The sequence below is a fragment of the Punica granatum genome, chromosome 2, assembly GCF_007655135.1.
Source record: "Punica granatum isolate Tunisia-2019 chromosome 2, ASM765513v2, whole genome shotgun sequence".
Classification (NCBI taxonomy): domain Eukaryota; kingdom Viridiplantae; phylum Streptophyta; class Magnoliopsida; order Myrtales; family Lythraceae; genus Punica; species Punica granatum.
In genome coordinates this window covers 23,028,531-23,172,709 of record NC_045128.1, presented here as the reverse complement: position 1 = coordinate 23,172,709, position 144,179 = coordinate 23,028,531, and the positions used below count along the sequence as shown (strand labels likewise).

Below are 144,179 nucleotides of genomic sequence, written 5' to 3'. Positions count from 1 at the left end.
ATTTATTTAATTGCAATTTCTTCCCTTTTTTCGTTAAGATTTCGGCCGATTTGGAGAAAATCACGGTTTTCCGCGATTTGGGGGTAGTTCCGGGCCGGCGAGATCGCGGGCAGCCGGCGAGCGCTGCCCGGCCCTGCCCGATTTTTTTTTCTTCTTTATTATTTATTATTTATTATTATTATTATTATTATTTATTATTTTATTTTTTTTAGAAAAGGTAATAAATTGAAAAAAAAAGACGATTTTGCCCCCCCGGAGCCGATGGACCGAAATTGGGTGCTGACAGCAGGTGTAGCTCCCAACCCGGAGCTAAAAGTACACGATTTGATGCTCTTCCACCCGAAGAGATGGAACATTCCACAACTCACGAACCTCTTCGATCAAGAAACAGTGGAAAACATACTCAAGATGCACCTACAACAAGAAGACTATGAAGACTCAGCACTCTAGACTCCAAACACATCAGGGAAGCATTCTATCAAATCCTTCTACCTCATAGACCAGAAGAATAGATTCCTTAATCATAATGGAATAGTGTGGAAAGCCATATGGAATCTAAAAATCCATGAACGCTTCAAACTCCATCTTTGAAGAATTGCTAGTAAAAGTCTCCCCTAGTTTAGCGAAGAAAACACCCCGTGTCCTCTTTGCCAAACCAGCTCCGATAAATTAGAACACCTCTACGGTAATTGTATCTTTTATCGTATTGCCTGAAGGGAATCACCTTGGGATATACACTCTAACTTCATCCCATGTTCCAGTCCAAAGGACCTAATTAATTTTATTGCTTGTCCTCTACACAGTTTCTTAGCAAGTAGCTCTGATAAGGCCATGTTTTCTCTATATGCAGCTATCACTTGATACCAACTATGGAACTCACGTAATGAAATCTTGCATGCAGGAAAAACAGCAGATCTCCATGAAACGATCAAAAGAATTAATAGTTTTTTTTTCCTGGGAGCATAATAGGGGCGGACGCAACAAGGTTCTACAAGAGGAAAGCTCACATATGCGGTCACTACAACTTAAAGCATCACAAGAGCTTACAGGACCCTACTGGACAATCATCACCACAGATGCATCCTGAAATATCAACAGATCATGCTTGGCGGGAATACTTCAACAGCTAAACAGCCCACCTACATTATCATGGTTCCAAGTGTCGCAAGAGGATAAACCACTTCAGGCAAAAGGCCGAGCAGCCCTCCTTGCCCTAAACATAGCGGCATAAAGAGGAAAGAAGAAGATCTGGCTACACTACGATGCATTGCTACTTGTAAATGCCATTTTGCACCCACATAATTCTCCGTGGAAAATTAGGAGCATAGTTTCGGATATTCTATAACTCTAAAACTCTTTTTGGACTGGTTATGTTCATGGATTCCTAGAACGGATAACTCTCTAGCCCATGACTTAGGCCAATATGGCTCATTGTCAAATTTTTACTCTCTATGCACTTTCGAGGGATATCCCGATGTAAGTCTAGGAATCAACGTAAATGCAACCACCAATTAATAAAGTACCTTATTCAGCAAAAAAAAATCTATCGTGATTCTATCTATTTTAAAAATTCTTCAATCCTTTTTCCATTTTCTTTTTTATATAAAAGATATTATGAGAGATGTTATTTTTACAATTTCAAAAGATCGTCCATTAAAAGTTATTTTTCCTCTCAACAAGCGCGTTTATAGTATTCAAACTTTTATTTTTCTATTTAAGGCTATTGAAGTTGCCTACCACTCAATCAATAATTGTTGATTGTTTTTCTTTTCTTTTCATTTTTTGGTGATAGCATTTTGCCTTTAAAAAAAGAAGAAGAAAGAGCTTCGCATTTTTTTTCTAGTGACTCGTTGAATTTTGTATCACACAGCCTGATTTAAATTATAATAATGATGTTTGAAAAAAAATTACTAAATGACCCAAAAAGTATAATAACAATGTTAGAAAAGATTACTAAATTAGATTGAAAATACTAATTTTTTTCTGATTACAAGAGAGGTCTCGCTCCTAGTACATTATTTTGCTATGTGGGGGCTGCTGTGGAATCGGTGATGCATGTGCTATGGGACTGTAGTGTTGTGGAGAATACATGGAAACAACTTGTCCCAAACAACCTGCAACATTTCTTCTTTTCTAATAACAGGGAGCAGTGGCTGATCAGAAGTTTGTTCTGCTCACATCTAGAACCGAAAGGTATGTCTTGCGCTCTTCTTTTTGGTATGAGTTGTTGGTTGTTATGGAAGTGACAGAATAAGGCAACTTTCGATCCTCAATTTTCCCCGACCATATGAATGTGCCAGCTTCATCTTTAAGATACCTAGTAGTTTCGGTAAGCTAGAATCGGATATTGCTTTAAAGCAGCCGAATTTCATGCGAGAATGGAGGAACATAGGGTGGAGGAAACCATTTCACGAATGGTTCAAATTGAACACTAATGGTGCCTCAAAGGGTAACCTGGGGAAGGCAAGTGCCGGTGGCCTTATTCTGGATGAATGTGGATGATAGCTTGGTGGTTTCACTCAGAACATTGGCATCACCACATCCATAGCTGTTGAACTGTGAGCGGTAAAGACGGGTCTCAAGTTGGCATGGATGTTAGGGGTTCGAAAGTTGATGCTCAAGGTAGACTTGGAAGTAGTGTGTCAATTTTTACATTCTAACCGAGACCAATTGCGAGGTCATGAAGCTTTAATTAGATAGATATGGGATTTGATTCGTCGAGATTGGGCGATAGTGCCTTATGTGTTTAGGGAGGGAAAAAACTATGTCGATTGCCAAGCAAACTATGCGCTTTCACTTCCATTGGGAGTTCATAGATTGAATAGTTGGACCTAAGCATGATTTCCTCTTGTTTGGGGATGATTTTTGGGCCTCCATACCCCATCGTTACACTATTTAGACTATCCGTTTTTAATGCAACTAGGTTTCAAGCCCCTCATTCACCCAAAATAAATAAATAAATAAATAATCCTAATAATTAATAAAAGGGTACAGATAATCCTACTGAATATCAAACTTGACACCTCTTGATTATCAAGTGAGAGATTGTGTCTCTGCATTAAACCCCTTTTATACTATTATTAATTGTATACATACAAATGAGAGAGAAAACACTTGAAGGCAAGAAAATTAGTAAATTTGCATTTGGTTTCGAAGTAAAGTTATTGCTCACCTCTACTCCACTTCAAGAAAACAAAGAAAAAAAGTTGGGAGACTTTATAATTAAAAAATTGATTATAATAATTGTCAAAAAAGTATGTAAGAGAATTTATTATAAAATTAGAGAAAAAAGGTAAAAAAAAATATAATGAATAGTTTGAAGAATTTAATATTAAAAAATTGATTGTAAAAAAAAAGTTGGTGAGAAAATTTATTATTAAATTAGATAAAAAGATAGAAAAAAAGTGATGATCATATTAAATTGAGGAAAGAGTAGAGTAAAGTGAAGTGGAATGAAATAAAGTTGTAATTTGAAAACCAAACAAAGCCAATGCAACAGTTGTAACAATACATACAATTTGACATAATTAATTCTTTTTAATTATATAGTAAGTCTTATCACTTCATTCACTTCTTACTCACTTCTTTTGTGAAGGGTGTAGATGAAATATTAAAAGAGAATGTAATACCCTTTAATGGGCACCTAAAAAGGTGGATAATATTCCTTTTTCGCTAATACTCATAACAAAATTAAATGTCATCTTGAATCAGGGAAAAAATGACGCATACTATGGCCACCGCAATACATACATACATATATATATATATATATATTAACTGTTTGATATATATATACATATATATATATATATATATATATATACACTAGGTACGTTGTCCGAGCACGCACAGAGTACCTCCCTGCTTACATGCACGTAGCGGTGCTGGAATAACTGCATATCGGCATATTTACATTATAATATTTTGATATATCAAACTTGAAATCTCCTATATTAACAAAATAAAGTACAAAGACTATTTAGAATAAAAATAACTAAATTAATGATAAAAATAATGTATATTAACAGTAAAAGAAAGTTTCTCTTAAGATTGAAATATATTAATATACGTAAATGTAACGGTTACCTTATTAAAAAAGAAAAGGAGTAGCTGTTATAATCTCAATGAGTTGCAGAAGGCGAGAAGAAAAATTTTTGTTGAAACATAAAATTGGGGGAAAAAAGAGAGTGCTGAGGCAAAGGAACTGACACATTATACAGTTTTTGTAGTTTTCTATTTTTATTAAAAAGGTATTGAGGCGCTCCAGAAAAAATGGCAATGCAAACAAATTTTCCTTTTTCTTTTTCTTGAATTAAATAAAATAATGTTTTTATTTAAATTACTTAATAAAACACAATACATATATGAACAAAATATCTTTATTTTTATTTTATTCTAAAAACTAAGATATAATGTATAATTGAATAATTATTAAAATAACATAATAATAAAATTATAAAAATTCAAGTATGAAAATCTTTCGTACTCTCATACTCTCCCTTGCACTGCTTAAAAAGATGTAACTTTATAGTATTTTGATTAACATATATACTAGAAAGTTACTCATGCATCGCACGACCTGTAAATCAAATATATATAAATAGGTATATATATATATATATGTTTGGATCATGCAAGGATTCTTTATAAGTATACACTTATTTAAGCCAGTTTTCAATATATATATATATATGAATAAGAAAGTAACATGGATGAAAGCGCGAGATATAGGTTTTTTCTAAATTTTTTTTAAACTTTTAGCAGGAAGATACAATGAGAATTATATTTATAATAAGGTTAGACTTTGAAATATAGATAGGTAGTTCTCGCACGTGGAATTATCTTTTTCTTTTTGTTTTTTTTTCTGGATGGCACGTGAAATTATCTAAAATAATAATATAAGATATATATATATATATATTATCTCTCTCCTCACTTCTCTCTCCCCACCCTCTATCATTTCGCATCAACATTTTTTGAGTTTATTATCAGTTTAGTCATTGAAAGATTCATTTGTCAATAATTTCAGTCCTTGAAATATTTTTACCACCAAAATAGTCCTTGAGTTTTGTTTCCGTCTATCAAAATGGTCCAACCATTATACGATGTGACGAAAATCTGACATAGACTAGCATCGTTATTGAAATAACTAATATAATTAAAATGACAATAAAAGGGATAAAGGACCTCCGACAACCTCACAGGAAGGAGAGGTCGTTGGCACCGGAGGCCCAACCCGAGTTCCCTCTTGCTGTCTCTTTTTCCTTGAAGGAGAAGGAACAGTAAAGTGGAGCTTGCATGGGGACTCCCTCTTCGGCAACCTCCCCCATTGGAGAGGTTGCCGCCTCCCCCACTAAAGAGGATGCGAGAGATCCTACGGCCTCCATCTATCTTTTTGGTGAGGAAGGTCTCTAGTGAAGGCCCCCACACGACTTGCCCCCCTTGATCCTTCACCCTTACAAGGAGGAGTAGACTGGTGAACTTGTGTGGAGGTTCCCCCGCCTACAACCTCCACCACCAAGAGGTCAAGGGAGGCCCCTGAAGCCTCCAGTGACCTTGCTAGTAGGGGAGGTCGCTGTCACGAAAATATGTATCACAGTTCCCTATTTTCGTAATCACTTTTTTGTTATGTAAGTTTCTTGATATTTTTTAATATCGAAATCGTCTAAAATGACATCATATAATTTTGACTACTCTAACTATGCAGTAACGACATTAGTCTATCCGGGCGTTCATGTCATATTTTTGTCAGTTCTTCAACAGTTGGACTACTTTGATATACGGAGGCGAAATTTAGGGACTATTCTTGTGACGAAAATCATTTAAGGACTAAATTTGAATAAGATAAATCTTTCTGCAGTGATTAAATTAATAGTAAACTCCCATATTTTTCTCCCCCATTCTTCTCTCTCCAACCTCACCCTTACCTTATGGTCTAATATGTTTTGACAACACCGTTATTTATCTATATATAGGAAAAGGTATTATTTTAAAAAATTAAGAAATATTTATACTTGAAGGAGAAAATCTTGAATGATCGATATTTACAATGACGTAGTGCAAACAAATGAATAAAATTCTTGAACTTAGCTAAAATAATGCCATATTACATGAATAAGTAATATTCGTTTGATTTATTGAGTAGTTACAATTCTACTTACATTTTTTTGTCACAAAGGAGGCTGAAGAGTCTAGTACAATGAAATAAAAATCCTAATAGAGAATAAAATGATAAAAATAGTCTTGCTGAATATCAAATTTGAAATTTTTTTGATAATTTTATTGTATAATAAGGTACAGCTCTGATGTCATCAATAGCAAAAAAAGGGGGTGTTGAAGCACTATAATATCCATTCAGATATATTTATATCGACGGTCAGATGAAATCCCGTCGATCATTAAGCTGTGTACAAAAAGAAGTACAGAGAAAGTTGCTCTTGTTCTGCTAAGCAATACAAGTTTTGTTTAATCCAATATATTTCAGAAAGGATGGACACATTGGGTCCATGAAAGTGGAGTTCACTTACGCTTTCATCCTCCAATTTTTTAATTATCAATACTTAATTACATGAATTTTTAAAATCGAAAATTTGGTCCTAAATTTTCAAAAATCATAACAAAATGGTCCTTTTAGGGACCAAACTATTGACCAAAAAATGGCTAAAATGACCATTTTATTATGATTTTTAAAAATTCAAGGACCAAATTCTCGATTTTGAAAATTCATGTCGTCAAGTGCTAGCAATTGAAAAATTGGAGGACCAAAGTGTTAATAAACTCATGAAAATGCTCGCAGTATATTTCGATTTGATTTATATATGATATCGATCAAATTAGAAGTATAATAACATTTATTCTTTCTTATCACGCTCGTGGACATCCTTTTTAATTGAAGATCATAAAGAGAATAACAAATTTATATGATGAGATCAAAAGTAACACAGTGCGATATAATCCAGATTTTTCTGGCAAATATGAACTGCACTTAATTAGTTATATGAGACAAACAAATATGTTATGGGCTCAGTACACGACTTGCAGGAGAAATTAAGTTCTCTGTCGAGTGAGTATTGCCATATCCCCCACTCTCTCGTACTAGGGGTGATCCCCTGGGTTGAATTTTTTTTTATTCATCATAATAGTTTGTGTAATAATCAATAAAGTGAATAACTGAAATTAATAATAAAACTGCATATTTGTAAAATTTATGAACTCTTTATTAATAGTAAATAATCTATTCTTTTTTAAAATATGGTATCATGTTATCATATATGACATCATTTCCTTTTTATTGTTGGATTTTATTCAATAATTGTGGTCCAACATATATATTAATTGTTTTGTATTATGACTATCTTTGATGTTGGCCCGATTATGTGATTTACTATAATTTAAAGTGTTGGGCCTTAACAATATCCCGGTATAGTATGGGGTTTAATGTGCAGATACCATTAGGTAATTTCTGATTTGATAATGACAGATTTAAAAATTACAATAACCTTAGGCCCATTACTTGAGAGTTTATAATCCTCGGGTCACATGTTAAATAGACGTTCTTCTGAGGCCCATTACTTAGACTGAGATACTGCTCACATCATGACGTATAGACTTGGAATACCACATTACCCGTCTCTTGCTCATCTCTGGCTTCCACAATTAATCTAGGTACGCTTCTGATTACTCAATTGGTTCGGCAATATCGACATGTGTGATTTTGGTGTTTCTGGTAATTCAATAATCCAACATTTATTTCATAAAGTGTATTTTGAATATGTTGAATGGATTAATTCTTGAATATAATACTTATGGTTTTGCTCATAAAAGAGAGGTACGAATAAAATTGGAAAATAATATTAAGTAAAAGAAGACATGATGGACTTTAAAAAAATGAAAATGGTTGCATTTTATAAATTTATAAAAATAAATTTTAAACAAAATTAATTTTCATTGTTGACTTTTTTTCCATATGGATAAAGAGAGAAAATGTATTACTTGTAATTCAAAAAGTATGTATTTACTTAGTATAATTTCTTAAGAAATATGCATTATAGATGAAAAAAGTTTGTATCTGTGAATGAATATCTATAAAAAAAATTAATTATAAGATATATGCGTACCTCTTCATGAAAAGGTAAAATAAATAGAGAGAATAAAATAAAATACATGATCTCAAATTTTATAGTGATCGAGAAAAAATGAGAAGAACTTGTACACTATATGGGCATAAAATATGGCATTATATTTTTTAAGGAACAACTTGTCGACCATAATGATTGGTCATTTACCAGGTGGATCAATTAGGTTACATCACTATCTTGTCGAGTCAAGATTAAAAATATTATACAAAAGAAGAAAAATTAAAAAGAAAAAGAGAGCGAAAAGGTTTCGCATTCACAAACTAAAATTTGAAAAAAAATTATATCGTAATTTGTATATTTAATATCTCTAGTACTAATTTTTTCTAATTTTTCTAAATAAAAGTTGGGGTAAATATACTTTTTGAAAATAGTCCGACTATAACAATCGAATCACATGACATAACGCATTGACCGACGAGGTACCTTACTCGGATCAGATATGAAAACATTAAAAATCCGTAACCTTCCGACCTAACGATCAGATCATTTGGCGTAATGTGTCAACCGAATTACATTAACCTTATTTGGATTAAATCATGCAAATGATTTTCTTGTTTGGGCAATCTTCTTTCTGTCTACATCTATGCACCCACGTGCGTGCGTGTATAGCTAGCTTCTTCTTAGTCTGTTTGAAATATTATTTGTTCAGAATGAGGTTAATGCTCCAAGAAGGATCTTCTAATGGTCAATATTATGCATAATTAACTGGTAATAGTCTCGATGAGAAAGGTCGCGTACGGAATTTTAATCTTTTTGGTGAAGAACAAACAAGAACCATTCGTTCTTTTGTTTAAGGACTTTTATATTTTAAGGCCTGGTGAAGCTATATACGAATATATATATATATATATATATATATATATATGTGTGAGAAATTTCATTCAAAAGGAAACATTGTCACCTGTTACCACAAAATTACTTGATCTGCTCCTAGTCGTTTCCAGAGGGGTGGTCGTCCAAGTCTGTTTGGGAGCTAGGGTGGTCGAGTCCTGGTTTGCACTGAGTCTACCGTGTTGTCCAATGGGGAAGAAAAAAATTACGGAGTAATTTCGTGCTCGAATAATTTTTTTTTCTTGTTCCCAATTATAGTGTGATAGTTTTATCCTTCATCAATTGGCAAGTGAGTGACATGTGCCCCTTTTGACCGGACATTTAGCTGAATTTGATTAAATGGGCACCTTGCTTATTTTATGATAAGATCGATGGTACTTCACAAAAATTTGAAGATGAGAGGGCAAATTCAAACTCACCGCATAGGTCGGGGGTAAAGTGCGTTTAACTCAAATAGAAAAAATGGTTTATGATCGGATCATTTGGCGTAACATGTCGATGGAATCATGTGATACCTTGTTCGGCTTAGATTTGAAAATACTAAAACAATTGATCATTTGGCTTTAACACGTTGATCGAATTACGAGAAATTTTATTGAGGTTGGATATAAAATCACCGAAAATGCATAACGTGTCTATTTTATGATCGGATCTTTTAATATAACATATGGATCAAATTACGTAGTATATTTTCCGGATTGAATTTGAAAACGTAAAAAAAAAAAAGGGGAAATTTTAAAATATAAATGTTACAAAAATTACAAAAAAAGAAAAGTGGAGTGGGGGGCCGCAAGCGGAATAAACCCACCCACTTGCCCCCGGAAAGAGACGGACCCAAAATCATACCTTGTTTAATGTTAAACTATGTTATTTATGATATTAATGAAACCTTCACTACAAACAGCTTACAAGAGATAATCGCAAATAAAATGAAACTTCGGGTATCAACAGCTTGAAACATTAATGCATTTTTAGAATAGCACAGAGTTCGGATGTAAAATACAATATGGAATGAGCTTGTGGCTCGTGCTAGTAAATATTTCATGCACTGTGTCTTATCCCCACTATTTGATTAATTAATTTCTAGACAAAAATTTCTTAGGGAATAGGAGAATTTTGGAATTCAGCATCCTCTATATATAACAGCCATGTGGACGACCTAGGGGTTTCCCGCACGCGCTAATAAAGCGGGTATGAAAACAAACTTTGGAAATTTGACTGATTTAAAAAGAAAATTGGGGCTGACAAACATAAATAAGAATCCATCGATTTTTCTTTTTCTTTTTCTGTTTTTTCTTTCTTTTGAGAGAATCCATCGAAACCAGAGATTAGGGTTAGGGTTTCAGAATAATTGCTGTTGGATCCAATGGCATTTCTGTACTACAACTAATTTTGTATTATATATTCCATTTACAATTTACGGTAAACAACTAATTGCTGTTCACTGGGTATATATATATATATATAATAGAATCATATAATTAACGCGAGAAGCCTTGTATATTTTCAATTACTATATAAGTGGAAGAATACGGCTAATGGTGAACTGGATCCAATGCCATATATATACTTTTTTAATTAATCACGTATATTCCTATACAAGTTGCGAAAAATTATTTTGTTTATTTTAGCCCTGAATTCTTGATAACAAATGCATACTTCATGTGTGCACTGATTTGAAGTAGTCGCAATAAAATGGAAAGTACAATAAAATGTATTTTTATTGGTTTTGGCCTATGGAACGTACGGATGATAAGAAAAGGAAAATAAGAGGTCCATATTTCTTTTTCTGGATAAATTAAAGAGGTTCATATTTCACTCCTCTCATTTCTTTTACCTCTCCATTGTCTCAAGATCAAATCAAGCTCCTTTCCCCCCTCTCTAACCAATTCACCTCAAATTTTATGTTACATGGGAGGTTCATGATTCTAATATAAAAAAATAAAAAGTCTTATCACCAACTTAAGTTAATTCAAACGATTTAGTGCATATTTCGCTTAAGTAAGGTATCGGATTCGAGTCCTTATGAATATAGAAAATCCACGCTATAAGAGTTTTAACCCTTGGTGGTTTGACCCAGCTCAATTGGATTAGTTGGAGTTCAATTATACCAAGGTTTACACCAAAAAAAATAAAAAGCCTTATAAATCGGTAGTTCCACACTAATCTAAGTTATTAGGTGAGAAAGTATATCCACCGCAGTACATTCCATTTCTCCTCGTCCCAATTTTTGTAATTTATTATAGGAAATTAACATAAAAAAAAACTCTCTCAAAATTGGCATATAAACCTCAACTCAATGGAGGAAAAAGACAAGTTGGCAAAGTTTGGGTTCAATGTGACTTTGCCACTCAACAATTTAAAAATAAATCATTTTGATCAGTGATTGAAGTTTGAGTTTATAGCGTCGCTTAACCACTCAAGATTTTAAAAGCAAATCGCATTAACCACTTACATTAATGATAATGTTAATTCAAATTGAAAATTAGATACATGGCTCGTACTCCACATGCAATTATCGATGGGCCCGAGCTTCGGCATTATGAACTTCCAAGCAAAGACGATGATGTGAATACCATTGAGGTAGAGAACAACGACCAGGATTTGGGAGGATAATGAAAATGAGGTACTATCAATTGAGGAAGCGATTGAACTGATGAGTCGGGAGCTGGACAAGAAGTCTTCGATATCAACTACAGTATGGGATCCGGCTAAGGGGCATGGAAAATCTCACTAGCGAGAATCAAACTCAAAACCTCTTAATTTCATATACCCCACTATCACTAGCCCTTTCTCTTTTACTGGTCCGCCTCGAACCATTGTTTAGAGAATGTATGACTCTAAACCATTATACGAAGAATTGTCTCAAAACCAGCCCTTTCTCTTTTAGTTAAACAATAATCACAAGTACACAATCCTTAAATACACAATAGGGCAATTTTGGAGCCAAATCTTTTTTTTTTCCCGGTACGTATCCTGATATCCACAAATCCAATGGACTCCAAGTAATCCAATCGAGTCAGGTCGGCCCACTAAAAAGTAAAGCTCTCCCAATATTTACAGAGACCTTATTTAAGGGGAACAAGCGTCGAACGTTTGAATCAACCCATGTTAGTTGGACCATCACTTTGAGCTAACATTATTGCTAAGTATTAAATTATAAATCACGCATTCATGACAATATTAATCATATGCAACATGATAGGCTCACGAACCAGAACTGGGTAAGAAAGAAGGGTGGATGGTAGAACCAACAGAACTCACTCGATAAGATGACTCGCCACGAGTAAGAAAAGTCGGGTTGATTCGCCACGCTCAAGGAAGAACGATAAGAATCGGGGTTTTCGCCACTAAACAAGGGACTTGTTTAGATAAGAAAATAGAGGAAACGCTCTAGGCAATTTCATTCAAATATTCATCAAAGTCTGTCTTCTTCTCTTACAATAGGTGCATATTTATATATAAGGAAGACACCCTCTTGACTCTAGAATAGGAAACTGATATCTAATCTCCTCCAGATTACTTTCCTAAAATAGAATAAGGTAATAATATGAAATAGAAAACTTAAGATTACTGACTGAAGCTAACATAGGAAATAATATCTAATTAAGGGAAACTATATCATAGCAATATAAAAAACTTAATATCTAATTAAGCTAAATTCTTGTTCTGGAGTCTTCTAGAATGCGTGTCTGGTCCCGAAAATTCGAATACATGTTGGGCTGCAATCTGAAGCACATCATCCCCTCTCGGTTGGAAAAAGACTCGACCTCGAGTCTTCGTCGATGTTCTCTTGGTCTTGATTTGTGCGTTTCGCCGCTTCTTAACTTGCCACTTCAACAACATCTTTTCTTTGAGAACTCTTTCTAGAAATTCTTCATAAATTGACTGCTTTGTTTTTCCACGCCGGCCAACTCGTTGCCTGAACTGTTGCTTCCTTGGTGGAGTCATATATGCTTTGGCAAATTTTGCCTCGATTGGATGAAACACCATCGACGAATCTTTGATAGCAATTACTTCTCGAAGTTCCACTTGGCCTGGGTCTAAAAACAGTTTAGCTTGGACTTTCTCTTCAGAGTTTGAAATTAGTTCATCCCGAAGAATCTTGTTAATCACTAAATCCTTCTCGACCGGAACATTATTATCTTGTGACGCTTGAGCTGCTTCATTCTTGGACTCCACTTCTTCTTCTTTAAATTTGTCACCCTTCATAGAAGCTTCTTCAAGTTGTACTTTTTCCTCAACATCAACAATCGTCATAGGAAAAACATTTGTTTTTCCATGCTTAAGAGGATAGGTAGACTTCATGCAACCGTCTTCAGATTCATAGAGGCGTTCTTCGTATCCCAAAGGAAAGAATCTGACCTTTAAGAGTTGTTTTATGCGCCTCCACGTACATACCAAATTCATTCCATCTTGAAGACGATTATTTTCCAATTTCTCCCACCAAGTAGACGCTTTGCCCCTTAACCGATAAACAACTCTAAAAACTCGACTTCCATCATCGGGGATGCCGTAGTAGTCGAAGAATCGGTCCACATCCAAAATCCACGCCAAGTATTCCTCAGCGCTCATGCTTCCGTTGAAAGTCGGGATTCTCTTTGGGGGATAATCCTTCTGCACCCATTGGCGTCTTCTTATTTCATCGGAACTCACAAGGGCTTGGATAGCTCGCTCAAGCCGTGCTAAACTCTCTTCTGTTCGTTGGAATGTGGGGAGCAGGTCTTGGTCGAAGGTAAACCCTCTTGGAACTCGTTCTGGGTGGTCTTTAGCCATTATCTCCGCATATTTAGCAAATCCACTCAATCACACGTGTTTCACTCGGCCAACAAGGATAGAACCTTCGCTTTGATACCAAATGATAGGCTCACGAACCAGAACTGGGTAAGAAAGAAGGATGGATGGTAGAACCAACAGAACTCGCTCGATAAAATGACTCGCCACGAGTAAGAAAAGTTGGGTTGATTCGCCACGCTCAAGGAAGAACGGTAAGAATCGGGGGTTTTCGCCACTAAACAAGGGACTTGTTTAGATAAGAAAATAGAGGAAATGCTCTAGGTAATTTCATTTAAATATTCATCAAAGTCTGTCTTCTTCTCTTACAATAGGTGCATATTTATATAGAGGAAAGACACCCCCTTGACTCTAGAATAGGAAACTGATATCTAATCTCCTCCAGATTACTTTCCTAAAATAGAATAAGATAATAATATGAAATAGGAAACTTAAGATTACTGACTGAAGCTAACATATGAAATAATATCTAATTAAGGGAAACTATATCATAGCAATATAAGAAACTTAATATCTAATTAAGCTAAATTCTTGTTCTGGAGTCTTCTAGAATGCGTGTCTGGTCCAGAAAATTCGAATACATATTGGGTTGCAATCTGAAGCACATCACAATAGGTCAGTCGCTTCCTAGTTGCACTTAATACTTAGAGCATAATTCTCATAATTCTCAACAATATATATATATATATATAAAATTAGAGCATAATGTAAAGTTCCGTGCACACTTTGGTCTCCTATGGAATTAATTAGACTAGAGGGACCGCTATCGACAGCAGGTTCAATACTTTGAGTTAATTAGAGATATTATTTCAATAGTTAGCATTAAAAACTCAAGACATTAATTTCAAGTATTTAATGAGATTTATAATGACGCAGAGTCCAATTAACGGCAAAAAGTACAATCGCGTGAGTCCAAGTTCTAATTCCTCGCAGCCATCAATTGGGTGAGAGTCAGCATAGAAACAAAAGACTAAAAAAAAAATCCCTTTGATTATATAGTCAACAATCATTATTTTTTATGTCCATTGAGATTATTTAAGGAGAAAATAAACATAATAATTAAAATATAAAGACCCTTCAAAGACTTTATAGCCGCGTACACAGCTAAATTATTGCAGTTGCTACCACTGAAAAACTGGAAAAGATTCTCTCTTCTCAGAGTCAATATAATATTAAGTTAACCAACAACACTCGGTTCAAATAATTGGGTATTTATTCTTTTTAAAAAAAAATTTCGGATTCAAGTCTTGTAAATGGAGAAAATCCTTAATTGTAAGAGTTTTATTCTTTAGTGGACCGATCCAACTTGAGCTGGATTAGTCAGGACCTGTTAAGCTATCGGATACCATGATACACATCGAAAATAATAATATTAAGTTACTGCACAATAAATATATTTAATTCAATTGGCATGTTTTCTGTGTAATGACAAATTAATACTGGAAGATTGGCAATTTAATTTATCTCTCAAGATCCAATTTTGGTTTATTTAAAAAGCCGAACGAAGCAGGCAGTACAGACATGACTTCACTTATTGTCGTTTTTAGTGAAGCTTTGTAGAAGATGGGACTGTGATATAATGACTTAATGAGAGAATCTTAAATGACTTATACATCGCAATGATGTGTCAAGAAAAAATTAACAGTAATGACAATCCCTCACGTTATTAGTAACACCAATTTAGTCGTCGGCTCCAATATTGGTGCTTTCTCATGATTTCTGTACTTATAGAATTCGTGTATGTATAGACTGAGAGAGCTAATTATTTGAGTATAAACAAATCTGATTAGGAAAGTGCTATATTTATTCAATATTGAGTTTTCTACACAACATGAAATCAGGACGATTGCCCTAGCAAATCCCTTCTCACCATTTCTTACTATGAGCTATTAGTTCATTCTATCAAGCAAGACTTGGATATTATTCTTTAAATCGCAGCAATCATGTGATTGGATATTTTTTAGGTTTTAGGGTTTTAAAGAGAAAAGAAAAGAAAATGAAGGAAGCAAACTAACCCCGGCATGATGGCATAGTTTTCCATCATGGACAACCTTTACTGAGACATAATTAAATAGAAAATAATTATTATTAATTTTGGAATGAAGTGGATTTAGTGGGGTTTAGCTTCAAAGGCACAATCCCTGATTTTGAGGCACATCACCTGAGGCAGGGAATCCAATTTCCCCCCACTAGTTGCCTCATACCAAATCCCTATTTACCTTTCAGAAATAAATACTTTAATAGGGCAATATTCTAAATATTATGTACACCTCATTAGGCATCCAATTGATATATGACTTTTAATTAGTAAATTAGCCGCCAAGAGACAATATGCTAGTGAATTGAAATAATCCCCCTAACTTAACCGCATTTTACTGGTGAAGATTTTGACATGCTTGCCGTTAATGAGATGGAAACAAAGCCAAAGCAATGAAAGAGTAAAGTGGAAAAGCAAGATTTTTTGGTAACCGTCTATCATTAAAAAAAAACTGAAAAAAATTAAGGTTTTACACTCGCTTACTCCTGTATTTGGTAGGGGAGCATCTCCTCATGCTCAAATTAGAAATGAGCATTGACATATGTGAAAAAAAAAAGAGAGACTATTATCATGTCACACCATTATGAAAGTCCAAAAATCTTTCAATTTTGGAGGGGTCATGAAATTTCTAGTATATGTAACTCAATCAACTATGGAAGTCCAATGTTCTTTCAATTGTGTAAATAAAGAAATCATCTGCATAAATAGTCCTTCTAAACAATATTCCCCATTGTACTCAAATGTTCATAGTACAATAAAAATAAGTGAATGAATAAGAAGAATTCCATACCCCCAAAGAAAGTAAACAAACTCAAGCCTTGTGAAAATAATAAAATGGGATTTATTCCATACTTTTATATAGATCGTGGAAAGAATATGTTACAATACTTATTTACCGTTCTCAAATAGGGATAATTCATCATTATGTCATCTCAATTCAATCTCACTTATGCACACTAGTCTATTGTGTACTATTGATTATTTCAACAAATATATGCTGGATCCCATAAATTTTTTTAGTCCTCAATCTTTAAACTTTTTTTTCATTTCGGTCCTAAACCATTTTTTTTGCCGCTCTTGTCCTAATCTTTCACTTTTTGCCACTTTAGTCCAGCTATCAAAAAATTAATTTCCATCCAAAAACATTTTTAAAATAATATAATTTTCAAAATTAAAAAATAATATAAAATTTTTCTTTTAAAAAAAGAAGGGGATCAACGCAGTGAAAGGGTAGGGGTGGTGGGGGGCCTTCCTAGTGGCCACCCCTCAATCGGGGTTGCCCAGTTGTCCAAACCTCCTTCTGGACCTCCTTGGTCATTGGCAACCCCAACAAGGTGGTAGTGGCTGCCGGTATGGACCCCCACCTCCTGAATTTTACATATTTTGAAAAAAAAAAAAGCAAATCAAGGTTGAAGGGAGGGGGCGATGGGAGCCTCAGGGAGACCACCACCCCACAAATCGGCATCGTCGGCAACGACTAAGGTCTCCGGCGACCCCAATTGTAGGATTGATGGCCGTTGATGAGGCCATTGCCCCTAAACAATTTTAGGATTTTAGGATCCAATGTGATCTCGAGTTGGGAGGGGCAGAGGCTTTAGCGACGTCCACTACCCTAGAGGTCGCCGGCGACCTCGATTGGGGGTGGCTACCGGCAAGGCCCCCTGCTGCCCCCATACCTTTAAGTGTGCCAATCCATTTCCTCTTTTTTATTTTATTTTTGTAATTTTTTAGATTTTGAAAACAATATTATTTTAAAAAAATGTTTTGGAAAAAAATGAAAGTTTTGACAAAAAATTAAATGGTAGGACGAAAATGGCAAAATAATGAATGGTTGAGGACGAGAAAAAAAAAACAGATTTGACGGTAAAAGTTTAGGACCAAAAGGGTTTTTTTTTGCATAAACTTATTGCGATTCACTTTATTTGACACTTGAATGCTGCCCCTCATGAAACTTAAATGTGTAAATATATATATATATATGATTAAAAAGGAATTCATGAGTTTAAATACAAAGAATCAGAAATCTAAATAAAGATCCACAAGTAATCCCGTTATTAAGAACCCAATTTGAATTCTGTAATATCGAGAATCCAACCTGAAATTTGTGAATTCTATTGTTTCTTATACGAGAATGTGCGTCACTATATTATGTATATTTCCTCTCAATGTATTGGCAGTTACATAATACTTTTGGGAAGTGCTAAAATGTAAAAGGACTCATGACTTGGGCTAAAATGAGTCCAAAGACCTAGAAGGACCCGAACTTTGCTTTTTATAATAGAGGTAAAGGCCAATGGGCCCTTTTATTAAACATCAATATATTGCTTAATGAGGCATAGAGAAGCATATCAATAAAGGTCAAAAGAAATTAAATAATTAATTAATTAATGATTAGAAAAAGGGCAAATAAAGCTAAACGGCGCAGCAGCTCGCAGGCCCCAAAATTAAGGGTCGTGGCCTCGGGAAACTCTATCCTCCAATTGGAGGAATCTTTCCACGTTTTCTTCTGTGACCTTTCGCTTTCTAAAAGGTCTAAACACAGTCAAACAGAAAATTAGGTGAACTGTCCTCCATAAGGTTCCCCCCCACACCACTCGGTGACGTTATTTTTTTACAGTTTAATTTTCTGGAACCCCTTGAGATCAATACATGGAAAATGATTTCCATTTATTGGGACCTTCTTCGTTCCCGGAGGAATTGGGACGGTGCATGATACAATCATATATAGGAAAATAAAAGTACGGCATCTTTAAATCTGCACTATTGAAATTTTACTAGTGAAACGCGCCGCACTTTGTCACAGAAGATTATACAATTATCCGGAGTTCCTAAAGTCCCTTGTAAGGCTTGTTGGAAAATCCATTGTCGGACTAGACGTGTGGGCGGATCGACTCATCAAGTTCCCATTAAAATAGGATCCACACAGGGAGAACCACTTGCCATACGTTGGTTACTAGGGGCATCCCAAAAACGTCCGGGTCGAAATATTTTCATTATATACAATATCAACTCCTCGATGATGATAATAAAAAAGTAAGTTAGCTCGCTCATAATATATAAATAAATATCACTTGATATGTTACTCAATAATTAAATCTAAAACGATAGTTAGCAAAATTATAGAGAAATTAATATAACAAAAATATCACGTTATTTAGAAAATGTTGTTTGAGTTATTGTTTCAAATATCCTAATTTAGAAATTGGCAAAAAAAAATCCTAATTAATACGTTTACTAACGTGGTTGAATCTCTGAGAAATTAAATGTTACTAATTTATTGTTCAATATGAAATTCTCTCTATAAAAATTTAAAAAGTGGTATTGATTAAAAGTAACTTATTTGAAAATAAAACTAATTTAAAAAATGAAACAAATATCTCCTAAATTAGATTATATTTCGATATATTATATTATTAAAATCCCGCAACCTAATTTTTATTTTTAATATATATATATATATGTAGAAGACTTCCTTTTTTTTCAAATAAATTAAAAGGTATGCCTTTAATTCTATGAATGACATATGAAGCCTTAAGAGAGTTCATTTGGCACCTTCCCTTCGGGTTGCTTAAAAATTTGAAAATCGAAAAACCAAACCGAAACCAATTCGAAAAACCAAATATCCAAAAATATTGTTTGGTTACGGGCAATTTTTCTTGATGTTATGTGGATATGGTTTGGTTTTTGGTTTTTAAAGTTAAAAACCCAAAAAACCAAACCAAACCATATATGTATACAAATTATACTTTTCTTCCCATGGGCATTACAATCCCTATCTTGAAACAACTTTTTTTACGTGTGTATTGAGTTATGGGTGATTTATTTGGCTACTTCAAACTTGATTTATTTTGCTACCTTTTTTTGCTTATAAGGGAGTCTCGTTGGCCTAATATGATAAAATAAAAATCGTAATAGCTAATAGAAGTGTATGGGTAGCCGTAGTCCTACTGAGTATTGAATTTGGAATCTCCTAGTTACCAAGTGAGAGCGTGCACCATTGTATTACACCATTTTTGATTTATTTTGCTACTTTTCTTAATCATGAACTTTCTAGGTAAATAAGGTTAAATTTGGCATTATTTTACCATTTATTTTTTGTTGTTTGGGATACATCATTTATGATGTTTTGTGACTTTTTCGGTAAATAAATGAGTCTAGCTTTGGCCCAATATGAGAATTAATTTGCTCATGATATATGAGGATTAGTATGACCCAAAAGATTAATTGGTTTTTCGGTTAAACGAACCGAAAAAGTCGAATTTTATGGTTTAGTTTTATATTAAAAATTGTCGTTTGGATACAGATACGATTTTCAAGTTTCAAAAAACCAATTCTAATTTGGTTACGGTTTAAGCCAAAAACCACACCAAACCAAAACCGAGCACCCCTACTTAGCCTAATATATAGATAAATATATAGATGATTCAATATCAACAACTCAAAGTTTTCCAATTTTCACCATTGAAATTTCAAGACTAAAATTCCAACTAGGACTCATGCGTTCATTTGAAACATTTGCATCCCAAAATTTTCCTAAGAATCATCCCGGTCCCGTGCAAGCCATTGCCAGCGGTGACCCAGAAGTGTTAATGGCCTATGGTCAAATTTTAATATTTGACTTTAACTTATTTAGTAAATATAAAATTTTCACTAGGCTTAGTTTACTCATTTCTAATTCAAAAACTCAAGTTGATAGATTTTTGTACGCAGTTTCTTATAAACATATGAATTTCTAATCAATATTTCAATGTGGGACAACTTTCAACACCCCGTCCTCACGTGACAATGTACAGTTTTACGATTCACTTAAATGTGCCACGTGGACTTGAACTCTCTTAAGAATTGACCATGAGCCGGGTATTTTCTCCCATACTCAGATGGGGGGACAGACGAATCACAAGTTATACACTTGGACTTGAACTAAGATGAGGTGCATCATGTCTGCTCGAGATTCTGGACATGGTGTGGTGTGAGCACATACAAGTTCACGGAAGCATAATTCAATACCCCGTAACTAGGCTTACAAATATAAGCAATTGACCCCGTATTCAACCAAAAAGCTCAAGCTGCTGTTATGGTACTCAATCTTTAATAAATCAATGAATTTCTAATCAACATTTCAATTTGGGACAAGAACTTTCAGTAATAAAGTAATATGTAAAATTTATTTTCTTAACTTTTTTGAGAGGCAAATGTTTGTATCTTTTGGGTAGAGAAATGAGATGACAATCTAATTTACATTTTGTAATATATAAATGTTTCTAGCATTCTTTTCACTCTGAGCGCTTTTGCACTTAAAGAAAATCTACAAGCATATTATCAATTGTCCACCAATGTTCCCCAAAGTCATTCGCGAACTTATTATGTCCGTAAATCTGTAATTCTAAATGCAACAAGGTTGCACTCTTCTTTTATATATAAACAAATAGGAAAAGGAATGGAAGTCAAAATTCTCATGTTCCTCAATTTAGTGATATAAACATGAGCATCTAAAAACATCTGAGAGTACTCGAATAAAAATATAAAATAAATAAGATTCTTTCATGTGCTAGCGTTATTTCATTTACGACGTTGAAGAAATTTCTTATGACACAGAGACTGTACCAACCGAGATCAAAATATATTCACATTTGAAACCAATAATGAGTAGACACATTGTCACCTTCAATTTTAATCATATGTATTTAGTATTTTCAATCAAAGGCATATATGATGCATTTTTTTTAATAAAAAAGGTTAATTCTTAAAAGCACCAAAAAAGGTGAAAATGCATAAAAACAAAAGTAAATGAATGGATGCCGAATGATCATTTAAATTAATAAGCAAGCTAAAAATGACTTTAACTAAAAATACCGAGATGGCTAACAAGCAGGCTTAAGGCGCCAAAATAAATAATAAAAAGTTTAAAAAAGAGCTATTCGACGGTTTTTAGATTTTATATGAGGATGATTTTCAAGAAACTACTAAAACTCATCAACACAAAGAATTAAAGGTGATAATAATAAGTTGGTCTACTCTAAAAAGTTTCATACCTCCATCCCAAAAGTGCAACTAATTAGGATAGGAAGTGTAGAAAAAAAATCAGATATCTCGCATCGTCCTCGGCGATCCCACCAACTTGTTCATCTAACACGGATGTCTTTCTTCGACACCATCGAGCTTGAGCGGTTATAACAGATGGAGCTATATCACTTAAGCAGGGCGGGTGGACCACATATGGCATGGCTGTCCTCTTGGACAATCTCCATCTCAGCCCAGTCCAGGGTGGACCCGTTGCGAGCAGAAGGACTGGCCTGTCGGACTGGTTTGCTGCTTGTTTCGCAATATGGATGGGCCTCAAGTGGACAACTTTGTCATGGACTCCCGTAAACTCATCAAGGCTATCCAAATAAATGATCGTCCGTCCTTGACTTTGTTCGACATAGGGTAAAATATTTTTACGCTTGCTCTCAAGGTCTCCTCATGTCTCCTATAGTGTGTAAGAAAAAAAGTTATATTGTCTCACAGGTCTATGATACAAACCTTTGCTTTCCTCATGTACTGTTGGACCTGCATGCAGGCTCCGGTCGTATTACCTTCATACTCTGAATAAAACTTACCCCTACAGAGCAGAAAAAAAGAGGTTAACTTATTCCTTTTTGTTTTTCTTCTCTTTCTTTTAACACCATGTCTGCAATTTTTCACATGACCAACCCGAAAAAGGTTTAATCGGAAAAAAAATGATTGTAAAATATAAATTATATACATATATCTTATACTCTTTTTTTTTGTGGTATGTCATTTCCTGAATCTCGAATACGACATATCTCATTGAAACTTTTGATGATAACTTGAACCTTCTGATGAGAAACAAAAGATCACAAATGCATTTACATTTTCAGTGAACATGCATTCTATATATGTGTATGTGAGTATGTATTTCAATCAACTTTCTTTTTTGGATAAATATATTTTTTAATCAACTTGCAGCTACTTAATCTTAGTGGATCCTTAAAATCAATGAAATGAAATTGTTTCCAGACCAGGAACTGTAATTTGGAAGCAAACACATGCGCCCACTGCCCTATTCTTTCTACGGCCATTTGAAGACTCATATCTATATCTAAAATTCTAAAGCCATCCAAACTTCAATGGAACTGCAAGTGTGAGAGAGAATCACTTTAGTGGAAGTGATAAAGAAAAGCAAAGAAGGACATACACGGAAGTAGCATATCAAATCAGCAAGTGGAGGGGTGTGAGCGCGAGTTGATTAGGCCAAAATGGCAGTAGTCTATAGAAGGAAGAGTTACCGAAAAAATAGATAATTGCCATGAGTCAAGACTCAATTCATGGTAGAAAATGCCGGCCTGCATAGCATAGCCATAGAGCCTCGTGGAGCATAGCCCAATGAGATGCATCAGGAGATGGTAGCATTAGGCAGAGTGGGCCACCGGGGGATGACTGGCACTGGAAATGTAACGAAGCACAAGAGTGGGCGATCTTGCTGGAAATGAGGCAGACATTCATTAATTTGAGGATCGGCTGTATATAGGAGGAGGGAGAGGCCAGTGGCTCAAGGAGTAGAGGACTGTAGGGAGAAAGAAAGAGCGGGAAGGGATGGGTGCGCTAGCATGCTGAACAAGCGAATGAATGAGGAGCAAAGGATAGCAGTATTTTGTGTGTTTGTTCTTTGGGAGTTGGCTGTCATCATTTGCTTGAAAAGGGGCGTCGGTTAAAATGTGGTCGGATGTGGAAGGAATAAGGCGAAAAGTCAAGATTAGTTTTTGGATGAAGGAAATATAGGATTCACCTTGCATTTTCTTTTTCTTTTTTTCTTGTTTTTTATGTAGAGAGATCATAAAAGTCGAGAAACGCTAAAAGGAATTTCAAACTTTATCTGTTATTTAGATATAGATATACTTAAACAAGTATACAAAATAGAAGTAAACTATCAAATAGGAAGACCCATAAAAAATATTAGTTACAAAGAGACATCATTCGAAAAGGCATTTCATCCGCTTGCCGAAAATAAGGCATTTCAATTATAATAGTCAAGCTGCAAAAATAATTAAAAACAATCTAGACACATTGAATAAACAAAATAAACATTTTAAAATATGTCCACGTACATTGAAGGATAATATTAGAATTCTGAAAAATCAAGAAACTCTTTTATGAGGTTCACACTTTTATATATGTTATGAATTATAGATTATAGATAAGTTATATAATAATATCCAATTAAATATTTCATTGCCATATAATTATAAATTGACCATTTTAACTCTACTAACTATGGCCCTATTCAATGTAAAGTGGAGTCAATTTTACTATATATATATATATATATATGTATGGAATATATGGATATGGATGGTTGGATGTGGATAATAATTAACTAGTTCGCTTGTCCCGCACAACATTTATAAATTATATCCTTTAATTAATATTTTATACAATATATTTTACAAATTTACGAATTGATGATTTGTAGTAAATTCCTTCCATTGATTGACAAAACTATTTGGATAGTGACTTGTAGTTTAATCATATTTAATTTAGCATTATTATGATTTTAATTAATACTTGTAAATTCAATTTAAAATTTTATAGTAATTATAGATCACATGAAATAAATAATAATACATAATACTTTTAATACTTATTATGTATCAAATAGCCAATTGTCTGTAGAAAAACATTCATTGCTAAAATATATAATGAAAAATTACACATTCATACATAAAACTATGCAAGTAATGGAGAAATATTTCGAAATCGAACTTGAAAAATAATATGAAGCAGAAATGTTGAAATACAACATTATTAAAATCTAATGTCCTTAATTCTATTTTTAATCTATTTTTAGGCATTTGATTTTATTTTTCACTTTATTAATTTGCCTTTTGTTAATCTTTTCTTAAAATTTTCCATGAACTTTTTTGCATGAGGAATCTTTTATATATTAGGGTTAATTGCATAAAAAGTCACGAACTTTCATGTTTTTTCGAAATTTAGCATGAATTTTGTTTTCCTCATAAAAATACATGAACTTTTGATCGTTGCTCCAAATCTAGCTTCCTTCCATAAATCTTTCCATTTTGGTGACGTGGCATGGTAATAGTGAGGGACATGGCAAACAGAATCCTCTGTGGCAATTGACGAAGCTTTGCAATTGTGCCAAAAATCACGAACTTCGATGATTTTCCCAAATTCAGCATGAACTATGTTTTTTTTTTTTTTCAAATCTAGCATCCGTCCATTTGAGTGACCAATGTGGGTATGTATGGTTGTATTTGAATGGATGTATTCATTACATGAACTGGTTGGTTGAATGAATTAGGATATATGTTTTGTAATGGCGTCTGTATTTAGGAATGCATATGCAATCGATTGAATATTTTGCAATGAAAGAGTTGTTATTCAAGTCTCTTGTGCTTTGGTTTCGGAAAAATAGAGGGCAAAATGCAATTATTCTTCGAATTTGATAAAACTAATCTCATGAACACAAATCATAATTTGCAATAGACCTGATATTATATTGTCATTTTAATGGGAACAATGACAAATAATGATAATCACCACCCAAAAAAGAACGTGCCCTGTTTTTTAATAAAAAAACATAAGTAATCGTACTGAAAACGCACATCCAGTCCAACATGAAACAACTATTCCCAGAATAATAACCATAAACAAGAAAAATGGACCAGACTGAAACACTGAGTCATAATGCATGGTTCAAAATGGACACGCTAACTCGAATATAGACAATCCTTGAACTGGAAGATGTTTGGCTTCCTCTATGTAGCATGTCTTTTTTCCATTTAAGCGTAGGGCTTCTCCTTGGTGTTGAACTAGTGTAATACTATCGGGTGCCAAGCTGTTGGTGCTGCTGCTATTGAGGATGTGTTCCATACTATTAATGTTGATGCTAATTAGAAGCTGATGATGCCAGAGTTGCTAGTGCTGTTCTTGAGAATTGCCTTCCGATCTTGCCCATATAGCCCTCAGCTCCTCATTATCCATCTCCTTACATACCGCATTAAATAAGTTCAATAATTATTATATCAATCTTCAAATTAATGACACACAAGCTACAATGAAGTATTAATACTTTGGCCTCCAATTAATTGGGTGATGAGGATTCGCCCATCAACCTATACAGCCTTCAATTTAGATTGGGAAAGAAAAACAAAAACACAATAAAGCAGTAATGTTTTGACAACCTTTTTTTATGATTATAATTTTTTTTGTCTAATCTATCTACATCTATCCGAACTCCTCCAATGGGAACTTCACAATTGTGATAAAGAGCCTTCATATAAGCTGAAAGAGAGGAATTTAGAATTAAGGACATCGTGGGATGGTGATAAAAATGACATCAAGAACTACAAAAGGTTATTAGCAGAGGCAACGGTAATAAAAATGAAATAAAAAACTCTAAAAGGTTGTTGGCAATTGCAACTGTTCATAATGTAGAGAAGGCTCCATATATATTGACGCCAAAATCCAACATAGTTTTTTAAGTTCATATTTTGCATAAAATCTTCTCTTTAAAGTAGTGTATCATTATTATAACTCCAAATATATATATATATAATCAAATGTGAGCCAAACTGCTTGTGTTTCAGACAAATTTCTTTTCTTGGCGAAGATGAAAAGATATATGATTACTTATACCAAATATTGTTGGAAGGGAACAAAAGCCTTGATGGTCTCCCTAGGGCTTGGAAGTCTTCTTAAACCTAAGCAGCACCCTATCACTTGAATTATTTGATACTTTGGGAGCCTTAGTGCATGGGCTTCCCCTTGTCATGACCTGCATAGTCATACCAATTATGTATAATTTGCATATGCAACAACATTTCAAATTAACAGAACATAAAATACCATTTACTGTGCAAGTTCTGTTCCAATTTCCTTGCCTGAGCTAAGAGCTTGAGATGTCCCAACGTTCTTGTAGGTCCTTTTGTTATGCTCATATTCCTTGCTTATGGTGCACCTCATTGCCACATCCTTCTTAGACGCTACTATGTGAAGAATCAACTGCAGTATTGCTGGGTTCACCTATGTGGATATCTTTCTCACTCTAGTCGTTATTTTTTGACTACTTTAGTCTACCTAGTTGCCTCTTGATGGTTGAAGGCAATACAAGTTCATCATCCACCTTAAGTTCGCCCTGGTGGGTATCTCACTCTCTGTTGTTGATGCATGCTAGATTTGATACAAACAACATAGTTCATGCTAGATTTGGAAAAATCATCAACGTTCATGATTTTTGGGGCAATTTGTCAACTGCGACGGAGGATTCCATTTGTCACGTCTATTGATGCACGTCAAGTAATTAAAATTACTATTAACTGTTATGGATTTAAAAACAAAAAATTATTAGTCAAAGACTTTGTTTAAGGGGAACAAATGCCGAAACACTGAATCAACACACGTTTTTTGTCTTCTTTCATTCGTCTTCTCTTAATGCAATTTTTTTAGATCTCTTTCCGTAAATTGAAGTGCATTTGTGGATTTCATAAATGAACCAATCACTTATCAAACTCAACATTCAATGCTTAGTTTGGAAAGAAATGGAGGGAAATGAAAGGGCGGGGAAGGGAACTTGAATGAAATTTTGGAAATACTTTGTATACAAAGTTCCCCTCCCTTCCCTTTCCTTTCACTTCATTTCCTTCCATCCAAACAAGAGGAATTCATATTTTAATCGTATTTGCTCCTCGGCCATATTTTAACAGGACAACTCATATCTAACTTTCAATCTTTTTGTTCATATATATGTGATTCTCCACATTATTGCAGGTATTGATATTGCATATTCTTTTCCGAATGGAAATATACTTAGCAACATTGTAAATGATCTAATTGCTATGTCTCATAGTTTTATATGAAGGTGGTATATCAAGTTTGCAATTTGTAGTAAGACATTGTTGGCAAATACCTTTAACTTTTTAGTGGAAACAACTTGAGCTTCCTTATTCATTAAAAAAAAAATCTTGACCTTCCTTCCATAGGTTTTAGTTGACTTAATGAATAAAATGAACACTTCAACTCCGTTGCGCAGAGACCATCATTTTCTACCTGTACCACCTGCAACATCTGCACCTCCTCAACCGCCTCCGTACCGACAACAACTATTGTCGCAAATGTTGGGAATTGGTGTATGCCCTAGAGGCAATCTATCATCAGTTTTGTAATATGACATGTATTTCATTATAATACGAGACATTTCTATTATTGTGTAGATTGCGCTAAATATAATTTTACACAATAATGTCCTTGGAATAGTAGTTCAATAGGCATCAAGTGTGACTTGATTGTGAGATCCTATAATTACTGAACATTATTCCTAAATGTCACTAGTCAAAGTATTATCGTTAATTAGGACAACGATAATACGGTTAGATTAGTGTGGATGTTGATTGATGACCAAGTCTCACAGGTCATGGATATAGAGATATCAAGTCACACAACATGTATACATTAAGAGTAATGTGTATTGGATTGACCCGCCATGAGATTGCTACATGGGTTGTTACGTGACTATCATTAGCATATCTCATAGTGACTATAGTGTAATGGTCCTTTGACTTGAGGTCACCATGGATTTCTACATGTAATGTCATATACTTTGATACTGTCAAACGCCACCATAACAGGCTGGTTATAAAGACAGTTATTGGGTATATCACAGAGCATGGAGAGGAATGTGAGTGACCAAGATAGGATTTGTCCCTCCTACGAAACGGGAGCGATATCTCACGGCCACTTGGTGGTTAAGTCTAAAAGTGTATGCATACCCAAATGAGTCGATATAGCGATATCGAACTCATTTGTTCTGATAGACTTACCCGGTAAACCAAGAAAGAGTGATATTGAGCCATACAAGGATGTCATCGACCATGCCTTGGGCTCAATAGAGATATAGAGGACAAATGGATTATATTACACGGTAACGTAGGTCACAAGGTTCGTCGTCGAGAAATTGACTTTTCCAATTACTTGAGTAACAGTGATGCATTGCTAGATGCCGCTCACTGTTTGTAATATTGAAATAGAGATTTCGATATTACTGTTAAGGTAATTGGGAACCTACAGGGTCACACACTACGACTAAATTGACGAGATATCTTGAAACAAATAAAATCGTCTAATATAGATTATATGATTTATGGTGCGACCAATTAATCGGATATTTAATTAGATTAAATTTACCGATTAATTAGACTCGATTTATTAGATTAAATTAACCACATTGATACACGATGCATATGATGACACATGGCTTTTATTTGGATGGACATGTGTATGGACACATGTCACTTAGGAAAATTAATTCCCTTTTATCCCACACCGGCCGTGCATGTCCAAGGCTACCCCAAATTTGCTTATAAAATGGGGGAAGTCTTGGGTAGAAAAAGATAATATATATATGTGACAGTGTATGCATATATATGTGATATATAAGTATGCATAAGCATATACATATATACAAGTGTATACGTGTATAATTGTAGGGAAATTCAAGTTGAATTGTTCAACTTTAATTAATCCTACTAGTTTAATAAATTTCGGGTGTTGCATCGGTATTTCTTTCGAGTGTTGGTCGCTAGCACCGCCGATCTCGAAGACTCGTCGACAAAGTCGGTGTGGATACCGGAAGAGGCGTCACGCGTGGGACGCTCGATCGACAATTTTAAATATTCCAGGTACGCTTTTATTTACTCTTATTCTTCTAGTAGGTCTTGGAATTAGTTTCACGGGTAGGAAATCTTAAATTTCTGTTCCTTTTACGCTTCCGTTGGTCCCGTGAAACTAGCAATTGGTATCAGAGCCTAGCTAGTTAGAATCTGAGTAGATAATAGCATAAAATATGATTTTATGCTTGGTACTTGTGTGATTATGTTTGATATTTACAGTGCATGACTGTTAGACATGGACTAGGTCCTAGTTGTGTTAGTATAATAGTTATACGTGTGGACTATTATGTAATGGTCACATAATAGTGTATGGTGAGATCGATTAAATGTTAATAAAATTCCTTCACAGTGTAACGCTCGTCAAGACCAAGGTCGATGAGTGTGTAGATCTAGCCCTCGTAGGATGCCTTCATCTATCCTAGTAAGACGTGGTGTTTACAAGTGGTCGGACTTAACTGAGTAAGCCTAATAGGATTAGGAGTTCAGAGGCATGTAGTTGGGCATCGATCTACAAGATAGATTTGAATAAGGAGTTATTCACCCAACTAATCAAGAGTTGCATGTGATGCAATTGGGAAAGTGAGTTCCCTACCTAAATAGCTAGTTCTTGGTAAATCAGCCCCGCTGACTTAGAGCTTGGTGAGATATGGATCTTGAACTACTATGCGAATGATATTCTCTGAATCAATGTTGAGGGTCATTGATTTGATATAAATAGTGGGAGCAATATTTAATAAAGTCCTCATTGAATATTGTTGTGTCATAATACTTATTTTGCATATTTATGTGGTAGTTATCATGGCAGAGAGCACTTCTAGTACTTTCTGTTTGCGATCCGTCCTTGATAAGAACAAACTGTCAGGGAATAATTTCCTAGATTGGTATCGAAACTTGAGAATTGTTCTCACTCAAGATAAAAAGTTATATGTCTTAGAGCAACCTCTTCTTGCGCCACCACCTGACGATGCCCCCCAAACTGAGAAAGATGCTTATAGTAAGCATCATGATGATGCCGTAAACGTCAGATGTCTCATGTTAGTCACCATGGACTCGGAGCTTCAAAAGCAACACGAGAACATGAAGGCGTACGATATGATCGTGCATCTCAGGCAGCACTATCAAGAGCAGGCCCGACATGAGAGATTCGAGATCTCTAAAGCAATTTTTCAGGCAAGGTTGACTGAGGGTAGCCCGGTGGGTCTTCATGTACTCAAGATGATTGGGTACATCGAGACTCTGGGAAGACTGAGATTTCCTCTGGGTCAAGAGTTAGCCACAGATTTAGTCCTACAGTTGCTGCCCAACAGTTATAGTCAGTTCATTATGAGCTATAATATGAATGACTACAATAAACCATTGCCTGAATTGCTTAACATGTTGAGAACAACTGAGCATGATATCAGCAAGGGGATGTCCGTTCTAATGGTCCAGGGGACCAAAAGAAAGGGCAAGGGCAAAAGTAAAGGCAAGAAGGCTAAAGGTGCATCCAAGTTTGACTTGGGTGCGTTGAAGCCTAAAGCCAAGGTGGCGAAGGATGATTACTGCTTCCATTGTGGCAACACTGGACATTGAAAGCGGAATTGCAAGGTATACTTAGAGGAGTTGAAGAAGAAGAAGGGAAATGAGACTTCCACTTCAGGTATCCATGTTATAGAGATTAATGTATCTACTATTTCTACATCTTGGGTATTAGATACCGAGTGTGGTGCTCATATTTGTGGAAATATGCAGGACCTAAGGGACAGTAGATCGTTGGCAAAGGGCGAGGTGGACCTACGAGTTGGAAATGGAGCAAGAGTTGCTGCATTAACTGTAGGGACTTATCACCTAGTTTTGCCTACTGGGCTAGTATTAGATCTTAACAACTGTTATTATGTACCTGCTATTAGTAGAAATATAATATCTATTTCTTGTTTGGACAAGAAGGGATTTTGTTTCACTATCAAGAACAAGTGTTGCTCTATGTACATGAATGATGTATATTATGGCAGTGCACATTTAAGTAATGGTTTATATGTTCTTGATCTAGATACGCCCGTTTATAATGTTGAAACCAAACGGCTCAAATCTAATGATTCGAACCCGACTTACCTCTGGCATTGTCGTTTAGGTCACATTAGCAAGAGTCGCATCTCTAGACTCCATAAGGATGGATTACTGGACTCGTTTGATTTAGAATCGATCGAGACATGTGAACCTTGCTTAATTGGGAAAATGACTAAGGCCCCTTTTACCGGAAAGGGTGAGCGAGCTAGTGATCTTCTGGCTCTCATACATACCGATGTATGTGGACCAGTGAACAAGCTTGCTAGAGGTGTGTATCTCTACTTCATTACATTTACTGATGATTTCAGCAGATTTGGATATGTGTATTTGATGAAACACAAATCTGAATCTTTTGAAAAGTTCAAAGAATTTAAGAATGAAGTGAAGAATCAGTTGGGTAAGAGCATTAAAGTTTTTCGATCAGATCGAGGAGATGAATATTTAAGTTATGAGTTCGCTGACTATCTTAAACAGTGTGGGATTTTATCTCAACTGACTCCACCTGGAACACCACAGTGGAATGGTGTAGCTGAGAGGAGGAATCGAACTTTATTAGATATGGTTCGATCTTTGATGAGTCATGCAAACTTACCTGACTCCTGCTGGGGATATGCTCTACAGACAGCTGCTCTCATATTAAACAATGCTCCGTCGAAATCAGTTAAAAGATCACCATATGAGATGTGATATGGGAAGCGTCCCAAGATGTCTTTTCTAAAGATATGGGGTTGCGAAACTTATGTGAAGAGATTGTCTTCGGATAAGTTTGGCCCTAAATCGGACAAATGTTACTTTGTGGGGTCTCCTAAGGAAACTCGAGGATACTATTTCTATAATCCCATCGAGGGCAAAGTGTTTGTTGCTCGAACTGCGGTATTCCTTGAGAAAGAGTTTCTCTCCAAAGGAACTAGTGGGAGGAAATTAGAACTTGGGGAAGTTCTACCACAAAATGACATTGACCAATCGACGGGTGATGTTGCAGAACAAGTACCACAAGGTGTTGTGGCACAATCTTCTGCACAGGTGACATAGGAGCCTCGTAGATCTAGTAGGATACATCATGAGCCCGAGAGATATGGATTTCTCGTGACTCAAAATAATGACGTATTGCTCATAGATAATGATGAGCCTACAACCTATGCGGAAGCCATAATAGGCCCTGACTCTGAAAAATGGCTGGAGGCCATGAGATCTGAGATGGAGTCCATGTATACTAACCAAGTATGGACTTTGGTTGATCCACTTGAAGGGGCAAAACCCATTGGGTGTAAATGGGTCTTCAAGAAGAAGGCTGACATGGACGGTAATGTGATTACCTTTAAGGGCCGACTTATGGCAAAAGGTTTCAGACAAGTTCATAGTGTTGACTATGACGAAACCTTTTCCCCGGTGGCTATGCTTAAATCCATCAGGATCTTGCTTGCAATTGCAGCTTATTATGATTATGAGATCTGGCAAATGGATGTCAAAACTGCTGTCCTAAACGGGAAGCTCCTCGAGGATGTGTATATGACACAACCTGAGGGTTTTGTCGATCCACATAGTAGTGGAAAGGTTTGTAAGCTACAACGGTCTATTTATGGGCTGAAGCAAGCTTCTAGGAGCTGGAATCTTCGTTTTGATGATGCAATCAAAGAGTTTGGTTTCATTAAGAATGAAGATGAACCCTGTGTTTACAAGAAGGTTAGTGGGAGCATAGTGATCTTCCTGTTGTTATATGTAGACGACATAATTCTGATCGGGAATGACATTCCTTGCCTACAGTCTGTGAAGACTTGGTTGGGAAGGTGTTGCTCTATGAAGGACTTAGGCAAAGCTACCTACGTGCTAGGTATCAGGATCTATAGAGATAGATCCAGGAGACTGCTTGGCTTAAGTCAGAGTGTATACATAGATAAAGTGCTTCGGCGCTTTAGCATGTAGGATTCTAAGAAAGGGTCGCTGCCTATGTTACATGGCATAAGCCTTTCGAAGGCTCAGAGTTCTTCTACTCGAGAGGAGAGGGACCGCATGAATAGGATTCCATATGTGTCAGCTATTGGATCCATCATGTATGTTATGTTATGCACTCGATCAGATGTCTCGTATGCTTTGAGTATGACGAGTCGATACCAATCAGATCCAGGTGAGAGACACTGGATTGCAGTAAAAAACATCCTTAAGTACTTACGAAGGACTAATGAGATGTTTTTGGTATATGGAGGAGAAGAAGAGCTCGTTGTAAGAGGTTACACCAATGCTAGCTTCCAGACCGATAAGGACGACAGTAGATCGCAGTCAGGGTATGTGTTCTGCCTGAATGGAGGTGCTGTAAGTTGGAAGAGTTCCAAGCAGGAGACAGTAGCCGATTCTACCACAGAGGCCGAGTATATTGCTGCCTCTAATGCCGCAAAAGAGGCCGTTTGGATCAAGAAGTTCGTGACAGAACTTGCTGTGGTTCCTAGCATCGCAGACCCAATGGATCTCTATTGTGACAACAATGGAGCCATTGCGCAAGCTAAGTAACTCAGGTCTCACCAGCGATCCAAACATATACTCAGGCGCTTCCATCTTATTCGCGAGATCATCGACAGAGGAGATGTGAAGATATGCAGAATACCAACGGATGATAATCTCGCAGATCCACTTACGAAGCCTCATATGCAGCGCAAGCACGAGGCTCACACTAGATCTATAGGCATTAGAGAATTGCCGGATTGGCTCTAGTGCAAGTGGAAGATTGTTGGGAATTGGTGTATGCCCTAGAGGCAATCTATCATCAGTTTTGTAATATGACATGTATTTCATTATAATACGAGACATTTCTATTATTGTGTAGATTGCGCTAAATATGATTTTACACAATAATGTCCTTGGAATAGTAGTTCAATAGGCATCAAGTGTGACTTGATTGTGAGATCCTATAATTACTGAACATTATTGCTAAATGTCCCTAGTCAAAGTATTATCGTTAATTAGGACAACGATAATACGGTTAGATTAGTGTGGGTGTTGATTGATGACCAAGTCTCACAGGTCATGGATATAGAGATATGAAGTCACACAACATGTATACATTAAGAGTAATATGTATTGGACTGACCCGCCATGAGATTGCTACATGGGTTGTTACGTGACTGTCATTAGCATATCTCATAGTGACTATAGTGTAATGGTCCTTTGACTTGAGGTCACCATGGATTTCTACATGTAATGTCATATACTTTGATACTGTCAAACGCCACCATAACAGGCTGGTTATAAAGACAGTTATTGGGTATATCACAGAGCATGGAGAGGAATGTGAGTGACCAAGATAGGATTTGTCCCTCCTACGAAACATGAGCGATATCTCACGGCCACTTGGTGGTTAAGTCTAAAAGTGTATGCATACCCAAATGAGTCGATATAGCGATATCGAACTCATTTGTTCTGATAGACTTACGCGGTAAACCAAGAAAGAGTGATATTGAGCCATACAAGGATGTCATCGACCATGCCTTGGGCTCAATAGAGATATAGAGGACAAATGGATTATATTACACGGTAACGTAGGTCACAAGGTTCGTCGTCGAGAAATTGACTTTTCTAATTACTTGAGTAACAGTGATGCATTGCTAGATGCCGCTCATTGTTTGTAATATTGAAATAGAGATTTCGATATTATTGTTAACGTAATTGGGAACCTACAGGGTCACACACTACGACTAAATTGACGAGATATCTTGAAACAAATAAAATCGTCTAATAGAGATTATATGATTTATGTTGCGACCAATTAATCGGATATTTAATGAGATTAAATTTACCGATTAATTAGACTCGATTTATTAGATTAAATTAACCACATTGATACGCGATGCATATGATGACACATGGCTTTTATTTGGATGGACATGTGTATGGACACATGTCACTTGGGAAAATTAATTCCCTTTTATCCCACACCGGCCATGCATGTCCAAGGCTACCCCAAATTTGCTTATAAAATGGGGGAAGTCTTGGGTAGAAAAAGGTAATATATATATGTGACAGTGTATGCATATATATGTGATATATAAGTATGCATAAGCATATACATATATACAAGTGTGTAAGTGTATAATTGTAGGGAAATTCAAGTTGAATTGTTCAACTTTAATTAATCCTACTAGTTTAATAAATTTCGGGTGTTGCATCGGTGTTTCTTTCGAGTGTTGGTCGCTAGCATCGCTGATCTCGAAGACTCGTCGACAAAGTCGGTGTGGATACCGGAAGAGGTGTCACGCGTGGGACGCTCGATCGACAATTTTAAATATTTCAGGTACGCTTTTATTTACTCTTATTCTTCTAGTAGGTCTTGGAATTAGTTTCACGGGTAGGAAATCTTGAATTTTTGTTCCTTTTACGCTTCCGTTGGTCTCGTGAAACTAGCAGCAAAGCCACCTGATAGGGCATCGAAAATAGAACATTTATTATGTTACTGAAATTAGGTACGTAAGGGGTGCTTGTTCATATAATATGATTTTTGAACATTTATTGTGTTGTTGATGTTGGGAATTGGTGTATGCCCTAGAGGCAATCTGTCATCAGCTCTGTAATATGACATGTATTTTATTATAACATAAGGCATTTTTGTTTTTGTGTGGATTGCGCTTAATATTAATTTTACATAATAACGTCCTTGGAATAGTAAGTTCAATAGTCATTAAGTGTGACTTGATTGTGAAATCTTATAATTACTGAACACTATTCCTAAACGTCCCTGATCGGAGTATTATCATTAATTAGGACGACGATAATGCGGTTATACTAGTGTGGGTGTTGGATGATGATCAAGTCTCACAAGTCATGGATGTGGAGATATCAAGTCATGCAACAAGTATACATTAAGAGTAATGTGCACTGGACTTACCCACCATGAGACTGCTATATGGGTTGTTACGTGATTGTCATTAGCAGTTCCCATAGTGACTATGGCGCAATGGTCCTTTGACTTGAGGTCACCATGGATTCTTACATATAATGTCGTATACTTTGATACTGTCAAATGTCACCGTAACAGGCTGGTTATAAAGACAGTTATTGAGTATACCACAGAGCTCTTTCTGGTTTGGCTTCTGTGGCATTTGTCCTTTCCCCAGTTTTCAGTGAAGTTCCTAAATAAATAGGAATATTTGGCATTAGCTTTAACTTTAAACAAGCTCTCGATTCTGGAGAAGAATGTGAGTGACCAAGATATGATTTTTCCTTCCTACGTAACATGAGTGATATTTCACGGCCACTGGGTGAGTAGAGTCTAAAAGTGCATGCATACCCAAATGAGTCAATATAGGGATATCGAGCTCATTTGTTATGATAGATTTACCCGGTAAACCAAGAAAGAAAGATTGAGCCATACAAGGATGACATCGACCATGCATTGGGCTCAATAGAGATATAGAGGACAAATGAATTATACTACACGGTAACATAGGTCACAAGGTTCATCGAGAAGTTGACTTTCTGATTACTTGAGTAGCAGTGATGCATTGCTAGATGCCGCTCACTTTTTGTAATATTAAAATAGAGATTTTGATATTACTGTCAACGTAATCAGGAACCTACAGGGTCACACAAGACGACTAAATCGATAGGATATTTTGAAACAATAAAATCGTATAATAGAGATTAGATGATTTAAGGTGCGACCAATTAATTGCAAACTTAATGAGATTAAATTTACCAATTAATTAACGCGATTTATTAGATTTAATGGTTTGTCAAGTGGCAATGCTCTATGGAACCACTTTGAGCCAATTTTGTGAAAACCTATGGTCTAACACATGGTGGATGTGTACGAAGACACGTGAGCCAATAGTTTGATGTTACTTAGCCTTACACTTGGCCTTGTGAGACCTCAAAATTCAATTGTCCTACACCAGTTGGACATCCAAAATGCCCGTCCCGAAGCCTATATATATATGAAGATATATGGCAGTATGTAAAAAAATATATACATATGCATGTGTATGTGTATGTGTATGTTTATGCTTACATCCACGAGTATATATAAGATATACATGTATGTATATAAACGGACAGAATTGAGTTGACTTGTTCAACTCATTAAGTCCAATTAAGTCTAATAATTTTAGGTGTCGCACCGCTGTTTCCTTCGAGAGTTAGCCGCTAGTACCGCCGATCTCGAAGATCCGTCAACAAAGTCGGTGTGGATATTTGTAGAGGCGTCACACTTGGGGCACTCGGCCGACAATTTTAAAATTTCAGGTACGTTTTATCTACTCTTATTCTTCTAGTAGGTCTAGGGTTCTAGTTTCAAGGGTAGAAAATTTTGAATTTCTCCTTATCCTACCTTTCTGTAAACCCCGTGAAACTAATAATTGATATCAGAGCCTAACTAGTTAGAGTTTGAGTAGATAGAAGCATGAAATATGATTTTATGCTTGGTACTTGTGTGATTATGCTTGATATTTGCAGTGCATGACTGTTAGACATGGACTAGGTCCTAGTTATGTTAGTATGGACTATTATGTAATGGTTACATAATAGTGTATAGCGAGATCAATTAAATGTCGATAAAATCTCTCAGAAACATTAAGTCCACAACTTTTCACTAAAATATCGAACCTAAAATATATTGGTTATCAGGCAAAGATATGTATCACTGTACTATATCCTTTTAATATTCCTTCTCTCTTTATTTATTGGTAAAATAACAATGTGCAATACGAGATTTTAAAATTTTTCACAAGATAGCACATACCAAAATATTTTCACCATAATTTTTTTACACTACGTAGTCGTTTATTTTCCGTCAAAAAAATGGATGAAAAATTAATGTGGCATCTCGACCCGGCATATAAAAGTTCGTTGCCGAGATTTTGACCCTTTTAGAAGCCACAACACATAAATGTCTGTTATGGTGGCCTTTTTTATTTTTTTTTATTTTTTTGCTAGATTAAGCTCATATAAAAGATTTGAATTTAACGTGGACTCTATCAACTAGGACAAAAATACAAAGCAGGTAGTGATTTTATAATTCATGAAAATCGACAATGTCAAATAATTGATCAAAGATTCCTATATTAGGAAAGGCACACCTAACTTTGTCGTCGGAGCCTGCCTGCGACCTTTGTTGGGGTTGGGGGCATCGAGGGTGGGTGACGCCCCCGCCCCCCTTCCGCAGTCACCTTTTTCATTTTATATTGGGCAAATTACAAAAAAAATCTAAATTTTGTAAAATATCTCAATTTTGTCCTAAATTTTGTTTTGTAATAAAAAAACCATAAATTTTCTAAAATGTCTAAAAAATGACCTCCGTTATAACTTCCATCAATTTTTGCCTACGTGGACTGTTAAAGGGACCCACTAGCCTACGTGTGACCTACGTGGACTGTTAAAGGGACCCACCATCAGCAGCAAAAATTGACGGAAGTTATAAGGAGGTCATTTTTGAGACATTTTAAAAAACTTATGGTTTTTTTTGTTACAAAACAAAATTTAGGACAAAATTGAGATATTTTACAAAATTTGGATTTTTTTTGTAATTTACCCTTTTATATTTATTGAATTTACACGTGTACAACCACCATGTTTTGACATATATGTTGTGGCATTAAAAAATTCAAAATCTCTTGATATATGGTGAAAAATATATTTCAATATGTACTATCTCGTGAAAAATTTTAAAATCTCGTACCGTATGGTATTAGTTATTTTATTTATTTGTTTGTTTGTTTTTATTTATTTATTTTATTTTATTTTTGTTTTTGATGGTTCAGTCAATTTCTTACTACATTCCCAGTCTTCTTCAAACACTCTCGGAAGCACATTTGAGTCAAGACACACTATCTGCCCCCGACAAGACACCAAAAGGCGGGGGAAATGGCGGCAGCGGCGGCGAAAGCTTCGGGCTTGCTAGTCCAACGGCCAGTGACATTCGTGACCGGCAACGCCAAGAAGCTCGAAGAAGTTCGTGCAATTTTGGGCCAATCCATTCCCTTCCAGTCCCTCAAGCTTGATCGTAAGTAAATCCCATCTCTCTTTTGTGTTTCGTCTGCCTCTTCCGAATAATTCCATACTGAACGATCTGGCCATGGTTCTGACCAGTGCCCGAATTGCAAGGAGAGCCCGAGGAAATATCCAAGGAGAAGGCTCGCTTGGCCGCAATTCAGGTGCTTACTGTCTCTAAACTGGCTGCTGTAGATTGCTATGCTCTTCTTCTTGTGATCGTTTGGTTGCATTTTGATGAAAGTAAACCCTGAAAACTGGGGATGTCGGGACTCTGAGAGTGCCGCCTCAGTCTATGGATATATATTCAGAACGCATACTTCGGTGCAAACCTCAACTGCCATGTTCCTCTGAATTTCCAAAACCCTGTCGGTGATGCGTCTTTCAGAACCCAAATTTTCATTTGTCAATTGCTATGTTCTTCTTCTGCAGTCGCTCTGTTATTGCCTAGAAGAAGTGCAAGAGGTAATGAGGAATCTTCATTAAAGGGTTTTATCCCTATTGCTCTCACTGTGTCCATCCCTGAGTGGTCTTGCCCTGAGGTCATACTTAAGGGAGCTAGAGATCAAATTGAGTGCTTTGACGTTGTTGAGCACGAACTGTTTGACCAAAAGTCCCAGAGGTGCTATCTTTAGCAGAACTTATACTAAATCTTGCTTCTGTACTTCTTGGGGGTTCATATACTATATAACTCGTTGATTAATTTCACTTGACCCACAATCGTTTTCTTTTCCTTTTATATCTCGAGCTTAAACTCTGATAAGTGGAAGCTTGATGGTCAAAGTTAGATTCATTGTGTTGGACAAGCCTCTATTAACTCAGTGTCATTTTGATTGGTTCACATAAATAGTTGGTCAGATGTTGTCATTGCTTTGGGTTTGGCCCTCGAGATCTATGCAGTATAAATGAAGTAGATAAAAATGTTATGTGCACAGCACGAGTCCTGGAAGGGGCGCAACAAAGAGACTGTTGTTAAAATGTGGAGTAGCAGGACGTGCTTTGACCCCATGTATAACCCGAAATGGAATGTACAGAGTAACATGTAAGAACTTGTTAGAACTTAGCGAGTCAAGGAGGCTGGTCGGGCGCATCACCTCCTTGGCCCTGTTCCGGCTTCCCTTTTTGTTTCATGCTTCTGGACCTAATTCTCTATCCATCAATTAAATATCAGGAATCCGTTTCTGTTCAATCAATGTCATTTCTCCTTGTTGGCACATGGACCAGTTCCTATTTTAGCTTTGAAGTTCCTAACAGACTTGCTACTGCCAAAACCATCAACGTATGTGTTGTCAAACCAAGTTGCTAGGAATGAGTACTCATGTCGTGATATAGAATGCTTCCAAGTCATTAGGCAAATGTATATAAGTAGTTGTATTAGCTTGTGCAGTTGGTTTTTATTAGGATAGTTAATATACTCACTTGAATCTTATCTCATGCAATGCTAAATTGAATTTGGAAGGTGAATGGACCTGTTCTGGTGGAAGACACTTGCCTATGTTTCAATGCTTTAAAGGGTCTTCCTGGTATGTGGTATTTTTCTTTTCAATATGTGAAATTCCATTTTAGATGTTCATAATGAGTTGCGGCTGAATTCTTGCACTGCATAATACTGTTGCAGGGCCTTACATGTAAGTCTTCTTTCATCACCCATCTACTCTTAATGGCTATGCTGTGTTTGATTACACTTGCCATACAACTGAGAGAGATTGCTGGAGGGATGAGATATTGAGGATATTTAATATAGCAGCTGATTTGTAGATAAATCATCACATGCAGCTTTCTGACACAGGAAAAAGCAATTGCAACTATGGTTATCATATGTAATTTTACTTAAGAGAGATTAAAATTGGAAGAAAGTTCACTTTGGAAATGTTCATCCATTATTATTTTTAATGTGCTTTTGGTCGAGTTTGAGAATAAGACTGATTTGGGATTGAGCTCCTCTGCCTGCATGGATCAGGAAATGCAAGATAATGGCTAGCAGAACTTGCCATTTGCGCTAGATTGGCAGAGGCATGCTTCTCGTTACTGAATAAGCAGACAAGATTGTTATTACGTTACACTTCAAGTTTTGGTCACGGTGGCCTATCAACTTGGCACTAGAGAAAGGACAATGCACCACATGTACTTGGCTATGTTTTCGTGTAGGGAAAAATATTGCTGCTAATCTCCTGTGAGGAGCCAATATAGTTGGAGGTTTGGAGTTTATAACATCAACATAGAGGTAGAGAGAGAGAGAGAGAGAGGAGTGTGTGTGCGCCATGTGTAACACAGAGAGAGAGAGAGATGAGAGAGAAGTAGAGAGAGATTCTTAAGTTTGGGGGCATTGTCTTTTGTTTGTAGCTTCTTAATATTTTTCCACTAGTGAAAAAGGAGAACCAGGCAAGCAGTTAGTAATATTATAATTTTGGAAATGCGAGGAAAAACTACATGTTTCTAGCATAACAAGCTGCTCCAATCTAAATCATTTTTCATTTGATTGATTGACCTAATTGAGATTACCCATGCAGCAAGTGGTTCCTGCAGAAGATTGGACATGAAGGTTTGTATTGTTCTCTTTCCCTTTTAATGCATTCATTATATCTTTTTAATGTTCCTTCTGATTTACTTCTATATTATCTTGGATCAATCCTTTTCGTAGGTTTAAATAATCTTTTGATGGCATATGAGGATAAATCAGCTTATGCTCTATGTGCATTCTCCTTCGCACTAGGCCCTGACACCGAGCCCATAACTTTTCTTGGAAAGACTCTGGTATGTTACATTACTAGAAGAAATCAATTTTGTGTTTTTTGCTCTCCATTCTCATAAAACTCAATATGCTCAACTCGCATTTGAGATTTATGTTCGACTGTAGAAAAATTCATCAAATCAATAACTATAGGGGCGTCATTTGGCAGCAGGGACTTCATAGGATTTTGAAATTGAAATGGGGCTTGAGATGACTCAACACAATTGGTTTGGGACTATTTTGTTTGGCAATTACAACATTGAAAAGTTTGATACTGTGAGAAGAACCAAATTACATACCATCCAACAACTAAAATTTCTATTGAATGATAGTTTAGTTGCTTTAAATTGGGCATTTACTTGTTTGGATTAAGGGTTAAGGAAGGTCGTGGAGGATGGGTTATGTAGGGTTATCAACCAAATTTTTATTATAATCCTTCATAACTCACCCCTCCATAACCCTTCCTCTCTTGCGATCCAAACAAGTTATTTTGGAACATAAAAGTCAACTAACTCCCAACCTTAATGGGTGGTGGCCGTCTACGAAATTCTTTGCCCTTCCTACTTATTTGCTGACTCCTACTCTGGCCCGTCCCAAGCAAAATAGTTGCTGCATGCCGGGATCATTGTAATTATGGCCTATGATTACAAGTTAACAGGAAAATTCTAACTATGAGTTCAGATGAAAGCTTGAATTATGAGGGTCAGTGTAGTTTCATCTCAACTTGAAAATGAAAACGGCGTGCCTTGAGATTCAAGTTGTGTTTGCTTTTGCAGGGGAAGATAATTCCTCCAAGGGGACCTACTGATTTCGGATGGGACCCAATCTTCCAACCTGATGGCTATGAACAAACGTAAGTCTGTGTGACTTCCGTGGACTCCTCACTAGTTTTTGCTGTTGTTATTTTAGCATCTTAAGAGCGATGGCGTGTTTCTTGTTTCACCTTTGTGCTTTGGTTTATAGATATGCTGAGATGCCAAAGGAGGAGAAGAATAAGATTTCCCACCGTTACAAGGCCCTTGAGATGGTAAAGTCCCACTTTGCAGAAGCCGGTTACAATTTTCAGACCAACCGCTAAGGGCGAGAGAGTAGTGATTCCAAAATTATGAGTGCTAGAAGAACTCCGGATTTTCCTAATACTGCCAGACTGGGTATCGATGCGGGGCATTGGTTGCTAAGTTCAATTGGATTGAAACTATGGGGGAAATGATTGACGGATTTTGATAATATTTAGATAGAAGTACATGGAATAATGTATTTTGCCTTGTACTTTTTCCAGGTTAACTGATGTTGAAAAACTAAAAAGTTTGATACTTTCTTAGGATGATTGGAGTACGTACACCAAAATATTTTTGGTGTATGGAACCGCTCCTACAAATTTTATTGTAAAGGTAAATTTTGCGTCTTCTCCTGTAGTTTACTAAAATGTCGCGTGTATCCCTTGATTACCGATTTTCACGTAAGTTGGATCAATTATTGCAATTATTTGGTCGAGAAAGGACTTAATCAAATTAATCCCGACTCTATTAGGCCTAAGACTCTATTCTAAGTACGTGATTTATCCTCGAATCCCATGAATTAGAGTCAATTGTACGTGATTAATCGATTTAAGACTCCAATTAACCAATTAAAGCTCAAATCGGCATTTACTGCTCAAAAATGCAATTCGGCCAATGTCAAAGTTCCAATCACAGTCTCGGGCACGCCCATTGACACGCACAGATTCATCAGTTCATTTTCTTAAAGTCAAGAAAGCCAATTAATCCGTTTTGACATCCAATTACTCGTGGCCGAGACTAGCCAACATCACAGAACCAAATTTTCTTATTTTTAGGGTTTTAAGACCATTTGTTGACTAATTAGTCAATTTTGATAACAATTTCAAGTGGCCGAGACACAAACAAACCATTTTCATACAAATCAAGGCAAATGAACCAATTTTAAGCCAAGTCCCCTAAATGGCCGAGACTAAGAATGTGTTTGGTTCTTGAGTTGAGTTGAGTTGAATTTTAGTTTTAATTGATTTGTAATGATTGTATTGTTGAATTATAAGAAAAAGTATGAAAAGTAATGAATAGTTGAGAGAAAGTACATATTAAGTAATGATTGTATTGTTGAATTGTGAAAAAAGTAATAAATAGTTGAGAGAATTTAATATTAAAAATTGAATTGAATTGAATTTTTAAAACAATTAAAAAATTGAAAAAAAATTAATGATTGTATTGTTGAATTGAATAAGTGAAGTCGAGTTGAGTAGAGTTGAAAAATTTTAAAAAACCAAAGACACCCTAGTTCCAATTCAAGCAATTTTGCTTTCAATTAGTACCAACTGTAAAAGTGTGTTTGGATTCGCAATAATTTTCAATTCAACTCAATTCCACTTATCATCAATTCAACATCACAATCATTACTTTTTTTAAAAGGGGGAACCATTCAATTCAATTTTTAATAGGAAATTCTCTCAACTATTATTACTTTTTCACAATTCAACAACACAATTATTACTTAATCATTATTTTCTCTCAATTATTTATTATTTTTTCATACTTTTTCTCATAATTCAACAATACAATCATTACAAACCAATTAAAATCAAAACTCAACTCAACTCTCAATCCAAACACAAACTAATTCATCAATTATACCTCTCGGCCCTTTCTAAAACCTAACCTAAGCAAACAAATTCAAAGCCTAATCCCTGCAAATCTAACCCTAGCTAGGCTCATAAATATGAGATCTAACCACTTGGCCCATCATCAACCGCCATCATTCATCACATACACATTTATCAACAAGTATGTAAATGAACTTCAAAATAAGCCGAACCAAACTCTAACATTGCAATCTCTTTTCCTTTATCGGAAATGTCAGATGTCAAGAGAATTTGGCTTGTTTGGTTTGCCAATCACATTTTAAAATCACAACTTTAACCTAATTTTACCCACAACAAAACAAAATAACTCATACAAAGTCAAAGAGTGGACCTCATTTATATGACTTTTTTCCACAACAAAACAAAATAATTCATACAAAGTCAACTGGTGGGTCCTATTTGTACTACTCTTTTTCAAAATTAAAATCTGATTTCAAAATTTTACTATGAAATCAAATGCAACATGAGATAGAGAATGCTAAGAGAAGATTGAAGGATCATGATTATACACTTATATACATACATACATAGAGATGTGCATACATAGTTATCGAAATACCGAGCTTGCAACACTCGGGTTCCTCTACTTTGTCGAATCTCAACATCGAGGGCCATCTCCGGAGTGTTTCAACTGAAGCTCATCATTAATCATCATTAACCGACTCGAAAATTAAAAGGAAATGATAAATAAAGTGCTTGTTACACTATATATGTACATATTTGAGGTAGAAATGAAGAAATAAAGGGAAAATGGGTTCGCACTCGAGCTAACTTCAAGAGCGATCGCTGGTGTATCATCAAGTGAAATCTTACTACTTCGAATTGAATATAGGTATAATATATTGTGATTCGGAATTTTGGGTTGATTTCGGCAGAGTTTTGGCTTGAGAGTGCCAAAATCCTCTTTAAATCTAAAATGAACCCTCTATTTATAGAGGAAGTGGACTAGGGGGTCGGTTTGCAATTTCAAGAACTGTAGGGGTCAAATTAAAATGATTTTTGAATTTTCGAAGGTCTGAAACATGCCAGTTGTCCATTCAAATAAGAACGCATAGCTGGAGCCTTGGCGCGGATGGTATCCCCACCCGGGGCACTAGGCTCGGTTAGTACCTGCTCCTCCGTATAGTGGCGCGGGTATGTTCTGTGCTCGCCCTCCTTATTTTCCCCAAAAGATTAACTAAGTTCAACTAGTTCTATCTGAACTAGTTGATGTGTTTGATTTGATTTGGTCTGAAGCATAAGTGCACTTTCTAATTAATAATGTGTTTGATTTGATTTTCGTAATTGATATGATTCTGCGATGGGCGCCCTCTACCACTGAGCTAATAGCCCGTTGTGTGGGTATCATCTTCTCCTAGATAATTATTGATAGGAATAAGACCTCTTGAAATATTAAATAATATACTCTTACCCATATTGTCTATATTGTAATCATAAGAAAGCTTCTCTTCTCTGATTCTTGACTATCCCCGATGGTATTCTACATAAACATTTGAGTGTGAATGTGAGAGTGAGAATGTGGATTGCCATAATCCAACCAAATATACTATGAGCTCAGAGAATTTAAATTAATTTTCATGAAAATGCACATAAATTCTTGCATACCAAATGCCACCTAAAGTTGTTCTTTTGGTTTTGGAGTTGGAATCCAATCCTACTTCACTCCAGTCATATAGGACAATATAGGTAATAGTAGATGAAAAATTTACTATAGAAAAATAATTATAGTAATAGTTAAGAAAAAGTATACGTGAAAATTTATTATTAAATTGAAGAAAAAAGATAAAAAAATATGTATATATATGGATGTAAGAGTATATGAGAAATTTGTTATTAAAAAATTAGTGTAATAATAATTAGGAAAAAGTACGTGTGGAAATGTATTATTAAATGAGAGAAAAAAACAAAAAATAATGATTATTTTGCTTATTAAATGAGAAAAAAAGATAAAAAATAATTATTATATTGCTGAGTTGAGGATATTTATTATTAAAAAATTAATTGTAATAATTAATTAGAAAAAATATGTAAGAGAATTTATTATAAAATGAGAGAAAAAAGACAACAAATGACTAGTCGGAAGAATTTAATATTAAAAAATTAATTATAATAATGATTAAGAAAATAGATGTGAAATAAATTATTATTAAATCGAAAAAAAGATAAAAAAATAATAATTGTATTGTCGAATTGAGGAAATAATAATGATTGTATTATTGAATCAACGTGGAATGATTCAAGGGGTTCGGCACTTGTTCCCTAAAGTCTCGAGTTTGAGTCTTATGAATGAAAAAAATCTATACTGTGAGAATCTTATCCTTTAGCGAGTCGACTCGGTTAGACTGAGTTAATCGTGATCCATTGAATTTTTGGATAATAAAGTAGAGTAAAATAGAATATTATTTCAAAACTAAACAATGTATGAAATCACTTCAGTTTTGTTTTCGCCATCTAAACAATTATCCCAGGTCAATGACGTTCTCATCCTCCGCCGTAAGATGTGCATAATATCAACCTTGTGATCAAATCAACGGTTATGGAGGTCCCAAAGCACGTTTACCCGACTGTAGCCTATAGTTTTTCCCATAAGAACACTCTGCTCCTCTCCAGTTGTTCGTCTCCGGTCATTTCGCTTCCACATAGAGTCAGTCCCTCTCCTCTCTGTTGTCTTGTCTCTCTCTCGATCGATCGACCGGAGGAGGAGGAGGAGGAGGAGGAGGAGGAGGAGAAGGAGAAGATGCAGTACAAGAACCTCGGCCGATCGGGCTTGAAGGTGAGCCAGCTCTCCTATGGCGCCTGGGTGAGCTTCGGGAACCAGCTGGACGTGAAGGAGGCCAAGTCCCTACTTCAGTGCTGCCGCGACCACGGCGTCAACTTCTTCGACAACGCCGAGGTCTATGCCAACGGCCGTGCCGAGGAGATCATGGGCCAGGCTATCCGGGAGCTCGGCTGGAAGCGCTCCGACATCGTCGTCTCCACCAAGATCTTCTGGGGCGGCCCCGGTCCCAACGACAAGGGCCTCTCCCGCAAGCACATCGTCGAGGGTACCAAGGCCTCCCTCAAACGCCTCGACATGGAGTACGTGGACGTCATATACTGCCACAGGTGAGCCAGCCCATCCGAGGCATCGCATTGCATCCATTCGATTTGATTTGAGCAGGGTAGATTTGATCTTGCAATCGATTCATAAGACAGCCAGAATCCGGAAGAAACCAGCAGTAGTGTCTGTTGTTTCGAGGGACATGTGGGTGTGATTTGCTTCAGACTGTACCATGAAGGGCGAAATGTGAACTGTTCCTCTTCGATGCGTGTAATTTGCGCGTGGCAGAGAGACGTGGTAACGATGCTTAGATGGATGGGTTTGGCGGAAATGTGGAAACTAAACTACGGTTGATCTGACAAAATGTTTAACTGAAAAGATGATAAGGAGCCAGCTTTATATTGCTGGTCATTCAATGCGGGGGAACAAAAGCATCATGGATCAGAATCAGATCATTTCATGTAGCGTTTGACCCAGTTCCTTCACGTTGCTTTCTAGCAGATGTAAGCTGAAGTACGTAAACTTATTTGACGGTATAACTGAATAGGGGCAAATTGTGACAATATCCGATTGCATTTTGTCAAAAGACAAAGTTTAGAGGGCCAGATGGTTGTGATTTCGTAGTTTGTTGGGCTGCACAAATTGCCCTAGATAAGATGTTTGGGAAAAAGTCCAAGGTATTCCCTGATAACAGCTGCAGGGAAATGAAGAGCCGCATCCCCTTGAACTTTCTCTTTCTCTATTCTCTTTCTTGATATTAGGGAAGATGATAGGATCAATAATGAACGTGTTGGTGTATAAATGGGTTAGTCTGTTGCAGGCCTGACATTTCTACGCCAATTGAAGAGACCGTGAGGGCAATGAATTATTTGATCGACAAGGGGTGGGCATTCTATTGGGGAACTAGTGAGTGGTCTGCCCAACAGATCACTGAGGCATGGGGTGTTGCTCAGAGATTGGATTTGGTGGGGCCGATCGTCGAGCAGCCAGAATATAATCTTTTATCGAGGCATAAGGTGAGCATTTTTTTTTTTCGTCTATGAAGATGCATTTACCAGTTTGCTTGATTATAGGGATTTAGTTGTTCTGTGGAGATATGCAACCTAGAACCAGCCACTTTGGCCCTAATCCTTTTCAGCTTTTGTAACCTTTTAGAAGGTTTTGAGCTTTTGTGATTTTGGTTGGATTTATTTCTTTCATTTATGAGTGCATTGACCATGGAAGCCTTCAAAATTTTAACTGGTTAGATGTGCAGATGAATATATTTTTGTTAAATTTGTTAAATAAAATGGTATTTCTGCATCTTACTCGAATTGACTGAGATGTGCATGCAAATATGCTTCAGATCTGGGAATATTGTGGATCATATTATTCTTAACCCTTATAGGCTAGTGCCATATTTGTCAAATAAGATAGTTGCTTGCAAACCCAATTGGCAACGTGCGTTCCAGATTTTCCTTGCTACAATGATCAATAACTCGCATACCTGACATTTGAAAATTGATGAATATCACACAGAGTCCCAATCTAGATGCTGCTCACATCATCTTATCCTACTCGCCCCACAAACCAATTACTTAGTGCATGTGCAACAACTGGCCCCAATTGTTTAGACACTTTGCCCAAAAGAAAAGGGGTTTACTACCTCTCTGGCCCTGAAAAAAAGAATAGAATGACGATTCTTCTTTTCCTGGATTTGTTATCCCAGTTGGAACATTTTCTGGAATTATCTTTGACGACTCACCTGATTTGTTAAGCTGAAGGATAGTTTAGCTAATTAATGATTGCTTTTTTTTTTTTTGGCTGAGCAAGCAGATCATGATTGCTCTAAATGATCAGTAAATATAGTCAGTGGAGCACAGTGAAAATTCCTTCTGCATTGGAAATTTTAACTCGGGAGAAAAGTTATGTTGCTGATACAGGAAAAGTACTGGTAGTTTGAACGATCTAGTTTACTTTTTTAATTTAAAAACTACCATAAATACCTCAAATAACTCTTCACACATTTCGCAACTTTGAAAGTAGAAACTACCTCAGTCATTATTTTTTTAGTATGTCCTGCAGATAAAGTGGAATTTCCTCCAAAAATTTCAGCAGTTGTTTCTATTGGTAATCCAGATCTGGTTGTATTCTCATCTTGCTTAATCAACAATTTGCTGCCAGTGTGGAGATTAAGATTGAACGAGCTATTACAAGCTTGCCCTTCTTAGAAATAATTTAAACTCCTACCTGCATGTTCAGGTTGAGTCTGAATACCTCCCACTGTACAGCAACTATGGCTTGGGGCTAACCACATGGAGTCCACTTGCTTCTGGAGTGCTTACTGGAAAATACAACAAGGGAACCATACCACCTGACAGCCGCTTTGCACTGGAAAATTACAAGGTAAACTTCCTTGCATATGTGAATCCAAATGCTGCAAGTTTTGCATATCCGTTTCATCTCAGGCAATAAGAATCATCAGTCAAGCATTTAGTCCAAAAAGACTATAGCATCTTTTGTGAGATATTGTTTTTAACCATTCATTACCTTAATTAACTTCCCTGCTTCTGTACTTACTTTAGTTTGGCCTATGTTAATTATATTCGGGCATTGGTGCAAATCCTAATTCCTAGTGCCCTTGACTTGCTGGTTCTTTGCTAAATTATATTTAGGTTAGAACATGCATGCTACTTCCAAGCCACTATGATTAGAAACATTGCATACGGCTTAAGCAATAATTTTTTATATAGCACCAATTTTTTCCATATTAATTAAAGTATCTCAAGTAAAACTAATCTATATGCCATCGATATCCCATGAGTCCCATCTCATATGTTTTTATGGACCATAATCATCTCAGTTTAGATTCCTTTCATGCAAATCCACATTTAGATGCTCTGATATGACAAAATGTTCGTGGGTTGATTTTCTCATATAGCCCTGATAGAACTGTTTGCCATTTGTTGTATCCAATCATCTGCTGTTTAAACCCTCAAATGTCACAGTACGGGATGGTTACAAATTCATCAGTAATACTAGCCAATGCCTATGGCCCCACATAATACATATCGAGTTCAAGTTGCTAGTAATTGATTTCTTTATGTAAATTTATCACTTATGATGGAGAAATGTTCTTGTCTTGTTATTTCTTGTATTAAAATTGCCTGATATTATAGATTGGACTGTTGTTTTTGTGAAGAGGCACTTTTTTACCGTATCTGGCTACTTTTCTTCATCACAGTACCTACTGTTCTTTACTTGTTCTCTTGAATGTGAAATGTTGAGGAGTATTTGAAATTGATTCTTGGGATTCTTGGAATTACTGGATAATGAAGAAATATTGCCTCCTTTTAATCTCCTATCTGTGCTCTTCTTATCTATTGGGTTGTACATATAGTTGTGAATAAATAAATGTGAGAATTATGTAAACTTTAAACACTACACTTGTTGCTTCTGTGAATATTTTTCTTGTTGTATTGACTGAATGAATTAGAACAAATATGAAATATGTACACAAGCAAGCAAATAATTCCTAATTTATGGCTGTATTACATGAACTTCCAAACTTATATAGCTTGTTGTTTCTTTAGTTCCAGTTTCATTCCTAGAGAATATTATGTATGCTAACTACATTGAGCTTGGTCAGAATCTTGCTAACCGGTCGCTGGTCGATGACGTGCTGAGAAAAGTGAACGGACTGAAACCTATAGCTGATGAACTTGGTGTGCCACTGGCTCAACTTGCAATTGCATGGTGTGCTACAAATCCTAATGTCTCATCAGTTATTACTGGTGCAACGAAAGAATCCCAGGTCAGTTTTTTCACCCCCTGCTGGTTTACCCGTTACCAGAAGCAGAGTTTACCTTTATTTATCATCCATTGAACACTTCCAAATTTTCCTCATTGCCTATCACTACATTTGTTTACAAATACGTGTAGATTCCTTCATTGTTGATTAAGAAGATACTGCTAAATGCTTCATTTCTGACTCTCGACATTAAAAAGATTATGAAAGGAATTTCTTACATGAGTAAATGCTGTCTGGTTGAAAATACGTCACTCTCTTTCATTGCATAAAACAGAGGTAAATGGTGGTCTCTTTGTATGTGAAACATAGATTAAGAAGATATACAGAGTGGTGTGCTCTAGCATCTGTTTTACGATAATACAGTTTCTGGTTTCCGATTTCTTCTTGTTCTTCCATTCTAAATAGCAAAATAACTCAAGGTTCTAAAATAATTTCAGATCCAAGAAAACATGAAGGCAATTGATGTCATACCGTTGCTCACTCCTGCCGTGATGGAGAAGATCGAGGCTGTTGTCCAATCCAAACCGAAGCGCCCCGACTCCTTCAGGTAGGCACCAGAGATGCATCAGTCGCTGTGGTTCTTACCTGCATCGAGGAGTTCAAGAAATTTAGGAGTATTTGTTGTGTAGTGTCAATTTATGTCTTCATATCCATTTGGGCTGCTCTAGTTGTTGCTGAGTCTTACTGCTATGAACAGCTCTAGCTATTCTTGGGAGTTTGGTGTGTTTACTGCAAAAGACCTGGTTTAATTATACCCAGTCCATCTCGACTGTCAGATTCATAGGGTCCCTCGGCAGACCCCCAGAATCAAATGGTTGAGGTCCTCTTGGTATAACATGACCAGGTCTAAGGTCAGAAAATCTGGTGAAGGTGGAGATGGGTTATTGGTTACCTCTGGTTTGGTATTGGCAACGGCCATGAGCTCGTAATGAACTTGTCTTAGACAGGAGAAGTGTACTCATTTCGGCTTATTTCCGGGTTGGTTCGAGATTTGATTGCAGTTGTTCATTAGTCTAGTGCGCATGCCCTGGCATGGACTCGATCTTCTGTTGTCTGCTTTCTCGTCATCTTTTGCCCTCTGCATCATTAGATTATCTTAGGCAGAATGCTCTGGCATGGAATGTATCTTAATGATTCACGCATAGGGGACGCACCACAAACAAAATCTTGCGTTAAGGGCTGATTTCCCAAATTGAAATTTTGGGAAGGCATTTCGACCTGGAAACAGATCACGGACAAAGCAATCCCAACGTTAAGGCTGAGCGCTGTGCTGAGATTTCATTGATCTTGTACATATAACCAATCTCATCGTTTTCAAATTACAAGGATAATGGCTTTCCTCAACGCCCGAGGTACCAAGCAAACATTTCTGGTGGTCCTTTGATGATCTTCCTATCAATGTTCTTGACGCCTAAGAGTCGTCCTTGAACAGCATTACCAATGGAGAGCCAGATCATTCATATCAGTAGTATGTACTTCTCCATGGACTTTTTCTCGTTCCTAGCCATCCACACAAGATGGACATGAGCATGCGAAACCAGTTTCAGAAGAGTGACCTGTATGGCTTCATATCCCAGAAATCTCGTAACCCATTATCAGGTATTCATTAATCCTAGCAATCCACAGTGAATCATCTTTATTAATTGGTAGCCGGATAAACCGTAGATTGCATGCTAAGTTCCGGGTACTCGGGTCTTTCACGCCCAGCCCTCCTTCCTTGTTCGGGCATGCAGATCAGCTCCCAATTCACCTTGGTTCCCCTAGCATCATCACTTTTGCCCTTCAAGAGCATGACTTTACACTTTTGTTTTACAGCTTCTGACGCCTTCATGAGCAATATATACACCATAATAGAATGTATAAAAGATTGTATCACCAGAGTTGTCCAATATCCTTACCAAATTAACATTATTCCGACAATTTTTAGTTAGTATGGTACCCTTGGAAGGGTCGGAATGGCTCACTGCCGACCACTTTTAACTTCTACAGCGAGGTCACTATTAGTGCCAGTTATAGCGCTCTCACCCATAAATCTGAGTGACTAGTGATAGAGTCACATGACCACTCTTCGTGTTACGATACAGGAGAAATTGATGGAAAATTAATGAGTTCCCTACAATAATCTAGATTCAGGACTACATGTTCTTTTTTCATTTTAACAGTTCGAATTCAAATATTAGGATAAATTTTTAAGTGAGTGCAGTTTATGATTCGTCGTATATCGAATTTATCCCTTCAATGTTTTTAAAGGAATTATCTCCGTCCTTCACTTGGATGTCCAATCTATTTTCAAGGCAGGCCTCTCCTTCCCGCGCTTCTCTCTCCCTCTCTTTTCTCTCTCCATCTTCTTCTCAACTCTCAACAAAAACGTCACCAAATTCAACAAAATCTTTTTTTTTTTCCCACCTCTTTGTTTTATTTTCGGTGGATAGGGTAAAGGGAACTCTTCTTTCCTTCTTTCTTTTTTTTTTTCTTGATTTTATTTTTTCCCCTGATTTTCTCGTTCATCGAAAATAAAGAAAAACTAAATGCATCCTCGACCTCAGCAAACCTACGCAACTCCAAATTGCATATCAAAAGTAAAAAATCAAAGAGGTTTGTATTTCTCTTCCATTTCCTTTCCGTTCTTTTGCAATCTGTCTTGTCTTCTTCTTGGGGACAATAAATTTTTGTCTCTAAACATAATTAATGGGAAAATAAATTTATGATCAAGAAAAATTTGTCATCAAGATTTTCATTGATATGTTATCTGCTCTAATCTTCAGGTACCCCTAGATTGATTTTTATCAGCATTTTGGGGAATTGTTAACTTGAGAGTCCCCAAAGAACCAGACAATCTCCTCAGAATTCTTGGTTCCGAAATGGCTACGAGGGACAGACATTGAAGAGGTAACATCAGACAATGTTCATTTGCAGCATTAGGACAGGCGAGGTTTCATTGAGGCCGTGATGTGGAAAGCTCCTGAAACTTCCGAGAACCAAAGACCATTCAATGGGATCGGAGCCGATGCCTTCCCGAGCGATAAGTTATCCGCCGAGAAAAACTTGTATGACATATGCCTTCAGACGGGTGAGGAATTCTCCACCGAGTTCCTGAGGGACCGGATGGGACTAAGGCGTGTCAACGTGATGCCCAATGCCAACACCCAACAGCCGAGGAGCGCCGGGTTCAGCTCCACCAAGAACAACAATAACAACAATCCTTTCTATGAAGACCTCGCCCGCTTTCCTGGTCATCGGAGAGGCTACTCCGACTGTAGCTCAGAAGTTCTAGAATATGCCAATATTGCTGCACCAGATGTACCCAATTTTGATGCTGGTGACAGGGCACGCAATCTGGACGAGTTGAGTCGGTACCATGGAGGTGGATTCGATTATTTTGGGCAGGCTCTTGGCGTCCCTTATGACAATGGGAATGTTCGGATAGCGATTGCACCTCAAAACATGTCATCAGGCTCACCACATTCGTACAATGCCCATGGGTTAGCAATCTCGGACGCCCTCCTTCCGAGAAAGATGAAGTTCCTCTGTAGCTACGGCGGGAAAATATTGCCGAGGCCCAGTGACGGGAAGCTCCGGTACGTAGGCGGAGAGACCAGGATCATATCGATCAGGGCGTACATCACCTGGGAGGAGCTTGTGAGTAAGACTTCAGCAATCTGCCACCAGGCCCACACGATCAAGTATCAGCTCCCTGGCGAGGATCTCGATGCACTCATATCAGTTTCTTCTGACGAGGATCTGCATCACATGATTGAGGAGTATCAGGAGCTGGAGAAGGTTGGAGGGTCCCAAAAGTTACGGTTATTTCTCGTGCCTACCAATGAGACAGATAGCCCGACCTTGAGCTCACTAGAATCCCGGGTAGCAGAGAAGTCTGATGCTGATTATCAGTATGTCGTTGCTGTCAATGGGATTGCAGACCGCAGTCCAGGAAAGCAAACATTAGCAGCCCAGTCGAATCAAGTCGGGACTCTGTCAGGCTATAGCCCAAGCTTTCTAGAGGACTCCCCGACTTACAGACAAGCCCTAGACATCATGGATTTTAGTCCAAGCTACTCCAAGTTGATGGAAATGAGTTTCAACCCTTCAGCTCCAGTATTTAGTAACAATCCTCAATTGGTTAACAATATCGTGAATCAATCTCCTGACAGTAATCTCGGAGTCGAGGGGCAAATATTTGATGATCAAGTCTGCAATGATGGTGCTATTGAAGGCAACCTCCCAATTCTGAGAGACCCAATTCTGCCTAGCGATGTTGCTCGAGAACCTTCAACATTTGTGGATCTTGATGCACTGAAGAATCTTCTAGCTGAGGCCGAACTAGTGAATGGTGAGAGTCATCTTCACGAACAAAACCTGCAAAAGGATCTTTCGCATGCTTTCCAATATGTCGGAGGTGATGGAAGATCGGGCAATGTTTGTTCTCATCCTGAAGACGCGACTCATCAGCCTCTTAGCGGATCTAATGAGCTGTCGGATAATACTCATCACGAGAATCCTACCACAGCGGAGAACTACACTCGATTGCTGGAAATAGCAAGTTTCTCATCACGAGAGTGGCAGATGAAGTCGCAAGATTTATCTGCACATGCTGAAGCTCAAGATCAGACTACTTCAACAGCCCCTTCGTTATGTGATAATAATGCTGTTAATTTTGGCAACAAACTGGTGTTGAACTTCACAGGGACAAGCAATCCCGAGTCTAATATGATCGATGCTGTGTTAGTCGTTGAAGATGTAACTAACAACGTTACATCAACTGATACCACCGTAAGGTCGAGAGTAGTTGAACCATGTGTGGAGGACGAGTTAAGTGAGGAAGAATCGCTTTCCAGAGAATTCGAGGCAGAGAGCACCAATCAGGAAATCGACTCCGAGGTAAACTTATTTTGTTCCATACTATGAAAATTTGTTCATTCCAGTCAAATCAAGTTTCATTCTGTTCAGCTATGAAGCCAAACTTAAACGTTTGCACCCTTTTGCCAACTAAAGGATTCAAGAACTTATGGTGGAGACGGAGATGACCCCATAAGTGACGCTGCAATAGCTGAGATGGAAGCGGGCATCTACGGATTGCAGGTGAAGAAAAACTTTTCCACTCAGTATCTTTCTGAGAGGATCTCTGCGACTTGTACATAGCCTTAATGCCATGCATCAAGACTAGATAAATCTCTCTAATCAAAACTAATCACCTTATCGGGGATTTGATATTCAGATTATAAAGAATGCGGACCTTGAAGAGCTACAAGAGCTGGGATCCGGTACATTCGGCACTGTCTATCATGGAAAATGGAGGGGAACAGATGTTGCAATCAAAAGAATAAAGAAGAGCTGCTTCGTTGGTAAATCTTCTGAGCAGGAACGATTGGTTAGTCCGTACTCACTATAAAAGTTCATTATACTGTTACCGCTGATATAATTGGTCCATGGTTATTATCACTTTCTCGAACATCAACTGATCATTGAGACATGAATGGAATCACGAGTTCACGGTCCCAACCCATGTTCCAAGTCTTCGGCTGCATTTGCCGTTATAATTATTTGCATTAACCATAAAGCTAGTTCTCTATGAAATGGAAAAGTTATATATGATACAGTGAACCATGGCTCGATCTAATCTGATAACAACAATCTTGTGGAGTCACCTATATCTTCACATTTGGTCATGGCCAGGCCATATTATATTGTACGTCGATATCATCTATACATCTTTCTACACACACACACACACACACACACACATTGGAGTTAGAATTTAATCCGATTTGTTAGGAGCTAATCCTAATGACTTTGAGATATGATATTTTTGCAGACCAAAGACTTCTGGAGAGAGGCAAAAATCCTATCAAATCTTCATCACCCAAATGTTGTGGCATTCTATGGGATTGTTCCCGATGGTCCCGGGGGAACATTGTCAACGGTGACTGAATACATGGTGAATGGTTCGTTGAGACATAATCTACTGAGGAATAACAGGTAACTCGAAATATAATTCCCACTATCTGTTTTGCTTTAGATCCCGGTGAGGAAGAGCAAAGCATTGCTTGTAAAGTTGCCAAGTACATGTTAATTAAATATCTACTCAAGAGAAGAAGAAAAGATTGATAGAGTTATGATGATATGTTATCGTAGAGCGCTTGATCGCCGGAAAAAGCTCCTAGTTGCAATGGATGCGGCTTTCGGGATGGAGTATTTGCACCTGAAAAACATCGTTCACTTTGACTTGAAATGTGACAATTTGCTCGTCAATTTAAAGGATCCTCGCCGGCCTATTTGTAAGGTGCTTTTACTTCTTATTTATTTTAGACTTCGATGATCAACAATGGCATGCTCTTCTTTCATATGCGAGGCCATGTTTGCTTTTCATTTTCTGCCTATATGGAGAATAACAATCAACTAATACTTGGTGCGGAACAAATATCGATATGGCGATGAAGGTTGGTGATTTCGGATTGTCAAGAATCAAACAGAATACGCTCGTGTCCGGTGGTGTACGAGGTACCCTTCCTTGGATGGCACCTGAACTGTTAAATGGTTCCAACAATCGGGTCTCTGAGAAGGTTAGTCAATTATTAAGCTGATAGTTGCGTTGACAACAATCTCTTGTTGTTATCATAATTTTTTTTCGATATATTTTTTTTGTCATTATTATTGTTAAAAAGAAAAAAAGATGATTTTTGTCATTTGTTTTGATAGGTTGATGTTTTCTCATTTGGGATTGCTATGTGGGAGATGTTGACAGGAGAGGAGCCATATGCCAACATGCATTGTGGTGCTATTATAGGTATAATTAATAATCTTTCACACAATTATATGTTCGATCTATCGATATTTTTTATGCGATCAATCAATATCTAATATCATTGTTGTTGTTGTTATTATTATTATCTCTAAAATTTCTTGATATCACATCCCCTTAATTGAACCATCTTATCTTACAACAGTCCATATTAAGGAGATCTCGCTGTGTCTGTTTTCTTTTATTCGATATTCCACATGTCCTCTTAATACTATGAAAACGAAAAATATAATTTTTATTTAGTAAATAAGTTAAACTTTTATTAGACCATGATTTGGGGGGTGGGGTGTTTGGTTGAAGCCTGTTCTAATTATTTGTTTGTTGTATGATGGCAATGATCATTTCATATTTTTAGTAGACATCTCATAATAAACAATTTGAAAATCTCTCCGTACTCCAGTATATTTTACCTAAATTATGTAAAGTTATGAGAATGATATGAAATGTTATAAAAGTGGAACAATGTACGATTATATATTATAAAAATTAAAATAATAAAAAATTTAAGGTAGATATAATTTGTTAGTGTGATTTTTTTTTATGCAAGCATTTAGTTTGATTGAATATACTCATAGATATCTTCAAAATTTTTTATACATGATCATATATGAGAACTTTTTAATATATTAATATGGAGAAATCAAAATAAAGATTTATATGTTGTGATATTTTACCTAGTTTTTATATATATATATATATATATATATATATATATTCAGGCAGCATTTGTATTTTCATAATACAATATGATATAGGGATGTGGCTGTGATATTTCTGCACATTTTCCAGATACAGTGATTTCCAGTTCACGTTTATAAACCAGATACCTAAATATTCTTTTATTGGATGAATTTTACAAAATGTCCATCATATATATGTTTCTGCGGATCAAATACAAGACATATTTCATGTTTATTTTTCTTAGTCAATTATATTATTTCTCTTGAATGATTTTTTTTTTTTTGGGGGGGGACACATTTTGTAGGGGGAATTGTAAATAATACACTGAGGCCTCCTGTACCAGAGCGCTGTGATGCTGACTGGAGGAAACTGATGGAGGATTGCTGGGCACACGATCCCGCCGATAGACCCTCTTTCACTGAAGTTACGAATCGCTTGAGGCTTATGTCAAATGCACTCACTCCAAAACGCAACTTATTAGACCAGAAGATCAAGTAAATTACCGTAAAATTAATGTAATGATAATTGATCATCATTTTTCCTTTTTTCTTTTCCTTTTTGGTTTCTTCTTTAAAGCACAGAATGCCCGAAATATATGTGTAACATATAGAGGTGGTATGGGGGTTTGTTTAATATAATTAGATTAGGTTTGTACCATACGCTTGTTTTGAGTGCAATTGGAAAAAAAAAAAAAGTTACAAGAGGAAATAAATGCCGGTGATGATAGTTGCGCACTTAATACTAGTCTATTATCAGTGGCGATGCACAGGGATTTTATTCTATTCAAATTTATGCTAAAATATTTACGCGATGCATATTATAATTGAAGCTTTTTTTTTTGATAAAATCATATCTTGATAGCTTTAATAAAAGATAAAAAAAAATTATATTCAAATTATATTGTATATTTTAGGTGATAAAATTGATTGCAGGTCACATTATACAATCATATCTTGCTTGCGATTGCTTCGTATTCGGGATCGGTACTATTCTTGATTTCTTAATTTGTGCCAAGCCGTTTGCTCACGATTCAGATCACCATGATGATCCCAAGAAAATGGGAGATCCAAAAGAATTGCAGCCCAAGAACAAGGCAGACGACATATAATGATAAATCATCTCATGACAAAGAATATGCCCTGAAGCCACGTTCTCGATATTACCATCTGCGTCAATTCTTGGGGTTGAATCGGGGAAGATGGTGGTTTCAAATCTTGGGTACGGCAATCCGGAAGGACAAAACTTCAGCTTGAGTATTGCCAATATGTGGAGTGGTCGGAAGGGCAGAAGAACACAATCGGAGTGCGGGAGAAAGTACATTAGGATATGGTGAAGATAATGAACTACGAACAATTTCATCGGCAATGGAGGGTACTGTAAACTTATTCGAGTCCCTAAACCGGATGCTAGACTCTCCGCCTTGGTTGGAACATTATCTCCAGTCTGTTAATGGCTTATAGAGTTGGACATGCATGCAAACTGGCTCAACCACTTGCTTATATAGCTCGGAATGAAACCCAATCCCAATCCCGACCGACAAGGATTTGTCAGCAATTGTCTTCGAACTGCTGACCTCCGCATTAATTTCACACTGCTGGATGCTTACATACATAGACCACAAGAAACGCTGGAACTGCATGTCCTAATTATTTCATATAGAAACGAGAAGAATGTATGCATATATATATATATATATATGACTGGATATCAAAGTCACAATGAGACTACTTGCAGATGAGCAGAGCTAGCACGTATGCTGGTCGATGATGATAATGTATAATACATATAGAATGGTTGCAGATAACAGAAAATAGTTCGAATATATATTCTGATGCTGAATAGGAAGCGAACATGACATTAACCAATCAAAATAAGGAAAAAATGGGAAGGTGTCATGCAATATGAATCCCCTTGGCAGTGCGTTCGTTGTATTCTCCGCTGATTGGCAAAGAATAATATGGATATCTTCCATTCAACAGAGTAACTAAAACTTCCTTCTCTATTAATCCGGAAAAGGATAATTCCCTTTTTGTTTGTCAATCGTATCTAATGTTACAATAAACATTATGTAAGCAAACTGAAACTAGAAATGAATCCCAATGTCATCTACTTTCTCCCCAAACAATAAACGGAGATCCATAAACAGTACAAGATCAACATACACGGCGGAGGCAGTCCATCAAAATATCAGTGTGCTCAGGCATCCCGACTGAGATCCGGACATATCCCTTCAGTTCCTTCTTATCATAGTGACGTATCATTACACCCATCTTAGCAAGTTCCTCCTGCATCCCAATTTTCACTTAGTGTCAAAGTTTTGAACTTTCTTCTTTTAAAACATAATTTCAGGATAAGTACGAGGAACATAAACTGTACCTTCAACTTTTTAGCATCCATTCCTGATTTGACCCCACAAAGAATGAAATTCGAGTGGCTGGGGTATGGATTGAGAAATGGTACACCCTTCAGCAGCAGATAAAGCCTTTCTCGCTCTCGTACCAAAGCATCCTTTACTTTCTGGCAGATATGAATGAGAAGCGTGAGTATACCATCTCTAGTACCAACGAATAGTAATGACTGAAATTTTGCTTTAAATAGATTTTGTAGATAAAATTAATTGCAGATACTGAACAAACCTCTAAATATGCAGGATTCTGCAATGCTGCACAGGCTGATAGTTCAGCCGCGACGGACACATTATATGGCTGCTTCGCTCGCCATAGATACTCAATAATGCTCAAAGGAAATGCTCCATAACCCACGCGTAGTCCAGCTAGCCCTAGGTTGTTATCAATTCATCAGATTTGGACATCGTATTAGATCTGTTTGTTATCTTTGTAATACGTCAAGAATATATATATATATAAGTTCTAACAAATGGCTTAGCCTAGAATAAGTGAACTTGATTTGGCAAACTCAAAAGTGAATATTAAGGGAAAGTTAGCACAGAAAATATTCGAATTCCAACAAAAATGCATATTACGAAGGTTAGATTTCCAATCTTACCAGCTCTTTTGCTGAATGTACGGAGAACAATCAAATTCTCGTGCTTCTTAACCCATTTCATTCGAGATTCAATCTGTGAAAACTCAATATATGCTTCATCCAACACCACCAATACCGGGAGATCCAGGATTTTCAAGAGGTCTTCATCGTTAATTATGCTATAATGCAGAAGAATAAGATGAATAAAGCAACACCGTAACAAGCTCTGAACTCCAAATGGATTTGAAGAAGCCCTCTACCAAATGATGTACAGATGAAAGCATTCAAGAGCTCCTTACCTCCCATCAGGATTGTTTGGAGATGTTAGGAATATGCACTTGGGTTTCTCTTTCTCCACAACATCAGCAATCAGTTCCACGTTCAAGCTAAAATCTGATTTCCTTGGCACTGAAGATGGAAGCAGAATTGACAAGGGGTGCGACGATTTAACAGACTAATGGTAAAAACCAGCAAAGGTTTGCTTAAATATCAGACAAAAGACCGGCTGATCTTTTAGATTATCACCTTTGATTACATCTGCCGCATTTACTGCAGCATCAAATTCATACATTGTAAAGGTCGGAGGACAATCCACGATCTTATCACCAGGATCCAGTACACATCTGAAGGACATTTTGATTACAGTATGTCACTTGTTAAAGTAGCTTACGCTCGAGGGGACTGAGATATAAGAGCGGAAGCACAGGGGATCAAATCTAACCGCATAATTAGATCAATGAGCTCATCTGCACCACACCCTGCAAGAATGTGATCAGCTTCAAGACCAGAATCTTCAGAAAGAGCAGCACGTAATCTACGGCTCTCCGGATCAGGGTATATATAGGGAAACTTCATTGACCCCAGAGCCTCAAACACCTAAAAATTTCATAATTCCGAGTCTTTGACACGAAGCATGGGAGAATCTTTGAACTGTGAAAAAAATTATCCAAGAATTTGTAGGAGTTCAGTGGTAACACTGAGTCAATAGTTGCCCCAATTAAGGGAGTAACTTGCCTCTGGAGGAGGGCCATATGGGTTCTCATTTGCATCTAATTTGATAATATCCTCAGGCTTTCTTCCTAGACGAGTAGACAGAACCTGTCCAGAATAGTGCGAAATAAGCTCATCATACTTCCACTATGGTAAAGAGCAACACAGGGCTTTGCCGGTATTGATAGCAGACCATCATCAAACGCATCAATACAATCATTCAAGATTTTTCACTAAGTGATGGGACCTATAGCACAACACTCAATTTAATTATATCACAAGCTTGAAGCTTTACCCACAAATCTCTGTAGCTTAGGACATTTGGTATTAATATAACTAAAGTTGCTGAGAGTTAACCCAATATCAGGACCTGCTAAGCATTTAAAGCATTTCTAAGCTAGCATCAGTAACACTGACGAATATGACCCAATGAAAGAGCCAAGCAGCCTATATGTGGCACTATTGAGTTACAATACAGCAAGATTTAGGGTGCTCAACACTGGCTTATACCCGAGAAAGTCTGGCGTATAACACGTATACCACGTGGTATTGCATCACAGATTAGACTTTTGAGCCCAAACTTGAATACATCGCTTAAAACCCACAATAACCAAAATCACAGGACACGGTGAAGAAAAAACAGACCGTCAGTATGAGCTGAAAGAGCATAGTCTGAGGTTACCTCAAAAGGCAGAATGGGCTGATAAGGGGACAGTTTTCTTAAGTGGGGTCGAATGAACTTATCACCAGTCAGTCTCTGCTTCGACTCACTTGTGTGCTCCACGCCTACGGTTGAGGCCATTGGAAGAAACCTCCTTTGATTTGCCTCAATCGGCGAAATGGGTCTTTGAGTATGGTTAGACTTGACGGACCAGAGAGACGAAATGCTGCTGATTTGGGTCGCGCCCATAAGTCAAGTCTATCTGCACTGAAAATTGAAGTTAGTAAGAGACAAAAATCAGAAGCAGCTCAGAGAGTCGGAACTGTTGTGCACCCTTGAGTCTGAAGACGATGAAAGACTGAAAGTTCAGTGGAGGAGTCGAGACTGAGACAGACGGCCTGGCGGAAGTGAAGGAAGAAGGGAAAGCCCTAATCTATAACCTTGATCAGATCAGGGTCTCTGGCTGACTCTGGCTGCCGTGGCGCCGTCAGGTAATGGCGATTGGCGAGCGACGGCGGGCAGTCTGGTGACCGTGAGAAGAAGAACAAGAATACGACGACGGCTAGAGCGAGGTAAAAGGGCTACGACAATTTGAACAAGGAAGTGAGAAAATATGAAAGTGTTAAAATTTAAAAATTAAAAATGCAATTTGCCCCTCTAATTATGGAATGAATTTGAGTTGGCCTCAGACCATCCCCCCACCCCCAATCCGAAAATGAGTAAGTTTGTAACCATGAGATGAGGAAAATGAGATGTGCAATTTATAAAAGAAAAATTCTAACATGGGATACTAAATAATGTCTCATGGTGTGATATATACTTTTTTCACCCTTTAAGTATTAAAATTTACATTTTAACCCGTAATTTTTTTAATCTTGTTATAACATCATCGGGTCACACTTCAAAACAATCAAATATATTAGATTGATGATGTGTCGCAAGTAGACGCCGACACGTGTCACAATTACTAATCGACCCTTTAACTATTTCTACTCGAGCCACGACAAACCCGACCCGACTTTTTTGAACTGAACGATTTTTCAAGAAAATTGGTTTAACACAAAGTCGTTCATAATTAAATCGGCTCGGATTTATCTATCTGATTCGTAGACTCGGTTTAAATATTTAGTTATTCTTCTGAAACAGCATCGTCGGCCATGGCATCCATCATCACCGAAGAATAAACAGATGGACTTAGGTTTTCATTTGAAGAATTACAACCAATTGAAACAATATATAATCAAGTGAATCAAACAAATGAATTTAGTCAACTTATGATCAAGTTTCATGAATGATATATGTCCGACCATGCTCCTACGTGCTAAAGACGACCATTGGTGGTTGTCTTGTTGCGCAGTTGGATGAAGAGCGGAGTTGGACGAACACAACATAGTGAAACGCAAATTTATGAAACGGCAACGAGATTGTGGAAAAGAAATGAAATTTTTGCAATAAGGCTCAACATATTTTAAAGATGATGAATGTCGTTGACGATGGCAGCTTATGGTGAATGAACGGTTGTCTTTTCTTTTCAATTGTCCGAAAAAAAAAATCCGGGAAAAAAATAACTTCCCTAATTTAATTTCCTAAAAATATGGAATGTTAGTTTTTATGGGGATCACTATTCCTAAAATTATGGAATTAAAAAAATAAATTATATTTAGGAAAATAGGTTAAAGAATCTGAAAAAACACAATTCCTCTAACAACCATTTATCTCTAACCATACAATAACTCGATGTTATCCTATTAGTTATATTTGCTTAAATGGATTGCAGAATTGGCCAACACCAATATATAAATATACGAACTTATTGGTTTATCATCAATCCTCTTCACTGATACTTTTTTTTTCCTCCTAAAAAAAATTTATATTTCTAAGACTATTTATAACACAAATGAGCTTTGACAGACATGAATATTAGTTTGAGCCAATATAAAGAAACAAAATAAAAGTTAGTTTTTTTTCAAATATTTGTTTATATCATATGGTCGTCATCATTACAACATTCATCAACAATTGAGACTATAAACATTAATAGAATATGAAAGCCGCCCTTGGCAAGTCATTCAATCAACCAAAATTAGTATTGCTCGAAGTCTTTAACAATTACTCGTTGTTATTACTTTAGTTAGATATGCTTGAACGGATTATAGAATTGGTCTAGGCCAATATATAAATATACGAACTTCTTAGTTTTTCATTAGAGCCATCGTTACTGATGCTTTTATTTTTCCTCCTAAAGAAATTTATATCCCTAAGACTATTTATAGCACAAATGAGCTATGACGGACATTATAATTAGCTTGTGCCAATATAAATAAACAAACTAAAAATTAGCTATATTCCAAATATTTATTTCTATCAAATGGTCGTCATCATTGCTGCATTCATCAACAACTGAGACTATAATAAAAAGAGAATATGAAGGTCGGCGCCTCGGCAAGTCATTCAATCGACCAAAATCATTATTCCTCGAAGTCTTTAATAATTACTCATTGTTATCCCTTTAGTTAGATTTGCTTAAGCAAATTATAGAATTAGCTTAGGCTAATATATAAATATATGAACTTATTAGTTTTTTATCAGGGTCTTCTTCACTGATGCTTTTGTTTTCTCTCCTAAAAACAATTATATTCCTAAAACTATTTATCGTACAAATCAGCTCTAGCAGAAAATTAGCTTGAAATAATAATACAAAACAATTTTAGAATGAAAAATTAACTAAATTGATGAACGAAATATCCTTGAAAAATATCAACTTACCGGAAAAAATTGCAAAATATCCTCAATATCAGGAAATAACATAAGGAAATTATCGTCGCCAAAAAGAAAAATTGATTAGAGGTAGGGGAAAAAAATGAGAAAGATCAACATGGCCGGCCTCTGACGAACTCTCCGAGAATACTACAGGAAGTTTTGAGCCATGGTGCGGTTTGACGAAGTGAAGCAAAACATGTCGATAAGAATTGGCCATCATAATCGAAACTAATTTCCGGTTGCAACGGCGGGACATCCGGCAGGGGAATCTTTTCATATTGAAAGTGCGAAATTGATGAGAGAGTTGAAGTTTCAATTTCGGTGAACAAAATTTTCAACTAGGTACAAAAAAATGCGAAAAACGGTTGTTTGTGGAAACAATTTGATGATCGAAAAGGCCGAAACCTCCTTATCAATTGCCAGATGATGATCGAATGTGGTGATCGGAATTGAAAACGAAAGAATGAACCAATGAAAAATCAAAGAAACTGGTTTTAAAAAAAATAGAATGAACCAATGAAAAATCAAAGAAACTGGTTTAAAAAAAATAGAATGAACCAATGAAAAATCGAACAAACCGGTTGAATAAATAAGACCAAATCGAATTTGCAAAAAACCAGACTATTCATTCGGTATTAGTCTGATTAATTAGGGTCGGGTGTTGCCCATTATCCGACTACATTTTATCTCGCATGTGGACACTTGTGACGATTTGATTGGGCCATGTGTCAGACGAGTGAGGGATGACTACGAATTATTGTGGGTAGAAACCGCTAAATGAATAGTTGAAAGACTACAATTTGAGGGGCAAAATACGTAAATTATGAATGGCTAAGATTTCATGTTGGAATATCTAATTAATATAATTAGTGTCCAACTATAAGACATTATTTAATGTCCCATGCTAGAAGCACTATTTATAAAAAGGTCAACTGCAATAGTTTTTGTATTTTTTTTTTAAGATTCAAATGAAAAATGGATCTAATACAATAAAATAGAAATATCAATAACTAACAGATGGGTGGGAATAGTCTCAATACGAGAATCTAACCTACAACTTCTCGGTTGACAGGTGAGGGCATGATTATTCTACACCCTTTTTTTCTCTTATATTAAAATATGTATATATAGAATGTATATTTACTAAATTACTATAATATGTGTGTATGTATAAAATGGTAAACTGTGGCAGGGACTCGCAGTAGTGGCCGGTGATAACCTACTGGTTTGGGGTCTTCTAGTGGCCAGCAAAAAGGCTACAATAGCTGATGGCCGGCACGAAGGTTGCAGCGGTGGTGTCTTCTGGTCGCCGCGAGAAGGCTGCAACGGTTAGGTTGTGTGGTCAGGAAGATGGGTAGTCTAGTCAGGGTGGAATCATTGGGTCAGGAGGAATTTTGGTGCTCTAATTGTTTTTAAATTGCAAGTTAATTTCATCCATTATTAAAATGACAGTTTTTGATGTGCTTTAGATTGCAGCCCAACATGTATTCGAATTTTCGAGTCCAAAAGCGTATTCTAGAAGACTCAAGAATAAGAATTTGGCTTAATTAGATATTAAGTTTCCTATAGCTATGATATAGTTTCCGTTAATTTAGATATTATTTCCTATATTATATTGAGTCAGCAATCTTAAGTTTCCTATTTCAGATTATTGCATTACTCTATTTTAGGAAAGTAATCTAGAGGATATCAGATATCAGTTTCCTATATTATTAGGTGTCAGTTTCCTATTCTAGAGTCAATGGAGGTGTATTCTCTCTATATAAATATGCACCTTATTGTAAGAGAAGAACACAGACTTTGATGAATATTTGAATGAAATTGCCTAGAGCGTTTCCTCTATTTCTTATCTAAACAAGTCCTTTGTTTAGTGGCGAAAACCTCGATTCTTATCGTTCATCCTTGAGCGTGGCGAATCAACCCGACTTTTCTTACTCGTGGCGAGTCATCTTATCGAGTGAGTTTTGTTGGTTCTACCATCCACCCTTCTTTCTTATCAAGTTATGGTTCGTGAGCCTATCATTTGGTACCAGAGCGAAGGTTCTGTTCTTGTTGGCCGATTGAAACACATGAGGGAGTGTACATACAAGTGTTTAGTGAGGAATCATTCTGAAGAACGCAATGGATGAGGAAAATGTCCATGAGGTTCCGAGGGGACTCACACTCGACCAAGCCCAGTTCCTTGGGTTCCAGCAGGGGCAAGACGAACTTTCTGCACGTCTTGATAAACTGACCCAAGTTGTTGAGCAAATGGCCTTGGCACGTGCTGCTGTACCACGTGCACATCGAGTTCCCAGTCAAGTGGAACATGAAGCTGACTGGGAGGATGAACTACCTGATGAAGAAGAGCAGTCGGTTCCACGACGGGAGCAAAGGGGCATCGGTAACAACCTCAAGTTGAAGATTCCGCAATTCAAAGGCACGAGTTCCCCTGAAGAGTACCTCAAGTGGGTCCAGCGCGTCGATAAGGTGTTCGAATACTATGAGTACTCCGAAACCCAGAAGTGTCAGTTTGCTGCCCTCGAGTTCACCGATTATGCGAATCTTTGGTGGGAAAACATAAAAGCACGACGAAGGAGAGATGGCGAGAATGAGATTCGTAGTTGGTGGGAGATGAAGAGACTTATGCATAGAAGATTTGTGCCAGAGTACTATAAGCAACGGCTTTATCTTCAATTGCAAAGTATTAGGCAGTGTGGTATGTCCGTAGAAGATTATGTTAAGGAATTCATGCTGCTGACCGTGGGATGTGAGCTGCGTGAATCTCAAGAGACTACCATTGCGCGTTTCTTAGGAGGTCTGAATAAGGGGATTGCGGATATGATCGAACGACAGCCTTTTGTGTCCCTAGAGGATGTCATAAAGCTGGTCATTAAGGTACAAAGGCAGCGGAAACATGGCCAACTAACTACGCCAAGAGTGTTCAACCTTAAGCCGGTGATTGTTGGATCTACACCCCAAGGGTCAGCCTCAAGGTGGAACGAGCCACGAAAGGAAGTTGAGGGCTCGCGCAAGTCTCAATCTGAGTTAGCCAAGGTGAAGGAGCAGGAGGTCGATCCACAACCCCCAGTTTGGTGCCACGACATTAAGTGCCTTGAATTTCATGAATTCAGACACTTTACCTCTGAATTCCCCAATTGGCGAGAGGTGACCATCCAGAACCCTCACCCTGTCGAAAGTGAAGTTGAAGAGGCCGTTGTAGATGTTTGTGGAGCTACGAGTAAGGAGAAAGTGGAATATGCTGATGAGGGTGAGAAGCTCAAGGTTCAGCCAGTTGTGAGTTCGGAATCAAAGTTGGAAGAACAGCGGGAGTGCTTGGAGAACATTCCGAAGGTTTTGATTTCAAACTCTCCAAAGCAAGTCCTGGAGGAACCCATTTTAAGCTCAGCCCAAGAGGAACTTCAGGAAGATCTATCGATGGTTTTTCATCAAGTGAAACTTGAGCTACCTAAAGCGCACATGACTCCACTGAGGAAGGGGCAATCCAGCCAGAGAGTTGATTGGCGAGGAAGAACAAAGAATCTGATCTATGAGGAATTACAATAGAGGGTTCGTACAGAAAAGTTGGTCATTAAGTGCCAAGCTAAAAAGAACCGAAACGCACACATGAAGACAAGCAGAAGATTGACGAAGACTCGAGGACGCGTCTTTTTCCAACCGAGAGGGAATAATGTGCTTCAGATTGCAGCCCAACATGTATTCGAATTTTCGAGTCCAAAAGCGTATTCTAGAAGACTCAAGAATAAGAATTTGGCTTAATTAGATATTAAGTTTCCTATAGCTATGATATAGTTTCCCTTAATTTAGATATTATTTCCTATATTAGATTGAGTCAGCAATCTTAAGTTTCCTATTTCAGATTATTGCATTACTCTATTTTAGGAAAGTAATCTAGAGGATATCAGATATCAGTTTCCTATATTATTAGGTGTCAGTTTCCTATTCTAGAGTCAATGGAGGTGTATTCTCTCTATATAAATATGCACCTTATTGTAAGAGAAGAACACAGACTTTGATGAATATTTGAATGAAATTGCCTAGAGCGTTTCCTCTATTTCTTATCTAAACAAGTCCTTTGTTTAGTGGCGAAAACCTCGATTCTTATCGTTCATCCTTGAGCGTGGCGAATCAACCCGACTTTTCTTACTCGTGGCGAGTCATCTTATCGAGTGAGTTTTGTTGATTCTACCATCCACCCTTCTTTCTTATCAAGTTCTGGTTCGTGAGCCTATCAGTTTTGGCTTCTTTTTTTTTTTTTGAATGACGTGTGGGTGGCATGTGAGTTGTTTTGGCTGAAATCATGGCTGGAATTTGACTGAGAAGTTACCTTACTTATATTTGGGTACTCTACTAATTTTTGAAGGTCGAGGGATAGTATATGGCTTCTAGTGATTACAATTTGGTATGATTTTATTTCTTTCTAATTAATGTAAATATTTAAATATATATTTTTGCTGGTAATTTTTCTATTGATCCATTTTTTGAAGAGTCTATTACATGTCAACGCGTCGATGTATGAATAAGTAGGAACTACAATGGTCTTAAGTTCTCTGAGTAACATTACCACTCGATAAAAGGTGAAATCTTCTCTGCATTTCAGTGTAATCCCAACACGTTGCGCGGGTACCTCTTTAGTATATAAAACAATGTTGAGAGTCGGGAGTTCTTATAGAGAGTGAATAAGTCAATCAATTGCAGTCATCTTCTGTCATCAGTCCTCAGCTCAACATAGATTTCCAGCTCTTCAACTAGCTGGCTAGCTAAGGGCCCAATCCAATTTTCCAATTAACAAGATGAGATTGCCCATAGGGAGTCGAGATCCTGCCTTCCTCCTCTCTTTGCCGCTTATGTGAAACATGTGGTGACGGAAATGATCGTTGTGGTTTGGGATCCTCCTTCCTTGATATGTGAATGGAGGGGAGGTAAGTATAACTGCCCTAATAACAAGTTGAGATGGCCCATGGCCGAATTGAAATTCATGTTAATTGAGCCGATTTTAGCATAATTAGGTGTAATTAGTGTTAATTAATTCATAGATATGTAGATATTTGCATGAAATCTACTTATCGTGTCTCATTAAGCATGAAATTGGTTGTTTAACATACTGTAATTTTTTGTAAATGTTGGATGATTAGGCTTAGATGAGCCAATTTGGTGATGTTTAGCTTAATTAAACTTGATGGTGCATGATTAGGCTAGATTTGTTGTAATTACCACGTTTTATCCTCAAATTAGCATGAAATCAACCCTTTGTGAATTCTGTACACTTTTTCTGAGTTGATTAGGGTCATGATCTGGTTGATTTAGGACTTAATTTAGCTTGATTTCGCATGATTGAGGTCTAATTACGGTATTTGGGACTTAATTATGTATAATTAAGCAAATTAGGTTCAATTTCTTCATTTCCATGCTTATTGTGATGATTTATGGCTCGAATCATGACGAGGCTGAATTGGCCAAGTGGGTATTAGGTTTAATTAGAGTCAATTTTGCTTGATAGAGTCCAATTAGGCTTAATTAAGCAAAATTAGTCCAATTAGGGACTAATTAGGTCACGGCCCTTAGGAATTGAGTCCAAAACTGTGTCAATTTGACGTTCTTAGGGTCAATTGAATATTTATTGATTTTTGTGTGAAGGGCCGGTGTATGTATGTGTATATTCGAGTCAAATCTCGGTCAATTTGTAAAATTGAAATCCAGTTGTGTAATAATCATGTAAATTAGGACACTTACATGGGTTTAAGGGTTAATAGATACCCATTAGGAGTCTTAGGTGTCTTAGGAAGGTCTTCATGACCTTGAGGTTGGATCATTAGAGCCCGGGAGTTAATTAATCAATTAATGTCCCCTATTTGGACGAGTCATGGATTAATTGAATAAAAATTCCAACCTTTGTGTGTAAGATTGATTAATCAAGAATAAAACATTTAATCCATGTAAACTTGAACTTAAAATTATGGGAATTAAAATTCTCAACCCATGAATCGAGTCCTAGACTAAAATTGAAGGTCCTCGAACATTGGGAATCAGGATTCCTTTTAAAATATTTCGGGGATTTTAACCATGTAAATATGAATGAAAGAATAAATTTGAAATAACATTCAAGGGAAATAAAGAAAAAAAGACATAAAATGAGTAGACTTACGCAAAATTGGTTGATTTTTCCTGGATGGGGTTCTAGACCGACACTTCCCTTTTTGGGCTATAAGCCCACTTCCCAAGCCCGCTCGACCCGATGTAATGAATTGGTCTCAATGCATAGCACATGGATGTCTTGGCCTGAATATAGGGCCCATTGGAATCTTGACCTGAATGTATGGCTCAATGTTTATCTTTCGGCCCAAATGTATGGCCCAGTTATAGATGTCAGCATGTATAATAGGTATTTAAGCACGTATTTGTCATGCGGAGTCTGTAATTTGTAATTACATATTTGTACATGTATATACATATTCGAGACTACGACCCGCTAGGATAAACAATTGGACTTTGAGAATGAAAGTGTTAGAAACCATTAGGAGCCTAGCAGGATACGCAAAGGGCGGGTGATTAGGTTGCGGACTTCTAATTCCGTAACAAAGTCCCTGGACTTAGTTCTTTGATTTGAAGACCGAGTCAACTTTAAATCCTTTAGTTGTTAGTATCTTGCCCCCTATGTGATCTAAGTGGCTCACTGGCCAACAAATGATTTAGTGGCGACTCCTATCCAATTGGATCCCAAGTAACATGGACTAACAAAATTTCAAGTCGGGGTGGAGACCTAAAAACCATGCCGTGCAACAATCTTCAAGTGGAAGGATTAGTACATTTTGAAGTGGTGTGCTTGCAGCAGCACGACCATTTGATCTATGGATTGCTCGATCCTTGCAATCCTCAGATCGGTCTCATCCACACAATCCATTCTTTTTCTGGCTCTCGTTCTAATCGGAGATTAGGAAGTGACGAGGCACATGCTTCTACATGCCAATGAGGATTGTATATCACCCTCTTTCTTGACCTGGTTCTTGAATTGTAGAAAGAAGGAAGAACACAACGATAGTTAAGTGAACTCGTAGCGGAAGCTAATGTTACTAACTTACATATGCATAAGAGGCCGATGCCTACCCTGCACGGTTCGGGTGTGTTCAAATAGAAACCCGAAACGAGACGAAGACTTCCCCGTATAAAGTAAACTAACTCACAGAGCAGAGCACAAAACCTTCTTGTGAAAAGCTTCTAGCAATTTTGATGTCCATTGAACATAATAAAATCTTAAATAATTGATCTCACTCCTAATGGCATAAGACTGAGGTAATGCATTGATCGAAATTCTAATCGAATGACGTCGATAGTTTATCAGCTACTAATCCGTCAACGAATGAAGAGTAAAGCAACATCAACGGACTGAGGGAGATAGAGATAGAAAGAGATGCACATAATGGTGAGGCGAGGAAGAGCCAAGAGAGAGGCAACGGCTGCTAAAGACTTTGGTCGTCCGGGCACTTATTATTGGTGAGATGAGGAAGAGAGAGAGACATTGAATCTCACGAAGATTATCCCCAGGGCCATTTGGCTCGGACCCACGAACATTCCACCCCTTTTACCACGTTTGGGGCGAATTTAGTATTAAGGATAACTTCAATGTATAATAGGCATGTTGTAACATACATAGCAACCATAGATACTTTTCTATTTCTCATTATTCGTTTTCCTTTCATGTAAAAGGCTTACAGCCTATTTATAATTCTGATTGACATGAATAAAAGATAAGTTGGAATTGCTCCAAACTTCACATGGTATCAGAGCAACAAAGTTCCTGGATCAATTGAAAGTTCTGACCAACAGAATGTCGGATGTGAGTGAGGGTGAGAGAAGTCCAAGGCTGGACAGAAACTCATCTACAAACAAAAAGGCAGGGGATGACTCGAGTAAGAGCATGGAAATCCCGCTGGTTTATCGACTCAATTCATCAGACAGCACAGGCGCCCAAATAATCAGTTGCGTGCTCAATGGGGATAATTACCTGACATGGTCACGAGCGATGTTGATCGCCCCACGGGCAAGAAACAAATTGCCCTTCATCGATGGGAGTCTGGAGGCGCCGGAAGTGAACGATCCCCTCCGAGACTGCTGGGAGAGATGCAATTCAACAATCCTGGCATGGATGTTCAACACCATGGATGTGAGCCTTCAGGCGACGATCACGTACGCCATGGACGCCGGAAGTTTGTGGAATGACCTGAAAGAGAGGTATTCGAAGGGAAATCAATCTAGGGTTTTCCAAATTAAAACCGATAATTGTCTCTTACGGCAAGAAGGATTGAGCATTCGGGAATACTACAGCAAATTGAAGCTGCTGTGCAACGAATTAGAGATTTACCTGGAGCACCCGGGTTGTAGCTGCGGGGCAAGAGCCGCGATGGCAGTGCAGAGGGAGACGGAGAAGTGCTGCCAGTTTTTGATGGGGCTCACCTCCGAATTCAACACGATTCGATCAACGATTCTGAGCATTGAACCGATGCCAAATTTGAATAAAGTCTACAAAATGGTGGCGAATGAGGAACGGCAACGATCGATGATGAGAGCTCGAGAATCGACCCCGGAATCTGCCGTCTTCTTCGTCAAAGCGGAAGCAGAGCACGGGCAAGGAAGAATTGGTAGGTTGCAGGGAGAAGCGGGCGAAAGGCCCTTGTGCGAGCACGGTGGAAAATTGGGCCCCACCAAAAATACTTGTTGGGCCCTTAATGGGTACCCATCCTGGCATTACAAGTCCAAAGCAAATCCAGGAAAGGGGCCCAGACAGAAACAAGTCAGGCCGAGTAGTGGGCCGAAGGGAAAAATGCAAGCCCAGCACGGCCCAGATCGCGCGCATTCAGCCCAGACCGGACAGGGGAGTGGATCACGGGCTGAGAAGTTGGAGGCCCTCCCTGATGACCAATTTAACCGATTGTTGTCCTTGCTTTCGCATGACACCATAGACCCGAACCGGCTAGTCGGTAATGAGTTCAATTTTATAAAATTGCAAAATGAATGGATTTTGGACACAGGAGCATCGAGACACATGATAGGATGCCTCGAAAATTTTTCGAGAACGATTGCAATCAAAGGTGGAGCACCGGTATACATTCCTAATGGGGGCATGGTACAAGCCACCCAAACAGGAAATGTGAAAATTGCGAGTGTGATGGAAATTACGGACGTACTTTATGTGCCGACTTTTAATTGCAATTTGATTTCCATTGCACAATTATCAAAGGAAATGGATTGTTACGTGACATTTTATGGTGATCTATGCATTATACAGGACCGCACCTCGAGGAGAACGATTGGAGTGGGTGAGCTTCAAGGGGGGGTCTATTACCTGAGGCAAGTGGCTACCACACCGCAGACATGCCAGGCAATCCTCGAGGAATCTAGGGATCTCTGGCACCGGAGGCTTGGTCACCCATCTCGTCTGATAAAATTGCATGGTATTAATTTAGATTTTGGCGAAAGGAGTAATAAGGAGTGTGATGTATGCCTTAGAGCGAAACAGACACGCTCACATTTTCAATTGAGCATGAATAAAGCTGAGTATCCGTTTCAGTTAATTCATTGTGATTTATGGGGACCATACAGGGTTAAGGCTAGTTGTTGAGCCAATTATTTCTTGACTATTGTTGATGATTTTAGTCGTGGTGTGTGGGCATATCTTCTGCGAGAAAAATCTGAAGCTCAACGTTTTATTATTGACTTCTACAATTTGATTAAGAATCAGTTTAATCGCACGATTAAGGTTATTAGAAGTGATAATGGAATGGAATTCTTGTCAAGGGAAATACAAAACTTTTTCTCTGCGCATGGGATTCTACATCAGACTTCTTGTACAAATACACCTCAGCAGAATGGTCGAGTAGAAAGGAAGCATCGACACATTCTCAACGTTGCAAGGGCACTCATGTTCCAAGCCTCATTACCGACACGGTTTTGGGGAGAGTGTGTCTCGACAACAGTCCATTTGATTAATATCACTCCGACGCCATTACTCGACAACAAAAGTCCACGCGAGGTACTTTTTGGTAAACCACCTAATTACTCGAATTTACGGATTTTTGGGTCACTATGTTATGCACCAAGGATAAGTTTGGGCCTAGGTCTCGCAAATGTGTCTTTATTGGATATCCTCATGGGAAGAAGGGATGGAGACTTTACGATCTGAAAAATAGGGAAATATTGGTATCTAGGGATGTTCAATTTTCCGAGACAGTTTTTCCTTTTGCCACGGAAAATGAGGAATCGAGGCAACAAGGAAAAGGGAGCCCGTTATTTCTGGGCGGAGCTGGGGACAGAAATAGAGATGAGATCAATCTAGCCCAACAGGCTCTGGAAACATCCCAGGCAATGAGTCGAGGCCGAGGAAAAGAAGAAAATAGAGGACCCATAGAATTTTCTAAACTTGACCAAACAAGTACAGATAGGGGCAGAGATTTGCAAGTAAGGGGGAGTGATTCTGGACCGGCCCAAAATGCAGAGGGCCGCATTTCTGAAGAAAAAGGGGGTGATAATTTGGAGACAAATGAAGACCATAAAAGTAGTGAGATGATTTTACGGCGATCTGAACGGATTTCTAGTCGTCCAAAACACTTCAAGGACTACATTGTTCACACTGCTCGCCATAAGACCCTCTTCCCTGACTCACCTGCTTCCTCGCACTCCTCAGGTATGTCTTACCCCATTGAGATGTTTATTGATTATTCTAGTATTTCTAATCATCACAAGGCATATCTAGCTGTAATTGACTCAGATGCAGAGCCTACATCTTATCGGGAAGCCATTCGGGATCACAGATGGAAGAAGGCAACGGCAGAAGAAATTCATGCCCTCGAATTAAATAAGACCTGGACGGTTGAACAACTTCCCATTGGTAAACGACCTATTGGTTGCAAATGGGTGTTTAAAGTGAAGCGTCGAGCGGACAGAAGTGTGGAGCGCTATAAGGCACGGCTGGTTGCAAAGGGCTTCACCCAGGTTGAGGGGATTGATTTCCATGAGACGTTTGCACCAGTGGCCAAGTTGGTAACTGTGCGATGTCTATTGACAGTTGCAGTAGCAAGAGGATGGATCATTCATCAGATGGACGTAAACAATGCCCTCTTACATGGAGACTTAGAAGAGGAAGTATACATGGAATTACCACCGGGCTTCTCCGCTTCGAAGAAAGGTGATGTATGCAGACTTCGCAAATCTCTATATGGACTTCGTCAGGCATCGAGGAATTGGTTCTCGAAATTCGCTAATGCCCTTCGAGAATATGGGTTCACTCAATCAGGCGCAAATCATTCCCTCTTCACTCTCCATCAAGGTAACAATTTTCTTGGAGTGCTTGTTTATGTCGATGATTTTATCATAGTGGGGAACAATTCTAGCCACTGTGATTCTTTTAAGAAATATCTGGATAAATGCTTCCGTATTAAGGACTTAAGGCCTCTAAAGTATTTTCTTGGTATTGAAGTCACTAGAATGAATTCTGGAATTTTCCTCAATCAACGGAAATATGTGCTGGATATCTTGACCGAATGTGGCATGTTGGCATCGCGACCATCGCCTTTTCCTATGGAACAACGACATCGACTTTCCATGAGTTCTAGTGACTTGCTATCGGATCCTAGCAAGTACAGACGATTGATTGGGAGACTTATCTATCCGACCATTACAAGGCCAGAAATCAGCTATTCCCTACACATCTTAGCTCAATTTATGCAGGAGCCTCGTCGAGATCATTGGGATGCTGCTATACGAGTTTTTCGCTACTTGAAACAATCTCCTGGTCAAGGAATCATTCTTCAGCCTACATCTCTTGAGCTTGAAGCCTTTTGTAATTCAGACTGGGCGGGTTGTCCCTTGACCCGTCGTTCTATAACAGGATATTTTATCACTCTAGGAGGATGTCCAGTTTCATGGAAGACAAAGAAACAGATTACGGTTTCTCATTCGTCTGCTGAAGCAGAATATCGAGCAATGGCGGCAGCTGTTAGTGAGATTGTCTGGTTACAAAGTCTTCTCTCTTCCATTGGGGTACAAATGACTACACCGACTAGATTATTTTGTGATAATCAAGCTACACTCCATATCGCAGCTAATCCTGTTTTCCATGAACAGACGAAGCACATTGAGATTGATTGCCATTTTATTCGTGATCACATCAAAGCTGGACTTGTGACTACCGACCATCTGCCCACGCGACTCCAATTAGCATATATCTTCACAAAGGCGTTAGGTCGGGATCGCTTCCGTTTTATTCTTTCCAAGTTGGGCATTCGTAATCCACATGCTCCAACTTGAGGGGGAGTATTAAGGATAACTTCAATGTATAATAGGCATGTTGTAACATACATAGCAACCGTAGATACTTTTCTATTTCTCATTATTCGTTTTCCTTCCATGTAGAAGGCTTACAGCCTATTTATAATTCTGATCGACATGAATAAAAGATAAGTTGGAATTGCTCCAAACTTCACATTTAGGGTCCGAGAATCCGATTTGGATTAAGAGTAATGTTGTATACTCCGAATTCAACAGAGTCGAATCTCTCACAGATGGCATTTTTACAATTAACATAGATATAGATATACACATTATATATTTATTTTTGAAAAAAAATGACACAATACATCACAGTTTGAGGTCTAATTTCACCACACATCATATTTTCAAAAATTTTAACAACACATCATGAAATTTTTTTAAAATTTTCACTGCATATCATATCATTACTTTTCTGTCCAAAATTGAATTGAATGGTTACATTACGACATTTTCAGGGACACTATTGCACAAAAGAAAACTTGAGGGATATGAACGAAATTAAATGAAAAATGTAAAAAAAAAAAGGGAAAAGAAATGGGTGATCGAGGAACCCCGCTGGCCACCCGGCACCCCCATCGACAGTTGACCCCTAATTGGGGTTGCTGTCCAACTCAGACCAAGCCAGGGGGGATCCTAGTGACGAGGGGTCACCCCCCCAATTAGGGTCGTCGGCTTGGTCTAAGCCGGACTACGACCTTGATTGGGGGTCGACTACCAGCAGGGATGCTAGGTGGCCGGCGGGCCCCCTCAATCAGCCCCTTTACGTTTTTTTTTTATGTATATTTTTCATTTAATTTTGTTTAAATCCCTCAAATTTTATTTTGTGCAATAATGTCCCTCAAAATGTCGTAATGCTATTATTCAATCCAATTTTGGACGGGAAAGTAACGATATGATGTGCGGTGAAAATTTTAAAAATTTTCATTATGTGTCATGAAAATTTTTGAAAATATGATTTGTGCTGAAATTATTTCTCAAACTGTGATGTAAGGTGACATATTCTCTTTATTTTTAATATAAAAATTAAAATATTCTTTTTATTATTTATAAATATATATATAATTATTGAAAAGGTGAATAATTTTATAAGTAAGTTTTCAGTAAAATGTTATTAATTTGCAACATCATGTTGTGAATTTTTAAAATGTATAATATATGATTTTTATGTATTTACAATTTCAATTATAATCATTTTACTAGTAAATTGAATTAATAGAGTAAGGGCATTATCGTAAAAATGACATATATTTCCCATCAGTCCAATAGCAAACATCAAAATATTACATTATCATGTATTTTCCCAGTATTACAATACTTAACAAATACAGTAACTTAATATTCTTAGAAATTCAATATTCTTGAATTTACTTATTGAGTAATATAATATTCATTGTAATCTAACAATACTCAAACCAAACGCACTTAAGTTACACTATTTGGATATAGAAGACTCCCTATTTGACTTCTCGAGCCCCAAACATTTCCCCTTATTAGGTGGAAAACTTTTTTCCATCCAAAAGAGAAGGGATTCTTTATAATTAAAAAAAATTCCACAAGGGAATTTTTTTTTAATTAGAAGTTGATCTTCTTACCCTTGAGCGTCAACTAACTTAATTCCTTTTTTCTGTATATATATATATATTACTATTTAAAAAGTAAAGTTTAAATTTCTTAATTTTATTTATTTATAGATACCCATAACTAATTTATACTGAAATAAAAAAGTAAATTTTTATCATTATTCACAAATATAATTTTATGATTATTTTATTATTCATAACCACTTAATCAATAAATAAATATATTTCTACATCTTATATTTATTTATATATTTGTCATCGTGAAACGAAATAAATTTCAGACATGCAATTTTGTCATCAATCTTTTTATTAGACATCACAGTATTATTGTCTACTTTCTCAGGAATATAATGTACATACCAAACATAAATATCACATTTCCAAATATGTCATTTCAGGCCTTACTTTCTCATTAATCTAACAATCAACAAACCAAACACCCCCATAAGGTTTTAGGGCCCGATTAGCCCTTTTGGTACTCATGCGACCATGTCTAGCCCGAGCTCTTACAGATTCGGTAAAGCACTGCCCAAGTGGGTTAGGTCAGCGCATGAACATGTGGATCGGGTCAAAATTGTCATCTCGAAGTAACTTATTTGGAAGTTGCAAAATCAAGTCTCGCTTATAATTAGCATTATCTATATATATTTGAAACTTATCCATGCACAGCACGGCCTAACCTGCGCACACCCGCTCCAATTATAATATTTTTTTTGACATGTTCATAAATGGATTAATTCCCAAGGGGGAGGAAAAAAATTAAGGGTAAGAATCGAAGATAAAATTTGAAAAGGAAACAAAGATAAAGCAATATAATGTGGGATTTGAAGGTTGAGAAGAGAGAGTAAAGTAATGAGGGATTGACACACGGAAGAAAAGAGAGATAAGAGTAATATCAAGTGGATAATATTATCTTTCAATTCTTTTCTTTTATTTTAAAGTGTATTATATCTATATATATATATATATATATAGAAGCAGAAGAGCGAAATCATAGGAGCTCCATTTAAGATATCTCAGCTCCTGATAAGATATCCTAGATTGTATTAATCACTTCATTTAATCAACTTCAACTTCACGTGGATTGACCTTTCATTTTTAGTTAAATGAATTTATACAATATTTTATTGGTGTTTCATTCAACTAATATTAAAAAAAATTCTAGATTATTTACATGTAATAATATACAATAAATTATTTCTTGAAAAATTAAAAGATCCATCGATAATAAAAAAGAACTCATCAAAATACATTATATGCTTCAAGTTTAATGTGCTAAATTCTCTGTAAATACTAGACAAAATTCATTTTATCTATCATCTTTCTATTTGTTATGTTTTTTTCCCTAAGTACTTATACATATTACAATAGTACATCATGTCTATAAGTATATTATTCACTATTGTATGTCTCGAGTATGTGTTTGTTTATTAAGGTCATGGTTTACAGATGTGGCTGCCTTTCTTTTATATATTTTTACCTATATTCATTTGTAAGTCACGTGTGTTAACTATCTATTTTGTAAAAAAGACGAAAAATTACTGCGTAATGTGCGATGATCAACTATTTTAAACTAAGAATAAATGGTATTTTCAACTTTTTAATCACATGTAATAATATACAATAAATTATTTCTTGAAAAATTAAAAGATCCATCGATAATCGAAAAGAACTCATCAAAATACATTATATGCTTCAAGTTTAATGTGCTAAATTCTCTATAAATACTAGACAAAATTCATTTTATCTATCATCTTTCTATTTGTTATGTTTTTTTCCCTAAGTACTTTTACATATTACAATAGTACATCATGTCTATAAGTATATTGTTCACTATTGTATGTCTCGAGTATGTGTTTGTTTATTAAGGTCATGGTTTACAGATGTAGCTGCCTTTCTTTTATATATTTTTACCTATATTCATTTGTAAGTCACTTGTGTTAACTATCTATTTTGTAAAAAAGACGAAAAATTACTGCGTAATGTGCGATGATCAACTATTTTAAACTAAGAATAAATGGTATTTTCAACTTTTTAATCACATGTAATAATATACAATAAATTATTTCTTGAAAAATTAAAAGAACCATCGATAATCGAAAAGAACTCATCAAAATACATTATATGCTTCAAGTTTAATGTGCTAAATTCTCTATAAATACTAGACAATATTCATTTTATCTATCATCTTTCTATTTGTTATGTTTTTTTCCCTAAGTACTTTTACATATTACAATAGTACATCATGTCTATAAGTATATTGTTCACTATTGTATGTCTCGAGTATGTGTTTGTTTATTAAGGTCATGGTTTACAGATGTGGCTGCCTTTCTTTTATATATTTTTACCTATATTCATTTGTAAGTCACGTGTGTTAACTATCTATTTTGTAAAAAAGACGAAAAATTACTGCATAATGTGCGATGATCAACTATTTTAAACTAAGAATAAATGGTATTTTCAACTTTTTAATCACATCTTGTAAATAAAGTGATAAGTAATTACAAAATCAAATTTTTGCTTAAATAATAGTAAAGGATAAATGGGGGATTCTTTAGATATTGGAGAATTTCCAGGAGTACCGTGTGGGTGTGCGGGTCCGAGTACCCTGTTTGTTTCACAATACCCAGGCCTTAAGGGACATGTTTCAAGATTTTGAAACCGGATCCTGTCATGTTGAGTCCTGTAACCGAAACCTTCTCGGAACATGTATTATACCACAGGTTCCGAGAACTCTGTTGGAACATGTAATTTTTTTTCTCTCTAAATAAAACCAAAAATGTCTCATCCATAATCAGTAATAACACAAATTAGAATGTTGACATAAATTTAGATTTTTTTTAATTAGTGATTATATTTTTTAAATATAGGAATATCTGAATATAGCTATATATATATAATGGGGGAAATTACTATCCTGGCTCAGACCTCGATTCTGATTTCGGTTCAAGTACCTTATATGTAAGAATTGGAATCGGAACCGGTTTTTATAGATTTCGTATTTTAATATCCAAACCCTACCTATTTTCAATATGAACTACTGACCCTACCCTAACGGGTAGGTTCCGGGTATACCCCCATCCGTGCACACCCCTACTACAAATGGACAAAATCATGTCACTTCGCTTATGGTAGCCAAAGTATCATTCTCAAAACAACCCCGATTAAGGACCTCCAATATTTATTTTATTGCAAAGTTACCCCCATTTAAGGGGACTCCTCCAAATGAGCCCTCCCCCGTCGGGAAAAAAAAAATTACCACCTCTCTCATGGTCTCCAACAGTGGAAGGTTCATCGCCAGCCTCCATCGCACAAGGAAGGTCGCCCCTACAAGTTGAGAGCAGCCCTCTCTCTCTTCTAGGGAGAGAGAGGGCAAGATTTTGGAAAAGAAAAAACCTCAATCGAGGGAGGGTGGGGATTTAAGGCTCGGGAGTTAAGAGTCGGGACTCGAGAGTCGGGGCTCAGGCAACTAGCCACTATCGCTCGAGGAACGTTGCAAAGAGAGAGAGGGGTGAAGATACCAGCGGTGGTTTGCTCAGCTGTTGGCTACCATTGCCCAAAGGAGGTCGAATCATTGATTCCAAGGGTGGGGATTGAACATCAACATACAACTATGTGTCGATGGGACCAAATAACGAACTCGGAATTTATATTTCCTGTGAACAAATTTCACCTGCCACCCATATCGATCAAATATGCCACCAGTATCAATTGGGTTGAGTCTTGTGCACTGCTTGGTCACAAAAATAAGAAAGATCAACATGGCCAGCCTCCGACGAACTCTCTGAGAATACTAAGGAAAGCGTTGAGCCATGGCGTGGTTTGACGAAGTAAAGCAAAACATGTCGATAAGAATTTGCTATTGTAATCAAAACTAATTTTCCATTACAATGTCGAGAAGTCCGACAGTTGCATCTTTTCATATTGAAAGCATCGTGAAATTGAGGAGGGGGTTGAAGTGTCAGTTTCGGTGAACAAAATTTTCAACTAGGTACAAAGAAATGAGAAAATCGGTTGTTTGTGGAAATAATTTGATGATCGAAAATGCCGAAACCTCCATATCAATTGCTAGATGATGATCGAACGTGATGATCGGAATTGAAAACAATAGAATGAACCAATAAAAAACCGAAGAAATTTGTTAAAAAACTATAGAATATACCAATGAAAAATCGAACAAACTAGTAGAACAAATAAGACCAAATCGGATTTGCAAAAAACCATACTATTGCAAAAAAACTAAGTGTAAGAATAATATAAAGTAAGAGTCGAAGATAAAATTTGAAAAGGAAACAAAGATGAAGCGATATAATGTGGAATTTAAAGGTTGAGAAGAGAGAGTAACATAATGAGGGGTTGATGCTCGGAAGAAAAGAGAGATAAGAGTAATATCAAGTGGATATATTATCCTCCAACTCTTTTCTTTTATTTTAAAGTGTGTCATATCTATATATCTAAGAGCGAAATCGTGGGAGCTCCATTTAAGATACCTCAACTTCTGATAAGATATCATCGATTGCTTTAATCACTTCATTTAATCACCCTCAACTCCACGTGAATTGACATTTCATTTTTAGATAAATGAACTTATACAATATTTTATTGGTGTTTCATTCAACTAATGTTAAAAATTTGTCTAAATTATTTACATGTAATAATATACAATAAATTATTTCTTGAAAAATTAAAAGATTCATTGATAATCGAAAAGAACTTATCAAAATACATGATATGCTTCAAGTTCAAAGTGCTAAATTCTCTATAAATACTGGATAAAATTCATTTTATCCATTGTCTTTCTATTCGTTATGTTTTTTTTCATAAGTACTTATACATGTTACAATAATGCAATCTCTCTATAAATATATTGTTCGCTATTATATATCTAGAGTGTGTGTTTGTTTATTGAGGTCATGATTTACCAATGTGGCTGCCTTTATATAAATATAAATATATATATATATATTCATTTGTAAGTCATGTGCGTTAATTATATATTTTGTAAAAAAAGACAAAAAATTACTACGCAATGCTCGATGATCAACTATTTTAAAATAAGAATAAATGGTATTTTCGATTTTTTAATCACATCTATTTAGCAGAGTGAGGTAATTATAAAATCGAATTTTTGCTTAAATAACAGTAAAGGATAAATGGGGGATTCTATAGATACTAGAGAATTTTCAGGGGTACCGTAGTGGTGTGCGGGTTCGGATACCCTGTTTTTTCACGATACCCAGACCCTACCCTATAAGGAATATGTTTCAAGATTTTGGAACCGAACCCTACCATGTTGAGTCATGGAACCAAAACCTACCCAAAACATTATTATACCACAGGTTTCGGATACCATGTTGGGACATATAATTTTTGTTGTCTCTCTAAATAAAACCTAAAATGTCTCATACATAATCAGTAATTACGCAAATCAAAATGTCGACATAAATTTAGATTTTTTTAAAAAATTAGTGATTATATTTTTAAAATATAGGAATATTTGAATGTAACTATATATATATATATATAATGGGGAAATTATAATCTTGGTCCGGATATTAATTTCAATTCCGGTTCTGGATATCCTATATGCAAGAATCGGAACCGGAATCGGAATCGATTTTTACCGGTTTCATATTTTAATATCTGAATCCAACCCTATTTTCAATATGAGCTACCCGAACCCTACCCTAACAGATAGGTTCCGACCAGTTCCGAATATACTCCTATCCGTGCACACCCCTACTGCAAATGGACAAAACCATGTCACGTCGCTTGTGATGGGCAAAGTATCATTCTCAAAACAACCCCGATTCCGAACCCCCAATATTTATTTTATTACAAAGTTTCCCCCATTTGAGGGGACTCCTCCAAATGAGCCTTCCCCCGTCAAGAAAAAAAATAATAGTAACACCCCTCTCACAGCCTTCAACGGTGGGATGTTCATCGCCAGCCACCATAACACAGGGAAGGTCGTCCCTACAAGTTAAGAGCTGCCCTCTCTCTCTTCTAGGGTGAGAGAGGGCAAGATTTTGGAAAAGAAGAAACCTCAATTGAGGGAGGGTGGAGGTTTGGGGCTCAGGGGTCAAGAGTCGGGACTCGAGACTCGGGGCTTAGGCAGCTGGCCACTATCTCTCGATGAACGTTGCAAAGAGAGAGAGGGTGTGAAGATACCAACGGTGGTTGGCTCGGCTGCTGGCCACCATTGCCCAAAGCAAGTCGCACCATCGATTCCAAGGGTGGGGATTGAACATCAACATTCAACTATGTGCCGGTGGGACCAAATAACGGACTGGGATTTATATTTCCTGCGAACAAATTTCACCTGCCACCCATATCGATCAAATATGCCACCAATATCAATCAATCTAATATTTGATCGTACTCATCAATTGGGTTGAGTCCTCTGCGCTGCTTGGTTACAACCCTCGTTGCATTATATTGTCAAAGATAAAAACACTATATCCACAACCCAAATCACCATTCGATTCTTGCAGAGGATTTTCCATACACTGATTTTCAAGCTAAAAGCCATAACTACTTCATGATCAGAGGCATCCGAGGTCTAATTCTTTATTAGGTTGCACCAACCAGATAGCTGAATTCATATATATAACCAGGAACTACAAAAAAAAATTGCTACAAGAAGGATCAAATGGATTGCGGATCACTTACAGTTTCTGATCCATACATTATATCTGACCAACAAATTTCATGAGGAACTTGCCCTGTGGCCGCCAGAGATCCTCAGAGACTCAGCATGACTCAGCAAAGAAAATAAAACTGAGTGAGTCCCAATTCATCGATTTGCCCCCTTGCTCTCTGCCGCCAATTTTGGCGTATATCATGAGCAACATTGAAGATCCCAAGGGTGGGACTGTAGCAGATGAAGCATTTCTCGTTCTTTGCGCGATGTTGCAAGATCAATCACACCGGAGGAAAAAACAGGCGACCTTCAATGAGCCAAAATGTGTGTATAAACAAGACCAAAAGAGAAAACCACGACTCTATGAAGAGCAACTTTATCATATGTAATATGTTGCATACGTAGTCATAACATCAATATACCACCATTAATTGATGTCTAAAGTAGCTAGGCATTGTGAAGTCAAGCAAAGGACAGGATGTTCTACTACTGGACCAACAGTACATGTGGCAATCTCACCCAGCAGTTGACCACACCACGAAAAAGTTTTAAGGATATGTGCACTGGTAAAGTACTACGGATGAATCCTCATGCTAAAGAATAATACGCAACAGATGGATGCAGCATATTCCTCAAACTTCTCTTCTCAGCTTTCCCGTGGCAGCAATAACCAACATTAAAATAGTACAAAATCTACTGTTATTGCCTTCCAAGTACATTTAGATGTATCAAAATCTACCTGACCAAGTCAAACACAGCTGATAGCATCAATGTTACTTGCTACCCCAGGTCATGGATACTTAACAAAGGCACTAGATAAGTTCAAAGTTCTGCAAATCTCAGATTTTCCTCTCTGATGCTAAATTTCCCATCACTTGCATCCCAAGCAAGCAGATCATGTATAAAGTCTATCATTCCCATTAAGCTTCATCCTCAGGTACTATTATGCAAGAAACCAGGAAAGGGAAGATAATACCTAGCAACTGCCATCTAAGCAAATCTAGTACTATCATGCAAGGAACCAAGAAAGAGAAGGTAATATTTAGCAATTGCCATCCATGCAATCTACATGACAATAAACACAGTTCACTCTTTCAGAGCAAATATCAGGGCCATGCTATGGAAATCGAGGGAGGACAAAAAAGGAAAAAGAAGAGGACAAATTAGAGGAGAAATTGGGCACATACAGTAAGTTACCTTCTAAAGAACAATGCTCTCCAAATTAGTTCTTGCATTTTGTCACCCCTGGATCAACAATATACTGCCTGCTGATAATACTTGCAAAAGGCAGTCCACACTCCACCATCATCCTAATCATTGTCCTCATCCTCGTCTTTATCACCCAATTCCATAGCTAGCTTTCTCTTCCTTGCCTTCTCAGCCTCTTCCAAATCCTTCTCCAGTTGCCAATCTGACTAGTAATCTCCTCTAGCGTGCATATACTTGCAAGCATCTCTGTACCCAGAAAATCCAGTCTCTTTGTAATCTTTGCATATACCAGACCGGTAATCAAATTTAGCAGACACTCTAAGCAGAAGCGCTGAGAGGCCCATGTGCCCCAGCTGCCTTCTCAGTAGAAACAGTCCGCTCTCTTCTCAAACCTCCCTTGTAATCAGTATATCCATGGATCCCTTTATACAGCTTTACCTCACTAGTGTTCTTGCCTTTCCCAAATTGCATTGTTTGCTTGCTTGAGAACTCTTACTTGGATTGCTCGAGAATCTCTTGTAAACTCAGTCTCAGTTCCCAGTGTTTTTGTGGCTCTGCTGTCATTCTCCAGTTGAATTTCCCTCAAAGACTCAAAGTGGAATATCGGTGCTTGAATCCACCGTAGACTCGGACTCAGGGGAAGACAGCTTGGAGGATCTAGTCGAGGACTACAACTTATTATACATCTTCCAGGTTTTATTCTGAATGTGCAACAGCGAATACTCGGGTCTAGAGTCTTCATCCTCATCTTCCTCGACTATTCGTTTTCATCGTCTTTTTATTATTTCTCGAGGGTTTTCTGAAGAAATTAAAAACAGACCAAAAAAAAAAAGGGTAAGGTAAGAACAAGGATCTGAAGCTATAAAGAGCAGCAGTGAGAATTTAAACATTCAAAAGACAGAGATGCGCGACTTTCAAGTCAGTAAGCTCCCTCAGCTACCACCTTGCCTGGGTCAGATTGATGTCTCTCACTGAACTGTCCATCCTTTCCTTCGGTGTCAGCCCACATGATATTTATCAGAATCCACCATTATCCAGAAAGAAATCTGCGACTTTGAGGTGCCAAAATCCTGTGAACTTCTACAGCTTCCTGAATAACCAAGTGACTGTCACTCCTACTACTGAATATATATATATATATATATATATAAAGTTGTATCCCACCAATTAAATAGGGGTAGAATTGTTAATGTCTAGTAAATTAGTATGTTATATAGAATTTGAATAATATTAATTATTATTGTAATTAAAGAAAATATATCCAAAAGAAGAAGAATTCTAACCACTAATTGTTATTTTTTTAGCAAATGCTATTTTATTAGTAAATAAATATACATAATTTTAAAAACATCAAGAATCATTAAATTTTACTAATTAGATTTAATAATCATTATTAGCCTTATAAAAGTTAAATTAAGTAAATCTCTCATCGAAGTGAAACTTAATATATGAAGTATGAGTGAGAAAAAGACAATTGCGAATACTTCAGGTTGAAATTTTAATGCTCTATGATTATTACATTTCATCAATAATAAACTAGCTACGAGTTTTGTTTTTGTTTTTTGGATTTTATAATTATTTTCTTATAATTGTTTTCTATGTATTAATATAAACTATAAATCAATATTAATAATTGTCTTAATGTCTAATGTTTCATAATAAATTTTCTTTACAAAATCCGTGCAACGCACGGTTTCAATAGCCTAGTGTAACAAGAAGGGAGGGTGAAGTCGCTAAGCACTGACCATTTATCTAAAAGCTTAAGCGTAGAGAGTGGTGCAACGACAATATCTATCAAGATTAACAGCTTCTCCAACATGCAAGCTGGGTTGACACGTGCAGATAGAACCAGAAATAACATGAAATGGAGAAAAATAAAATAATTAGCAGGGTAGAAACATGCAAGGTGGTTGACACATATAGATAGAACCAGAAATAACACGGAATGGAGACAAATAAAATAATTAGCAGGGTTGGGGGTGTTACGACTCGAATTCAGAACCTGCGCTCTGATAGTAATGACAAGCTTAAGCTGGTAGGATGGTGCACCAACAAAAATCCATCACACAAGGTTCAGAAAGGAGGTTAAAGAACCTGCAACAATTTCTGGATTGTTAAAAATTTCATGGAGGATGTAGAACCTACTCTGATCGAGTGAAACTTTTCCAAGTAACAAGATAACAACCTCTATCAAACCCCACAAAGTAAATTCATGAATAAGATTGGCTGTTCGGGATACTGAAACCGGAACAAAAATGACTCAAATGAATATAAAAACTGGGAATATGGAGGGATCAGTATGCCAAGGTTCTGATCAATGCAGGAGGCACAGCACCAGGGTCAGAGGGTGCAATGTTGGGAGAAGTCTGGGTTAACATTCAATACTAGAATTCAGCCCACGCCTTTCATTCAACCCACTGCCATCGAGCTAAAGCTGTGCTTTAACCGATGGCTAGTTATTGTAGAAGAGGTTGCGAAAGTCACGATTGCAATAACTTCAGCAAGGACGAGAGCCCTCTTCCTTTTAGCCCTCTGACATCTCTGCCAGCTGACACCAATCATCCTGCTCAGACCTTTTACTTTCCAAACATCATATCCCAACCCCATATGCTTAAACAACAAATGCAGGAAACGAGAAAACGAATTGGGAACTTTGTAAAAAATAAACTGCTTTAGGGACCTATTCATGCAATTGGCACTATTCCACCCTCACATCTATGTAGTACTAAACCTACTCAATTGACAACAATAACAGTTCTTAGCAGTCCTTCCATCAATAAAGTTCTTAGTATTCCTTCCATCAATAAAGTTCTCTAGTTTCCCTTCCATCAATAAAGTTACTCTAGTTTCCTTCCATCAATAAAGTTCTAAGCTTTCAGATGCCAAATCCCAAAAGAAAGAAAAAAAGAAAAAATGACAACTCTTTCGCTGCAAACATGTACCTGTATGAAGAACGAATGAAGAACTATTTCAATTTCAGACAACACGCATTGAGTGCAACAAAAAACCAAACCCACTGACCAAACAATCCACCAAAAAAACAAATGTATTTTCTTTTTTGTTACTGCTAATATTTCTCGTTCATTGTTGGCGAAGAAATTGAGTAAAACACCAGACAAATGAAAAAACAAATCTTTCCTCTTCAGCTCGTACTGAGACAATCCCCTTTTCCACCAAGAACTCACAGACCCCGCTCTAAGAAAACCAAAATAACCCCAAATTTCAATCAAAATTGACAGAGAAAAACCGAGAAAGCCCAGCAAAGGAGGGACCTGTGAGAGGAGTAAGAGAAGTACCCTTATTGGGCGAAATCCCCAGTCTGGTGTTTCCCTCCAAAATATGGAAACTGGGGGCAAGTACTCGATTCTCTCTGGAGCAGAAGCAGAAGCAGCAGCAGCAGCAGCAGCAGCAGCAGCGGGTCGAGGAGGAGCGGGAGGCCTGACCAGCAGCTGGAGCTATTCGCAGTGGAACGCCCGGAACGGGAGGCTGGAGCCGCAGCTGGTCGGGTTAGGGAAGAAGGCTGGAACAGCAGCCAGTAGCGGGGGGCCTGGGGCAGTAGCTGGTCGCGGTGGAGAGGGAAGGAACAGCAACTGGTCGGCGGTCGCAGTGGAGCGCGGGGGAGCAGCAGGTCGCAATGGAGCAAGGGCTCCCGGGAGCAGCAAGGATCGCCGCGTCGGCTAGAGGTTCACGTGGGGGGAGAGGACGAAAGAAGTACTTGGTAACTTTTTATGGGTAATAAATAAAAGGTTAATCGCCTTAAAAAAAAAAATATATATATATATATATATATAGTACTTTTTTCTAGATCGTTGCACGACATTTGAAAAATATCAGAGGAACAAACGACCTTTGCAATTTTTTCCTAAATAATATACGACTTTTGAAAAGTAGTAATATATAAAAGACACGACGTTTGTATTTTTTCTTCAATATAGCATAACTTTTAAAAAATAATACGGAAAGGTATAATTTTCATACACAATCATATTTTTTAACGTGCTAGAATCACAGTTAAACTTGAAAATCGAGCTTTCTGTGCTATTTTTTAAAGATCGTGTTACATTTAAGAAAAAGTGTGAAGGTTGTGTTTTTTTGTACTATTCTTCAAAAGTCGTGCTATATTTAATAAAAAATATCAATATCGTGCGTTTCTGTAATATTTTTTAAAGGTCGTGTTATATTTAAAAAAAGTACAAATGTTATATTTTTCTAGGTGATTAACCCTAAATATAATAATAGTAAAACCAACGACATAATTGAACTTCTAGATACCATGATTTACACTGAAAAAACGAATAACAAAACATACAAATTGGTCCCTGAAAGATATCTCGCCATATAAATTCATCCCTAAAAGAATTTCAATTTCATTACACAAATTAATCTTGTCGTTTGAAACGTTTGGATACGTTAGTCCTTCCATGCCATTTTTCATCTCGTCCCTAACAAAATACGCCGATGTGGCCGTTATGCGATGAGTTGGTTCGTTAAATGCCATATCAGTTACGAAAACTCCTAAAACAACGTTGTTTTTGCATGATAAATTAATTTATTCTCAAATTTAAAAAATACAAATCTTTTCTAAGGGAAAATAGCACTGTACAGCAAGGTTTTTTGACTTTTTTCATGTTGCAGCACAAATTTAAATCATTTTTTTGTATAGCACGAAAAAAACATTGCACTGCACAACACGCCGTTGGCTTTCTATCCAAAAATTGGATGGAATGTTGACGTGGCGGCTTTCCTGAGGTACTTTCACACAAAATATAACTTCAGGGACCTAAATTTAATTAAATAAACTATAAAATTATCAAAAAAAACAAACAAACAAACAAAGGAAGAGTTGGATCGGAGGAGGTCGGGGTCTCCTTGGCTGACCACTGTCCCCTCGATTGGGGTCGCAGGCCGGCGACCCCAATCGAGGGGCTGATGGCCGACGAGGGAGCCCCTGACCCCATCAATTTGGGGGATCCCACCGCCGGGGTTCCCTTAAATTGGGGATTTTGTAATTTATCTTTAATCGAGCACCATTTGCACTATGAAGTCTTTCATTGGTTTTTTCGTAATATTTTGTTGGTACTGCCTTCTTGCATGCAATTCATAGATGCTCCATTTTCAAATAAAGCTATGGCTTCTATTTTGCAATCTCCACCAATTACTGCCTTTACAGGAACATCCCATTTTTCTATAGAAATTTTTTAAACAACCTTAAGAAAATCTTTCTTAGTTTTTGTTTGTTGCTGGGCATCTTCATTTTCAAATAGCTCTCCTTCTGACGAGTCTATTACATAGGTGTCGTTCTTCCCACAGTTGGAGACCAGGAATTTTATTTCACAATTAATCCGCACCCGTGCATTGTAAATTTTATCAATTTTCATATGACAAAAATTAAATAATTAACATAAATGATGTATAAATGGATATAGATATAAATGAATTATTTGTTAAAAGTCAATAAGTTTGTCAAATAGACATAATCAATACAACAAAATGTAAAAAGAATTAAATATTATCAAACTAATATATAATCTAGCCATATGATTATGCGTAATATCATATGTATAGAGAGTCAATAATTCTCTAATATGAACCCAAGGATTGACATGTGTGACTAGAAAACTTATCACATGGGTTTGTGGAGAATTCATTGTGGGTTGCGATGATTAGTCAAGAGAAATTCCAATTACCCTTGTTATAGAATGATATATATCGTAATATGCATTGGTACAAAAAAAATATGAGAGTTGAAGTGTCGAAAAATTATCATGAATTAAAAAAAATGCAAAATGATGAATTTTTGCTTCATATTTGGTGATACAAAAATTGAACACTTTCTCTCTACATTTATCTCTTTCTCATGTTCTTTGAGGAGTTCTGCTCCCTTCACAACCGAATGGAAGGCCTTTTATAAGCAAGACAAATAAATAAAATAATGAAGTTTTTATCCCATATATCTTATGGTTTCACCAGATTTTCAAATCTATTATATGATTTAAAAATTATCAAAAATATCACATGATTTAGATTTGGTTCCAAATCTATCCTAGCGTTATATCTTCCGTCAACATCTAACGATCGTGCTGATATGGCACGTTTGAAGATCAACGGCCTCTACGTGGAGCATTAGTGAGGCCATACTTGCCACTTTGGACATTTTTCCCGTGATAGATTTAAAAAAAAATAAAACCTATGAAAATCTTCCCACCCATTCTCTACTATAGTCCCCGCTCAACCTCTGTCACAATCTCGTCCAACCTCTTTCTCCTCAACAAAAAATCTCGAATCCTGTTGTAGAAGGAGAAACCAACATTGGTTTTTAGGGTTTTGCTTTGTTTTCAATCAAAGAAAGAAAGAAAGTGGATATCGTACTGCGTACTGACGATCAAGGTAGGGGTTGATCAATTTTGATTGTTTACAGTTGATTATGACTGTTTGTTGAGTCAATTTTGATTGTTTAAGCTTGATTTTGACTATTTGTTGAGTCTAGGTGAGGGACTTATATGCATTTTATCTGTTCAAAGAAGTAGAGGGACCAAGGTGAGCAGGAGTAGTCTCCTTTGCAGCGATAAAGGCGAGGCTGAGTTGGAGGAGGGACCATTTGCTTGCAAAATTTGAAGTTTTTTATGGTCCCAACTGCTACATGAATAGGTTAATGGGATCTTCATTGTTGGGTCTTTAATGTGCAGTACACCTCGAAATTCCCTTTTTTACGGCTTTGTCTTCTTTATTGGGTTCATTGGAGAAGATAAATGTTAAAAAAATTATTCCATTGCAGGTTTGGTTGACTGGAGATTCTGACCCTATTTGTTTACTAATACCAAAGTGGACGTTGAAGGTAAGCTGTCCCACTTTTTCCCTTTTAATCGTCTTACTTGTTCATTTTTTATTAACTTTGCTAAAATATGTATGATTAGTTTTTTAAGGGTTTGCATTGCTTTATATATATATATATATATATATATTAATTGTGTGAGAATAGAATTTAGTTTGGCTTTACATCGTAGAGGATATATGCAATTTCAACCTTAAGTAAGGTATGTTAGAGGGATTGAAACCATAATACCTGTTGATCAAGATAAAATGTCATGGCATGAGCTTAAGAGAACATCAGATGACTTTGGTTACAAACCACCAAAGAGGATATGGTATATGGTTCCTAACAACAATTCGGATGTAGGTTTGAGAGAGATGAATATTGATTTTGAGGTTATGGAAATGGTTGCTCTTGGGATCAAACATGAAATTATGCATGTGTATATAGAAGATGATTTGAAGGATGATGATGATATTGGTGAATGGAGACAGTCTGCAGATTATGAAGAAGGGAATGAAGTTATTGATGAGGGATGGAATGAAGCTCATGAAGATGAATGAGGGAATGAAGCTCATGAAGATAAGGATCTTAAGTATAATCCACCTGAGGGTGTATATGATAACGCAGGTGATAGTGATGCATATTCCAGTAATGATGAAGAGTGTGGCAGTGAGAAAGATAATGATGAGTTTATAGATGGTCAAAAAAAGAAGAGGATCTCGAAAGCTCAGTGTGGATCACCTCTGGAAAGTAGATGTGACCGTGATTATGTTGATTCAAGTAATTAAGTGATTACTCCCAATACCACTGATGATGAGGGAGAAAGCAATAAAATGGTAAAGAGATTGAAGACATTCAATGCCAAGTGTGATAAGAAGAATATCACCTTCAAGAAAGAGATGCGGTTTGAGAATCCTAAGCAATTCCAGGCTACTGTGAGGAATTATGCCATATACAATGGCTATCAAATTAAATGGTTGAAGTCTGGTAAAACAAAGATGGATTTTAAATAAAAGCAAAATTGCCCATGGAGAATATACGCAACCTTGACGCAGAAGAAATATGCATTTATTATTAAGACTCTTCATGATGAACACAAATGTAGTCGAGCTGCAAGAAATAACCAGGCTACATACAAATGGATAGCAGACCACTTTCCAGAGAAATTTAGAACAAATATTGATTGGAATGTGACAGAGTTGATGAAAGAAGTCAATGAAAAGTTTGTGATCAATGTTAGTAAGTCTATGTGTTATAGAGTCAGGGCTCTTGCATGGCAAAGATACAAAGAACTTTAGGGGAACACTACTACTGGTTGTCATCCTATGTGGCTGAGTTAAAAGGGTCAACAAGGGAAGCACTTTTAAACTTGTTTATGATAGAGACACTCCTGATTTTGTTATTCGATTTAAAAGAATGTATGTCTGCTTTGAATCAATAAGAAGGGGCTTTCTTGAGGGATGTAGACAAGTGATTGGAATGGATGGATGTTTTTATAGGACAGAATTGGAAGGGCAACTATTAAGTGATGTTGGGAAAGACAGGAAGAATCAAATGTTCTCGATAGCATGGGATGTTATTGAAGGAGAGAATGAAAGCTCATGGAGATGGTTTATTCAACTCTTGAAAGATGACTTGGGACTATCTGAATGATATGGTTGGACTATAGTCAGTGATCAACATAAGGTATTAATTTCCCATTCTCGTTTAGTATGTCTTGATTTGTTTTCTTATGTTTAATAACATTGGATATATTTAATGATTTTGCAAGGGCTTGAGAATGCAATGAGAGTTCTTATACCCCATGTAGACCATAGGAACTGTGCTAAACATCTATATGAAAATTGTAAAAGGAAGCATACAGGTCTTGCATTAAAATTAAGCTCCTTGAGGGCAATTAGGAGCACTATTGTTATGTGGTTTTGAAGAATATTAGCTGAGATAAGAGCACTATCAATTGAGAATACTTATGATTTTTAGAAAATTGATCCCACTAAGCTCTATAGAGCCTTTATCAGTGGAATTCAAAAGTCTGATGCTGTAGACAACAACATATGTGAGTGCTTTAATATCTATATATTGCATGCTAGGGGAAAACAAATAATAGATATGTTGGAAGACATTAGGACTGCAATTATGCAGAGAATGGCAGATAAGAGGGATCTTGTTGTGGGTTCTAATGACGCATTGTGCCCTAAGATAAGGTTGATAATGGAGGAGAATAAAGAGAGATCTAGGTCTTGTTTGCCCATACATGCTGGAGATTGAAAATTCCAAGTTATGGAGTGTATATGTTGTTGATTTACTTGCCAAGACTTGCAGTTGTAGGAAATGAGACATAACAGGCATTCCATGCCCCATGCTATGAGCTGCATTAATTATGTGAGTGAGTGGCTTAAAAGATATGTGTATTTGTTGGCCTATAAACAACTCATGTTACCATTGAATGGTAAGAACTTGTGGGAAATGTCTCAAGGTGATCCTATCTTCCCTCCTATAGTGAAGAAACAACCAGGAAGACCAAAGAAAAATAGGAAGAAACACATTAGTGAATAAGAATCTAAGGGCGATCAAGTTTCAAGGAAATGACAGAAGATGAGGTGCAGTATCTACCATGAAGGAGGACCTGCAAGAAAAAGAACAAGCAACCAACTGATGGAATAAACTGTGAGGTAATTTTTCTTTTTATCAATTAGTTGATGACATATTCTATTTAATCTGATAAATGACCAAATAATGTGGTCATTGACAAGTTAGACAAGTGGATGAGATCTCAATGAGCCAGCAAGTGGAAATGCAAAGTCAGATGGATCAGGTCTCTGTGAGCCAGCAAGTTCAAATGCAAAGCCAGGTGGAAGTACAGCTGCCTCATGTAGCTGCACCCACAAGCCATTAATCAGCACCATCAATTTGTACAGAGCAAGTGCAACAACCTCATGCTCCAGCATCCAAAAGCCATCAATCAACACCATCAGCTGTTACAGAGCAAGTCCAGCAGCCTCATGCACCAGCATCTAGAAGCCACCAATCAGTTACTAGAAAGGTGCAATAGTCTGGTACTTCAACATGTGCACAAAACATTAGATCAAAAATACAGGTTTGTACCTTTTTGAATGCTGGCAAATGTTAAGAACTTCACTACTTACATGTTATTCTGTTGAGATTTGATATTTCCTAAGAACTTGTTGATTATGATGAAAGAAAGATGAGAGTTAAGCTCAAGGAAGAAAAGCTATGAGACAAAAGTGGATCGAAGTGCGGATGCTCTTATATGTAGAGAATTGTCCTGGACTTTTAAAGGGGTTGGGGTCCTAATAGGAGAAAGTGAAATGACATACATTCATGTAAGTTTCTATGAACACTTATATATATTTGTGCAATTCTTTACATATTTAGCTCTTAAAGTATGACTTGTATATATTTATTTTAGATGCTGGTCAAGAAATGAGGATGTCCTACGAGGGTAGACATGGATGACATTTTGTTAACCCTGTCCAAACCCAATCATATCAGGGATAGTAGCAGTAGCAACTGCAAAAGTAGTAGCAGTACCAGCAGGAGCAGTATAGGATTGAGCACTAACAACCTCAACAGGGGAGGAAGACTTCAAGAACAACAACAATGGCAACCCAGGACAAGGAACCAGTACGAACAGTTTGAAGCTCAGAAAAAGGGGACCAATATGGGGACGAAATAGATGGTATAATATTAGTGGAAGAAGAAGAGACTGGGGGCTAATTGTTGTGTAGTCTTTTGTTGTGATTAGTAGGAAATATGTGAAAGAAGTGGGGGATGATTTTTTGTGTAGCTTGTTGAGTTAGTTATGAATATGTAAATTTGGTCATTTTGGTATTATGTTTGATCTATAAAAACTATAGACTTTGGTGTTCCACTTTGCTTATTTATTTGTTGTTGCATTTTGCTTTATGGATTTTGTGTTTCACTTGCTTAAATGGTTGCTTTATATTTTTGATCATTCCTAAACTCATCCCATAGTTTTAAGTTTTTTTCATATATATCCCGGATATACAAGTTTGAACTAATCTCAATCACTATCCCATAGTTTTTATTTTTATTTTTCAAATCTGTCATGTGAAAATGTCCAAAGTGGCAAGTATGGCCCTACTAACACTCCACGTAGACGTCGTTGATCTTCAAACGTGCCATGTCAGCACAACGTTAGATGTTGACGGAAGATATAACGCCGGGATATATTTGGAACCAAATGTAAACCATGTGATATTTTTGATAATTTTTAAAGCATATGATATATTTGAAAATCCATTGAAACCATAGGATATATGAGGTAAAAACCTCTAAAATAATTGCCATATGTTAACTAAATGTCAAACAACTTGTGCTCATTCCTGTCGATGTAGAAAACAATATAATGGGCGCATCTTGCTTTCTGACTTGAAGCTTTATTTCCTTTTCATTTTCCTTTTTCGATTAATCCTTTACCTCAAGTCCAAACAATAACATATTGCCATGTGTTCTTGAATTTATCTTCCTCATCAGTATTTATAAAGCAATTGATACATCGAATTTGAAAATATCACTCGAATAGAGTTCTTTCAAAATATCGAGAAATCGTTTCTGCTGTGTTTGGTTTCATAGTAGGATTTTAAAATCAGATTTTAATTTTGAAAAATAGTGGTATAAATGGGACCCACTCTTTGACTTTGTATGAATTATTTTGTTTTGTTGTGGAAAAAAGTGGTATAAATGGGGCCCACTCTTTGAATTTGTATGAGTTATTTTGTTTTGTTATGGATAGAATTAAGTTAGAATTGTGATTCTAAAATTTTATCCACAAACCAAATTAATATTCTAAAACAATAATTATACATACAAATAATATGGATCGATAATCAAAATATGTACAAATAAAATATAGTAAAATTGATTGAACTAGAATTGAAATATTAATTAACCGTGAAGCTAAAGGTTATAGATTGGGTTCATTTGAGCAAGCAACAACATGTTACCAAAAGTTCAGGGTTCTCAAATGAAGCTCTTACATTTCGCTCTTCGACTTTTATATATTATATATAGATTCTCTCTTTTTAGTTCCTTGATTTGTTGTTCTATCTCTTTTATTTCTTTTTGTAAATCTTGAATAGTGGCTGATTTGTTATATGATTTAAATGTTTCTAGAATATTTTTTCGATATTTCCTTTTTCGATTTTTCTTCATCTTTATTCAAAAGCATCTTCCTAAATTTCATTAAAGCTTCTAATTTATTTCTGGACTCTCTAGTTCCTCTATTTTTCCCTAATATCTGTCTTTCTTTGGTAATTGTATTAACCAAGTTTTTGCAAAAACAAACTCTGCATTCTTCACGTGAGCAATTTTCTGATTCTTCAAAACTTTGCAATTCATACACATAAATTCTTCAAGATCAGAAGATTCATTTTCAGAAAGTATAGACAATATTTTTTTGTTTTAATTCTTCATCCATAGCGAGTTCATTAATATTTTTTTTGGGAAAAGTACAAAAATTTTACTTATGGTTTGAGCTTGGGACAAATCGGATCTTGTGATTTTTTGAGGAACAACTAACACCTTGTGGTTTACTTCATAAGATATAATGGACATCGCCGTTAGTTTTTTCATCACTTTTGGTCCTCAAACTTTTCTTTTTGACATTATTAACCCCAGACTTACAATTTTTTGCAATTTGGTCCGAAAATTCGGAAAGAAAAGGGAAGGGGCTTGGGTCGCCGGTTAGCGACCACGACCCCACCACCAAGGTCGTCGATACCCACAGAGGACACCGAAAACCTCGAGGGTGAGGTTGGGGTCGCCGATTGGTGGCCCCAGCCCCCGAATCGACCAGGATCTCAAACTCGAGTTCTCGGTCGATTCGGGGGCGGGGGCTGCCAATCTGCAACCCCGACCCCAATCCATGGTCACCAGCATCCGCTGTAGGTGCAGGCGACCTCAATGGTGGGGTCGAGGTTGTCGACCAGCGGCCCAAGCCCCTTCTCCCACCCACCTCCGCTTTTTTTTCCTAATTTTAGGACCAAAATGAAAAAAATTAAAAGTTTGAGGGTAATAATGGCAAAATAAAAAGTTTTAGGACCAATAGTAATGAAAAAAATTAAAATTAAGGTCCATTATGTCTCAAGAAGTAAATCATATGGTGTTAGTTGCCCCCTTAAAAAATCACAGGTCCAATTCTCCCTCCTCAAACCACAAGAGAATTTTTATACTTTTTCTTTTTTTTAAACTCTACATTTACTACTAAAATGTCCGTTTTTGCCACATTTATGACAATCTCTCTCTTATATGGTCTAAAGGGCCCTTTTGCAAACTTCTTTTTCATCTTGCAAGGGTAATTGAAAGATTCTTGCCGATTTGAAAGGTTTTCTTGAGAATTTCTTTCGATAATATTTTTTCACTTGTCTAGAGAGTGGATTTCATATTTAGTTAAATTATATTGAGAACAAAAGGATGCTAACTCTCTCAAATCTTCTATGCTGCATTTGGTTTCAAAGCAGGATTTTAAAATCAGATTTTGATTTTGAAAAAGAGTGGTATAAATGGGGCCCACCTTTTAACTTTGTATGAGTTATTTTGTTTTGTTGTGAAAAAAAAGTGATATAAATGGAGCTCACTCTTTGATTTTATATGAGTTATTTTGTTTTGTAGTGTCTTCAGTAACTTTTGACTTTAATTTTAAATCAGTGCATAACATTACCCCTTCTTTGGTTATGAAATTCATAATTTACCCATGCGTTAGATTAGAGTAAGCTATTTGATCGTTATATCTTTCTCTAATTTTCTCTCTTAGCTTTTCGTAAAATAACGATGGTAGTCCTCAAATAAATTTTTCTAAACCTCAAATAATTTTTTCTTTCTAGAATCTTGATTGCAATATGTTCTTAGAGATACCTTGGCTAAAAATACATCTTTATACCATCTAAAGTCTTGTAGAGTATGTGATTTAAATTTGTTAATAGTTCAGTAGATCTTTCTTGTAGCTAATTTGAATCTCCAATGAAATGTTTATTGATAGCATATATAAAAGTTACCACAATTTTTGCTTCTCCATTCACAATCTGAGTAGCGGGAAGAATGTAAGCTCTCTGAGCTTCGGTTAAGTAATTATCCCACCATCCTTTCAAAAGTTCTATAAATCCAGCGACTAGCATGTTGCCTATAGCATGATCATTATTATTTCTTGTTCGATATGAAGTAGCAGCTATAAACATTTCATTCAATAGATTGAAAATCTGATGTTCAGTTAGTCTGTCAAAATTCCATTCGCGTATATTATCTCTAGAGTAATACGTATGTGCTACTTTACCTCTTTCTTTATGTTGCAAGTTTTTCAAGTCTGGAGGCGAGGGTCTAGGATACCATAATTATGTTACCTGTTTCTCTGCTTGCAGAGAAAACAAAGGATAGTAAGATATGATTGCCATTTAGCAAGCTGATTAAAGTACGAGGTCTTCTCTGTGATTCGCATTTCCAGAAACAGGGAGCAAAGAGAATGGAAAATTGAAGAGATTAAGTTCGGTTTGGTTTTAGGGTCAGTTTTTAAAATTTTAACTCTAACTTTAACTCTACTCATTACACAACAAAAGTCAACAACACAATTATTACTTTTTTTCCTTTTTTTCAATTTTTTAACCATTCAATTCAATTTTTAATATTAAATTATCTCGACTATTCATTACTTTTTTACACTTTTTCTCATAATTCAACAACACAATCATTACAACCCAATTAAAATCAAAACTCAACTCTACTTAACTCTAAAACCAAACACACAATGTTTGGAAATTGATTGTGTGAAAATCGATTATCACACAATCAGTGGAAATTCAAGTCTACCCATTCAAAAATTAAGCTAGTCTATTGTCATTTTTATCTCAATTTAAGGGAAATAGATAGATTTTTTTAGCTCTTCTAGGTTAAAGTGAAAAGTTACTTTAAAAAAAAAGTGGAAAATTAATTTCTTATTTCATCTTACCTTTTTAAAGACAAAATCGACATTTAGAAACTAAAACAAGAAGAAAATGTATAGTTTGTTTCTTAGGATACTAATAAGAATGTATATCGATCCTTAATTTATCTCAAACAAAGTTATTACTCATGGAAATATGTATCAAATTACCTTCAAAACACTACATTTATTTTTCATGAAAACTGACAATTATACGATTCGATCATGTTTTAAAATTTTGTATCCTTTAACATTTCTGCCTAGAAACTCAATTTTGATAGCCTTGACTATGACTATAAAATATGGATCATTTATATTAGGGCAAATTACAAAAAAAAACCCAAATTTTGTAAAATGTCTCAGTTTTGTCCTAAATTTTGTTTTGTAACAAAAAAAACCATAAGTTTTCTAAAATGTCTCAAAAATGACATTCGTTATAACTTCCGTCAATTTTTGCCTACGTGTGACCTACGTGGACTGTTAAAGGGACCCACTAGCCTACGTGTGACCTACGTGGACTGTTAAAGGGACCCACCATCAGCAGCAAAAATTGACGGAAGTTATAACGGAGGTCATTTTTGAGACATTTTAGAAAACTTATGGTTTTTTTTGTTACAAAACAAAATTTAGGACAAAATTGAGACATTTTACAAAACTTGAGTTTTTTTTTGTAATTTACCCTTTATATTACTTAAAAGTGAGAATAAAAATTGTTTGTGCGACTTTCACTTTCCCATGTTACACTTACTCCATAATATATGCTAGGATTTATAACAACCATGAGATGAGGGATAAAATAGTAAATTTCTAGAAGTAACAATCCACTAACTCTTTTCTCCATCCATTTTGCAATTCATAATTGCGTTTAGTAATGGAGTGGAGCTCAACTCGACTCCATTCCAAATATAAATATATATTTAAATAAGATCGTAATGATGATTAGGAAAAAGTATGTGTAGAAATTTATTATTAAATAAGAGAAAAAGAGAAAAAAGTAATAATTACGTTGTTAAATTGATGGAAGAATTAAGTAGAGTGAGGAAATTTATTATTAAAAGATTAATGGTAAATTGCACTAGTAGTATAAAAAGTTTTACAAATATTTCAATATGGTACAAAAAGTTTTTTTCGCTACTTGATGGTACAAAATGTTTCAAAGTTGTTTCAGTATAGTACAAACCGTCATCTCGCCATTGACGCCGTCAAGCCGACGTTGATGGTGCAAAACCGATTTTTGTAGGACGTTACATGATGGTGCAAAATGTTTAGAAGTTTTAACTTAATAGTACAAAATGTTTTACGTAAGTTACATAATGGTGCAAATTTTACAGATCTTGTAAAAGACGGCTTGACGGCGTCAATGGCGAGATGACGATTTGTACTATACTGAAACAACTTTAAAATATTTTGTACTATCAAGTAGCAAAAAAAACTTTTTGTACCATAATTTGTAAAATTTTTTGGACCATTAGTGTAATTTATCCAAAAATTAATTGTGTGATGATGAGGGAAAAATGATTATATTGTTGAATTTGAAAAAGATGGAGCGGAGTGAAATTGAAATGGAGTTTAACTCCATTAAAAAAAAGACATAATCATTACTATTTTATCATTTCCTCTTATTAATAATAAATTTCCACGTATATTTTTTCTCATTATTGTATAATTTATTTTTTAATAATAAATTCTCTCACTCCAGTTAATTCTTCCATCAATTCAACAATGTAATCGTTATTTTTTTTTCTCTTTTCCTCCTTTTTAATAATAAATTCATACACATACTTTTCTCGAACTAGCATTACAACTCCATTTAAATACATATATTTATATTTGGAATGGAGTGGAGTTCAACTCCACTCCATTACCATATGCAACACCTCCTCCCTCTCTTAATTAACGTTAGTTTTCTTCTTTTCCCATTTAGTTGTCATTTTATTATTATTATTAGTCATTTATTTTTATTATACTTGAAAAAATAACTTACTGGAGCTATTATATATCTTTTTTTTATTGAAGGTAATTTAAATCAGGCTCAAATAAATCGAAAATTAAATTTGTAAAATTCATGTATTGACTCAATAATTATTAAATATTATGTATTAAATAACTTCGCACATCGCGCGGGAGTACGTCCAATACTTACAAGAAAAGATTAAAAAAATGCAATATGGATCATGAATAGAATCGTGCGCTTCTGGGCCAGGCCCACTGAAGCACCTAGGCCTTGAGCTTTCAAATACACTACCCGCGTATTTGCACGGATCGCCTCTCTAAGCATACATGAATTAATTGCTTAAAATCACAAACTCCCCTCACCTCCTCATTATCAGATCCCCCACTTCGCCTCTTCTCACACTGAAAGACAACACTCGACCGTGCCCCCATGAGAATGCTGCGGCAACCCCATTCTGTCCGTTTAAAGCTTTAGATGAAGCAGCAACCGAAGAAGAATAAATGGTGTGTTTAATTTTAGAGTTAAGTAGAGTGGAGTTTTAATTTTAATTGATTTGTAATAATTGTATAGTTGAATTATGAGAAAAAGTATGAAAAAGTAATGAATAGTTGAAAGAAAGTAATGATTGTGTTGTTGAATTATGGAAAAAGTAATAAATAGTTGAGAGAATTTAGTATTAAAAATTGAATTGAATGGTTAAAAAATTGAAGAAAATGGAAAAAATAATAATTGTGTTATTGATTTTTGTTGTTTAAAATTTTAAAAATATAAGTCACAAATCAAACAGAGTGTCCTTAGCCGTGTTGGAATTGTAGGAGAGGACTCATCTGTGGTTGATGTTGAAATAGGTTATCCCACATGGAAAAATTTAAAAAAAAATCACAAGTTTATATGAGGTTTTGGTCCAGCAACTTATTAGCTTAAACTTTTGGATTGTAGATGGACTCAAGTCCGTATAGGCCCAAGTGAGAATTTTTATATAATATCAAAGCGGATTATACTTTCGCACGTTCGTGTGGGCTCACACCACGCATATTCAATTTCGAGGCAGCCAATAGTGCGTCTCATGTTAATTAGGGTAAAAAATAGGCTTGGTCCAATTCCGAGATAGCTAAAAGTACACATCTAGTTAGGCCCAAGTGTGGAGCTCGAGGCTAGTTTGATATTTGTCTCCCCTTGCCTGAGCACGAAGTTTGATATTTGTCCTCCCTTGTCTGAGCATGGAAGAGGATGCCCGGCTCATGGTCAGTTGTTAACGGCGGGTGTTTAAGGGCACGTGGCACGTGTTGGACAACACGTTATCACGTGAGGGCGAGTGTTGAGATAGGTTATCCCACATGAAAAAATTGAGAAAGAAATCACAAATTTATATGAGTCTTGGGTCCAATAACCTATAAGTTCAAGTGAGAATTTTACTGTTGGCATTGGAATTGTGTTCAGTTTATTTTTGGTGCCTGTAGAGCTGAAGAATGTGACTGAATCGAAGAAGCCGTTAAGTTTCTCCTACTGACTTTCTTCTTCTTCTTCTTCTTCTTCTTCTTCTTCTTCTTCTTCTTCTTTTCAATAACGACGTGGCACTGGCACTGGTAGCGGCGGATGAAATGAATGAAATGACTCCAACTTAGCAATATTTATTTAACGTATTAAGTAATGAAAGGGCTAAAATTAGGAAAATAGCAAAAGATATAGAACGGAAATGAACAAAATAAACGGATGAATATAAAAGAACACTTCAACCTACGTAAACAAAATTTTATAATTTTCCCATTATGAATTTGTCAATGACACAAAATGAATCTACAGTTTTAATAATAATATTACGGATTACTAATAGTAATTATTGATGAAAAAAGTGGAGTGCTACTATATCCTGCCAATAATCAACTTAAAATTTCAATTCCGCTCGCAACGACATTACTCGTAACTTACTCATTATCCAAGAACTATTTGATATGGACAGGACCTAGCAATATCGAGAATTAGGCTTGTAATGGGCATAGGACGACCGGTGGCTAAAGTCCTTCATTAGAGGTGCTCGACCAATTAGGTTAGAATTAGTAGATGAACAGGTCTCCGATCTGAGTAATGGAAGATGGTGCAAAGTTGATGTTGACATTACATTAGTACAGAAAAGCGTACCGAACTTAAAGTTAACGAATTTCTCTTTTTACATTCTCTCTCTGCGCTCATTCTCCCTTTTAACTTTTCCCTTCTGACAAAGTCTCGCCGCCACTCTCCACCACTAAATACCGCTCCGCTGACGTTCCAGTAATCTCAACCTTATCTCTATTTACTAGATGTGAGTGTTAGGAGGATTTTGGAGCATACAATTTAGGAGAATTTTGTATTTTTTTTTTAAAGTGATACAAAATAGACTGGCACTTTTGCTTTGTCCGAATTCAGCCGATTGAATTGATCGAATTCTTGTATTTTTTTTCATCAATTTCAAACAAACGGTAAAAGCTCAGGCAGAGAGGTTCGGGCTCGGCATATGCAGAATCGGGGGAACATTCGTTGCTCCTCGTATTATGAAATATCAAATGGAAGCTTCTTCACGCGCTCTCTTTTCCTTTATCTATCGGTTGAACTGCACGCGCTTTCTAGGGAAACGTGACTGGGGAATGGGGGATCCCCGATTAGGATGGGAGCTTGGAATGCGTGCCGTCTCAGGATAATGCCAACTAAAACGAACTAATTTTTTTAAAAATTAATTGCCTAATATTTAATAGAATTATTAATTCTAATACAAATTTGATTTTTTACTTGAGATATCCCAATGTTGACGTGTTGATTTCACATCTATCCCGACGCTAATTTCACGTCTAAATTGACGGAATTGCACACGTTACACGTTAATTTCACATCTATCCCGACACTTGTTATAAAATTAACGAGTCACGTGTGCAATTCCATCAATTTTGGATGGGAAATTAACGTCAGGATATATGTGAAATCAACACGTCAACGTTAGGTTATATGACGCAATATCTCTTTTTTTTTAATTATAAAAAGAAGAAAAAGATTGGTATATACATATATAGGTGTGTATATATGTATATATATAATACAGCAATGACTAAGAGGAGCTTATCAAAGGCATATACTTAAATGGTTCAAAATTTCAAATAATTGGGCGTCTAATTTTATTAAGTAAAGCTCTGAGTTATATTAATAGAGAAAATTCATGACTTGAAATTTTTTATTTTTTAGTGGACTGATTTGTATCAAATTAAATTAATTAAAATTTATTAAACTTTTGATATTAGAACTCAGACTAAAAAAGGGAATTATCTGCTTGGTGTTTGTTTCTTGAGGGAAAAAAATAATTCTTTTCTACCATCTTTATTATTTTTTTGGTGCAAATATATTCTCTTTTGTTATTTATTTGGATACTTTCCATTCAAAAGTTATCACAAGGGGAAATTTAAATAAAAAAAATTCCTTAATGGTTTAACTATGCAGACAAATTGCCTAGATAGTCCCACTATAAGTATCGATTTTGAAATTTTTTTATCGTTAGGTAAAAGTACCTACACTGCACTGGACCTCTTTAATAACTCTATTGGTTTTTTGCTCCATCCTTTGTACGAACTAGCCCAATCATAAATAAATATATTTATATAGTTGACCTATATTCACGATCCATACTTTCTATTCGTAACCAACATGAGTCCAGTGCGATCGATATACGACGTGACGGCCTTAGTTCATCCAATAATTTTTTTTTGCTCAAACCTCATCCAATAATTTTCGAGAGATGTTATATCCTTTCTCACTAATAGGATGACGTGGAACTTCCCAAAAAGATTGATGAGCGTCTCACTCTCAATTGTCCAACCAAAGACCAATCCCACCAAGAAAAGTAACCGGTAAAAGGATTGATTGATAATATGTGTTAATTATTTTCCCTTTTTTTTCCTCTTCTTCATATTATTATTATTTAATTGATAATATGCTGATAAATAGTAAAATTATTAATTATTAATAAGTTAGATAAGTATAGATAATAAAATACCGCCAACTTTCGTGAAATCTCATCTGTCTCTCCGACACACTTTCCCTACGTCATACATACATACATACATACATATATATATATATATATATATATATATATATATGTGTAGATGGAGAAGGCTGGCTAGCTGTACGTCTCCGCCTTCTTCTTCTTCCTCAATCCGTTTCGTCTCCATTACCTCACCGACGTCTTCCCTCTTCACTTCCCGCGACTCCTTGTGAGAGAAACTAGATAGAGATGGACAAGGCGATCGACCGACAGAGAGTCCTCCTCCAGCACCTCCGCCCTTCTTCCTCCGTCTACGCCGCCACCGATTCCACCTCGCTTTCCGTGAGTCTTCCCTTTCTTCTTCCGCTCTGATTCCCCTTCTCCTCTTGGAGTTTAGATGTTATTTGATCGTTTCTTGATTCCGCCTGGCGAATCGGAGCTGGTTCTTGCAGCTGAGTTCCGGTGAATTAGGATAATTTGCTTCCGGGTTGAGGTTTGATTGTATTGATTTTGGTTGTCTATCTTTCATTCATCGGAGGGCTCTGCGAAGTTCACTCTCTGTAGTTGAAATTTGTAATTTCTTGTCCTTGCTTTGATTTTTTTTTTAATTGATGGAAGAGGAGCAAGATTGAATTTTGGTGGTGTGGTTCTGTGCATTTACTCGACTGGTGTTCGGCCCGATTAGTCTTGGTCATTTTGCTCTGGCTGAGGTGGATTACTTGATAGAGAGAGAGAGAGAGAGAGAATAGTACCTGTTAATAGATGCTGTACTAACATTGGTATTTGTTGAATTCAACTGAAGTATTTATTGCAGTTCTGTTTTCAGCTCTGCTGAAATAAACGAATAAAGCATTTCTCTTTTTGTTTTCAATAACATATTGATACATTAGATAGAGATAGATCATATCTTGTAATGATCCCTCCTTTTTTTGTGTTTCTTAATGATCAAAGGATTGGATCTTAATAGAACTTTTCTGTCTTTTCCTTGTTTTTCCACTCTTGTTTGATATCTATATAATTCTATATAATATGGTATTTCTATAAAGAAAACTTATTTATTATTGTGACAGTGAACCGATGGAAAAAAAAAAAAGAAAAAAGAATCCCCATTCGGAAATGAGAAAATAAATTAAAATTTAAGAGAAAAAAGATTTCTTTCTCATTCTACAAGGAACAAATAAAAAGGCATGTTACTTATGATTTGGAACAGGCATCTGCTTGTCTGGCTGGTGATAGTGCTGCTTACCAAAGGTCTTCCGTCTTTGGGGACGATGTAGTAATTGTAGCGTAAGTTCTCTCCCAGTCTGTTCGTGTTGACTGCTCTCTGTTCTCAGCTTTCTTGATTTTGTTTTATTGATTTTCTTCTGGGTCCTTATTCATCCAGGGCATATCGCACAGCACTTTGCAAGTCCAAGCGAGGTGGATTCAAGGACACCTACCCAGATGATCTGCTTGCACCTGTTTTGAAGGTTAAGTTTTATTTTCTGAATCAGTACGCTTTTGGGTGTTGCTCGCTTAATGACCTCTGAGAAGTTGGAGGAATGTTTTTCTCTAGTTCATTTACATTTATTTGTTTGTTTTTATGGGGAGCCAATGCTAATCTAGGAAGATCTTGTCCTAATTGATGGGTTTAATGCAGGCCCTGATAGAGAAAACGAATGTGAATCCAAGTGAAGTTGGGGATATTGTTGTGGGTACAGTGTTGGCACCTGGATCTCAAAGAGCAAGTGAATGCAGGATGGCAGCATTCTATGCTGGTTTCCCTGGTAAAGATCTTTGCATGACATCTCTATATCTCTCTTCCTATGTTCTCTCCTTTTTCTTTGGATGATGTTCTGTCTTAACTGGTGTATGCTGTTTGGTTGGATCAGAAACTGTGCCTGTGCGAACAGTGAACAGGCAATGTTCATCTGGTCTACAGGCCGTTGCCGATGTAGCTGCAGCTATTAAAGCTGGGTTCTATGATATTGGTAAGTACCCATGTTTGTTTGTAAATGTCCAGAATATTCCTTGGAATCATTGTCATCTTTCAATTTTGTTTTTGCCAACGCAGGCATTGGGGCGGGGCTCGAATCCATGACTGCTAATCCAATGGCTTGGGAGGGATCGGTCAACCCAAAAGTACTCTCTCTCTCTCTCCCCCACATACACACACATGTGCACGTACACCTGTATGCCGTGTTATCCTATTTATACTTTTTTCTCACTGTCTTGTGAATCTAGGTAAAAGCCTTTGCCCAAGCTCAAGATTGTCTTCTTCCTATGGGTGTTACTTCTGAAAATGTGGCACATCGTTTTGGTGTCACACGGCAAGAGCAGGATCAAGCTGCTGTAAGTGACATTTTCGTTAGCACCTATCTATGTGCAACAATGCTACATATGACAATATGATGATATCTTGGAGATTCTTGACCGTAGTTGGACTCTCACCGGAAGGCTGCAGCTGCTACTGCTGCTGGCAGATTTAAAGATGAAATTATCCCTGTGGCCACCAAGGTAGCAATCTAGTCGCTTGTGTTCTGTTCCTTTCGGCATTTTTGCCATCCCTTATAGGTTATCCTTGCTTGTTTGCTAATATGATCTCATTATAGATTGTTGACCCAAAAACTGGTGACGAGAAACCAGTGACAATCGCTGTCGATGATGGGATTCGGCCAAACGCTTCGCTATCAGACCTCTCAAAGCTCAAGCCAGTCTTTAAAAAAGACGGCACCACCACAGCTGGTAATGGGCATTCAGATATATATGTATTTGGAATATGTGCTTTTCTATTGGATATGTATGCATATGCAAACAGATTGTACCATGCTTCTGTACAGGAAATTCAAGTCAAGTGAGTGATGGTGCTGGAGCTGTTCTCCTTATGAAGAGGAGTGTTGCAATGCGCAAGGGACTTCCGATTCTTGGTGTCTTCAGGTACATCTTAATTCTTGCACCAAAAGATGAATTTTTTATTTTTTTATTTTCAGGTTGGAGCACTTATGACTTTAATGCATCTCTTTGTATAAATTTGATGCATACTACGCATTAGTCTTTCAAAGCACTGCTAACAGCGCAGCGGACCTGAATCTTTTCCCCCTCTGGGGGATACATAGGGTACTCACTTGACTGTACTGGGTTGGCACCATCAAATGTCCAGCTTCGATTTTTTTGATAATTTGTGATTACTCAGACCCAACTATTGTCAATCCATGGTAAGAAAAAAATATTATCATTGTTGAAGTAGAGGTTTGTTAAAAACTCATTTGTGGATGAGAGTTTGACATTTGCTAAGGTTGGGCAGCATTGGCCTCTTGGTAACTGCTTCACATTAAGCCTTTCCTTGTTCTCTCGTTTTTCCAGTGCTTCTTGTAGCCATGCAATGTTAGGACAATGTGATTACCTAATTTATGTTGGATCAATCCACTAAAATATGCATATCAACCCATATTTTTCTTTAATTTGACCAATTAAGTAAATGTAATTTGTGTAACATGGGATGACATGGATCGTTCTCGCATATAATCCCCCAAAAAAAAATTGGATGTGATTCTGCTATAATAGCAGAGGCAGCTAATTGATGGAGTATGATATGATGCAGGACTTTTGCTGCTGTTGGTGTTGACCCTGCCATTATGGGTGTTGGCCCGGCTGTTGCAATTCCTGCAGCTGTCAAGTCTGCTGGTCTTGAACTTGATGATATCGACCTTTTCGAGATAAATGAGGTGAGGCTAAGTATTATCTATGGAATTAATCACCCAATTTTTCATAGATCATGAGAATCTTTTGTTTTGGGATAATTCATGAGAATATTGAATTTAAAGCTATATTTATTTATGCAGGCTTTTGCATCTCAATTTGTCTATTGCCGGAACAAGCTACGCCTTGATCCAGCAAAGATCAATGTCAATGGAGGTGCTATGGCTATTGGACATCCGTTGGGCGCAACAGGTAATGTCTAACCTATGTTATATATCAGATTGTTTGCGTCGAGTGGTGTCTCTCCTAAGTTTTTACATGATGAAAGTCAAAGCCCCTAAATCAGCTTTGGTACTTATCGAGTCGTAAATTATGTGGCATTATATATACATGTTGATGGCACCTTGAGATGTTATAGTGGCATCAACGCTTCGATACTATATACCCACTCCATTCACCGTGCTTTTCTAGTCCTGATGAGTGAGGATGGTTACAAAAGAAAACAAAGAGGGAGAATTTAATGCTTTTGCTTATCCATTATGAGGTCTCCTCCGTGTCTTATTTACTTGTTCGGATCTGAAATTCCCAACCCCCCCCCCCCCCCCCCCCCCCTCTTTCTTTTTCTGTTGTATTCTGTTCGACCAAGGTCAGTCACCATAAGTGAATTTTTAGTCTTCTGTTATTGGAGTGGAATCATTAGTACTCGGTACTTTTGTGCATCATTGCTTGTCTTGGTTATAAATGGATTTCAACTTTAATTTATTCATCTGTTGCAGGGGCCCGATGTGTTGCAACTTTGCTGCATGAGATGAAGCGTAGAGGAAAAGACTGCCGCTTCGGTGTTGTATCAATGTGCATAGGTTTGTTTCCTTTCTTCTCTGTTCTGTCCATCAAGATTAGAGATTTTATTGGTTTGGGGGATTATCAGTCGTATGTAAGTCCTAAGTTAATGTTTTCAATTGATTAAGGAAGAAAAAAGCCACTTGTGGCCGCGAAATGATGCAATCTTCTTCAAATAGGATCCTGTTGGTTGTGCTTTAATCACTTGCATCTGATACATGTCTAATGGAAACTGCATCTGTGACATTTGCTAGTGTTAGGAGGATATATAGATGATAGTTTTAGAAAGTAATAATTCATGATTTTCTAATTTCTGAATCTGTTAAAAGACACAAATGGACCATATCAAAGCATATAAGGATCTTGGACGACTTTAGGGATATTATGGGATATAACGAGATCATGGGATCCTTTGCAGGAACGGGCATGGGGGCAGCAGCAGTTTTTGAGAGAGGGGACGCAGCTGACGAACTCTGCAATGCGAGGACAGTTGAGAAGAGTAACATCTTCTTGTCCAAGGATGCAAAATAGGGGACTCGGTTGTCTTCTCTTACGAGCGATCAAATAATACAATAATTAAAAAATGCCATGCCCTGTAATAATAAATTTATCAAGGATCATGAACAAGTCCTGGAAATTCGTTATTTTATCCTTTCTATTTGCGGCCATTTGCTCTATTCATCTTTTGTAATCCCATATATCTATTTGCTTTGTTACGTATGCATTTCTTGTCATGCGTCCTCATGCATATTATTATATGTTGCGTGGCAACTCACATTCTTATCCTCTTTCCTTATGGTGTGTCCGTGTATATGTATTTGTAGGCTGAAGCTTGGAGATCCTATTAGATTTTTCTCCGTGGTTGGTTGATTGATGAGTTATCTCCGGTGTCGGTTTCAGTTTGGTCAAGTTCTTGGCAATAAATTCTTCAGCATGACGAGCATGATGGAGTTGCGAGTCGAAAGACGATGATCGGTTATTTTTTGGGTCTGCCTTTGTCCCTGTCTTATGGTGCTGAAACTGAAAAGCCACTCTTTTGTCTTCACCATTGTGAGATACGGCATATTTCGTTTTTATCATCTCTTTTATTGCAGTTTTGGATTAACGAAAAGTTTTTTCGGAAGATATACCATATATAGTCAGAACCTTTGATGCTTGTTTTGATTTTAGCCCTTCTTTTAAAATTTTATAGAGGAAATAACACGTAGCATGACATTTATAATTTTTTTTATTGCAAGGGAAGTTCATGGGCATATTATAATGAAGTAAAAATTTTAATGCGCTTTTTTTGTTTATTTGTTTTAAATCTAGCTCATATGTTAAAATAATAATCCAAGGTATTCTTCCAATTTTAGTTCACTAACTCCGGAATTTACCCGAGAGTGTGGGCTAAATTTGGAAAGGAACCAAAATGTTGGTGTTCTTGGGTTATGATTTTAAGGGAAAATTATAAGTTTTTAGTTCATTTTTTAATTTTTCTTGTCCTGCACATGTTATATCTCTGAATATTTTTCTATTTGAATAATTTTTTCTCTTGATTTGTTTTCATCCAATATACCTTTGATTACTTTTTATGTTTTATCCTTTGGTCAAAATTTTTTATTATAGAAAATTTTAATTTTGATCCTTAAAATTTTGTCACGACTTTTTTCATTTTAATCTTTTTAATTTTTCTTAATATTGAATGTTTTGTTTATTATCATCTCAATCAATTTTTTTTTGTAAAAGAGCTCACATGGCATTTTCGAAATAATTTTTTTTCAATTTCAACAATAAAGCAAATTGGAATAATAGAAGAAAATCGTGAACCTATTCTAGGGAATGAGAGGGTGATGAAAGCATTTAAGCTGCAGACAATTAGCGAAAGTCTGTAGTGGAAATACCAATACACGAATTTGCGAGTAAAGAAATGAAAAAATATAAGAAAAATGAAGGTAATCATATCATGTTCATATTTTTTTTGTGAATGTTTTTAGTTCTTGATTTCTTTTTACTAATTTCATTCTCAATGGTTTTTTTTTTACCACTTTAGTCCGGACATAATTTTTTCTGTCAAAAAATTAAAAAAGGATATTTTTAATATATAATTAGAATTTTTTGAAATTTAAAAAAAAAAAAAGGAAAGCGGAAAGGGGTGGCAATGGCCTCATTGTCGACCGCCATTCCCTACTCGGGGAAGCCAGTGACCTCCTGATTGTGGAGGAGGTGGCCACCGACAAGGACTCCACCTCCACAAATTCTTTAAAAAAATATAAAAAGGGGGAGGGGGTGACGTGGCCTCAGAGCCCGTCACACCCCCATAGTCGGGTCCTTTTCTTTCCCTCTCCCTCGTCCTGTTACATTTTCTCTCTCGTTTTTTTTATATAAAAAAATTCTAATTAAATATTAAGAATAATTTTATTGGACAAAAAGTATTATTCTTGACAAAAAGAGTAACATTCAGAATAGTGTGGCAAAAGAACAAAAGGCTGAGGATGAGATTTAAAAAAAAAAAAACTAAAGTGGCAAAAGTTCCAAAATTGACGATTAAAACTGTCTTTTTCGATCAACGTGAGTTCAAACGGTTCGACGCTTATTTTCCTTAAATAAATTCTAAAGTTTGAGTTTTGTGAATGGAGAAAATTCTGACTAGAAGAACTTTATTCCTCAATAAACCGACTCTGTTTAACTGGATTAGTTGGGATCCATTAGACTTTCAGATACCATGATGTATACGTAAAAAAAAACTGTCTTTTTCTAAAAAATAATTGGATTTATGTGCATATCTAGTAATCCCACAGGTATGACTGAGTCTTATAAATTATTATTCAATTTCTTTTTCAGTGTGTACTAAAAGCTGCATATGCGTGGATATTCAATGAACATTGAGGGCGGATCATCTATATATTTGGATAGGGGTCCAGTCCAGTTAACCCCACTTAAGTTTAAGATTTTCGCAAGTGCTCCCAACAGCTGCATATACTTTTTACCTCAGTCCTTTCGTTGCCGAAAAGGGGGAAAAAAAAAAAGGAACGATACAAAATATGAAATGAACGTAAATACATTTCTCACTGCCTTTCAAATGGAACAATTACATTCTTCACTCTCTCACAAGTAAAAAGAAACCAAACTCTCTACGGAGAAAAAGAAAAAATCGGGAGTAAATTATAAAGGAATATCCCACAAATATCTTCTTCTTTTTTTCAACTTGTGCATCCTCCTATGGCAAGTATAATTTTTTCTTCATATATATAAATACACACACACATACATATATATATATATAAGTATACTAGTAATATGCCCGTGCTTTTCACGGTTATTATGCAATATCTATTACTATTTAGAACAATTTTTTTCAACCATAGATGAAAATAATATAGAATGTAGCAAAGAGCAATGAACTTGCAAAGATATAATAACAATAATAAGGTATTTTCAAAAATTTGTAAACCTCCCATTATTTATTTTATCATATTATTCATAAATCATGTTTATTTTACAAGTCGAGGATGTTTCTGTAGTAAAAAATATAACAAGTGAATTCTTTTAAATCCCATGATGATTATATAAATAGAAACATGATAGGATTTAAAGGAATTTGTAAAAAGAAAATTAGTTAACTCTAGAACTGAATTTTTTTTTTCTAAATGTACTTAATTTTCAATTTTAATTACAGAAAATGTGTAGAATTATATTATAAAGTGAAAATGTGCATTACATTTCGGAAATATAAAAAATTAAATAAAATAACAAATATATAATTTTTATATATCTAAAATATTATATGATCACTTGTCTACTAATAATTATTAAAAATAATTACCAAAATACATAATGTCTATATATATATTTCCAAAAAATATACACTTATACTTTATTTGGTTCGTGTGAATTACAATGTATATTTATTTTATATATGTATTTTTTAGAACATATATAATGATTTTATTATTTGAAAGATATTTTATCAATATGAATTAATTGTATATATTTAATCCACTTGTATTAAAATTTATATATATACATAGATATCTATACCGTTGTATTATATATTTTAATAAAAAAATTCTTTTAGAATATATATATATATATATATATATATATATATGTTTTAAAAGTCCAACATTACGCAATTATAGAAACAAAACTTATTACCACCAAGAGACATAGAGAAAGGGAAAGTACCTGCATATACCACACTCTTGAGGTTTATATAGTATATTTTTATTTTAATTATCTTTAATACTTGTCGAATTTTTGTTGTGAATATAGAATATGTCTTTTGTTTATAACTTTTAATAAGAATTAAACTAAACATTATTTTTGTATTGACTATTCTAACCCTATTTAATATTGTGGACAAATTGAGAATAATATGTATAATTATATATAAAAATTAAATCATAACATATATTATTGTAATTTATAATAGCAAATATGAAAATGAAGAAAATATTCAAAGCGACAAACAACAATGAACTTTGCAAAGATATAATAACAATAATAAGGTATTTTTAAAAATTTATAAACCTTCCATTATTTATTTTATCATATTAATAATAAATCATGTTTACTTTGCACGTGTGTGAGGATGTTTTTGTTGTAAAAAAAAATCATGTGAATTTAAAAATTATAGTAAATGTCTAGAATTATATAAAGTGAAAAGTTGCATTACATTTCGGTAATATAAAAGTTAAGTAAACTAACAAACATATAATTTTATATATCTAAACAATTATAGAATCACTTGTCCACTAATAATTATTAAAAATAATTACCAAAATAGATTATCATGTATATATATTTCCAGAACATATATACTTATTTTTTATTTGGTTCGTGTGAATTAGCATATGTATTTATTTTATTTACTTATATATATTTTTTTTCAAAACATACATATTGATTTTGTTATTTTATTTAATTGTATATATATTTACAATTACCCCACTATTTAATGCACTTATATTGAACTTTATATATATACATAGATATATATACCATTGTCTTTTTTATTTTGATATAAGTACATATACCATTGTCTTTAGAATATATATGTTTTAAATGACCAAAATTATGTAATTATAGAAACAAAACACTTACTTATTACCACCAAGAGACAGAGAAAGAGAAAGTACGTGTATATACCACTCTCTTGACGTTTATATAGTATATTTTTCTTTTCATTCTCTTTAACACTTACTGAATTTTTGTTGTAAATATAGATTATATCTTTTGTTTGTGGTTTTTAATAATCCTATTTAATGGGGTGGGATATAATTATATATATATATAGATTAAATTGATCTATATTATTACCGACATTGGTTGATTCAGATGATTTGGTACTTTTTTCTCTAAGTAAGGTCTCGAATTATCAGATGGTATAACGCAATTATATACATTCTCAACTGGCAACTAAGAACTTCCAGGTTTAATACTCGTGGTGGAACTACCTATGCCCTTTTATTAGCTATTAGGATTTCTATTTACTATACTAGACCAATGTGCTTCCATGTAACTGGATGAAAAAAAAAAAAGAGTTTCAGATTGGAACCTTATCATGAATGGAAAAAAATCCACAATATGGAGAGCTTTAACCTTAATGACCGTCTTGAATCAAACTTGAATCATCTGAGATTATATTGGACTTCTTGATATCAAGCAGTGCAAACCGGATAGAAACTTTCAACTGATTTCTATCATGCTTCTGTTGTCCATACAAACGAAGATACAAACTCTCTACGAGGGCATCCGTCATGATTTCTAGTTATTTTCAAGTTAATATTATTATCTCATTTACATTCTAATGATTTCAGTTCGAAACTTTACATTATTTAATCTTGATAATACCATAATAAAACTTTGCTGTCGCTGCACCAATTAGTTTTGGGATCCATATTGAATGTACAGATGCTGTTCTCCTTAATTGAGCAGATTTACTAAATTCTATTATTAGTAAAAGAAATTCTGTAATAACATATTTTTGGAAAAATATTTTGAGAATATATTATTTGATATTCTAAATAGAAACTAACTCAATTCTCCCTTTTTTTTTTATTTTCATCTCAAATAATTATACAACGAGGTTTACTGAGTTTTAATTACGTTAGGTTTAGCCAGTGATCCTTGCGCCCCACACCTATGGCTTTAAATTTGGATTCCGTTCCAGATCTATTCATAAACCAAATTCTTTATTTTGTTCCCCCCCGAATCAGAATTGCAATTACAGATGGTCTTCTCATACTCCATAAATGGAAAATTCTCACGTTCTAACCCGCCATCCTCCATTGTGATTCACATGAAGCGGAAGATGAAATTTACCTGTGCTGCCACCTGAACCGCCTCAGTCGGCTCGGAGGCCCCAAATCTAGATGCAACCTCAGATGAGTCAGATCTGACCTCGAGAACTCAGTTGAAAACCTCGATAAACCCATAGGCACTAAGAAGCTTGCAAGCCTCCTTCCCCAAGGCTCCCAAACTCATGGGGCTGGCACCCCAGCCCAGGATCCCGAGCCACTGATTGGGTAGACGCCTCTCTTATGGACTTTCTCAATAATCCCAAGCCTGGATTCACCCAACGGGTGGCTCATGACCTACATCGGGTCAATTTCTCTCTCTGAACAAGACCAGGGCTCTTTGAGCTGTAGCTTTGCCCAATTGGTGGCTTGCAACCTAGGGCTCGAACCAACACTTGAACTCAAGCCAGATTAAAATGTGGATCCGTCGCAACCTACCCAACACGATTGTGTCAGAGACTCACAACCACATAGGATTTGTGTCAAGACTCACAACGACAGACGAAATTTGAGCAATCGGAAGATAAAATCATTGTAGTTCAACTCTTGCAAAGGATCAGGAGGTTCAGAGAAAAGGATCTCCTACCAACCACTGTGTTTCACACATGGCCCCATGAGAATCATGTAGCTGATTTATAAACCGACTGACGTTAAAGGTATAAATGGCACCAAAAGGGTGCAAAATAAGTGCCTGGGCCGAATAAGCACTCCTAAGGTTAGCTCCAACGGTTGGTCACAGTACAATCAACAGCAAGGCATCTACAAGTTGAAATGCTGCCACCAGATACAGGAGACATTGGATATTAACAAAAGCATGAGGTTCATCAAAATTCGCAACTGACTCGACCAATCTGCAAGCAAAAGACAGAACAAGGCGCTATCATTACTCAAGGAACAGTGTAACCAAGCTTCGTTTGGCTTCTAATGATTTCTTGCCCACTTTATATAAAAAGCATGAAAAACCAGGCACGTGATGTTTAGAGTGGAAAAACAACCAACTTAGTTGCGTTTCTTGCAATACCGAAAAACCCCTCCTTGCATAATGGAGACATAGACATGAAATTTATTCTGTGAAAGACCAAACAAAACTGTACATGCATGAGAAACTGAGAAATTTCTGAACAAACATGGATTCCAAAATAGTTTCTCAAGGCTAAATGAAAAAAAAGGAAGGTTAATGCCTCATAGTTGGACCAACAACAAACTACAACCACCTCATAGAAGCAAGCTGTTTACTGATGTCTAAAATGAACTCATTAAACATGGAGAAAGGATAATGCAAGCGTCAATCTATAAGACGCAGAGAGAAAATACTACCTGAGTAAAAGGATTGGCCGTTCCAAATATTTGTGACTAAACCAGCTGAAGTTGATGACTCCAACAAAGCACAATCAAGCTACGGATGACTTGCAGACAGGGCACGATGTACTTCTGCTGAGCCATGGATCAATACACTGCAAAATTCCCAGAGATGAAATAAATAAACAAATATGCAGACAGACAATTAAAATCCCAAGAGCAGCCATTCAGATGCTTCATCAAATTCTCCATCACAATGACGAATACACACATAAAGGACCAAAGAGCACCCACATCTTTGTGAAATTTGTGCAAACAAGGGAGGTGGCGTATTGTTTCTCCAAGCTTTGGGTTTTCGAGACAAATGGCACAGGCTTCCTCTGAGACATCGGCCTGCCCAAAAAAAGCAATAAACATCAAATGCCATCTCAGCCTACAAACTCAAAATTAAAAATTAATAGGCTGCAACAAGTGAGCATATATTTTATATTTTCATTTTAATAATCCCTGGAATATTACCTGTACTTTAGACTCGGGCAAACTATTTATTTGAGTAGATGATGTACCAACATGACGAACATCGTCATCCAACGCCAGCAGCATCTCATAATCATTTCTGCCAACAGAAAAAACTCTTTAGAATATCCATCGCTCCTTTCAAAACTTTTTTAAGTTTTTGATCCAAGGACCAATAGTTCATTGAAATTTGTCTGGATAAAATTATAATATTAAAAAACCAAATCCATCATTTAATGGGAGAAAAAGAAGTGCCAATTACTATCCTTTCACTTTCCCAGACAGCATCCAACAATAAGCAACACCACGCAAGACTAAGGTCAATAATGATATCATATCCTCGGTTAACTAGTACACCATGTGAAAGACAGACAGCTTCATTGTTCATTTAGACTATGTCAAGAGATAAATTCATTGCACCAAGGGATAATAATTTAGTCGTCATCAATTGAAAACAAGACATAAAGCTGATTGATTATTTATAGTTTTGGGTAAGGAGGGCCAGAAAGCTGCAATCTTACTCATTAAAGTCGCGTTCCATTCGAAAAATGCTATTGGCGGATGTTGCAAGACCATCAAAGTCCCCAATAGCAGCCTCCAGTGCTTCTAATATATCGATTCTCTGAGAAAGCAAAATGGAAAATTCAAGTGTCAAATGACCAAAAGTGTGTATATACACAGCAAGGTATATATTATGCCAACATAAAACAGTAGATAAAAACATGAAATATTATAATACTAAAAATAAATCCCCAAATGAATCACATAGGTTTTGGTGTTGGAGGTCGAATTGGATATAAAATTGAACAAGATAAAAAGAACCACTAATACTTTATATCGACCACTTTTATCATTCTACAGATATCTTTCTATACCTGCAAATATCTCTGACCACCTGTAATATATAACTGTGAAGCCATGAATATGGATATATAAACAAAATGGAAAGGATTAACTATGCCAGATTAATTATCAAAACATAAGGTAAAAATGGACCATGCCAGATTAACTATCAAAAAGGATATATAAGCAACCTAAATGTTTACTAACTAAAAACTTATATCCCTATTTTATGGCTCTGCATTTCTACTGCTTAATTAATAAGTTATGCATTTCTATTGATTGTTCCTCTTCGGGCTATGTTAAAATAGTACATCAGTTCTTACAATTCTCATGGAGACCAGTAGCTGGTTTATGAATAGAGAGAAAAACTAGAACTACATCAAAATCTTCTACGAACTTAGTCTATTACTACAAGTTGTCAACATCCTTTCTAGGGAAACATCACAGTAATAAAAAGTGAATCACCCACAAGAGAAATCATCATCAGAATTTAATTAGTGCTACCATTGAAAATAATAATGGGACAAAGATAGCAATGGTCCTAAAAGTCCTAAAATGTTTAGAAAAGTGATAGATTTGGTCCATTCCGCAACCGGCCGTTAACATTCTCTGAAGTGGACAATCCTAGATAGCCGTTAATCAGTACACGTGGACCAACCATTGCGCGCCATGTCAATAATTCTTAAAGATTTATAAAAAAAACCCAAATAAATTTAGAAAAATAGAATAAAATTAACTAAAAATCAAAATACAAATTAGAAAAATGTAAAAAAATAAAAAATAAAAAAGTAAAAAAGAATTTGAACATTAAATAAAATTTAAAAATATTTTGGCATCTTTTATAATATACGAAAAAATCGAAAAAATTCATAAAAAAGAAATATATTTTAAAATTTTAAAAATAAGAAAAAAATATGTAAAAAAAGCAAATACAAAATATTCAGAAAATGGAAAGTAATCTGACATTTTATAAAATAATAAAAATTAAGAAAAATTAACCAAAATCAAATAAAAATCAAATAAGAATCAGAAAAATGTAAAAAATATAAAAATAAAAAATAGAAAAGGACGACCAGCCCCCAACAGATGGGGAGAAACAGTGGTGGGGGAGGTCCGGATTAGGGGAGCCCTTTCAGCCTCCCCTCCCTCCCGCGAGGTTGCCGGAGGCACCAGAGACCCCATCGACCTCGCTGGGAGGGAGGGGAGGCCGAAAGGACTCCCCCTTTCTGGTCCTTTCCTCCTACATCCCAGCCCCAATAGGTCAGGACTGGGTCCTTTTTTAATTTTTTTTTTATAAAAAATGTCAATTTATTTTTTCATTTTCTGATTTATTTTTGTATTTTCTTTCTTAAAATATTTTTCTTATTTTATAAAAATTTTAAATTATTTTTCCATTTTTCTGATTTTTCCATATTATACAAAAAAAGCAAAAATATTTTTAAATTTTATTTATTTTCAAATCTTTTTACTTTTCTATTTTTTTCTTATTTTTTTACATTCTTCTAATTTTTATTTGATCTATTATGGTTTTTTTTTTAAATCTTTAAGAATTATTGACGTGACGTGCGATGGATGGTCCATTTGTACGATTGATGGCCAGCCAGGATTATTTTTAATGGTCTTATGTCCACGTCAGCGACCATTAACGGTTGGTTACGGAATAGACCAAATGTATCACTTTTTAAAAAGTTTCAGGACTGTTTTTTACAAAGTCAAACTTATAGGATTCAAAACTCCAAAAATGACAAACTTTTAGAACCATTGCTATCTATTTCCCAAATAATAACTGCTCGAAAGGAATCTCTCATATATTTACAAAACCATCAAATAAACCTCAGGCTTATGCGTTTTTCAGAATAATGGACCATAAAGATGTATGCTCTTTTATTAACTCAATTTTATGCCAGGGGAAATTTATGGAAATTAATTTGAGACGCTTATAAGAATTACCATGTCAAGATCCATATCTAATGGAAAGTGAAAACCCCTCTCCCTAGATAGCAGCGTAGATGAGCGCCTGAAGCTTCCCCTCCTTGATGGTTGAATTCTCATTGGCTCGTTAGTAGCTCGTCCTCTCCTATTTACAGAGTTTCGAGAGGAACGAGGCAGGAGCTGTCTCTGTAAGCGAGTCACTCTTGTGCTTCTCTGAATCCACATGCAATATGAGCTATCGTTAGGAAAAGACAACAGTTGATGCCTTCCAATTCACATATTCAGATACACAGCATATTTCTAGAACATCAGAACATTAGAAAAGAGCAAATACACTGCTCCATTTTTATATGATTTCAAAAGATGTCATCTTTAACATTCACAGCATCATAAAATGCATGAAGACCTGTAATGATTGGCATGTTTGGTATGACCAAATGGAAAAGACATGCAATATCCCAACATTATAATCTATGTAATCCATTTGTCACGTAACCACAAATATGGCTTTACACAAAGTTATGTCCTGCATTTGATTTTCTTCAAATATTTTGCACCTAAGAAGACCGGTGTTTTAAAAGGCATTAGGTGCGCTAAGGGCGTCTATTGACCAAGGCGCTAGGCGCCACGAAAGGTGCTTGCCCAAGCGAAGGTGCTGCTAAAGTATTACACTTTCAAAATTTGTTATAATGCTAAAAGGTGTAGAAATTCAAAAAAGAAGCAAATTAGAGGAAGAAATTCTTGTTCTCAAGAAAAATCCTACCTCGATTTGTATGATTTACTCAAATAAATAAATTTACTTACATGAACAGGAGACGGATGACTTAAACTTGAAGTAGAAGAAGTATGATTTTGTTCCCCTTGTTGTCGCATCTGTGCTACCAATTCCATCTGCTGCAAAATGAAGTGCCCACAAGATTAGCAAATAAAGCACCTCTAGAAGGGGAGAGGTGGGGGGGAAAAAGGTCAGAATCCAGAATAACAAAAAAGTTACCGGTGATTCATTATATAACTGTTCTTGAAGTTCACGAGCAAGCATCTCATCTGCTTCCAGTTGTCTGACTCTAGCCTCTCTGTCAGGACTGCCAACAAGATCCACATTTCGGGGGCAAGAATATCCCACCTCAGGTGAAGACTCATTAATTTCAATGACAGAATCTAAAACCCGCCTCTGTCGGCGATTCTGGAGTCTGACTGATGATGAATCAGGTGATTCTTCAGATGAGGCAGCAAACATAACTTCTGAGTCCTCAGAACCTAACCTAGAAGACCTGGCATCACCTCTAGAAATAGATGCCCTTCGGTTTTGACTTCTAATTGGAATATTTGCGAAATGCTGCCGCCCATCGACTCTGTGGACATCAGATACATGCCTTGAAGCAGCTTCTCCAGCAAAATTAGATCTACCACTACTGCTGCTTTTACTTTCATAATGGTGGTTTCTTTTCTCAACAACATTATCACATTTACTCGCAGCATTTCCAGCTCTGCCACTTCTCAGTTGATAGCGCGTGCTTCTCCAGCCACCTTGACTTTCATATCCAGTAAAATCATCCACAGAAGCATTAGCAGTTCCTTTATACTCCTCATCACTTCTAATAGTAGGATTTCTGCAGGTACTGCATATGGTAAACAATATTAGGTAAGGTACCATTATCGACCCCTCCCAACGAGCTGTAAAATTCGCTGGTGGGATAGTTAACTAACTTGATCGCGCTTTGCCCTTATAAAACCATGTGGTCATCATTACACACAAGCAGACTTATATTAAATGCGATGATTAACCTTAAGCTCTACCAAATAACTTTACTCACAACTACTAAGAGAAATAAAAAGGCAAGATCACTTTACGAGATTTCCTGTGCATGCTCTATGTTCAAAACTTTAGGGTGCTTATTAGTTGAATTTAATCTAGTTGGACAGGTCATCATGCAGAACTGATTGGATTTAAATTCATCCAACTTCAAAACTTAGTATATCTGTTTTCATCATCTTGAACCAGACTGTAGGTGAAGGTCACTTACTCTTAAAAACCAAGTCCAGTTTTAAAATCAGTGTCACCAAAAGCGCATCAAACGTAAGGATAATTAAAATATTACACCAATTTTGCATCTTAAAAGATGGCCCGACCTTTTGCACATTTTAAGCTCCTAAAAATATGCATGCAAAACATACAGGTGGAGTGACATCCAAGTTGTTACGTCAGCAAAAACACTTGCCCAGGTAATATCATGGAGAACTATCAGTGAGAAATTTTGGTGTGGACTGGAGTTTGGGGGGTGTGGCATGTGGTTTTGGGGTTGAGGATGAAGCAGCAGAGAAGAAATGGAAAACAAAGAAACAAACAAAGCATCAAGCATCAGCTGGAACAATTGACAATGATCTATCAAGGCTCTTTTCCCATCAAACCCTAAAAGCATCTCCTCTGTTCACTTTGGACTATACAGTTAATCCCAAATTCCCATGGAGAATGCATGATCTACACGCACAATCCCATCCACCTTTCATGGCTTTATGGTACTTGCTATCTAGTTGGACAGCATATGCCCAAATAATAGATGACTCCCAATTTGCAGTTCGCTCAAACCAAAACATAACCAAATTACAATCCAATTGGTAATCGGGCCATAACGGCTAAAGGACATACATTGGTTGTATAGATAGCATCTGGTCAGATTGCAGGCCCCGATTTTACTTGGTCACTCAAGTTGCCAATGCCTAACAACCAATGGAGAAATATGAATTTAATCCTCGTTACTGATCTATTTCTGGAGAACTAGTGCATGAAATAAAATAGTTCTTTTTTTTTAATGTAAAATATTAAAACTTTTCCACTTCTCATTAAAAGTCTTTAATTACAGTTTCCTCATAGACCTGAAATAATCTCAAGAGTTTTAGTCAGAAAACTGCAAAAAGCTACTCTAGGAACTGAATCACAACCACCACCCCTTTATACAGTCATGCACAGAAAAGGTACTAAAAGAATAAGGTAATTTGGCAGTGAAGGGCATTCTGTAGCAAATTCCGCTTCCACTGGGTTCCATGTACTCGAGCCATAATTTTGCTACATCAACTAATATATATTTTAAATAAACCAGGAAAAAAAGGGACAAGAAAACTTAGGACTCATCATTAAGGGAATATAATTCATTCCCTTCTCCCAAACAAAATATATCGCATGGCCCTTTGCATTCAATGCATATTTTATCCACTGAATAATCTATGCTATTTACACTTGGTCAAATTCCGAAGAACTCCCTCATCCTAATTGGAGTAGGAAATGGATTTCCTCTTATCAGCTAGAAGATAAAAGGATAGGTATTAAGAATGGTGTCAAGATGAGATGCCACACAGCAGGAAGCAGATCAGAGGACAAGCTTCTTATAATGTGCAGAAAGGGAGGAGTAATTCGGGATAGAACCCAAGCTAAGAAGATCAATACTGAAGACAGCGAATCAAATGTGGCATAAATAGGTACATTCCCTCTCAAAGCTAATACATTAATTTTAGAAGATAAAAACAATACAGACGAAGAATAAAGCCACTAGAAATTTGCTCAGAAAATGGGGGGGAAAAGAACAAATTATTTTAGACTATAAAGGGGAATCAAGTTTGACCTGGTGGACATATTGAGAAGATTTGTCTCATGCTCTTTTGACGTGCGAGGATGTAATAGTACCCCTTTCCCTTTGATTCTGGCACGGTTGTCCTCTTCAGCTACTATTTCATCCAACTGAGTGCATGATGGTGAACCATTGGAAACCTCGTTACTCATCTGTCCAGGACCACTGGAACTATTTTTTACAACTAATTCTTTCACTCTTGATGCGATATTATGTGGAGAAATACAGCCATTCCGGACCAACCTCTTATGCCCAGCAACTCTCGGTGATGACACATTGCGAGAGAGTTGAGGTAATTTTTTGGGAGATTTGTCAATGGAAACATCTGAAAAATCTATTCCTTTTCCACGAAGCGCAGAAGAACAAGTAGCATTACATGTGCTTCCATTTGCTTTCTCCTCACCCCTGCAAGGTTTGCCAAATGTCTGGACTGACTTTGGAAGGTAGCAAGAATCCTCCCCAGTTCTCCCCATAGAATTTATTGCAGCATCCTTTCTGGGACAAGCAAATAATTTATACGAACATCCACTAGAAGTAGCTCCTGCACCATCCATATCAAGGCCCCCCAAAGTGCGCCTCTGTTCATTCTCGGAGCTCCTGTCTATTTGTAGATTCCTAGATGAGTGAGGCCCCGCTGTACATGAATTGTCTGAGGGAGATATAATAATGGGGCTACTACAGTTCACAGATTCATTGATAAGGCCAATCCTTTTAGGAGGACGTATGGACGGCCTTCTGTTCTGCCCCATTCCATTTGCTATTCTACCCATGCCCTTGTCCCTTGTCCATTGATGAGAACATCTATCAACAGAATCCGGAATTTCCACCAATTCAGCTAATGGTGAGAGATTGTTGTGGTTCCCACTTCGTGAAATAAACCTCTCAGGAGTATCAGGAACTTCCACAACGTGATCGATGTCCATGTCATCCATAGTTCCTCTGGAAGATAAAAGGAAAATAAAAATATGCTTCAACGACATAAATTACTGAAATATGGGGTTTGCGAAGACGGTGCACTCGTAATTGCTCAAACTTGTACTTTCAAATTCCCGTGGAAGTCAAAGTGCCAATTCAGAAATAAAAATGTGATGAAAGTGATGATCAAGTGCAGAAGATAAATGTCAGAGAGAAGTTGCGGTCATATACTTTGTTCCTGTCACCATGAGACTCATCAGGTACAAATCAATGTGTCGAGATAAAAATTTAACATACTATCATATTTGCATTCAACGGACGCAATTACAAACAATTCCAGTTAACAACAAAAGATTTGGAACTTCCAAATGAATATGCAAGAATCAGGATGCAGCAAGCAGCACATAAAATTTTATAAACTTTCTGACTTAAAAGAGCAGCTCCCGACAAGTAAATAGCTAAAGTCCCATAACTTACTTTTAAAGTTAAACCATTTTTCTCTTCATAGCAACCAAAAAACGTTCTTGTCACAGAAAGATAAATTTTAATGACAGTACGTCCATGTTAATCTACAACAACTAACGATGATTGAGAACCTCATACACCCGATCAAAGAAAGTGCGACTTTAACAGTGAAATTCTGCTAGCCGATTTTCTTTGCATTATCAAGCAATAACTACTCTAGGCCAAAGGTTAACATAACTGTTAACCCTATACAGGAAGCACCTCAGTCACAACCCATGTATTTTCAGATTGACCAGATCAAATCAAGAACTGCCACCCCGATCGCAAACAACAGATGCTTTACTATATAAAGAAACACAGACAGCGACCAACGTACAACGAAATGGGCTGAAGCCAAAAAATTTCCTGATTACATCTAAAGAACTACATAGGACATCAGATTAAACAAACAACACCGGCCAGAACAACCATCAATCGTCGAAAGATTCTGAACCCAGAACTCCGAATGCATCACCAGATAAAAAAAATCAGCCCTGAATCTACTCATGATATATATATTAAAAAAAAAGAAGCTGAAATTTTGTGAAGAAAGCAGAGTGATTGGAGAGTGAACAACACAGCAAATGGAACGAGAAGAACACCATCAGAATGTCGGAATTTGACCTGGTTCCTGAACTAGGGGCACGCGAAATCGTGCAGAAGGCAAGGAAAGCGATGAGAGGCAATCACCGGAAGACCACCTCGATTCGAGTAGAGGAATCGATCAACAAAGCCCTAAATTTGAACTTTTAAGAGTTGGAGTGGAGGATTTGCTCCTTCTGCAGAAAGAAACCTCGCCAATCACTCAGTTGCCGACGATACCATAGTAGCATCCGGGTAGAAATGAACCGGGTCGGATAGGTCCGTTCGTTTTCGGTTCGGGTATAGTGTGCGGCCCATAGCAAGATGGATTACATCGAAGGAGCCCAATGCCTGAAAATCAACCACAACGGTCTGTAGCTCAAGAGACGTTCAAGAATTCACGAGTTGCGATTGCACTCAACAAAAGCTCAATTCGCGAAAGTTGTTATTCACATCTATCTATTTTCTCTTTTATATATCTATATATATATATATATATATATATATAAAAAGTAGACTCCGATTAATGAGAGAGCTCCGTCCCATCGACAAGAGCTTCCCTTTGAAGTTCCTTAGCTCGTGGTACAATGCCTTTGGTGTTCCTGCTATGTACTCTATTCTCGGTTTAAATACAAAGCATGCATAACTACAAGACTCTCTCCGTCACATCTTCCCACAATTTAATAAAATAAAAGAGATTAATATCAATTCACTAAACATTAAATGCATCAAATAAATTTGGTGGAATCCAATGCTCATATAAATTAAACCTACATACACCCGAAAAATCCAAAAGTCTCATGATTCATATAATTGATTTAATAAGTTCTCCTGATAAATCTTCCATTCCTAGATTAACGCCCATCTCCATGCACCCACACAAACAACGAAAAGATTATCACTAATTAATGTATTTAGTCCAACTCCTCGGTTAAATCATATTCTCTATAAAACTGTGTTATAGAAGGATACAACCCATCACATAGTTCACTGGTTCCTCAAAGATTTACAAAATCATATATTATGGATCTCAACTACATACATGATCTAAATGACACTCGAGATGATTGATTTATCAGAGCACGCATTGTCCGGATGTCGAACAATATGCATAATGAAGATGACCATTTCTACATCAAGATGATCCCACTTGATGAGAACGTCACAATATCTATACGCTAACTATAGTATTATTTTACATATCTATATTCTAACATTTTCTCATAAATTTTCAAGCCAAGCCAATTCATGTTGTTTTTAAGGAAAAATCTCATAAACAATTTCAAGCCGCTGCTACATAAAGGAAAGGTGTTCAACTTCAAGAATTTCGAAGTAGTGCCAACAAACAACAATTATATTAGGCCAGTTGATGGGACCTCCAAAGTGTTGTTTCTTCTTACGACGTCTTTAACAGAGGTAAAAAGACCTCTCCATCTGGATTCTAAAGCACTATTTTTAAACTTGCTTCCTTTCAACCATTGCAAGAAAGGGTGGGAGAAAAATCCATTCTACAGGTTCCATCAGTAATCCCTTTTAGATATCAAAGATAAAAAAAAAAAAAAACATATTGTAATTTCTCATACGAAATAGACTAATGATCCAAAATTATGTCACTGATGAAGTTTGACATGTTTACATAGATAGATCATCTAAGATATATAGCCATATAGCAAAAATCTCTCATACAACTATTTCTTATGTATAGTTAATCACTATTATTAATATTTCAAAGAATTAAATTAGTGCTTGCTTTTTGTTTATTGGGCTTTATTTCTTAGTGTTGCTCGGTCTACTTATATACGTCACTTTATTTTCGAAAATACTGAGGATCGACTCAATTTTACATTAATTTCTTCTATTATTTTGTCAATAAGTTTTTGAATCATTAATTTCGTTAAATCATCTTTGGTAGAGTAGGTGGCCATGTTCTGGCAAATCATGGAAGTGTTGTGGTAGTGCTATGGGTTTTCCGATGAAGAGGAAAGAAAGAGATATCGAGATAACTAAAGTTGACCGGGAGAGTTGAGGGAGAAGAATACCATAAATGAGTGTTCTATGATAATTTTGATTAATCTAAGGTTGCGTTTGAGAAATTTGCTGATGGCTTAGGGTTGATGGGTGTGGAATGAGTAGGTGATATTTTGTGTCCAGCAGGCAAGCTAGAAGGCTCCTGTCTGGCGACGCCAAAGACGTACAAGTTGGTGGATGACTCGAGGACGGACCACATTACATTGTTGGGGCAAAACACTTGGTCTCTGAAATACAACATGAAATTATCATATGTTTTGAATAGATATCACAAAACAATTTAACAAAAAAATATATACGCAAAGGCCTTCGCAACACGCTTGTAACTTGACTAGTTCTTATCCCATTTCTACTCCCATCATTAATATATACAATTTTTTAGATTATTTTATTATTAAAGTAATTATTTTTAAAAGAACGTAAATATATAATTTATTCTGTATAGAATGTGAAGTTCATCCATTGATCTTTGCCAAAGTTACATAGAAGACGAGTTGACGATATTTCACGAAAATTGACACTCTTGCATTACGTGAGCTACCCAACTAGTCATATAACAAGATGATATATTCAGCATATATATATATATATATATATATATATATATATAAAGATAAGATCATTAATTTGCGAAAATAACGGAAAACGGAAAGGTTGATTTTGGTCCTCCAACTTTTGGCGCTTTTTTTTTAGTCATGAACTTACTTTTGGATGAAATCTAATCCTCAGCTTTCTCCATTTTGTTATTTTGGTCCTTTTATTATTATTTTAAATGAAAATGCTGATCTGGCATTTATTTAGTTAAAAATTAGTTTTCAAACTATAAAAAAATACTATATATTTTAAATAAAAAAGGAAATTGAAAAATCGGAAGAGAGAAGGGGGAGGGGTTGAAGGGAGTGCCTCACCAGCAGTCACTCCTACCCCTACGAGGTCGCCAATGGCTACGGAGGGGACTAGAGCTGAACTCGTGATTAAAGGTCTTTTCGGATACTCGAATATATTAATTCTTAAGCGGGGGATTGCGCATCTACCCATTTTCATAATTGTCTCTTCACATACGCACACATATATATAAAGTTGTATCCCATGCAATAAATATGAATGGAATGATAAAATCACACCATCTAAAATTTTAATTTAATTTTTGTAATAATTTAAGTAAATTAAAAGTAATTTAATATCATATATATTTTTTAGTCAAATTCTTCACAATATATTTACTCTATATGACATAATACGGGGTTACATATAAAATAAGAATCATATTTTCTATAATGACTCCTCAGTAAAAAAATAATTTATGAAAAATAAATTTTGAAGTGATAGATGAATTTATAGTATATAATTGATCTAAAATTCATAAATAACACGTTATTACATGTTAAAATAAAAATTGTATTTTTTATAATGACTCCACAGTAAAAAAATATTTATAAAAAATTAATTTTGAAGTGATAAATGACTTTAGAGTCTATAATTGAACTAAATTTCATAAATAAAAATATTGATATATAATTAGATTTTGGTATTGCAAATTTCCATTCTCAGTTTGCATAAAAAACTTAGTATGAAAAATAATGTTCATATCATATGAAACAAATAATTCTTCAAGTGCATAAAATTAATTATAACTGACGCATTTCCATTTTGGACCATGATTTACATAAACTTACTTTATTTGAAACCCAAAAAGTATATTTACTTTGAAAAACATTAAGGAGTGTCATCTTACTTTTGAACTCAAAATTTTCAATGAAATTTCATAAAAAAAAATTACATGCGTGTAAATACTAATATATAATTAGACTTTCATGTTACAAAAGTCCATTTTAAGTTTAAATAAAAATTTAATATGAAAACTAACTTTCATACAATATGAAACAAATAATTCTCTAAGCGCATAAAATTAATTATAACATATTTATTTATACTTTGGACCATGATTTACATTAAGTTTACTTTATTTTGAAACCCAAAAAGTATAATTACATTGGAAAACATTAAGGAGTGTAATCTTACTTTTGAATGCAAAATATTCAGTGCTACATGAGTAAAAAAGACTAGTATATATTTATTATATTAAAATTAACTTAAGTAGTATTAAATGTGCTTAAGTCAATTAGCTTGAAAAAGTTTTTTTTTAAAAGAAATTTGTTTTTCGAAACTAAAAAAAATAAAAAATTAGTAATTCTCAACCTATGTCTATATATCTATCTATCTATATTACTTATACGTGTGAACCCAGCAAAAAAAAAAAAAACCTTATGTGTGAAATCTATTGCCAATATTACCCTTGCCACATATACTTGGATTTATGACAGCCATTAGTTCATGTATTGTAAAATAACAAAAATAACTACCCAGTAACTCATTTTTTATCACACAGTCCCTACTTTTTTTCTCAGTTGCTTCTTTAGTGCATATTTTTTGTTTTTCCACACTATACATCACTAATATGGCATATTAGATTCCTTTCAATCTAATATGAACTACCTATTTTTATAAGTTTTAAATTTTCAAAAACATATGTGAAAAATCACGATTTGACGTCTTTATTTATATAAAATGTGATTTTCATCCACGATTAATGACCGACCGACACTCACGGCGTGCGTTAAGCTATGTTAGCCTGCCTAACCTTACCACTTCTTGTGCTATTTCTGCTCTCTCTCTCACTCTCAAAATTCTACTTCTCGAGTCTTCATTAGCTCAATTATTCAAAGTCAGATGAACAGAATCAAATGCAAAAATGCATAAAGAAGTGATGACGAAAACCGCTAGAATAGTTCAAGATCCGTCTTTTCTTTTAAGTTTTAGCTTACTTTAATTTATTTATCACTCCAAGTCCAAGCCAGAGGATGTCTCATGGCCATAGCCAAATTAACAACCGAACATGATTAATTTTAGCGTACTAATAAGCAAATTAAAGATGCAAAATGGCATGGTGCAGTTGTCTATCGCGTTGCTTTATTTCCCTTTATTAATGTTATAATTATCGAAATTATTAATTTGAGAAAATTAATGAATTAAGGAAAAACAAAAAGGGGGAAAGGCAAAATCGGCAAGCTGATAATTGGGAAGGTGGTGAGAATGTTGGGTGGTGTCGAGGAGGCGCGATGTGAGGAACGCGCCGGCTAGGAGGAACAGGAAGAGGGAGAACACCGCGTTCGATCTCGCCAGGGAATTCGCCACAAACTCCCGCCACGTCATCGTGTCTATCAAATGATGGGTCACCCCCATCCGTACGACGGAGACCTCTTCATCGCAGTTTGCATGTTGTTCTTAATCTTCTCCTCCTCTTTCTTCCCTTTCTATCTCTACCACGAATCGATTGGATGGATGATCACTTTGGCTCCGATGTACTGAAGCTTCTCTTGAGGCTTGACGACGAAGATGAGCGAGCTAATCATGAAAAATCCCAAGGAAGGAACCCCCGCGTACGTACGCTGTGGAAGCTGATCAGCTCTGAGATGGATCCTTTCACATTGTTTGTTTATACACAATGAGCAAGCAATTGATGGATGGAGAGAATATTAAGAACAAAGATTTGAAGAGGAAAGATGAAAATGAAAATTTGATCGGCAGAGAGAAGGAAGATATCGGGAGAAAACAATACGTGAAGAAAAATGGAACATTGTTGAAGATTTGTGAGATGAAAATAGGAAAATAAAGAGTCTAAATACTTTTAAAAAAATTATATACAATGGATTGTTCATATTAAATAATAAGGTCTAAGAGTTTATATTGATTTTGTTCCGTATGAAAAAATTAAAATTATGCAATATAGAATTTAGGGTTTTTCTCTCCCCTCACCCTCTCTCACTATTAATCAGAGGTGCCGTCAAATTCTTCATCATTCCAACCAAAAAGAAAAAATATCTTTTTTCATTCGGTTCGTTTTTCATTATTCTTTGACTTTTATGATATTATAATTAAAAAATATCACTTAATAAAAATATTGTACATATTATTTTTTATATATTAATGATAGTTTAGCTTGGGACTGAAATAAATCATAGTTGAATTTTTATAAAAATCATGCATTAACTCCATAAATCAATAAAAAGTTTATTTATTAAATAATTCTGCACATAGTGTGTGTAAGCGTCTGTTGAAGTATGCAATTAAATGTAGAGTAACGAAATTCTTTAACAAGATAATGATGATTAAAGGTCATTAACAAAAAAATGAGAATCAATTCCTAAAATTAAAGGCATGTTATAACTACATTTTTAATAAATGATCTAAATTACAATTAAAATGAAATATTTTTATAAGAATATTTTAAAATCTGATAATAAAAATATTTCAAAAGAAAATAAATTAGAAATAATTTTAGAAGATATTAAATATTTCTTAAAAAATTTAAAAAATCTATCAATCACGAATAACATTTTAAAAAAAATTTGGAAAGACATTCTCTAGATAAATTAAAACATTGTTGATAAAAATTGAATCAATTGAATTCTATTAACCTTTTTCCCACACCCACGCAATGCACAGACCTGCACTTAGCTACTCTCAATTTAAAAAAATATTATTGGTTATTTCTCATCACACTATTGTGTGGTATGACGGTTTGAGATTTTCTCGCTTCCAAAAGTAACATCCTATTCCATGCCACCACTAAAAAGCCTTATTATTATTATTATTATTATTATTATTATTATTAACAACCATAAGAAAAAGCCACGTAGGACTAGTGGAGGCTCTAATTTAGGGACTTTTTCAAGTTTCAACCTTTGAAAATTCGACACATGCACAATCTTGTGGTCCCAAATCATTCATGGAATCCCAAAAGTTTCCTAATTTACGAAAGTTGAGAAGTTACCAATGGACGAAATTAATTTCAAAAGCCTCTAAGTCCAAGAGTTCATAATTTATAGAAGTCTAATGCTGCGTTTGGTTTCATAGTAGGATTTTAAAATCAGATTTTGATTTTGAAAAAGAGTGGTATAAATGGGACCCACCCTTTGACTTTGTATGAATTATTTTATTTTGTTGTGGAAAAAAGTGGTATAAATGCGGCTCACTCTTTGAATTTGTAGGTAGAATTAAGTTAGAATTGTGATTCTAAAATTTCATCCACAAACCAAACGAGCCAAATTTTATAAATCAAGGAAGTTTGAAAATCCTATATAATGAACGTATATCTGTCTTACTATTAGATGAGATTAGATTTTTATCTAATTTTTTCATAATTGCAAACATATTACTGTTAGATAACCCAAAACTTTTGTATTAAAGAGGATGCAATGGCAACTTAATTCTGGACAACTTTAAGATGATGAGGTTATGATTTGGTCATCTTATTTTCTTAGATTTTTTTTGTCACTTCCTAATATTTTTAGTTAGAGACAATGGATTTCTCCATTGATGTTGTTGTTGTTACTGTTTGTTTCTTTTTTTTTTTGTGGAGTTTGTGGTACTTTGATAAACATAAAGTGGTTATTGATGTTATCACTTAATCCAAGCAGTAGTTTACGACCTCGCTAGGGGGGAAGGTGGTCAATAGGGGAGCCCCGCTAGAAGGATTCACAACAACCCAAGTGGTCTTGCATAAACGAATGTCTACAATTAAGAAAATTAAGAGAGTAAACTATATGCTCATCAAGTAGAAATGGAGGGATCATCGTCCCCTATATATCAGTTTTGTCCTCCATGACAACTAGATTTCCATGAGTTTGAGACTTTTGAATTTATATGAGATATGTGACTCTATGACTTGTACAATGTATTTGGTTTTAGAGTTGAGTTGAGTTTTGGTTTTAATTTGTTTGTAATGATTGTATTGTTGAATTATGAGAAAAAATGTGAAAAAATAATGAATAGTTGAGATAAAATAATGATTGTATTGTTGAATTATGGAAAAAGTAATGAATAGTTGAGAGAATTTAGTATGAAAAATTGAATTGAATCGTTAAAAAATTATAAAAAAGGGGAAAAGTAATAATTGTATTGTTGAATTGAAGATAAGTGGAGTTGAGTTAAAAAATTTTCTAAATCCAAACACAGCATAATAGACTTTCAATTAGTTAGCGACTTTTAGGTGGCACTGCAATATTGTTTACATTTGTTGAGTCACCGCATCTAGAAATTCATCGATCACACATCTTTTTTATTTTGTAAAATCCTCAAGTAGTCTTGCAAAAACGAAAGTCTACAATTAAGAAAAATAAGAGAGCAAAATATATACTCATCAATTAGAAATAGATGGATCATTATCCGTTTTTCCTCCATGAGTTAATGACTTTTGGGTTTCTATGACTTGGAGATTTTTTAATTTCCTTGAGTTATATGACTGTATGACTTAGACTTTAATGAATTAGGGACTTTTGAATTACATTGATTAAGGTGTGCTACAATATTGTTTACATTTGTCGAGTCTTCTACAATATTGTTTACATTTGTTGAGTCTTCATTGATAGTGTCTTGAAAAGTCATTCAACCATAACTTAGGTTCATCCTACGTGGCACCCTCCTGCACATTGCATTGGCTTTTAATATTTTATATAGATATAGATTTTTCATTAATAAAACTAAAGATTTTATCTAAATACATATAGATTTTTCATTAATAAAACTAAAGATTTTATTTAAAAATATTCAAATTTTGAAAAAAAATTCTTAGAAATTAAATTGATAATTGTTATGATGTATTTATTACATGAATTCCTTAAGAACTTTTGATATGATTTGATATATTTTCTTCTATTACAAGTCCAAATTTACCACATTAAAGTTTATACGATATAAAAAATAAACTTATAAATTATTAATGTTTTCATATTTAAACTTTTATAATAAAATTTTGTTTTATAAAATTCGTGCAACACATAAGCCCAATAAACTACTTATTATATAAATTGGTCTTACTTTCCTAACATGGATTAGTTCAAACTGTTCGACGCTTATTCCGTTTAAGTAAGGTCTTGGGTTTGTCTTTGTGAATGTAGAAAATCCACACTGGGAGGGTTTTACCCCTTAGTGGGCCGACCCAACTCGACTAGATTGGTTGAGATCCAATTGGACTTCCGAATACCAAGGTTCATATTGTAAAGAAAAAACTGGTCTCACTTTTACTTCCTAAGTTGCCCATTGGACATTAACTATAAGGGTAAATTGCACTAGTAGTCCAAAATATTTTACAAATATTTCATTATGGTCCAAAAAAGTTTTTTTCGCTACATGATGGTACAAAATGTTTCAAAATTGTTTCATGATGGTACAAACCGTGAACTCGAGTTTGACGCCGTCAAGCCGACGTTGACGTGGCTACTACGTGTCACCTCCTTACTGACGTGGCCGAAAAATTTTAAACAATTCTAAAAATTTAAAAATTTTAAAACTTTAAAAATAATTCTAAAAATAATTTAAAATTTTAAAAAATTTAAAAAATAATTTTAAACTTTTATTTTAGAATTTAAATTTAAAATTTAAAATTATTTTTATTATTTAAAATTAAAAATAATTTTAATATTAAATTAAAATTATTTGATAAAATTTTTAAAAATAATAAATTTTTTAAAAATAATTTTCAAAATTTCAAAATTTAATTTTTTTTTCAAAATTTTTACTCTTTTTTTGTATTTTTTAATTATTTTTTGTATTTTTTTGGACTTTTTAAAATTTTATTTTCTTTTAAATGACGTGGAGCACTATGATTGGTTCCACATAACAAAAGTGACACATAGAACACGCCACGTCAGCAAAATGTTAACGGCGTTAGGGCCAATTGACGGTTTATTCCATCATGAAACAATTTTGAAACATTTTGTACCATCATGTAGCGAAAAAAACTTTTTGGACCATAATGAAACATTTGTAAAATATTTTTGACCACCAGTGCAATTTATCATAGGTATAATTATTAATTTAGGAAGTTATTTTTGTTCGTCAACCTTACACTGCTTTTTCATTTTTATCCTAAACCTTTGGTTTTGTTCAAATTCGTCCTTACCCTTGGACATTTCGTTTACTTCAATTCTACCCCTTAATTTTCCTTCAAAAATGATTTTATACAATATTGTAAAAAAAATTTAATTTTATATAAAAAATTTGAAAAACTGAAAAACAAAGAGTGTATAGTAAATTAGAGATGTGCAGGGAGAGGAGAGGGAGGTGGCTGGAGGCTTGCGGCAGCCATCCCTCCCTCTTCAGGGTCAGTGACAGCCGTTAGGGTCACTGGCGACTTCGAAGGGGGAGGGGTAGTAGCCAGATAGGTCCCCTCCCCTAAAATGAAGGGAAATATGGAAAGATTAGAAAACAGCGCTTTTCAAAGCTATTTTGGAATTGAAAATGAATTTAATACTCTTAAATTTAATCTTTCCCACTGGCGAAAGAAAAAATTATTCATCTCCCCACTCTTTATGTACTTCCAATTCCCACCGGTAATTTCAAGAGTTTGGCCTAATGGTTAAGGAAGAGCTCATATATTCACCTAATCCTGGGTTCAAAATCCCTTGGATCCATAAAAGCGTCTTTCGCGTGATTACTCGTTCTGTGTGCTGCTGGGGTTTTATGGAGTTCCGGGAATAAGTTGGGCGAAGCCCAAACACCCCACGTCAGCAAAAAAAACAAAAAAAAAAAGGTCTGTCAATGTCATCGTCACAGACCAGTCCACTCCATTGCTGGGACCTGGGATGGGAGTGAACTGAGAACAAGCACAGAATCGAGAGGCAAAAGCAAGGATATTTCCTGGGTACATACGTATTTCATCAGTTTAAGGGAGAGACCCTCTTTCATTTTCTCTATTTTTCTTGCATTTTCGTGATGATCTGATCGTAGTCTTGCTTCTATGTATATCCTTCTGTGTGAAATCTCGGAAGTTTTGACGGAAACATGGAGGAGCAATCTAGGATTTGTATGGGCCTGAAGATGAACTGTCAAATGATCGAGTACAAGGAGACCGTTCTGATGTTGATCGGATTTAACTAATTCCTTGTAGGAAAAACAAATTTGCAACTCTAATAAATATAAAGGGATGTTGAGTTCATTGGGTGCATTTTTTTTTTAACTGCTAACGCTTGAGGAGTTCACTGGGTGCGATTTTGTCTTGCTTAGGAAAGTAATTAATAGCCTCCTCTGAACGAATGTAACGGTTGAATTAGGAAAGTAATATTGCTTTTTTGCAGGTATTAGTTAGGAAAATAACACCAATTAGTTACATTAGGAAATTAATATTGGGAAAATGTGAATTTGGAAATATCCTGAAAACCGAAACGGAAACTTTCTTCCAAATAAGAGATTACTTCCACCACCTGAAGGCAATAATTTCCTCTTTTCCAACCCCCCAAAAGAAAAATAGAGAGAGAGAGAGAATGTAATTTCCATTTTTTAAGGTTAATTATATATCCAGCTCTTACATAACTATATATCTATATATCTATATCTATATTACTTATAAAATATAATTCATATTTACATTTTACTATCTATAATTGACTAGTATATATATATATATATATATATATATAGCCTGACCGCTGCAACCTCAGCTCTCTGTCCCAGGAAGATTACTCACACAGCACACTACTCTGTCACGTTTCGTCTTCCCTTCTTCTTCTTCTTCTTCTTCTTCTTCTTCTTCTTCTTCTTCTTCATCTTCTACGATTAATTGGAAAGAGCTGCAAGGCAATACTAATACTCATCATGGCTGCCGCCTCTCTCCTATCAGCATTGGGAACAGTTCTCCAATATATGATGCTTACTGCACAGGTCATACATCTGTTGAAGGTTAAGGGAGAGGTCCGTATCCTCCGCAAAAAATTCAGTTACCTCCGCCGCTTATTGTCATTGGTAGAGACAGAGCATTGGCAGATAGTAAGAAGAAGAGGAGGAGGACAAAAAAGACTTCCTGTGGTCTCCGAAGCTATGCACGTGCTCTATGACTGAGAAGACATCATCGACACTTACAAGGTCAGGAGGAAGCCCCGGCTGAAGGTGCTACATGAGGTCAGGTGCCGAATTGCGGAGATTCATCCCAGGCTTATGGAAACCATGTCCAACTTGGAGGCCCTCCAATGCGAAATCCGTGCTGTTGCTGTTGCTGCTCAGTTATATGGCGGCAGGTCGTCCCAGTCATACCCACCCAATCGATTTCCATCACCATCCAATCCTCCTCTGGAACTACGTATCGATAGGGAAGAAGACAGCGTGAAAGAGATCCTTCACTCGCTCCCGAGGATGAGAGCTATTTCGAACTCCTGAAACTGATTATCAACCGTCGCGGAATAGAAGAAATCGAACAGTTTTCAAGCTCTGCTAGAGACGCTAGCTAGGATAGATTATGTTCAAGCACTGTTCAACACGTCTCAGTAAATACTATGTGTACTAAGAGCGGATGGTTAATTCGAATTTCATGACAGATCCTTCCTTTTGTAGATGGAGTTTCCTGGCAGTGTAGTACTTGGTGCAGATACACGCTTGTTTTTATCAGGCCATTCATTGTAATTGCACCATCTTAGTGAAGTGATTCATTATTTGATAATTTGATATATAATATCTGTTGTTACAATCAATTTATTGGCAGGAATAATTCCTTGTTTAGTTCTTTTCTCCCTTTTTGGGCCCGATTATGTGTTGATCCGGAAGTCTCTTTCAGTTTCATTTATGGGCACGATGAGTTAATGCATACTCAGATTCGTTACCATGGCTGCAGGGAAGCCTTTGAATATTCATCCCCCTGTCATTAGTAATAGGAATCTTCCCTCGGTCACACGTGAAAAAATAGAAAACTTGCATGCTGCAGAAGATAGAAAAGGGATGAGTCTCATGTCATGTATCTGCAGGGATCATTCATATTCACTTCTGTCACTCGGGTTTCCAATGCTCCGATAGCATCGTTTTCACTGGAATATTGTGTTTCGCATACCAAGAAAGAGGGTATATAATGCCTTGTAATCTTGTATGCCCTCCTCCAAGTTTTTGTAGTCACTGTTCTGCGATTAGCCTCGTGAGCTGGCAGGGAGGCACTCCGTTTCAAATTTCAAGGTATGCTCTCTTTCTATCATTTATTCACAAGTTCCTAGGAGAACTGCCCGTCTCGTTTACTTTAGAATGAAGCGACCTGTTTTTATGACCAGCAACAGAAGAGCTTTCCTTTAGGCCTAAGTCTGTATTTTAGCATAACCAGTTGGTGATATTGGTTCTGTAATAGTAACATTGCAGTTCCTGTGCGGATTTACTCGTCTCTATTATTGAGCTGCTAATATCCCCTCAACGATTATGGACCGTATTTCACATACACATACATCTGCGCTGTGAGACATTCAATTGCTGATATGAAATTAACTGACTAACTGACTCTTCGTAGGCAAGTAAAATTTGCAACAGTAATGATAAGGGAGTTTAAGTTCATCGAGTATGATCTTTTTTACCTGTTGTTGTTGCTATTGCTTGGGATATGACTCCAGAAGTTTCGTTGATTTGGCCAGCATTGGCAGCTGTCACCGGCAGCGGCGAGCGGAGGGCCGGTGGCATCTGGGATAGGGAGGGGCCTGCAGTACTTTTTGGTCTTTGTTTCGATCCTGCATTGTCTCTAACTTAAAAGCCCTAATAAATCATTCTCCAGAATTTAAACTTTCTATTCAATTTCTCATCAACTGAACAAAGGTAAGTTTTAGAAATCATTTCGTTAGAAATTTAGGAAATGGTTTTGTTCCGATGTGTTTGAACACCTCAACTTGTTTGATAAGGCAAAGTTACAAATTTTCATCATGGATTTCGTAGTTCTATGTGCAGAGCTTGTATAGCTATACTTTCAAGTAGAATTCCATGGCTTGCTGCACGTAAGGAGAAACCCGGGACTTCAGGAGCAGAGCTCTGAGAGAACTCCTCCAGCTCCTTTTGGGTCTCTCTAAAGTAGCTTTTGGTGCGTTAGCATTTAAGATTATTGATAATTTAATTAGATTCCCACTAAGATAGGTTTCCACTTTTAAAATTACCGACACTGTTTATTACCATGTTTGTTATGGACTACTACTGGTAATCTTTATTGAGACATCCCTGCTTGTAATCCAGTTTCCCCGTTGAGTACCCTGAGCATCCAGAT

The 144,179-nt window shown here is 36.1% G+C and overlaps 8 protein-coding genes and 1 pseudogene across 14 annotated transcripts; 6 read left to right on the top strand and 3 right to left on the bottom strand.

Moving 5' to 3' along the window:
- Positions 1 to 39,299: 39,299 nt before the first annotated feature.
- On the top strand, positions 39,300 to 43,652 carry LOC116197570 (inosine triphosphate pyrophosphatase). Its single transcript, XM_031527744.1, has 8 exons — positions 39,300 to 39,519; positions 39,606 to 39,670; positions 40,966 to 41,029; positions 41,125 to 41,134; positions 42,017 to 42,048; positions 42,148 to 42,260; positions 43,014 to 43,090; positions 43,201 to 43,652. The coding sequence occupies exons 1-8, from the start codon at positions 39,381 to 39,383 to the stop codon at positions 43,313 to 43,315; spliced, it is 615 nt and encodes a 204-aa protein (XP_031383604.1). The 5' UTR covers positions 39,300 to 39,380; the 3' UTR covers positions 43,316 to 43,652.
- A 3,859-nt stretch (positions 43,653 to 47,511) lies between these two features.
- LOC116196930 (probable voltage-gated potassium channel subunit beta) lies at positions 47,512 to 52,762 on the top strand. Its single transcript, XM_031526889.1, has 5 exons — positions 47,512 to 47,995; positions 48,751 to 48,946; positions 50,172 to 50,315; positions 51,559 to 51,723; positions 52,158 to 52,762. Exons 1-5 carry the CDS (start codon positions 47,628 to 47,630, stop codon positions 52,269 to 52,271), a joined length of 987 nt encoding a protein of 328 aa, XP_031382749.1. The 5' UTR covers positions 47,512 to 47,627; the 3' UTR covers positions 52,272 to 52,762.
- Positions 52,763 to 54,092: 1,330 nt separating this feature from the next.
- LOC116197634 (dual specificity protein kinase splB) lies at positions 54,093 to 59,942 on the top strand. The gene is made up of 8 exons (XM_031527816.1): positions 54,093 to 56,601; positions 56,716 to 56,802; positions 56,939 to 57,091; positions 57,536 to 57,699; positions 57,856 to 58,003; positions 58,161 to 58,283; positions 58,420 to 58,507; positions 59,508 to 59,942. Exons 1-8 carry the CDS (start codon positions 54,670 to 54,672, stop codon positions 59,699 to 59,701), a joined length of 2,889 nt encoding a protein of 962 aa, XP_031383676.1. The 5' UTR covers positions 54,093 to 54,669; the 3' UTR covers positions 59,702 to 59,942.
- Positions 59,943 to 61,174: 1,232 nt separating this feature from the next.
- Positions 61,175 to 64,545, bottom strand: LOC116197635 (histidinol-phosphate aminotransferase, chloroplastic-like). Of its 3 annotated transcripts, none has more exons than XM_031527819.1 (10): positions 64,173 to 64,545; positions 63,861 to 64,106; positions 63,203 to 63,286; positions 62,910 to 63,064; positions 62,714 to 62,811; positions 62,488 to 62,596; positions 62,210 to 62,367; positions 61,840 to 61,982; positions 61,580 to 61,720; positions 61,175 to 61,488 (listed from the first exon to the last, which is right to left on the bottom strand). In XM_031527819.1, exons 2-10 carry the CDS (start codon positions 64,086 to 64,088, stop codon positions 61,357 to 61,359), a joined length of 1,248 nt encoding a protein of 415 aa, XP_031383679.1. In that variant the 5' UTR covers positions 64,089 to 64,106; positions 64,173 to 64,545; the 3' UTR covers positions 61,175 to 61,356. The 3 variants fall into 3 exon arrangements, with proteins under 3 accessions (XP_031383679.1, XP_031383680.1, XP_031383677.1); XM_031527820.1 differs by having other exon boundaries at positions 63,861 to 64,101; positions 64,280 to 64,545; XM_031527817.1 differs by having other exon boundaries at positions 63,861 to 64,101; positions 64,173 to 64,544.
- A 4,175-nt stretch (positions 64,546 to 68,720) lies between these two features.
- LOC116193777 lies at positions 68,721 to 70,145 on the top strand. Its single transcript, XM_031522526.1, has one exon. The coding sequence runs from the start codon at positions 68,721 to 68,723 to the stop codon at positions 70,143 to 70,145; it is 1,425 nt and encodes a 474-aa protein (XP_031378386.1).
- Positions 70,146 to 74,424: 4,279 nt separating this feature from the next.
- On the top strand, positions 74,425 to 76,202 carry LOC116193775. The gene is made up of 3 exons (XM_031522525.1): positions 74,425 to 75,777; positions 75,883 to 76,092; positions 76,197 to 76,202. Exons 1-3 carry the CDS (start codon positions 74,425 to 74,427, stop codon positions 76,200 to 76,202), a joined length of 1,569 nt encoding a protein of 522 aa, XP_031378385.1.
- Positions 76,203 to 86,949: 10,747 nt separating this feature from the next.
- Positions 86,950 to 92,094, bottom strand: LOC116196851 (annotated as a pseudogene).
- Positions 92,095 to 109,200: 17,106 nt separating this feature from the next.
- LOC116196850 (3-ketoacyl-CoA thiolase 2, peroxisomal) lies at positions 109,201 to 114,321 on the top strand. Its single transcript, XM_031526765.1, has 14 exons — positions 109,201 to 109,425; positions 110,294 to 110,370; positions 110,468 to 110,552; positions 110,723 to 110,849; positions 110,955 to 111,053; positions 111,137 to 111,204; positions 111,307 to 111,414; positions 111,502 to 111,579; positions 111,675 to 111,807; positions 111,903 to 111,999; positions 112,664 to 112,787; positions 112,905 to 113,013; positions 113,538 to 113,621; positions 114,020 to 114,321. Exons 1-14 carry the CDS (start codon positions 109,333 to 109,335, stop codon positions 114,130 to 114,132), a joined length of 1,395 nt encoding a protein of 464 aa, XP_031382625.1. The 5' UTR covers positions 109,201 to 109,332; the 3' UTR covers positions 114,133 to 114,321.
- Positions 114,322 to 119,758: 5,437 nt separating this feature from the next.
- LOC116195892 lies at positions 119,759 to 130,319 on the bottom strand. 5 transcript variants are annotated; one of them, XM_031525290.1, is made up of 11 exons: positions 130,139 to 130,317; positions 128,090 to 129,034; positions 125,467 to 126,091; positions 125,277 to 125,366; positions 124,491 to 124,685; positions 122,219 to 122,319; positions 121,701 to 121,797; positions 121,476 to 121,574; positions 121,200 to 121,336; positions 120,469 to 120,733; positions 119,759 to 120,316 (listed from the first exon to the last, which is right to left on the bottom strand). In XM_031525290.1, the coding sequence occupies exons 2-9, from the start codon at positions 129,025 to 129,027 to the stop codon at positions 121,274 to 121,276; spliced, it is 2,208 nt and encodes a 735-aa protein (XP_031381150.1). In that variant the 5' UTR covers positions 129,028 to 129,034; positions 130,139 to 130,317; the 3' UTR covers positions 119,759 to 120,316; positions 120,469 to 120,733; positions 121,200 to 121,273. The 5 variants fall into 5 exon arrangements, with proteins under 5 accessions (XP_031381150.1, XP_031381151.1, XP_031381153.1 ...); XM_031525291.1 differs by lacking the exon at positions 120,469 to 120,733 and having other exon boundaries at positions 130,139 to 130,318; XM_031525293.1 differs by lacking the exon at positions 119,759 to 120,316 and having other exon boundaries at positions 120,390 to 120,733; positions 125,467 to 126,082; positions 130,139 to 130,319.
- Between the last annotated feature and the right edge of the window lie 13,860 nt (positions 130,320 to 144,179).

What these genes read in the sequence shown, in the direction of transcription:
- LOC116193777 (XM_031522526.1), top strand. Translation starts at nt 68,721, where the DNA reads ATGGATGAGGAAAATGTCCATGAGGTTCCGAGGGGACTCACACTCGAC.
- LOC116193775 (XM_031522525.1), top strand. Translation starts at nt 74,425, where the DNA reads ATGTCGGATGTGAGTGAGGGTGAGAGAAGTCCAAGGCTGGACAGAAAC. An exon ending in GTGTGATGGAAATTACGGAC is followed by an intron (nt 75,778 to 75,882) that starts GTACTTTATGTG and finishes TGCATTATACAG; the next exon opens with GACCGCACCTCGAGGAGAAC.
- LOC116197634 (XM_031527816.1), top strand. Translation starts at nt 54,670, where the DNA reads ATGTGGAAAGCTCCTGAAACTTCCGAGAACCAAAGACCATTCAATGGG. An exon ending in ACAATCGGGTCTCTGAGAAG is followed by an intron (nt 58,284 to 58,419) that starts GTTAGTCAATTA and finishes TTGTTTTGATAG; the next exon opens with GTTGATGTTTTCTCATTTGG. An exon ending in GCATTGTGGTGCTATTATAG is followed by an intron (nt 58,508 to 59,507) that starts GTATAATTAATA and finishes CACATTTTGTAG; the next exon opens with GGGGAATTGTAAATAATACA.
- LOC116197635 (XM_031527819.1), bottom strand. Translation starts at nt 64,088, where the DNA reads ATGGGCGCGACCCAAATCAGCAGCATTTCGTCTCTCTGGTCCGTCAAG. An exon ending in TGCGGCAGATGTAATCAAAG is followed by an intron (nt 62,597 to 62,713) that starts GTGATAATCTAA and finishes TTCCATCTTCAG; the next exon opens with TGCCAAGGAAATCAGATTTT. An exon ending in AGAATCCTGCATATTTAGAG is followed by an intron (nt 61,721 to 61,839) that starts GTTTGTTCAGTA and finishes CATATCTGCCAG; the next exon opens with AAAGTAAAGGATGCTTTGGT.
- LOC116196930 (XM_031526889.1), top strand. Translation starts at nt 47,628, where the DNA reads ATGCAGTACAAGAACCTCGGCCGATCGGGCTTGAAGGTGAGCCAGCTC. An exon ending in ATCTTTTATCGAGGCATAAG is followed by an intron (nt 48,947 to 50,171) that starts GTGAGCATTTTT and finishes CTGCATGTTCAG; the next exon opens with GTTGAGTCTGAATACCTCCC. An exon ending in TTGCACTGGAAAATTACAAG is followed by an intron (nt 50,316 to 51,558) that starts GTAAACTTCCTT and finishes GAGCTTGGTCAG; the next exon opens with AATCTTGCTAACCGGTCGCT.
- LOC116197570 (XM_031527744.1), top strand. Translation starts at nt 39,381, where the DNA reads ATGGCGGCAGCGGCGGCGAAAGCTTCGGGCTTGCTAGTCCAACGGCCA. An exon ending in CTCGCTTGGCCGCAATTCAG is followed by an intron (nt 39,671 to 40,965) that starts GTGCTTACTGTC and finishes TGAATTTGGAAG; the next exon opens with GTGAATGGACCTGTTCTGGT. An exon ending in CTTTTCTTGGAAAGACTCTG is followed by an intron (nt 42,261 to 43,013) that starts GTATGTTACATT and finishes TTGCTTTTGCAG; the next exon opens with GGGAAGATAATTCCTCCAAG.
- LOC116196850 (XM_031526765.1), top strand. Translation starts at nt 109,333, where the DNA reads ATGGACAAGGCGATCGACCGACAGAGAGTCCTCCTCCAGCACCTCCGC. An exon ending in AGACGGCACCACCACAGCTG is followed by an intron (nt 111,808 to 111,902) that starts GTAATGGGCATT and finishes GCTTCTGTACAG; the next exon opens with GAAATTCAAGTCAAGTGAGT. An exon ending in ACATCCGTTGGGCGCAACAG is followed by an intron (nt 113,014 to 113,537) that starts GTAATGTCTAAC and finishes CATCTGTTGCAG; the next exon opens with GGGCCCGATGTGTTGCAACT.
- LOC116195892 (XM_031525291.1), bottom strand. Translation starts at nt 129,027, where the DNA reads ATGGATGACATGGACATCGATCACGTTGTGGAAGTTCCTGATACTCCT. An exon ending in AGTTATATAATGAATCACCG is followed by an intron (nt 125,367 to 125,466) that starts GTAACTTTTTTG and finishes TTCATTTTGCAG; the next exon opens with CAGATGGAATTGGTAGCACA. An exon ending in TGCACAAATTTCACAAAGAT is followed by an intron (nt 121,337 to 121,475) that starts GTGGGTGCTCTT and finishes GGAATTTTGCAG; the next exon opens with TGTATTGATCCATGGCTCAG.